The sequence below is a fragment of the Sphaeramia orbicularis genome, chromosome 21 (assembly GCF_902148855.1).
Source record: "Sphaeramia orbicularis chromosome 21, fSphaOr1.1, whole genome shotgun sequence".
Taxonomy (NCBI): Eukaryota; Metazoa; Chordata; class Actinopteri; order Kurtiformes; family Apogonidae; genus Sphaeramia; species Sphaeramia orbicularis.
The window spans coordinates 35,289,133-35,433,311 of record NC_043977.1 but is presented as its reverse complement, the minus strand read 5'-3'; the positions used below and the strand labels follow the sequence as shown (position 1 = coordinate 35,433,311).

The following is a 144,179-nucleotide window of genomic DNA, read 5'->3' as shown; positions in this document are numbered from 1 at the left end:
TAAAAAGCCAATATGTGGCATAGTTCAGAAAGTTGACCTGATTGAGCAAAATTAACGTGATTTTTGGATTCAGCACACCAAAATTATCCTGAATCAGCTCAAAAAACTTAAACAATAAATTTGTTGTTGACCAGTGTAGTTATTAACTCTTTCCCCGCCATTGACGAGATATTCCGTCAATTGCTTCCCAACGCTTCCCCGCCAATGACGAGATTTTCCGTCAATCCGTGTTTTCACTGTTATACTGTAGTTGGAGGTGTTGTGGATCATGTGAATTACTTTCCTTAGTCCAAAAACAAACAATTAAGCAGCTTTTTCGGAAAAATGACGGGCCGGGTTTAACGTTTTTGCACTGGAGTCTCCGTATCCCATGGCAACGCATCCAGCGGCAGTCACTGAATGAGGAAGTGCAGACTGTGCAGGAACCGCGCGCAGTTTCAAAAGCCTTAAAGATGATTATGGAGACAGAGTCTGACAATTCAATATATGATGGAGCTACAGAAGAACCATTTAGAGACAGGAACGGAGAAATAGAAGGTGAGGGAGACGGACACGGAACACGGGAAACAAGGAGCGGCTCAGGTCCGACACGGAGGTGCGGGTGGGGGGGGCGGGGGCACAGAGCAACACGGAGAAAATGACAGACAGGAGGAAGAGAAAAGAGACATTTGTAGTGGACATTCAAGGAGAAGACAGACATACAGACATGGGACAAGACAAAGGAAAGCTAGTCTGCATCTGTTAGAGTGAGTTCAGATTCAGACTGAGGACACAGAACAGATTCAGCTGTAGAATGTCAGCAGGACACATGGAAGACACTTTTGGATTTGGCTTTTGTATGAAATAAATAAATACATATATTCATACAGAGATAAATAACTAGATGTCCATAGAATTATTTACAGATCAAACACAGCAGCTGGTCCAACAGGAGGACCTGGTGCAGCCAAAGGCCAGAAATCTACAGTATTTAGTGCATTTGTTTCTTTTTTTCTTGAAAATGAGGAATATTGAGGTGTTTATATCCAAAAGCTAAACTACTATGTGTTAGACTTATAACTGATGTATGTAAATGTGCAAAGTTTAGAAGGAACCTTGTGCTTTACAAGATGTTCGGTCTAAAGTTTGGTGTGGATTCCCCTAACATTTTGTGGAATGATGGGATATCTTAGAGCTGTTTGTTACTATTATTGCTGTTATTATTATTTTATTTTGTGATTTTGAAGATAGTGTTACTGTTGGTGAATAAGAAAGAGTCAAAAATGTAAATAGGAAATCAGTTTTCTCTTGAAAATCAATATCTTTGAAAAAAATGCAATTTTCTCAGCTTTTTGCTCAAAATTCAGTTTTTTCCTGAAAATGACCAATATTCAAATGTTTATATCTCACGAACGAATAAAGATAGAATAAAATAGTTTTTTGTGTTTAAAAGTTGAAGTTCTGTTCTTTCTTTTGATGTATTCAGTGTTCACATACTCCTAACACAACATTTTCAGTGAGCCTCCAAAGATTAGTGAAAATGACCAAAACGGCTGGCGCTGGCTACCAACTCACTGGAAAATGCTCTGGCGGGGAAAGAGTTAAGCATTTCATATAAGCAGCTGTTTAGGTATTTGAGGTACAACTGTCCAGACTCTTATTACACTTTCACACAGCGAACTCCAATAGTCCAGTTGAGAAAGTAGTCCTGGTTACGGACTGCGTGGACTCCAGTACGGTACGTTGCAGTGTGAAAGTGATCCGTGCCCGAGACCCGAAGTGACCTAATCACCACTCTGACAATGGAAGTGACTTAATCACCACAAGACCATAAATTGCACTCCTGTTGTCTCCTGAGAAAGCCATGGATCAACACGGCATGGGCTCACCTTACCGACCAAACCACTTGGTGATATATCAGGGACAATAAAGGTCACTCTTCTTCACTTTGCCTCAAACAGGCTAACAGAAAAGTATTGCCTGTATTGCCGCCATTGTAGACCCTCCCCTATGCAACTGGCTACTGGACTTCCTGACCAACAGAACCCAGTCTGTTCGGGTGAATAACAACTACTCCAGTGTCATCTCCCTGAATACCGGTTCCCCGCAAGGCTGTGTTCTCAGCCCGCTGTTGTTCATCTTGATGACCCATGACTGTCGTCCCCTGGCAATAAGACTGTTGAACAACCAAAGAAAATTGGACCTGTTCCAAACCTGCTGCTGCCCCGTTAGTGCAATAATATGAACCACTTTATTGCACTCTTAACTTTAGTTTTAAGTCTTGTAGTCTTTTAAATTTTTATACATATACAGGGTGGGGAAGCAAAATTTACAGTATTTTGAGGAAGGGATTGAAAGACAGTGTATGATCAATTAGTTTATTGAAAGTCATGAGAATTTATTTGCCACAAGAAAATTGACATAATAGAAAATGTTTTTATTCTATGTGTCCTCCTTCTTTCTCAATAACTGCCTTCACACGCTTCCTGAAACTTGCGCAAGTGTTCCTCAAATATTCGGGTGACAACTTCTCCCATTCTTCTTTAATAGTATCTTCCAGACTTTCTCGTAATAGTTTTGCTCATAGTCATTCTCTTCTTTCCATTATAAACAGTCTTTATGGACACTCCAACTATTTTTGAAATCTCCTTTGGTGTGACGAGTGCATTCAGCAAATCACACACTCTTTGACGTTTGCTTTCCTGATTACTCATATGGGCAAAAGTTTCTGAAAAGGTATGGATAATAGTGTTAGGTATGATTATGACATCAATATATGTTTGGTTTCAAAACAATTGATGTAGTGCCTGCTGAGAAAAAGCAACTAAATGTTCATTGTAAATTTTGCTTCCCCACCCTGTACATATATATTTAAAATGTTTATAGTATTTTAGGCTACTTTTTATATTTCGTGAGGTGTGTCTTTCTTTATTTTTTTATATAAACTGACACTATGGTGAGCCGAGCATTGACATTTCGTTTAATAAGGTACTGATGGTGCATTATTGAATGACAAAGCAAGTCTGAAGTAGACAAATGAACAGAACATTTGCTCAGTTGATGACATAAGGGTTTGTCTTCTTCTGACTTCTGCGTTTGTTGGATTGCCACAGAATTCCTTCCACACCACTACCTACTGTTTCAGCCCTGTACCACCCACTCATACTCCAGCACGGACCGCGGTACGTGCGTATGAACGCAACATCTGCGGGAAAGGTGTGAACGTATCCAGGTACAGCACGGATCCAGATACCCAATGTGAAAGTGCCCTTAGAGACTTACACTACAAACAAAAAGTTATGGATATTTTTCATTTCTGGGCTTTTTTTTTTTTTTTTTTCAGTTGGGATTCTAGCACAGCGCTTTTTACTTTTTTGTGTGTGAACTGAATTGAAACACATTTTTTTAATAACCAGACATAATTTTATTTACAAATGGCAAAAATGACCAAAAAAAAGGGGAAAAAAAGAAATATTCTTAACTTTTTGTTTGTAGCGCAAGGTTATTATCGTTAACGAAAACTAACGAAATGACGAAAACTAGAATTGTAAAAACATTTTCGTCAAATGAAATAAATAAAAACTACAATTAAAAGAAAAAAATGATAACTAACTAAAACTGTATTGTGTGTTTACAAAACTAACTAAAACGTATAAAAATTCTGGATAAAATTCCCTTCGTTTTCATTTTTGTCAATGTCGGATTGATATAAAATTGATTTATTTACCTCAAGCAATTTTAGCTAGCGGCACCATATGATATTTAATGGTCCGTCACTTCTTGTCACTTGTGGTTTCCAGTCATCTTCTGGTCCCCACTCTACCTGTAAACATGGAGACTAAAGTTGGGAGAAAGCAGCAGAGTCCTGTCTGGGATTTATTTGAGTACGACCGAGAAGAAGAAAAAAGATATAAAGAAACTAAAACTAAGCATTTAGAAAATAACGAAAACTAATAAAAACTATCAAACCTGCTCTAAAAACTAATTTAAAACTAACTGAATTAGAGAAAAAACAGTCAAAACTAAATAAAACTCAACTATAATGAAAAATCCGAAACTATTAGAACCTTGTTGTAGTGTATGTTATCAAAACTGTTTGAAATTATATTTATTAAATGATTACGTTTTGTCACCTTCACAAACATCAAGGCATATATTTTGAACCAGGTGTGAATAGATAATTAGGATAGTAAAAAAAGATTTGTACTATACACCATTAGAAAAAAGTCCCATTTGCATCTTACCAGTACTTTCATGCAAAAGCTAGTGTAAGTGCATGACAAAAGAAGTAAGTTGCATAAGTAAATAAAACACAGGTATAAAAGATAAGCTCATATAAAGCAGGTGGAACTGAAGTAAAGGAAATAACCACGTATAAGCAAATAAGATGCAAATATAATGAGGATCCTACATTATGTAAAACAAATAGAAAAGAACACACTGTTGAGAGTAAGAGGTGTACATGCAAAATGTATGAAAGTGCATATAAAATTCTTATTACAAATTATAAACGCAATAAAATAAGGTAAACCACAAAATATGATGGAAAATATAAAACTGGCATAATAATGAAGAAGGAAAATATCAGTGTTAGTCCCATAACAAACCGTGTTTTAGAATAGAATAGAATAGAATAGAATAGAATAGAATAGAATAGAATAGAATAGAATGCTCTTTATTGTCATTATACATTGTACAATGAAATTGGGGGAGCTTCCTCATATCAGTGCAGCAATATTAAAAGAGACAAAGTAGAAATAGTGCAATTGAAAAAAAGTACAATAAGATAAAAGTGCAAAATGCTCTATATACAAATGTGCAATAAGGCGTCTGAGGTAGAGGTATTAAGAAATTTAAAGAATGTAAGGGTATGAATATGAGGAGTGAGGAGTTATTGCACGTTGACAAAGAATAAATAATTTAAAAGTTTTTAAGAAAAACAGTAGCAGCAGTGGTGTGTATAAATATACAAATATGTTGGGATATGAGAGTATGAAGTTATTGCACATGTGGAAGAAATATGAAATATGAAAATACAAGGTATATGATCATGGGTGTGATAATTATGAAAAAATTATTGCACAGTAAGCAGTTTTATTTGAACAATAGTAGTAATTTCCTATTTATCTACGATTAAAATTTACTGTACTAACACTTACATAATGGAGTAAAACTAACAGCTGTTCTGTGCAAATCTGGGAGTGTTTCCTGGTGGGGAGTTTCATTATGTCAGACTCATGTGATTTACAAATGACTAATAACCGAGAAACAGACAAAGAGGAGGGATTTTAGTTTTTGACATTTTATCACAATAATGGAATCTGGAGGAGCAGCAGCCAGTTAAAAGGGCACGGTGAGAGGATTACAGGATTTGTTTAGTTTCACCTTTTGTTAGTTTTTTTTTCCATGTAACCCTGAGAACCGCAGTTGATAACACCTTCCATTCATGCACACAAAGCTGGAGGGTGGAGTTGGATGTGTGTACGCCTGCAGAGCCACAGGTTTAGGTAAGGTGAGGGCGGCCCTGCATGTGGGCAAACGGAAACACATTTCTGGGAGGTGTATGTACACGTGTGGCTGGGGTTGTTCTTCAATTAGCTTAAGGTGTTGGCTGTATTTACATACCTCAGAAGACTGTCAACAAGGTCACCACCCAAATGTTCATGAATCAAACAGCTGAGGTTCGTCATGAAACGGACACATAATGAAACTCGCAAATTTACCACAAATGACTAAGTGTTTTCATGTGATTCTTGAACTTCCTGAATTCTAGGGGTGGAAGTTTAATCCTTCATTGTGCAATTCTACCTTTTATTCACATAGTAACTCAAAGTTAACCCATAAAGCAGCCAGCAACTAAAAACATCTACTGATCTAAACTGTTTAATACCTGTTGATCCACTAATCTTATCAATCCATGTAAATAATTGGTGTAAAATACAATTTGTCATCTTTTCATGGTCATCAGATATGACCCATTTGGACATTTGGAGGCTCTGTAGTGAACGTGGAAACACCGTCATCTTCTACAACATTGTTTCACCAGTAAAATAATTGGAGTTTAACAAATGACAGTGGATGGAGACACTTGTTTTATGTTCAGTTAATGATATCTTTGCTGAAAAAGTCACTTTTTCTTCAGTTTTCTCTGTTTTGATATAACACTGAATTTAGTCTGAGTTTACATGAAATCTAAATTAAATATAGGAAATTAAATAAAGAAAAATTATTTATTTATTTATTTATTTAATTTATTTATTTAATTTATTTTTAATTTTTTTTTTTTTTTTTTTTTTTTTCAAATTATACATTTACACAAACATCCACCCATACATAGGGAACCACACAGACCCAACATATACAAACAAATTATACAACAAACTTACCAAACCCCCCAAAAAAGAAGAAAAAAACCCAAAAACAAAACAAAAAAAACAAACAAAAAAAACAAAAACAGGATAATTAACGTTATCAACTCCTCTTTACAATACTCACGGCTGACCAAGAGTCAATACAATGCAAATCAACATCACATTTCTCCATCAAAAGGACATAGGGGACAGCAGGACACTCTTGTATACATAAATACATAATTTACAGTGAAAAATGTAAAGTTCAGAGGATAATATTATAATAAATGGTGATAAATCAATTAAGAAAGGTTAAATAGAGAAAAAAAAAATCATTTGGGAACTGCCACAAAAGTACCACTGGTCCTTTATGGGTTAAACCATAGGTTACAAACATACAGCCCATGGGCAAAAACCGGCCTACTAAAAGTTCCAATCTAGCCTGCAGGATGAATTTGTGCAAAAAATGACACTGAAGATATTAATAGTCAAGTGTGTCAAACTCATTTTAGTTCCAAATTCCAAAATTATGGTGTCTGTTACCAAATGTTTTGTACCTTCATGGATCCACTGTGATCTACATAAAATACACATATATAAATAATAAGTTGAGGCATAATATTGCATTTATTTTTCTTAAGAAATTTCAGGGTTTTTTTTATGTTATTCATATTTTTGTGAAAGGATGTTTTGTAAATGTAAAAACTTTCAGAATTGTACCTTTTTGCACTTAAACACAGTGAAAAATTCTCATTATTTATAGGTTATTATAGTATAATTTTACTGGTCCGGCCCACTTGAGATCAAATTCAGCTATATGTGGCCCCTGAAATAAAATGATTTTGACACCTCTGGGTTAAATTGTTACTATCAAGTGCATTAAATGTCTTCCATAAAAATTCAGTGGGTCTTAGTTTGAATAGCTCATAGAATCCAGTCACAAATTCTCACCTTGCTGTGCAGTTTCTCTAAATTACAAGGAGCCTTACCCGAAACTGCACTGAACTTTACTGTTTGGTCTCACCAATCTCACAGTATCTTTATTTATTTAATATTTACTTGAATAGAGTCAAGTATATACTATGAACAGCCACACAGTAAATCATTTATATGCTATAAACTAGTTTAGAATGCACTCATTACAGAGCCAAATAAGGACTGCACCAAACTCTAACAACACAGTCGGCGATCGCAGACTCACCACCTGAGAATATATCCACCACACTCAAAACCTGGCAAAGTTGTGAATGCAATAAAAGAATTATGTCAGGAATGCCCAGTAAAAATGACATTCTGCTCTCAGCTCTGAGTGGTCCTCTAGAAGAGCAACAAATTGATTGTGTCGATATTGTCAGGCAGTATGTATGTATTTGTCATAGATCAATAGTTGCCCTCATTTTTGAAAAATATTCCAAAGTATCCTGTGTCCAACCTGTGGAAAAACCTTTATAAATGTCTAGAATTCAGTTCTGGACCGTGTGCTTGAGGTCTGAGATATGGTAGAGACCAGTGGCAGTTGCTCGTCTTTCAGAGAGGGGAAGCTCATTGTCGGCTTACATTAAAAAAAAAAAAAAAAAAAAGTCAGGTTATTTAAACATATATTCAGCCCTCCGTTCCTTTTTAAGAAAATGGTCAGTCCCCTTATCGTACCAAGTAAACAAGAAAACGTTGAAATTATGTTAAATTGAAACAAGGAAGTGCAATGAGTGTGTTTTATTTACAGTGCAAGAAATGAACAAGTAATTTCATAGTGGTTTCTCTCTCGATTTCACAGCAGAATGTGCGACGGTATTAAACTGAACTCTGTCAAGTGAAGGAGTAGATCTCAAAATAGCTGTCAATCAAACAGGATTCAGCCTTTCGACTGATCCTCCAATCAGCATATGGAATCCTGACGTCCAGCCCAGCCGAGCTCCGCCCACAGCTCCATTCACCCCCAGAGACGCCGGGCATCTGGGGGCGGGACAACATCGTGGCATTTATCCAATTACCGTTCAGTTTTGAGGCAATGAAAAAAACTGTTCCATTCAGTCCCAGTGAAGTGCATGGACGCTGAGCATCTACGGGCAAATGCACTGAGCAGAGACCGTATGAGAAAACAGCGCAACGGGAATGGATAAGAAGTGAAAAACATCGAGTCCGTTTTCCTACTGAAAAAGTGCTGGTAGACTATGAATTACAGTTGTGGACCTACAGCAAACCAGATCGACATCAGAGTTCGATTGCACATTCATACCTCATCAACAAGAATTTAACAGGGTGGTGTGATCGCACCTAGAGCACTAATTCAGGAGAAATCTTCAGAATTTATTTTTTAAAAAAAGTGCTCTGATAAATAAAGTGTAAACCTCCACCAAGGCCCAATAGTCCTGTAACAAAAGGGGAAAAAAATCATGGAATACATACAGTATGAATAAAAATAAATAAAGCACCAAACACACTGATGTGGACTGATACAGTACCTATTTACAGAGGTAGAAATTAAAGTCAGTATTACAATTCATCTGATGTTTCAGCTTTGAAGAAAGTAAAAGAAATCAGTTGTTATTCTAAATACAAATCAATCAGTCAGTCAATCAATCAATCAATCAATCAATCACATTTTATTTATATAGGGCCATATCATAACAAGACTTATCTCATGACACTTTACATATAGAGCTGGTCTAATCCAGATGCTTAAGCAAATTTACAAAAACCCAACAGAATCCTCCAGGAGCAAACACTTGGTGACAGTGTGTGTGTAGGTGTGTGTGTGTGTGTGTGTGTGTGTGTGGGGGGGGGGGGGGGGGGGGGGTGTACATGGATGCACAGCAAACTGCTCTACAACTGTAAAAAAATGAATAATTAACTTAAAAAAAAAAGACTAGAACTGCAGTTGCTAGTATAATTACCAACAGCAAGAACAAATATCCATAACTGTTAATACTACGACTCCAAGTACAAGTACTAACAGTGGAGATACTACTACTGCAGCTGTTAGTACCAGTAATAGAATCCTCTACCATCTATGTAACTATATGACTATATAAAATGCAGTTTCGTGTCTCTCTCATATTTGACTGGATAATGTAATCTACTTGAACTGTGCATGAAATAGCTGCCTCTAGTGTAACCAGTTTAACTAACATGTATCATAAATGAATGCAGCATAATGTGACTGACATATGTAATATGAACAGCCCAGGGGCCAGTTAACATGACAAATCCGACCCATTTGCGCACACCCACGGGAGGAATCCGTATTCCCGGCTCAGCAGGAATCTGGAGTTTCTGTAGGATTATCTCCTTTTATTCTATGATGTTATGACTTCTGTGTTGTTGTTTCTGACACATATATGATGACACTGTAGAAAAATATGAGCGAATGACTAATGAGTTTAACCGATTTGTGCAGATGAGTCCAGGGTTTGACTCGGGGTTCCTACTAACGCTGCAGAGAAAAACAGTGAACTTCAAACACAGCTTGCATCTCAGATAACATGAGAATTTTCCTCAGTCGTCGACACGAGTATTTGAAGTTCTGTTGGTATGCAAAATGAGTGTAGCATTTTCAGTTGCTTTTTTCCCTTTCCTTTACATCCCTAGAACAAGATGCGTACACAACAGCATCACACAGAGGTCTGCATTCAAAGCAGCCTCATCCCACTCATACAAATCCAACCCAATTCCCAACGGCTGTCTTCCATAACCAACGTTGACACAGGAGTCTCCTGAGTATTGAAGACACTGGCCTCTGGGTTCTGAACAGCGTTAAATAACAGACGCGTGGAAAAACCTGACTAGTCCCAAATGATAAACTCTTCAGCCTCCTCAAAACGGAAAACCCATTAAACGCCCGCAATGCCTCGTCGCCTCTCAACAGCACTCGCCGGTCCAGGGAATGAAAGTGAGGAAGATAAAACGGAAATGTTAAATAGCAAAAACATCACCAAACTTTTTTTTTTTTTTTTTTTTCTAACCCACTCCTCCAACACCACCCACCTCCATTCTTTCCTCATCAAAGTATGCGAGCGAGATTCGAGTAGATGATGGACCGCCGTGAGAGAGGCGACGACAAGATGCTCACAATTTGTTTTCTCTTGCTTTTATTTTCATCTTTTATTCTCAGGCAATTTTTTTTTTCCTTCCCTGATAAACATTCAAGAGCTGAGCCCCAGCACCATGGAGATATTTTTATTTTCTGCAGCAGCCTCATAAACAGTAAGCTGCAAAGACAGTGTGGTTAGAAATGATGAATATATAGCCAGTGGCTTTAATATCTTTAATATTCGCTCCGGATGTGGGAGAGGATAGCAACGGTGTATTAGATGATGATGAAAACCAAGGAAAAGGAAGCCGAGTACTTTTCAGGTTTGCACTTTTTGTGGTCCATTAGGAATTTTAACTGCACGTTTTAGCCACAATGCTTCCCTCAGAACTAACAAGGGAGCTTTTTACACTCATGGCCTTGTTGTTTCAGAGCCCTACAGGTCAAATATGGGGGTGAATACAGCTGTGAAAAGCAGGTGTTGAGTAAAAGCAATAAGATTTATGGCTGGAAATTGTTTGAAACAGACTGAATTTCATGCTTTGTTGTTGAGGCATTTTTTTTTTTTTTTTTTAACAACTCTTCAGTAAAGCCATGTCGACATTAAAAGAGGTGGTAAGCTGTAATAAGTGTGGTAACAACTCACACGTTCGGACAGTACAAGGTATTCTTGGAGATGTTTTTGTTCACACAGAATATTTCAACGAAGTCCTTGTAATACCGAGGTGTAACTTACAATAATTACTCTCAGATGAACATAAATCAATGGAAACACTATGCAACTAAAGACAACCTGTTTATATATTTTAATGGCTCATAAAACCTTCCATTTTGATGAAATGTACTGCATTGATTACTGATATGTGGGACGGTTAAAGGACCAGTTAAAGTCGCCTTGAGTCATGGAAAACAGAACAGTTCCCAAGAGTTAAGGTGCAGAGTGTAATACAATGTTCAGGAATTTCACAGCTTATATTTTGGCTGTTGGAAATTCTATACTATAATAGAAAGATTTAGATGCATTTATAAGCAAAACATTAACTATATGTGAGCAAAGAAAGAAAATACACAGTTAGGGATTCACCGATCTGACTTTTTCAGTTCCGATGCCGATACCGATGCCAGAGCCTTGCGTATCGGTCGATACCCAATACCGATCCGACTGATTTAGAGCAGAGGTTGTCAACTTGGGGGGACAGTTTCCGGGGTGCGCGAGCACATGGGGGGTGGTTGCAAGTGACGCTGTGCGTGTGTGCAGGTGCGTTAGTGACTACTATGGGGGCATGTTGTCCGGTAGATCCCCCCTCGAGTGCAAATTTATTTTCAGGGGGCAGCAGGTAGTCAATGATAAGGTGATGGGAGTTCATTTTCACTTTCTCACAGCTTTATTTACAGAGCCAAGCTGGGGTGCTGTAAAGGGGGGGTAAACATGACAAATTCATAGGGCCCAGTATTTCCAGGGGGCCCAGTGGATGTAGGTTAGAAGTTGCGAAAATTTCGTGTACGCTCCGCAGTACAAGAGAGGTACAGAAGCTGGGAGTCGGACATTCAAAGTTAAGTTTTACTTTCGTTTAAACGCTAGTTCCGGTTGTTACGGCACTTATGAAATGCACCCCTATACCTCCAGTTGTTACAGTACGTTTATACCCCCCACCCACCCCCCACCCCACTCCGATGACAAATTTACAGATAATGTCTTTCCTGAAGGGCCCACAACATTTACCTTCCATTGGGTCCACAATTGGTAGCGGCACCCCAGTCAATACCAATACCAATGCTGGGGCCTTGTGTATCGGTCGATACCTGATACCAATCAGTTATCATTATTGATTTAAAGAAGAAATTCCAGGGGGCACACTCTCCCAGGGGGCACGAGCACATGGGGAGGGGGGGGGTTTGCGAGTGAGATTGTGCATATATGATGCGAGTGCATTATTGACTATTGTTGTACATCACAACAGTATAAATCACTTGGTACCCCCCCTTATGGATTGAGGTCCTTGAGCCGTCCACTTTCACTTTCTCACAGCTTTATCTACAGAGCCACGTCCTCCACATACAGGTCTGTCATGATACTTTTAGAATTATATTTCAGCATGCATGATGTAGCCCGTGTCGCAAAACTTTAAAGGGGAAGGATCGGTTGCTTTTACTGATCCCTGATCCAGCTAAAAATGTTGATATCGGGGCCAATATCCGATCCTAATATCGGATCGCTGCAACCTCATACACAGTCATTAACTCGTAGAAAAATGTTATAATTTGCAAATTGCGCATGGAGGTTTTAACCAAGACCAATTTGGCCAATAAGGGAGTCTTTGGGTTACCATTGAGTTTAGCAACAATTAAGCACTTTCCAGACAAACGCAGATCAGTCACACAAATATTTTGCCATCATGAACACAAAAAAGGAGCAGCATATGTGAATGACATATGAATTACTACAAAAAAAATAAAATGAAAAGAAAAAATGGATATACATGGAAACAATAAAAAAAGATAAAATAAACTGTCAAAAAATGGCTGGAAGCAGAGTCAGCAGGACTACTTACTATTCTGTCTTACTTGTGTCCACACCTGAAGAGATGGATGATTGACAGCCAGTTGACCGCCGCCTCCTGCATGCAGACGATACCTCTCAATCAAAAGTTAAAAATGAAACACACATACTGTTTCAGAGAGTTCAGAGTCTGTATCTGTGTTTAGAATCACATACTATACATACTGCACTCATATACTCTGTGTTATCTTTCGGTACAGTGTGCCATACATGAACATTAATTCCATATACCACATAGTCACATGACCACCTGGCTTATCACAACCTTGCAGCTGTTGGCAAATGTTTATACAAGTTTGCATAATGTGTTTACACAGACGTACTCATAAAATCATTAGATCTAAATCACATTGAACATAATAATTGCCTGTGTTGGTTGCTACTTAACATTAGATGCTATGTTAGTTTGTGTCAGTGATTCAAAATGCACCTGTATTTCATTGTTTTTATCAGGCTTATGTATTTACACTTAGTAGTTAGAGTTTTAGTTAGTGTGTATGAGTGTTTTCAGGAACACATGGCAAAATACACTTTTAAATCCTTGACGTGTAAGTGGAACAGCGCAGAAGTGAGCAGAAACAGAACGCCAGAAGGTGTTTTAGCTTAAGCACCACTTAGCAGCCTTCCTTTGAAATGAATGGGAACCACTTTAGGGTCTGGAATCCAACTGTAAATAATGTGGCGATGACAAAACAAATTAAACCACTGTGGAGGTATCATAAAGTTATAATACCACTGGGTCACTCCACTGTCATCTATTTTTTTTGGGATCTGGTCAGTCTTAAAATTTGTCCTGCATTTGTTAGTTCTCTGGGAAAACAGATGCTTCAGTGTCTGTGATACCTGGCTTGTATGACAGTTAGCTCATCTGCCAAGTTGGTCTGATCAAGCCTATTTAACCCTTTCATGCATAGTGGTCACTACAGTGGAGAGCTATTCAAAGCTGTTATCTTATATATTCATGGATTTTATTGTTTTAGTTCCATATCAGCAAATAAAGCGGACATACCATTGGTGTAACTTTGCTGTTCTTGATAAACCTGATCTGCAGTAACATGTTTGAGTGTTAGTCAATTCCTTGTTATTGTTATTAGACTGTAATTAACTGTTGTGTGGATTTGTTACTGGTATTATTTGTTATAGGCATTATTTGTGCGAATGTGGTATACGATATTTTGTTCATGCTTTCTTTTCTTATATTCATCATTTCATAGGTCTTATGTATTTCATTGTTGTTGTTGTTTTGGTTTTTTTGTAGTTTTTTTTTTTTTTCTCTCTCTTCTGCCCAGTTTACTCAGTTCTGGTTGTAGTTACTGTTACCATTATAATTGTCTCCATGGTTGTTATTGTTTGTATTGTTGATACTTTCTTGTGAGGGTCTTCGCCACCTTCTTCTCTCTTGTTCTCTCCCCTTTTTCTACCCCCACCCCCTATGTCAGCTCCGGCATCGAAATGTTGTTCAACAAAACTCATAATAAACACAGCAGAATATCAAAGGGAGCTTCATATACTTTGTGAAGTTACCCTTGGCAAAGCAAATTTGTTCAGCACCAAAAGGAACTAGACTACCATTCTGCTGTTAGGACGCTGGACAAGACAAGTAGGAAAAAAAAAAAAAAAAAAAAAAAAGTAGTGTGAGATACTCCCTGGTAAAATGTCCAAATAAAAGAGGATACACAAGCAAAGGTGTTAGAAAAATGGGCAATGATGACTGGGAGTACAGTTGGTGTCGGCTGCTGCCTTATCGGTACAGACAGCTGCCTGTCAGCCAGCTGAGCCCATAAAATAGCAAAGAAAAAAAAAACAAAAAAAAAAAACAAGACTGTAATTAACTTTATTTTTTAAACAAAAAGGGTTTTTTTTGCATATTATCTCCATAAAGTAATAATAATAATAAATACGTAATAATAATAAAGTAATAACAAATATTAGAGTATGTTAAAATGTGACAAAACATCTGATTAGCAGCATTAAAAAAATGTATTTCTTAGTTTTCACACAATATATTAGTAAATACATGTTTCTTTGCTTCAAAAATTTAACTCATGGTGTCTAGCTGAATGGATATTTTTGCAATTCCATGAAAAATAGGTTCATAAAAAAATTCAATCACAGTGTTTTTTTCATGCCTGAAGAGAAATAAAAACACTCAGGAAAAAAAAATTGATTAAGGTTCACATAATTCATGCATGAAAGGGTTAATAAAACACATTTTCTCTTCAACAGACAACAGTTGTGTGGCTGTAGTTGGGGTAAATATGTTCTACTGACAAAACTGTAAAAGGACGTTATCACTGATTGCTTGATCAGTCAGTATGCTAGTGCTTATCATTAGTTGACCTCTGACCCCTCAGGCTCTGATAGTTCCAAAACTTTTGTCCGAATACGATCACTTCTTACTCCAAAAGGCAACATAGCATAAACTACTGACTTCATGAACTATACAAAGATTATATTCAGACTACAAGGACATGCTATTTTTTGTGTGTGAAATATATAATAATAATAGTAGTAGTTTTATGTACTTACTGTAGTTATACTCCCCTCAAGTTTCCTCAGCTGTACATCCTTTTATTCATTTGTGTAACTAGGGAACTCTAGCACAAACATCATCATACATAATCTACTAACTGTATCAATTCTGACCCATTATTTTACCAAAGAAGAAGAGAGGTTTTGACAATAATGCATCCTGTACTTCATTATGATACTTATGTGTTTTGGTCAGAACCAGTGTAGTGTTCAGCCTCTGTCCACTCTGAACGCCTGCATAAATGTGACTGGATATTACCAACACACAGCTGTGTCCACAGTCACAAACACATGGCAAACGGCTGACACGATTCAGCCAATGCATATGTTAAAGCAGTGCTCAGCAGCTTCACTTATTATTAATTAATAAAGCTCATTTTTAGTATAAAGCATTAACCCATAAAGACTCAGTGCTACTTTTGTGGCAGTTTCCTCTATATTCAACCTTTCATAAGTGGTTTATCACCATCTATTGTTATATTAACTTCTTTATTTTGCATTTTTCAGTGAAAATCAGTTATTTTTCTATATTTAATTTACTGATCATGTAGATGTTCTTTAAAGCTCAGATTAAAGTTGAGGGTTATTGTCTTAAAACAGGGGAAACTGAAGAAAAAGTGACTTTTTCAGCAAATATACCATTAATTGAACATAAACCCATGAACATGAGTTTTTCACTGTAAATCATGTGTTTTCCTATATTTAATTTCCTATTTGGATGTTCATGAAAATTATTAATTCAAGGTTAATTCGAAGGTCATTATATTAAGACAGACAAAACTGAAGAAAATGTGGTTTTCAGCAACAATATCAACAACTGAATGTGAAAACAAGTGTCTCAATCCACTGTCACTGATCCAACTCCATGGGTTTTACTGGTCAATCAATGTTGTAGAAGATGACGGTGTTTCCACGGCAACTACAGAGCCTCTGAACAACCATGAAGAGATGGCAAACTGTATTTTACACCCATTATTTATACTTATTAATAGGTTTAGTGGTTCAGAAGCTATTAAAGATTTTATATCAGTAGATGATGGTCGATCCTGGATGTTTTGGTTTTTATGGGTTCATCAAATTAGCCGATGTATTCACTGTGTTTTTCCATCCACATTAAAATCCAGATATAAATGGGATAGGGCTACACTTCAATGCAGAGATGACTTTTTTTTTTTCATGCACAAGTTGATACTTGTTCATACTTTCAGTCCCATTAAAGTGTAATAGTACACTTCAGTTTTGTGTACAGTATAATTCATTTTCACTTTAGGCAAACTGATAAAATAACCATTCATATAATACATTTGCTGATCTTGTCACCAGTACATTGTATTTCAGATTAAACTCAGAAAAGCAAATCTATCTTTTTTATCACAAAACATTACCACTCGATAGCTTGATGCGTAACCCTACCTACTGTATGTCTTCTCCCCTCTGAGCTCTGTCAGAAAGATAATATAGACCCAATGTTGATGTTAAACTCAAGCCAAGACTCTGACCAGTCTAATCCGGACTTGGCCAAGAGCTCTGGCTAGCTGCGTGTTTGGCGGTGGCGACTCTAATCTTGCCTGTTGCTGGATAATCTGGTCTGGCTGTACACAGTGAGACAGTGATGGTGGCTAGCTGATGGACTATATGAGCTGATTTGGTAGCTTCTTCTCGCCAGCTTTGGTGGAGGGGATGTCTGGCTCGCCGTGGTTGTCTCCGTGCCCGCTTATATCTTGGCAGCTTTTTGGTCCTGACTCATTGGCTGGTTAGCTGCCTGGATATACTGGCCGACAAAACAACAAGACTGACTCACCGGCTTTGTGACAGGTTGGCCCTGCGATGGTTTTGTTTCAGAGAGCAGCCACCGTCGCAGTGATGAGAAACCAGATCTCTTAATCACAGTCTCCATATTATCCTAACAGAGTGCAATACACACCAGACACACCAGACACACCTAGACTCTTTGTTCACAGTATTATTAGAGCTATGTATCGGGGCAGCCCTGTCTGGTAGAACTATTCAGATCTGCACCTTATAGAGCAGGATAGATAAACAAATTGAACATTTTATCTCCAATTTTATTTAATCTAATAGTTAACATTTTTGATTATGAAGGCGTTAATCCAGTGTTTTTCAACCTTGGGTTCACAACCCAACCTGGGGTCACCTGAAATTTCTAGTAACTGATAAAAAATTTCACTCATTCATTCATTTTCTGAACCCGTTTCATCCTCACTAGGGTCATGGGGGTCGGTAGAGCCAATCCCAGCTACTTATGGTTGAAGGCGAGGTACACCCTGTGCGACTTGCCAGTTCATCACCAGGGGTGTAAGAAAATATCGGTTCCACAATATATCGCAATATTTTACTTCACGATACTGTATCGATATTAAAAAGTACTGTATCGATATTTTTGAGTATTTATTCAAATGCAGACATGGTGGAGATTCATTTTTGTTTTTCTTTTGGGTTTATCATGCTCTTTTATTTATATATTAACCCTTTCATGCATGAATTATGAGAGTGTTATTATGAGTGTTTTTATTCCTCCAGGCATTAAAAAACAGTGATTAAATTTATTTTATGAACCTATTTTAGACTTAAATTTAGACAGACTTTATTGTCATTCAGATGTACAAGCGTATACAGAACAAAATGTTGTTGCATTTGCTCGCTACAGTATAAAATAACAGAATAAAAATAGAGAATATAGACATTAAAAATGTAAGATGTGTACACAGTGGAATATAGGCTGTGCAAAAGGCAAAAAAAAAAAAAAAAAAAAACAGTGCATTTTACATGGAGTTGCAAAACTGTCCACTCAGCTGGACACTATGCATTTAATTTTTGAAGCAAAGAAACGTATTTAGTGATAAACAGTGTGAAAAGTATGAAATATAAACCTTTTTAATGCAGCTAGTCTGATGTTTTCTTACATTTTAACTTACACTAATACTAGTCATTACTCACTTCATGGAAATAATATGCAAAAAAACAACATTTTTTTTAAAACTTTTTGTTTAGTTACAGTCTAATAACAATAACAAGCAACTGATTTATGCTCGAACATGTTACTGCAGATCAGGTTTATGAAGAACAACAAATTTACAGTAATGGTATGAATGTCAGTGTATGGGATGGTGCATAAGAGTCCACTGTGTTGGCTGATATGGAATTAAAACAACAAAACCCATGAATATACACGAGAACAGCTGGAGAAGAACTGTCCACTGGAGTGACCACTTTGCATGAAAGGGTTAATATGGATATTTTGTTCTGTTGTTTGTATACTCTAAAAGTAGTATTGTGATATTGCAGGTCAAACATGTACTTTTTTGAATCTGATAACGGTTATTTCAAACATCCTAAAAGCCCTTTTTACTATCTGAAAGAGGCAAATGTTTGTTTTTTTTATCGGGAATGTACAAAAATAATGTTCTGATGTTGGATGATTCAGGGACTGAACACTATGCATTCTTTTTGCAATAGAATATGAACATTTAAGCAGGATCTTAAACTGTAATGTCTGCAAAACATTATTTATTTATTTATTTGTGTGATTTTTGTTTTGGTAAAGCCGCATGTAAAAATTTAATTTATCTAAATGCTGCACTACAATTTGTTCCAGGAAATAATCTTTTAAAAAAAGAAACAAAACAAAAAATATCACCTTGTTAACAGTACCATGATGTATTGTGATATATCGTATTGTGATCCTAGTATTGCAATTTGTATCGTATCGCCAAATTCCTGCCAATACACACCCCTATTCATCACAGGGCTGACATATAGAGACAAACAATCACTCTCACATTCATAGTTAAGGGCAATTTAGATTAACCAATTAACCTATCAGTGCATGTCTTTGGATGGTGGGAGGAAGCTGGAGTACTCGGAGAGAACCCACGCAGACACGGGGAGAACATGCAAACTCCACACAGAAAGGTCCCACCCCCACTGACTGGTGTTGGAATTGAACAAAAAAAAATGCAATGATTCAATGTATATTTCATTATAATTAAAACACCATACACTTTTCCAAGCAAAAATCAAGGTCAAATAAAATGCAGGATATAATATCTGAGAGGGCATATCTTGATTGACCTCATTCTCATATGAAAATGGAAAGAGTTCTTCAGGCCCCGCTAAGACATCTCCAAGAGAAACTGAGAAGGAGACACCAAAAAGGTGCACTATATACATTATAGAGCCTAAATGTTATCTAAAATTAACGTTTATTTGCAACATAGTATAGTAAACTATTACATGATCAAAAACAAATACATTTTAGTAAAAAAAAATTATCAGTTTTGAATGTCTGGGATCGCCAGAAATTTGCGATGTTAAAATGGGGTCACGAGCCAAAAAAGGTTGGGAACCACTGCATTAATCTGTAGTACAGCTGAAACAATTAGTCAACTCGAATAGATTAAGCAAATAATGTTGTTGGGGTTAAATAACGGAATGACAAATATAAATTTAACCCATACAGACCCAATGGTACTTTTGTGGTAGTTCCCAAATGAATTTTTCTCTGTATTTAACCTTTTTTAAGTGATTTCTTACCATTTATTGCAATATTATCATGTGTAATTTTTGTTTTGTCAGTAAAAATCAAGTATTTTCTCATATTGAATGTACTGATCATGTATATGTTTGTAAAAGATCAGATTAAACTTGAGGGTTATTATATCAGAAACAGACAAAATTGAAGATAAAAAGTGACTTTTTCAGCAAAAGCGTAAAACCCGGTATCTCCATCCACTGTCATTGATCCAACTCCATGGGTTTTACTGGTGAATCAATGTTGTAGAAGATGATGGTGTTTCCATGGTAACTACAGAGCCTCTGAACGTCCAAATGGGTCATATCTGATGATCATGAAAAGATGACAAACTATATTTTACACCAATCATTTACATGTATTGATAGGATTAATGGGTCAACAGATATTAAACAGTTTACACCAGCAGATGGTTTTGGTCGCCAGTAGATGTTTGGGTCTTCATGGGTTAGAGATGTGTAATTCATTAATAGTTTTGAAAACATTGGTTTGGAAAGATTATTTTCAAGGGATACAAGCAGGAATGATTTTTGCTGTTTTGACCAGTAGCCAAACACTGATTTTGATTTGAATGTAGGCGAGATGCATATAAGCGTTGAGCTTCTGCCTAAGCCTATTCAGTCTCAACATAATCCACAGTTGGTTGACTTAAAATTAGCTTCATTGTTTGTATTTTCTGTATTATGGATGATGACTGAATAAACATAAACCTGAACCAGATTTTTCTGAATCAAAGCTTCGTTTCCTTCATTTTGCAGCCGCTAAACATTGGTTCCGTTGTTGTTTTTCACACGGACGTTTATTGTGATGTACATGATACCAGGATTGAAAGTTGTTAGTTTCATAATAAATTGTTAGTAAGTTGGATACAATTTTTTTGAAAACTGCAGTGCGCATATCGTTATTTGTTATTTCTGTATATCTATCTATATATTTACCTCCGCCAAGGAGGTTAAGTTTTTACCAGGGTTTGTTTGTCTGTCTGTCTGTCTGTCTGTTTGTTTGTTTGTCTGTCCGTTAGTGTGCAACATAACTCAAAAAGTTATGTACAGATTTTGATGAAATTTTCAGGGTTTGTTGGAAATGGGATAAGGAAGAAATGATTAAATTTTGGTGGTGATCGGGGGTGGGGGGGTCACTGATCAGCCTTGGCGGAGGTCTGCGCTCTCCGAGTGCTTCTAGTTATATTTATTCTTTTACTTTTATACTTTTTGTGGTTGTTGTTTCAACTGGTTCTGGAATAAAGGACACATTGTCATTTTCAGACATGTCTTTTTTCATATTTTTACTTTTTTTCCACATATTGAAAAAATAATTTAATCGAATTCAGCGGGGGAAAATAATCGATAAATTAATCGATTACAACAATAATCAGTAGCTGCAGCTTGAATCCATAGTCCATCATCTACCTGCAGAAGATTGCAGTCTGCACATCCCCATTTAGGAGAAAAACTCTCCCTTTCTTTTAGTTCTACATTTTCTCAGTTGTAGAATGTGCTTATGCATCATCTTCACACAAGCACCTCCATGCCACATAATGCACATTCAGCTACACTGGAAAAGCAGCGCACACGTCTGATACACAAATCTGTTTTCAATCTCTGCACTGTTTTCTAACCTTTCGGTGACATATTGGATAATTTGACTTTTACTGAAATGAAACCATGTTATTGTTAGATGTTTAGAAGGGAAAAAAAATCTGTTTGTTGGAGCATTAAGCTGACTATAAAGCAGGGGTGTCAAACATGCAGCCCGGGGGCCAAATCTGGCCCGCCAAAGGGTCCAATCTGGCCCGCGGGATGAATTAGTGAAATATAAAAATTACACTGAAGATATTAACAATCAAGGATGTCAAAATAAATTTAGTTCAATTCCATCTAAAGTGGGTCAGACCAGTAAAATACTATCATAATAAAGTATAAATAATGAAAACCACATATTTTTCTTTGTTTTAATGTAAAAAAAAAAAAAAAAAAAGTAAAATCACACAAAAATGTTAATATTTACAGACTAGCCTTTTACAAAAAATGTGAAAGACCTGAACAAATATGAACAACCTGAAACGTCTTAAGAGATTTAAGAGTTATTTTACCAATATTCTGTCTGTTATGAAATTTTTTGTGTATTTGTAGATCCACTGTGATCTGTAGGTTGTAATGAACATGTAAAAATGAGAAACTGAGGCCAAATAATGGCATGAATTGTTAAAATTGCACTTTTTTTCTTAATAAATTTCATTTTGGTCATGGTTTGTGTTTTTCTATATTTTTTCAAAAGATAGTTTGTAGATGTAGAAATTTTGATAATATAATCTTAATTTTTTTCACTCTAAAACATAGAAATTAGACATACAAATTTTGGAATTGATATTATTTATGTATTATTATGTTTGTATTTTAATGATCCGGCCCACTGCAGGTCATATTGGGCTTTATGTGGCCCCTGAACTAACATGAGTTTGACACCCCTGCTATAAAGTGTGTTTGGTAAGACTTCAGTCATAAGGTTTAACAATGTTTGTACTTATATGATCCATTGTCTAAAAAGTAAGTATAACTGTCAAATTAATATAGTGAAGTAAAAAGCATATTTGACTCTATAGTAGTAGTTTAGTTGAATTAGAAGCAAGGAGAATAAAGTGGAAAAAATCCAAGTATAAGTATCACATTTATACTCTGCATCTGCACTCAAATACAGAAATGAGACCCAAACTTGAATGAAATATCTTAAATATATGTAAAAATGGCCAAAACAAAAACTTAGACAAATCCTAAATCTTAAACAAACCTGAAGAGTTGAGATTTGAGGTACGCTATATTGCCAAAAGTATTTGCTCACCTGCCTTGACTCGCATATGAATTTCAGTGCCATCCCATTCCTAGTCTATGGGGTTCAATATGACGTCGGTCCACCCTTTGCAGCTATAACAGCTTCAACTCTTCTGGGAAGGCTGTCCACAAGGTTTAGGACTGTGTTCATGGGAATTTTGGGCCATTCTTGCAGAAGCGCATTTGTGAGGTCACACACTGATGTTGGACAGAAGGCCTGGCTCTCAGTCTCCGCTCTAATTCATCCCAAAGGTGTTCTATGGGGTTGAGGTCAGGACTCTGTGCAGGCCAGTCCAGTTCATCCACACCAGACTCTGTCATCCATGTCTTTATGGACCTTGCTTTGTGCACTGGTGCACAGTCATGTTGGAAGAGGAAGGGGCCAGCTCCAAACTGTTCCCACAAAGTTGGGAGCATGGAATCATCCAAAATGTCTTGGTATGCTGAAGCATTCCCAGTTCCTTTCACTGGAACTAAGGGGCCAAGCCCAGCTCCTGAAAAACAACCCCACACCATAATCCCCCCTCCACCAAACTTTACACTTGGCACAATGTGGTCCGACAAGTATCGTTCTCCTGGCGACCGCCAAACCCAGACCCGTCCATCAGATTGCCTGATGGAGAAGCGCGATTGGTCACTCCAGAGAAGGCGCCTCCACTGCTCTAGAGTCCAGTGGCGGCGTGCTTTACACCACTGCATCCGGCGCTTTGCATTGCACTTGGTGATGTATGGCTTGGATGCAGCTGCTCGGCCATGGAAACCCATTCCATGAAGCTCTCTGTGCACTGTTCTGGAGCTAATCTGAAGGCCACATGAAGTTTGGAGGTCTGTAGCGATTAACTGCAGAAAGTTGGCGACCTCTTCACACTATGCGCCTCAGCATCCGCTGACCCCGCTCCGTCAGTTTACGTGGCCTACCACTTCGTGGCTGAGTTGCTGTCGTTCCCAAACACTTCCACTTTCTTATAATACAGCTGACAGTTGACTGTGGAATATTTAGGAGCGAGGAAATTTCACGACTGGATTTGTTGCACAGGTGGCATCCTATCACAGTTCCACGATGGAATTCACTGAGCTCCTGAGAGTGACCCATTCTGTCACAAATGTTTGTAAAAGCAGTCTGCATGCCTAGGTGCTGGATTTTATACATCTGTGGCCATGGAAGTGATTGGAACACCTGATTCTGATTATTTGGATGGGTGAGCATATACTTTTGGCAATATAGTGTACATCTGTCTGTTCTGTTGTCTTTCTACGTCCCACTGCATTAGTCTGACAGTTCCAGTTCTGTTTTGGCTGTAATGAAGCCCTCACTCAGTGGACACATGATCTCCTTTATGGATGAACAAATATTTTGTGATTTTTCCAATAAAAATGTTTTCCTTTCCTCGGTGCAGTCTGTCATCTGTGATGATTTGCTGCTTGATGTCACGGTAAACTGAATACATTTGTCTTTTTAGAAAAATAAAAACATGTCTTAAACTGTTGGTGGCATTTTTCACTGCACTTGTGATATTTTCCAAAGCTGAGGAAGGAGGCTGTGTAGTTAACCCTGTTTTTCAGTTGGTTTGTGTGTCTGTGTCTGTCGGCAGGATTGCACAAAAACTCCTGGTGTTCATCCAACTTTGTGGAAGGTTAGGACATGGTGAAAGAGTAAATCCATGAGTCTTTTACTTTTTTCTCACATTCCATCTATTTTAAAAACAGAACTTTTTGTATCAGTGTATATTCTACCAAGTGCCCTTCTAGTTTACTGCCTTAGAGATAAAACCAGGTGATGGGTCAATAATAATAATAATAACATTTGTGAGATTCTATGATGATTAACCCATAAAGACCCAGTGGTACTTTAGTGGCAGTTCCCAAATTAATTTTTCTCTGTTTTTAACCTTTCTTAACCCTTTATCAGGCAAGTGACTATTTTTGGTAATTTCGGCAAACATTGAACATGGGGCCAATCCCATGCCTCAGTGATGCAGAGAGATTTTATTGAAATTTTGAAGCTGTAGATAGTGAATATGAGTAATTTTTATCAATTTACGACCTAATAACAGTTGTTTTATTGCAGGGGTGTCAAGCTCATTTTAGTTCAGGGGCCACATTCAGCTAAATTTGATCTGAAGTGAGCCAAACCAGTAAAATAACAACATAATAATATAGAAATAGTGTCAAGTCCAAACTTTTCTCTTTGTTTTAGAGTGAAAAAAAAATTTAATTAAACAATGAAAATGTTTACATCTACAAACTATCCTTTCAAACAATGTGAATAACATGAATAATTTGAAAAAATAAGGGTAATTTTAACAATACTATGCTTCAGTTTATCATTTACACATGTACATTATAACTTACAGATCACAGTGGATCTACAAACACACAAAACATTTAGTAACAGGCAGAATAGTGTTAAAATTGTACTTATTTTTCTTAAAACATTTCAGGTTGTTCATATTTGTTCAGGTTATTCACATTTTTTGGTGAAATTATACTTTGTTTTAGTGTAAATACATGAAAATATTTACATTTACAAAGAGAGAAATTTGGATTTGAGAGTATTTATAGATTATTATGATAGTATTTGACTGGTTTGACCCATTTGAGATTGAATTTGTCTGAATGTGGAACCTGAACTAAAAGGATTGTTAATATCTTAGTGTAATTTTTGCATTTCACAAGTTCATCCCAAGGGCCGGACTGGACCCTTTGGTGGGGTGAATTTGGCCCCCGGGCCGCATGTTTGACACCTGTGTTTTATTGCATATGTTTATGCAAGAGGAGAGAGATGATGATGTCCAATAACATACAAAAGTTGAAAGTTTGAATTTCAGAGTATTTCAATGAGTGCCCTATAAAGGGTTAAGTGATTTATCAACGTTTACTATGCATTGTATTTTGTATTCTTAAATGAAAACCAGGTATTTTCCTATATTTAATTTATTGATCATGTAGATGTTCATAAAAGCTCAAATTAAACTTGAATATTATATCAAAAACAGAGAAAACAGGAGAAAAAGTGATTTTTTTTCAGTGAAATATATCATTGACTGAACATAAACCAAGTGTGTCCATTCACTGTCATTGATCCAACTCCATGGGTTTTACTGGTGAATCAATGTTGTAGAAGATGACTGTGTTTCTACGGTAACTACGGGGCCTCTGAACGTCCAAATGGGTCGTATCTGATGACCATGAAAAGACGACAAACTACATTTTACACCAATTATTTACATGTATTGATAGGATTAGTGGATCAACAGTGATTTAACCTTTTGTACCAGTTAACGATTTTGGTCACCAGTGGATGTTTGGGTCTTTATGGGTTAATTGAGACATTTTTAGCTCAAAGTAAAAGGAGGTGACTTATATAGCTCATGTTATATTTAGAATTTTCAATGATTTAAAGAAAAAGTGACAGAAAGAGGAAAAGCAGAAAAGTAAGAAAGACAAATGTACTAAAAATGCACTTAAATATGTAAGTAATAATGAGAATGGAATGGACAATGACCTCAAAAGGCCTCATCATAGAATTTAGACATTGTTTAATTATTTATACTATTAGAATATAATATTTTAGATTAGATTTTTAATGGCAATTTTAGTTCTTCATCTATTTTATATTACTGTTCTCATCTTAAGAGTTTTGAAAGCCTAAAGTAGTTTGTGAGTGGGTTTTTAAGAATTGATACAGACCCTGTACATTTACTGGAAATATTCTGACCAACCTTTAGCTTTGGTGACATGTGCCACTTGTATCAGTTCTCTGATGTCACTAAATGCCAATTTATGATTAGTTTAGGAGTTCAGAAGTGGATTTCTCAGCCATGATGGGACAGACTACTGACATGTTGAGGTATTTCTTACATTGATTTGCTGATATAAACAAAAAAGTGCATAAAAGTTCAGGTACTGAAAATGCATCTTGCCTTTCAGAATACCTCTAGACTCATTAAATTACAGTTAGATCTAATCAGGCAGCATCGTATTTTGTTATTCTATGGATAAGATGTTACAGATTAACCAGTACAGACCCAGTGCTACTTTTGTGGTAGTTCCCAAATGTTTTTTTTTTTTTGTCTATATCGAACATTTCTTAAGTGATTTGTCACCATTTCTTATGACATAATCCTCTGTATTTTGCATTTTTCCAGTGAAAAGCAGGTATTTTCCATTATTTAATATGCTGATCATATAGATGCTCATAAAAGCTCAGATTCAACTTGAACGTTATTGTAACAGAAACAGAGAAAACAGAAAAAAGTGATTTTTTTAGTAAAATGTATCATTAACTGAACATAAAATAAATATCTATGATCGCTGTTATTTATCAAACTCCATGGATTTTACTGGTGAATCAATGTTGTAGAAGATGACAGTGTTTCTACGGTAACTATGGATCCTCTGAATGTCCAAATGGGTCATATCTGATGACCATGAAAAGATAACAAACTGCATTTTACACCAATTATTTACATGGATTGATAGGATTAGTGGATCAACAGTTTTTTATCAGTAAATGATTTTGGTCGCCAGTGGATATTTGGGTTTTTATGGGTTAAATCAGGGGTTGGCAACCTTAAACACTCAAAGAGCCATTTGGACCCGTTTCCCACAGAAAAGAAAACACTGGGAGCCACAAACCCTTTCGACAACTAAAATGAACAAAACACTGCATATATCGGTTTTTACCTTTATGCTATATAACTGCATTTCACACAAATTAATAACATGTATTGATAGGATCAAGGTTATAATAGTTTTGGATTTCTCATTATAGTTTAGTTTTGACTTTTTTTTCTCTAATTCAGTTAGTTTTAATTCGTTTTTAGAGCAATTTTGCTAGTTTTTATTAGTTTTTATTTTTTTTCTAAATGCTTAGTTTTAGTTTAGTTTTAGTATTAATATTAGTTTTGTTATATCTTTTCTCTTCTTTGCCGTCGTATTCAAACAAATCCCAAACTCTGCTGCTTTCTCCCAATTTTAGTCTCCATGTTTCCAGGTAGAGTGGGGACCAGAAGACGACTGAAAACCACAAGTGACGGACCGTGAAGTGTCATACGGTGCCACTAGATAAAATTGCTAGAGCAAAATAAATCAATTTCATATCAATCCGACATCGGCAAAGACAAAACCGAAGGGAATTTTATCCATAATTTTTATACGTTTTAGTTTTGTAAACACACAATACAGTTTCAGTTAGTTATCGTTTTTTTCTTTTAATTATAGTTTTTATTTATTTCAGTTAACGAAAATGTTTTTTCAATTCTAGTTTTCGTCATTTCGTTTGTTTTCATTAACGATAATAACCTTGGATAGGACTAGTAGATCAACAGGTATTAAACGTTTTAAATCAGTAGATGGTTTTGGTCACTGGTGGATGTTTGAGTCATTATGGGTTAATGCTGAGGTAAACTGATTTTTATGAAACCAAGAGTTTTTACAAAATAGTTGTTCATTCAGACATAAGACTTCATTCAATCTGATCGGCCTCTGGTCTCGGTTCATGTGACGTGTTTACACCTGGAGATTGGAGTTTTACTGCAACACAATATTTTTATAAAGTACCATTGATTTTTTTTTACTCTCAGCTTACCATCTGAGTGCTTTTTAGAACAACAGTAATGAAAATGTGAAATAAATGACACTGAAACCTAAAAAGTCAATGATTAAATAAACCCAGGCAGACAGGGCGTCCATAGGAAAAACATTTTATTGAAAAACATTTTCAGTTTGTAACAGACTGGTGGAATGTGTGTCATTTATCCTCACTTTGAACTTGTTTTAAATTGTTTGAATGATAAAACCATTTTTCACAGCCTGTCCATCTCATACTGCAAGAGGAGGCGGGGGTAAGAGGGCTACAGCCACCCGGTAACCAGAACAGACTAAAGAAAACCAGGGGTAGACGAACAAACAATGCAAATATAATACTGTGTTACTTACAAACTGGACTGAAATTAAATCATAAACATAACAAAAAAAGAAACTAATTCAATAAATATTTATGGTACACACTTATGGCACAAATATGCAGCAGTCGGCTTGGCAACTTTTCTCTCATTTTTTTAACCAAATTACCATGGAAACAGTGCAAAAGGGGGGAGGGAGTGGGAGGACACAAGCTTTCCATCGAGCGCTAGCTAAAATACATAGCAAAAAATTCAAATTTTATACAAAACATCTTACTTTAAGAGTTTATAAAAAATGTTTTTATTGGGTTCTGGTCAATATTTACATAAGCTATTTACCAAAAAAGTAGTATGCTCTGTTTTACTGAAGTGTATTCCATTTTTTCTGAACTTTTTTTTTTCCATTTACTTTCCTAAAAAGGTGAATAAGGCTATTGTAACAACCCAGGATCCATATACAATACAAACATTAATGTATTTACAGTTTCTTACCTACAGAAGTACGGTGCAAAATTACTGAGTCAAGTGACCAAGGGCTGACCATACGAGCAAGGCATTTTACAGTAGCCTGAGGTGCTTCTCCTAGCCTCGTGTGCTAAGACTCTCACAACATCGCTGCGACTTTTTCCGAAGAGATCAAACCGAACCGTCGATGTTGGGAGAGCGTTAGTCGAGGGGCAGCTAAGAAAAGGACGCCAGATTCAAAGAAACTAATAAGATTGTCATATTCTGCCGCAGACAGACAGCAACTAAACAGCCATTTTGTTTTGTTGTGTGTGTTGTTTTTTTTCACCTTTTTTCTTAAATACCTGTTCAGGTGTGATATAGTATATTCTTTTAAATGGTTTTTCACAGTTTACCTTTGTACTACGGCACATTATCAGAACGGAAAAGGTTCAAATAATAATACAAATAATGCAGGAAAAGAAAAACCAACAGCAGACTTGGTGACGTACTTTGCTAGTTTTGTGTCATTTGTTTGTTGTTACATCTTTCAGTGGTTAAGAACACTTTACATAGGTGTTTTTTTTTTCTCAGAATTGATTAAAAAAATAAATAAGAATTGCATATTTGCAGATTTTGTAGCCTCTTAGAGGCACAAACCTCAGATCATACAAGGCTTGGCTTTTCGGTGAAATTTGATGTTTTTAATGAACAAATGACAATGTTAATGATATATATGCTCAGGGGACAGCCTAGGCCACCATTATGATCCTAAGCTGAAGAGAACGATGAAATATAGACCTAACACACGCACACATGCTTACACACATGCACAAAGAACATATGAAGGGTGTGTATGAGAATCGAGGGCACTGGGGCTTCATGGGAAATATCCTTTGGGAGATGCTACACTGAGTGAGTGTGGGAGACACAGCTACTCTGCCCTTGTGTACACCAACGTTAGCTATTTTTGGGTCAGATAACTCCACTCCCCCTCGGGGCCGGGGTCCAGGCCACCCTCCCCCCCTCCCCTGATCCTGGTCCTCCTCGCCAGGACCACGCCCTGTGTTGCCGGACAAGAGCTCGTGGAAATACGGGACTCAGTGGGTTGAGAGATATCGAATAATCAAAAACCTAGATTGCATAATGTGCACTTATACCATAATATATTAACATTACTTCTTCTTCTTTTTTCTTCTTCTTCTCCACACTGCCTGACAACACCTGTGCTCTATGTGTCTATCATAAATAAATTCTGCTTTTTATTTAATTTTTTTTGTATTTTTCACCTTTGTAATGTTCTTTTTTTAATGTACATCTATTTTGTAAAAAAAAGAAAAAAAAAGAAAAAAAAAGAAAGAAGTAAATCAAGAACAAAATATGGAAATGCTAATGGAGATTGAGAAACAGTGACGATGTAAATAGATGTCCCTGTGCTTTTTAATGAGCAAGAATAGGAGAGCACCGGTCACGCTGATTCGGGCCCCTCAGGGCACCCTTAATCATCCTCGGACCCCTAGGGGTAAAGTACCTAGAGCTGTTTCAGCCAGCTAACCTTGACTAGATCTCAGGCCTCTTCTTCACCTGATGCGAAAAACGGCAGTAAGGCGAAATGGATTTCTTATTGCCCCTAACACTTTCCCGTGAGAAAAGCCCAGGTTTCCAGAGAAGTTGAGGCGAGAACTCGCTACTAAATCTGACGGGATACAGCCGCTCTCCCATCTCTTTTAACTATCACTGTGTCTCTCTCTGTGGACTGCTGCGAAGAGTGGAGGTACCAAAAAAGGGGGGTTAAAAGTGCTGCTCTATGTATATGAAAATCCTCCACTCTTCCCAGAAGCCTCCTGGGCTAACCTGACGTGCACCCTAAATTAAAAAAAAACCTCCTTCTTTTCATGCTCTCATCCCTCCTAGCCATTGCTGGGTCACTTGTGTTTGACAGACAATATGACAAAAGGGAAAATGAAATCTGGACTTGAACTACACCAGAATATGAAAAGCAGATAAGACAGAAAATCAGTAAATGATGACAGTACAAAAAAAAAAAAAAAGAAAAAGGGAATCTACTTTTTTTTCCATAAAACTTTCAAGTAAGTTCTGAAAAGGTGTTTTGCTGAACACATACATCTGGGAAAATGAGGAGAAAAGGTGTAATCCACACTTAAACCCAAACACGTTGTGGTTGACAGATGGGTGAGACAGTGTGTGTGTGTGTTTGTGTGTGTGTGTGTCTGTGGGTGTATATGTTAAGGTGAGCATGTGGGTGGCGAGGTGAACGGGTGATCTCTGTGAGTCAGTCAGGAAAGTCCCAGAGAGGATCAGCGTGAGAATCTCTCTCCTTGTTCCTCCTCCTCGGTCCTGGTAAATCCACAGAGTCTCTCTGGCTAGTGGAGGGAGGGTGGCCACCGTGTCAGTTCATGGTCAGCCCATATCCTCCTCCTTCTTTACCTCTCCTCCTCTCTCCTTCTTTGTGTCTTTCACTCTCTTTTTTTTTTCCAAGTAGTAGTCTCTCTTAGGCCAAACATTCCTTCTCCTCCTGTAATCCCAGGAAACCTTTACATCCGTTAACGTCCGAGAAAAAGAAAACGACACAAACTGTGCATCTGTCCGACTTCCAAAGCTTCACACACTTCCCCCAAAAAAATGCCGGCTGCAGTGCACAACACAAAAACACAGGGCGCAATCGGGCAAAGAAGAGATCGTCCTCTTCTCTGTTTCCCAGAAGAACCCGGAGAGCAGCAGCAGTGGCAGCAGCAGCCTTTTCCCCCCGACTATCAACAAACCAGAGCGACAAAGCAAAACTTTGATTAAGAAAGAAAGAGTGACGAAACATCAGAGAGGAGAGGAGGAGGAGTCGACAGAGTGAGAGAGACAGAAAGAGCGAGAGCGTTCGTCAGCGGCGGCCGAAACCAAAAACCCGCTCTGCCCGGGGATTGTTCCAGTTCATCTCCTTAAGTTTGAAAAAGTTCCACTCAGACTTTGTAGTAGATGTTGGCGGGGCTCTGCGGCGGCATCTCCTGAACTATGTAGACCGGGTGGCCGTAGTCGCCGCTGACCTTCTCATAGTGCGGGCAGAAGACGCTGTCAGCAGTCCTGAGCGGGATGATGATGTCGCTGGGCTCCGAACCGTTATTGTTCCCACCTCCTCCGCTCCGTTTGGGGGTGGCCAGGGTGCTTAGAGACAGCGTGGCGGCATGCTGTGGCGAATGCTTACGGTGCCGCCGCCGGTACTTGAGCAAAAGCAAGACCAGCATGATGATGATGATGATGAAGATGACGCTGCCCGAGGCGATGCCGACAAAGATGGCCACCTCGGAGCCGATGACATTGGAGGATTTTCCTCCGTTGTCGTTTCCGTCGCTTTCTCTTGGTGATACACCTGTGTGACAGAGGAAAGGATAGGTCAGAAAAACAGAAAAACAACTTCATATCAGATAAAAGCTGATGAATAGTCTGTAGCAGGGGAGTCCAATCCTGGTCCTCGAGGGCCGGTATCCTGCATGTTTTAGATCAGGGGTGTCAAACATGTAGCCCGGGGGCCAAATCTGGCCCACCATAGGGTCCAGTCCGGCCCGTGGGATGAATTTGTGAAATGCAAAAATTACCCTGAAAATATTAACAATCATTTTATTTCAGGTTCCACATTCAGACCAATTCAATCTCATCTGGGTCAGACCAGTAAAATACTGTCACAATAACCTATAAATAATGGCAACTCCAAAGTTTCTCCTTGAAAATGTAAATATTTTCATGCAATTTTACCGTATTTACACTAAAACTATCATTTCTCAAAACCATGAATAACCTGAAGACAACCAGAAATGTGTTAAGAAGTAAAATTTTTAAATATTCTGTCTGTTACTAAATGTTTTTTTGTATTTATAGATCAGCTGTGATCTGTAAGTTTTAACGTACATGTGTAAATGATAAACTGAAGCATACTATTGTTAAAAATTGCATCTATTTTTCTTTAGAAATTTTAGTTTGTTTATGTTATTCACATTGTTTCAAAGGATAGTTTGTAGATGTAAACATTTTCATGATGTAATTTTTGACCTTTTTCACTCTAAAACATAAAAGAAAGTTTGGAGTTGACATTATTTATGTATCATTATATTATTATTTCACTGGTCTGGCCCACTTGGGGTTAAACTTGCCTGAATGTGACCCCTGAACTAAATGAGTTTGACACCCCTGTTTTAGATGTTTCCCTCTTCTAGCACACCTGATGGTTGTTATCAGGCTTCTGCAGAGCTTGACAACAGGCTTATCATTTAAATCAGGTGTGTTGGAAGAGGGATACATCTTAAACATGCAGGATACCGGGCCCAGAGGACCAGGATTGGACACCCCTGGTCTATAGAAATGCCTCTGCATCAACAGTAACAGAACATACACTCAGACCTGTACAGAAAGAACCTGACTCAGCAATATAACATCAAATAACAAATTTAATTCATGTGTGTATAGAAGAGGTGAAGAAGAACTTTCTGCTAATCTGTATTTCTTACCTAAATATTACATTGTTTTTCATAAAGGTTCAGTTTCTTTGTTTAACTCATATCTCAGCAGCTTTATGAACTGCATTTGGGTTGATTCTTTGTTTACAACAAGGAGCTTGATTAAGTTTAATTAGTCCCGATAATTTTGGTGCAGCAGAATAACAAACTGTAAAAACTACAGAAATTGAGTTTTGTTTGGTATAACTCAGGCTAAAAAAAAAAACAAAAGAAAAAAACTAAGAAAAACAAGCCGAGGCAGTATTTCTTTTTACTTGTCTTTCCCTTTCATTCTGCACAATCTTTTCATCACACCACAGTAAAAGGTGGAGGGAGCAGTGGCTGAGAGTGAAGTCCGCCTATAGAAGCTTTTGTATAAAGGTCACATTCGATCGGTGGCTATTCAAATTCAGCTGGTGAAGACTGCAACCTTGAAACTAGGGCGAGAGCAGCCTGACGGGGAGATACAGAGGCTCGGGTAGAAGCAGGCAAAAGGCACTTAGGTAAATTGCATTTTGAAAGACATAAAAAAAAAAAAGTAACTTCATTTTCTAACTAACAGCCCCATAGGGGGAAAAAATAAGAAAGAGATATTCTATGTCATGATAAGATATCAATTATGAAAGTCAAGCTGTGCTCTGACTCGCAGCGACGGACACGCTGGTTCACATCCAACACCCAAGGGTGGGTGTGTTCTGCTCTCCTCGGGACAGGAGTGTGTTCCCTGAGCCGGCAGGATTACAGTGTCTCCCTGTCTACCGCTGTTCTCCCGAGGGTCTAAAAGTGCTTTCGCTGTTGTAGGGGGAGTGGAAACAGGATGGCAGGCGGCCCAACGCTAGGACCCTTTCGTTGTTTTACAAGGGGATTATGCTGCCTCAGACGCTGTGCCCATAGCTCTGACGCCCATATGCTCCTGCTACAGGCCAGGGAAAGAGGGATGGGACATAAAAAAAAAGACAGGAGAGACGACAGGAAAACGGAGAGAACAAGATGCTGATGTCTGCAGAGAGCGCTGCCAGTGTGGATTTAACAGCCGGGACAGTAGAGTCTGATTTGGGAGTAAAAACAGAAAGTGTCAGACGAGGCCACGCCCTCAATGAACCAGAGACACGGACTAGAGGCCTGTTTATATAGGTCAGCTTGTTTTTGTACTCGGGCCCTTCCTGTTTCTTTTTTCTAAGCACGGCTCGCTGCGGAAATTGCCAGTCTGATTTTCTTCTTGGGAGATTTCTAACTGCAATATAATAGCAGAGATAAGAGGCGCGTAGGTGAACGTCTGTCTGAGTTGTGATTCTGTGCAGGAACAAGTGTGGGTCTGTACTAAGAACGGGTCGTTAAAAAGATGGCAGACAGCGATCAGATCATTTTCCTGAAAATGTCACTTAAGCGGTGGGTTAAGGCTGGAATGGGGCCAGTGTGGAGATACCTTATAAGTCCTTGAGACGCTGGAGATGCCTATCAGTTTTATGGGCAACATTCAATTACTGCCTGATGAATCGCTGACCTTTTTTTCCTGCACTTTCACACACATACACACACCTTAGTGACTCACACACACATACGCTTAGGTTGCACTATCTAGCTCTTGGCTGAACAATTGTGTGCCCAAATGCCAAATTGTTTCGATAAATCCTCCACTCAATTACCACTTTCCCAGGATTTAAGGCACAAATAGGTGAGCTCACCTGGTTTCTCCAGCACATCATTAGTTTTGATGGGGTTCTTGCCGTCCGTGTGCTTGGGAGGGTAGGGTACTCTGGTGGGGTTGTCTTTGGGTGAAATAGGGTCTGAGGGATCTGGAAAGAAGAATAGAAGAGGATTTGATGAGAAAACCTTACTTATAATGGCTCATGTCAACACTACTGACAGAATTAGTGCTATTCTTGGCGTATCTTCTAGTTTCCCTCTTTGAATGGGGTTATTGTGTGATTTTCTTCATTCAAACCAAAGATTTCAGGATAGATACTATTTAGCACACTAGTATACTGCACAAAGTGTACAACATATTGTGTTATTTAAATTAAAATGACATATTGTAAGCCTCAAAGCATAACTGTCTAATTCATAATGTGATATCTGCGTAACTTTACTCTCCTAACACTCCTGATTCATTCCATCCAGATTTCACAATTTGGCCAAAAATATGACTTAAGCAGTTATGCTATAAGGCTAAGGAAATGTATCATAAACAGCAATGGTTAATAACTGCAAGGCATTGAAAGCTACTTGTTTTCTGTAAACCTAAACCACACACTGGTCAAAAAAAGACCCCAGTTATGTTCTAACAACCTGCTATGGCTCTAGGTTTTAAGCAGACATTTAATATGTCAGTGTTGCATCTTGATTCAGACTCTGTACACATTAAAAATCTCCCTTTCAAGGAAAATTACATCTGAGAAGGAAAAATAGAGTGTTCATTTTTTCCCTTAACCCTTTATCAGGCAAGGGACTTTTATTTTTTTATTTATTTATTTATTTTTTTGTAATTTCCATGTACATTACAAGACAGTGACAGCAACAGTTCCAGTGAGGACAGTGAGTCAACAATCTCAGGTCCAATGTGGTCTACAGGGTCTGTAAGGTCCACCTCTGCATGAACCGTGAGTGTACCTGCTTTGTTAGGTACCATGAAGTAATGGTACTAATGTAAGGAATGATGTTCAAAGGGAGAATGTGGATGTGGACAGATGTCTGGATCACCATTTATGCTATTGTAATGTTCTAAAAGTAATGTTCTTTTTAACTTATATGTGTTTTCTTGTATTTTTTTATATATATACTTCTTGTATTTTTTTTTTGTTTTTGTTTTTGTTTTTGCCACTTATGGGTAAGGAACCAAATATGGTAACTTCACTGATCTTGATTTTCTACATAACATTAAAATATTTTGAAAAATTCCACTAAAGTAATACATTCTTATGTCCTCTAATATCACACTAAGGTTGCAATTTGGAATTTCACAGTATTTCTATGAGTGCCTTATAAAGGGTTAAGGCTTTTTCTAGTACTTTTTTTTCATTTAATGTGGTCCACTGACCCCATCATTCTGACTGAGAAAATTCCTGGCATTAGTAATGATTCAAAACTGTGTGCTTGGTGTTAGCCCTGTATTAATGTGTTTTGCTCCTCTCATATGTTCTTTTGTTTCTAATTTAAAAAAAAAAAAAAAAAAACATTTTTCAACTACCTTTACATAGAACTGGAGCTTTATTACTTGAAAAGTGCTGTAATTGAGGATAAAGACAAGTAAATGGGTTCTGTGATGGGGCCATATGTTTTGAAGTTCAAATGTCTGTTAATGTTTTTTTTTTCTGTGATATTAAAGCTGAGCTGACTTCAAAACCGTCACGCTAAATGGAGAAGTAATTCGCCGAGCGCCCACTCTTATAATCACGAGTTATATCGCGTTGAACTTTACACCTTCAAGCTCAATCGTACCGGAACCACACTAAATAGAACATTTCATTTAATAAATCGAGTGATTTGTAAGCAACTCCTCAGCGCCGGAGCTGATTTTCGGTGCTAAATCCAATTTCTCGGCCTGTTCAGCACCTGGTCTTTTCTGTCTTTTCTTCCTCAGCAGCTTCAATTAATTCCTTGACCTTCAGCGCTTCTCAATAGTGGAGAAGGTGGCACTGAAGAGAGGGCCGACCTTCGGAAATTACCTCACAGGGTGGCGGCCAGGCAGCTCATTTATGAATAATTATCAGCGTAATTAAGAGTCTGACTGTTGACTGTGTGTGTGTGTGTGTCTGTGCTTTGTGAGTCTAAGTGTCAAACAGATACGGCGATACATCACAAGCGTCATGTGTCTGTCTGCATCTAAAATAGATTTGCATGTGTAGAAAGCCTTTCAGCTGAGAGAGCATATAACAGCAGATGCTTCGTGTGCATGTGTGCAAGCAAGCATACACAGTTGTATGTGTGTGTTGTGTGTATCAGTGCATTAGACTTCCGCTAGATTACATCTCCTGCCCCCTTGCAGCCCCAGGTGTCATGGAGACGATGGAGCTGTATGCTGCACAGGCTCCTATGACCTTATTAGGGCATTTTTCAGAGTCTCACACCGTTTTTAACAGTGTACGAGCCCTGCGTCGTGGCTGACTGTTCATGCCTGCAGGCGCTCACGACCGTAATTCAATAATACAATACTCACTTTGTCCCACTTTCATGATTATCTTCATGGACTTGGTCTTGCACACTCCCCCCTCCTGGTTGTCGATGCCCTCCATGGTGCCATTAGATGTAGCTACAATAGGCAGAGAGGAAAAAGGTTAGAATTAGCAGCTTCTGTTATCAAGTGCGGGGTAATGAAATAGATATAATGCATTTAGATCATAAAATATGAGTAACTCCGACTAGGTACTACAGTGAAAAAATGTTAAATTGCCAGTTTTTTCTATGCACATGCACTTCACGACTCTATTAAAAGTATATGAGCTATAATAAACAACAATAACAAAAAAGCAGTGTTTGCATGGGTATCTGTCCGATTTATTTGTTAAATTAAAATGCTTTTGTTTCATGCAATGAAACACACTTATTATTTATTACTCTAAGTCACAGGTGTTAAACATGCGGCCTGGGGGCCAAATCTGGCCCGCCAAAGGTTCCATTCCGGCCCGCGGGATGAAAGTGCAAAAATTAACTTGAACAGTCCAGGTTGTCTAAATCATTTTGGTTCAGGTTCCACATACAGACCAATGTGAACTACAGTAAAAATAACAACACAACTAGAAGCACTCGGAGAGCGCAGACCTCAGTCCAAGGCTGATCAGTGGCCCCCTCCGTGGGCCCCCCCACCCCCGATCACCACCAAAATTTAATCATTTCTTCCTTATTCCATTTCCAACAAACCCTGAAAATTTCATCAAAATCTGTCCATAACTTTTTGAGTTATGTTGCACACTAATGGACCGACAAACAAACAAACAAACAAACCCTGGCAAAAACATAACCTCCTTGGTGGAGGTAATAACCCATAAATAATGACGACAAATTTTCTTTGTGAAAAATTAAGTGGAAAAAATGTAAGTGAAAAAAATAAGATTACACTGTGAAAATATTTACATTTACAAAACTATTCTTTCACACTAAAATGCAAATAAATACATAAATAAAAACAAAGATGAACAACCCGAAATGTGCAATTTTAACAATATTCTGCCTGTTACTAAATGTTTTGTGCATTTATGGATCCACTGTGATCTGTAGTGGTGTTAATAATAATAAAAGATGGAATATTGTAGAAATTGTTCAAATTTTAGTTCCAAACTCCAAAATTTTAACAATATTCTGCGTGTTACCAAATGTTTATGTAACATTGTGTGTAAATGCACATGTATAAATAATAAGTCGAGGCATAATATTGTTAAAATTGCATTAATTTTTCAAATGAAATTTCAGTTTTTTCAGGTTATTCACATCTTTTTTGTAAAATATAAATATTTTCATAATTTAATTGGGGGTTTTTTTGTACTAAAACAAAAAGAAAAACTTGGATTTGTCATTATTTGTAGGTTAAGTTATTATTTTACCGGTCTGGCCCGCTTGAGATCAAATTGGGCTGAATATGGCCCCTGATCCAAAATGAGTTTGACACCCCTGCTCTAAGTTCTGCAAAGTTGCGCAGCAGATGGATGTGTTCCAACAGAACCATACTTGTATCACTGAGGCAACATGTGAACTTTCCCATAATCCTGCAATGTTGTTCATGTCAGGCATAAACAAAAAGTTGTGTTCATATGATACATTGTTATGTGTAACTGCATTTAGGTGAAGTTACAGTTTCAATAAGTGTTAATCCCACTACAATGAATTCCCTAAAAATGATGCTTTACTTAAATATCTGAGTTATTTAAAGTTTTTGAGACAAAGTACAAAAGTGTGGGCAATGTGTATGAAAACAGAAGGTTAAAAAAAAGTGAAAACAAAATGTTCTAGTATGAAGCTGTAGAATCACATTGTTTAATTTTCATCTTTGTTTACTGGGTTACACTTTAATTTGATTTTGTGGAAAATAAATGTTAAGGATAAACTCTCTTTTTGCAGTCAAAACAACATCCAGCAATTATATACAGTACATTCACAATGACTTTAGGTGAATTCACCTTCACTCATACACTATTATATGCAGAATTAATGTAACACAATGTTGAAGTGAACGGAATATGTGACAAATCACATTTGAGGGGATGTTTTCTGTAATCTGTAGAGAAATACATTTGAAAAATGACCCTCCCAATGGGTACAAAAGAGACATGTTGTGAAAACTGTGTCGCCATGTTTGCCTTAAGCCTATCTCAGAAAAACAGCCAGTTCCCTGAGACAACAGAGCCACTGAAAACCTTCCGCTGAGGAAGGATATGAGTCATCCCCCCCATTAATAAAATCACAATTCACCCGTTCATCGCCTTAGTCGCTCCGCACAGGCGAAATATTTCACATCCCCAAAGTCAATTAGCTTGAGTAATTGTGACTATAATATCTCTAACTGCGCTGATGGGCCTCATGAAGGAAGCAGTTAAAGGAGGTGTGAGTGAGGGAGAGAGAGAGGAAGAGGGAGACAACGGTGGCTGGGGTGACGGCGGCCATCTTGGAAAGCCGCAGGAAATTTGTCGGCTTATCGTGTATTAGCACTAACGACACTCCAGAGAGGGTTAGCCAGTTATTAAAAAACACACTTTTTGGATTTTTAAAGCCCTCAAATGCTCACATCAAAAAGCCAAACTTGCTGCCGGGGCTTAAAGTAAAAAAGAAGGAGAGATCTGCCGACAACTGAGGGGAAAAAAAGAAGAAAGAAAACCAGCGATGTAAACAGGAAGAGTTACAAAAATTAGGGCACCTTTCCAGGAGAGGCAGCGAAATTAAGAGAACAGAGGGAGGTGTTAAATACTTCAATGGCCCTTAGATGAAAAGAGCTTAAAGGATCTAAAAAAAACATTTAAACACAGGAGAAAACAGAAGTGCACCGCTAAACACTGTGTTCAAGGGACGGCAGCAGATGTTGGGAGAGGAATCTGGAGGGGCGGGGCAAGACGTCCCACATGTGACAGGAGGAACAAAACGGGCCCTGTAAGCAGATGCTGTGAAAGGACGCTTAAAAATGGAAACTGCAACTTTTGATAAAAGAAATCTCTGGTGGCGTGTACAGATGTGGGCCACACACAGAGCCATTAAATGAAAGGATGGAGCGATGAATAGGATGACAAAACTGAGCAAATTTTTATTCCATTATGTAAGGACACCTGCGTTTTGCAATATGAAACTGTCTGAACCCAATACCTTATATATGTCCTTGTGTTTTGTAATAAACTGTAACATATTTTAATGGTTGTCAAAGGAATTACACGGTGCATTATGTGATAACCAAAAAAAAAAATAGTATCCATGTGTAAAGAGGTTCAGTGTTTTACAGTTAAGATAAATTAAACTTTCGAAATATTAAATTAAACCAGTACTATAGTTGATTCTGGTCTTAGTCTCGATATTCATGATAAAGCTGTAACAGAAAACAGTATTTTATTATATCTACCTTACAAATACGACCAAAATTACAAAAATAATCAAGTGCAAGACAAGGTTATTATCGTTAATGAAAACTAACAAAATGATGAAAACTAGAATTGTAAAAACATTTTCGTTAACTGAAATAAATAAAAACTATAATTAAAAGAAAAAAAAGATACCTAACTGAAACTGTATTGTGTGCTTACAAAACTAACTAAAACGTATAAAAATTATGGATAAAATTCGCTTCGTTTTCGTCTTTGTCAATGTCGGATTGATATGAAAGCAAATTTATTTCCCTCAAGCAATTTTAGCTGCTGGCACCATATGATATTTAACGGTCCGACACTTGTGGTCACTTGTGGTTTCGAGTCGTCTTCTGGTCCCCACTCTACCTGGAAACATGGAGACTAAAGTTGGATGAAAACAGCAGGGTCCTGTCTGGGATTTATGTGAATATGACAAAGAAGAAGATAAAAGATATAAAGAAACTAAAACTAAGCATTTAGAAAATAACGAAAACTAATAAAAACTAGCAAACCTGCTCTAAAAACTAATTAAAACTAACTGAATTAGAGAAAAAAAAGTCAAAACTAAATAAAACTAAACTATAATGAAAAATCCAAAACTACTATAACCTTGGTGCAAGACTTGAAATTCCGCAGAAAATTCAGTGGCACTTTCTGTTTTAGCCCCATGTCTAAAAAAATACAGTTGCAGATTCTAGAAGATGTTTATTTCCAATCAACTATACTGTTATAAGCTTACGTATTTGGATATGCTAAATATGAAGGAATACCACGTAAAAAAGTGAATGTTAAGAGGTTAAAATGTAACCAGAAAAGTCTCTCATATCATTAGTAAGAGCTGAAAACTGCTGGAGTGTTGTTGACTTGCAGAAACACAAACTGAATTATTATGTGTTAAAGTCAAACAATGAAGCTTCATTCGGAAACATTTCAAAAATTAAAATATGACAAATTTAAATCAATTTAATATATGACATACCCCTAAAAAAAACTTTGAGGACTTGAAATATTGGAATGTCCAGCACTCATAAAACAGATTAATAATGTATTAATATTATAATGACCATTTGTCTGAGGCCTTTTCATCATGACACTTTTATAGTTTGAGTGATGTTTTTGGGTTGAAGATATTAGAAGAATCTGAAGGTATTATATGTAAAGTGTCTGTCTTTGGAAATAAATAGGAATTTTAGGATTATTGCTCAGATTTTTGAACAGAAAACAACACCAAAAGTATCCAAATTACATACTGAATTGTTAAAATAAAATGATTCACTGGGATGAAGACAAGTAAATGTGGAAAAAAAAACTGGTAAAAAACCTAGAAATTAATAACAAAATGCTGCAGATTATAAAATTCTGGACAATGAATTAGAAACTGTGACACATATTTTACATAACGTGTTGGTGTCCTGCCAAAGCTCCATCAACTGGAAGCCCCATTTTAGCCCCTGCTCTACCTCTCTGCTGCCCCCGGAGGCTGCTGCCTGGAACTGCAGCCATCCTGAATGAACAGTGGGACAGGGGAAACAGGCGAAGAGGAGGGGAGGGGAGGGGGGAGCAGGGGCTTGTGGTCTATCAGGTCAGTAACACAGAGGATAACGAGCTGCCAGGGCTTAGCGGCTTGGCTTCCCGCCAGCACCCAGTGGCCCGCATTCACCACGACTACCCCCTCCAAACCCAAACCCCCCCCTCCCTCCCCTTGCCACCACCTCTTCCTCCTCATTCCTCTTCACCCTACTTCCTCTCCTCCTCCTCCTCCTCCCTTGAATTACACCCCAGTTTCTTCTTCTTCTTCTTCGGGACAGCCACCTTGCACCTCCATCCGTAAACCTCCACATGCTGCTTCCCCAAATTGAAAGGCAGGTGCTGGTTGAAATTGAAATAGCTTTAGAAAATTAATCTCTGCATAGTCGTCACTTTCTCCTCCTCCCTGTTCTTTACTTTTTTTTTTTTTTTTTTTCTTCCTCCCCTCCTAGCTACCAATCATTTTGATCCGAATCCACTTGCCTCAATAAGACGGTGATGGGAGCGGACACAAAGAGCATGTTAACAAGGACTTCCTCCCTCCCTCCCTCCCTCCATCTCGCCTCCTCTCTCCCCTCCTGTCTCCTTCTCGAGCTGACCTATGGCTTTCCAGTGGAGACTGAAAAGCACATTACAGACAAAGCTCCTTAAAGGCTTGTGCTCCTGTGCCTGCCTGTGTATGTGTGAATGCGCGTGCATGTGTTCATTTCATAAACCTGTTAGCGCAAACACACAGAAGTTTTACAATCCTTCAGGATGTCCTTAAAACTGTTTACTTTGTGCAGAGATCGGCACAATCAGACTGTGCTGTTGTGCATTTTTTTCATGTGTGTATGTGTGAACTAAACCCACCTCGGAGGTCAGAGTTCATAAGGCAGCGAACTGCACAGAAGGTGTATTTAGGGGTGAGCTACTTCACATTATCAGCACTGTGTCATCTCCACTCTTTATGCTCTTTCACCTTTAAAACCATTTAACACATCAACCTCCATCTATCCCAAATAAACTGTACGCTCAGACCTTTAGATAAACATCTTTATAATCTTGGCTGCAACATTTCCTTGACATTTAAGAGGGAAAAAAAATCGAAAAATCCTTCCTGGTTTAAAACTTTAAATTCCTCTTCCCCTTTAAATGCGGAGTAAAACACACACTCACTCTGGCCGAGGCTGCAGTCCAGGAAAGCCTGACTTGGATTTAAACAGAATGTGATTGTTGAAAGGGCTAAGGCTGGCTGAATGACTTGGCCCTCCTCGGCCCAGCCAGACAAGAAGACCGGGGCTGGACTGGATGACAGACTAGCTGGCTAGAGTTAACCAGCTAATCCGTAATGCTGAGGGGGACACGGTGAGGAAGGAAGGGGGCTGGGAAAGACCTGGTTCATACAAGAGCCTCACAAATGGATTTAGCCACCAACTAGTGGTGGTATTACAGCAGTCCGATAAGACCTAGTGTGGAGGGAGGGGGGTTGCAAGGAGAAAAAAATGGGCCAGAAATCTCAACATTGAATGGACATTAACCCATAAAGACCCAAACATCCACCATTTAACAAAATCATCTACTGTTGTAAAACATTTAATACCTATTGATCCACTAATTCTATCAATCCATGCAAATAATTGGTGTAAAATGCAGCCTCATGCACCGTCATCTTCTACAACATTGATTCACCAGTGAAACCCATGGAGTTGGATCAATGACTGTGGATGGAAACACTGGTTTATGTTCAGTTAATGATATATTTTGATGAAAAAGTCACTTTTTCTTCACTTTTCTCTGAGCATTTACAGACACAATATAGAGCACAGGTGTCAAACATGCGGCCCGGGGGCCAAATCCGGCCCCGCCAAAGGGTCCAGTCTGGCCCTTTGGATGAATTTGTGAAATGCAAAAATTACACTGAAGATATGAATCATTTTAGTTCAGGTTCCACATACAGACCAATTTAATCTCAAGTGGGTCGAATCAGTAAAATACTATCATAATAACCCATAAATACTCACAACTCCACTCGTTGTAAATATAAAAATTTTCATGTCATTTTACTGTATTTACACTAAAACAAACTAACATTTCACAAAAACATGAATAACCTGAACAAATATTAACATTTTGAAATGTCTGAAGTGTAATTTTAACAATATTCTGCCTGTTATTAAATGTTTTATGTATTTGTCGATCCACTGTGATCTGTAAATTGTAATTTACATGTTTAAATGATAAACTGAGATAGAATATTGTTAAAATTGCACTTAGTTTTCTTAAGAAATTTCAGTTTGTTCATGTTATTCACGTTGTTTTAAAGGATAGTTGGTAGATGTAATCATTTTCATCACATAATTTTACTTTCTTTTTGCTCTAAAACATAAAAGAAGGTTTGGAGTTGACATTATTTATATATTATGTTATTATTTCACTGGTCTGGCCCTCTGCAGATCAAATTTGGCTTAATGTGGCCCCTGAACTAAAAAGAGTTTGACACCCCTGATATAGAGGATAATCTTAGAATAAATGGTGATAAATCACTAAAGAGAAAGGTTTAATATAGGGAAAAAAAATCATTTGGGAACTGACATAAATGTAGTACTGGGTCTTTATGGGTTAATGAAACACTACTGTGGTTCATATCAATATTTCTATTTCATGGTGCTTTGAGAGAATAGAATAAAGCCATGATAACACGTGTATCTCTTTAAAAAAAAGCAGTGTTACTAAACAGTTATTGTTAGGTTTAGGCACTGGCAGCTGAAAAATACAGAAAATTTCAGCAAAGATGTGAAAAATAACATCTCACAATGTTTTTAGCAATAGTTAAACAAACCCATAGCCTTTTCTGACCCTAACTGAAGTCAGGATATCCTGTATTTTGTATATATGACATCCACTCTATTACACGCTTGTTGATAAAAGGCAAAAATTAATGGGCTGACAAAAAAAAAAAAAGATGTAAAAAATGAGCTTGTGTGTCACTTTGGGGTGAAAAACAAGAACAAAAAAAGACAAAAATAAGAAAAGCTACATTTGATTTCCCTTTACCATCCACTCTAGCCGGACTGTGAATTACAGAGTACGTTTTCTCACTGCTTTTGGACCTGCTCATGTGGTTAAGATGAGGTTTTTTGGGGCTAAAAAAAAAAAAATCTCGTTGCACACAGTCACAAAATGCAAAAGCAGGCCTTGAAACAGGGGAAGAAGGCCATCAGGAAAAATCACTCACCGGCTCTGACAAAGTACCGCTTGAGACCAAAGTGACAGCTTGAGTAGGCCTGTAAAAAACGTGCCAGCACACATTCACTCGCACAAAACACACACACACACCTTCAACCACACACTCATACACACACAGTCACACAGAGCCTCACACAAATGCTACAAGTGTGTCAAAGAAGTGTCCTCACTTTGAGTGTGAAAGCCACCTGTAAAATTAGCACCGGCATCCAACGAGCACGCAGCACTCCAACCGCAATCCCACCCCCGCATCGTAAATACACCATCCCCCACCAGCCCTCGCCCTCCTTAACTTAATTTACCCTCCTTAACTTAATTTTCTCCTGTTTATCAAATCAAGGGAGTGGAAAATCACCCTGCGTTTAACGAGACAGTCAATTCTGAGCCCGCAATCCAGATAAAGACTGAGAGCCCCTTAACTCAATTTCCTTCTTTGTTTCTTGAAGTGGCTAACCACCAAATCACAAAACAGCTGCGTTAATACTGCAGATAATTGCACTTTTAGATTGTGGTTTTATTTTAAATTTCGATTATATTTATTATTAACTCAGTCTTTTCTACTGCTTAGGGCAAGTAACATTTAAGACTCTTTAATTTTAATATGACTCAGAACCAAATTCAACTTTACAGAAAATCAGAAAGGAAACAAAAATTGCATCACTTACTTAAAAGTTAGAGAAGTTTTCCAACTCATAATAATAATAATAATAATAATAATAATAATAATAATCTTATACTGTGTTACACTATGTAGTGAAGCATTTAAGCAAACATAATGAGGACAACATTTCCACATTAAGATGTCTCAATGAATGATTTAATTTGGTCACAGACTCTTTACTAATGCTTATTTACAATACGATATTAGACTATATGACATGATATAGTGCGATATAATACGTTTCGATACATCCATTACCAAGAAGATTAAGTAAAGGCAACAATCAATTAGGGATGTAACGATATGAAAATTTCATATCACAGTTGTTGTGACCAAAATTATCACGGTTATCATTATTATCACGGTATTGTTGAAATGTGCTTAAAATGTTCAAAAAGTACTTACACACACACTAAAATAATTTAACCAAGTTGTATTTTGAAAAAATATAATAGGCATAATGTACTTTCTGTTGGCAGAAACATTCAAATATTAACATGTAAACATCAAACATACAAATGTGCATTACCGATGGAACCTTATGGCCCTTGTTTGACCATTTTCCATATCAAGTTTGATTTTTTAGTTTCTTTTTCAGATAGATAGATAGATGCAAACTGGCATGCACGCCTGGAATGCTGCTGCGTCTCCTGGAAATGAGCAGTACTGTGAGTTTTCAAAGTGCGGTAATCAAACACGGTTATCATGATAATTACAATTTAAACGGTAATACTAACCGTCGGGAATTTTACCACCGTTTATCGTTATACCGGTAATCGTAACATCCCTACAATCAATACATAGAAACTGTCAATTAATAGGGAAAAAAACACTAAAACACAACAAGCAGCAACAAAAAAACACTAATTCTAATACATAATACTCAAGTACCATGTTACTCAGACCCTGTATTGTAATCTGTTACTACACAGGATATACTGTATTGCAGTGTAATATTACATATGAGTATTAAGTATGAGTTGACGCTACTTTGTGAATAAAAGTAAATAAATATACAGTAATACCTTCCATGTTTCAGCAGTTTTAAGACGTTTGAAACATTGATGTAAAACATTTCAACATCATAATTTTACAATACTTTGAAGAAGCCACAGGAACTCTGCTTTTCTGACATTTTTCAAGCCTACTCAGTGATTTGCTTGCTTAACTTGTAGTCTGAGCTGAAATGCAACTTCTAGTCTGACATAAAGAGCCTTTGGAAACTTGAAAAACAATACTTTGGAAGCAGCTTAGCAAAGGTTGCCAAATTCTGTGGGTATAATTACACAATGCTGAAAGAAAGTGCTGGTAACAGACTGAGGAGACATCCCTGAAAGACAGATAGGACTGAGAGAGAGAGAGAGAGAGAGAGAGAGAGAGAGAGAGAGAGAGAGAGAGAGAGAGAGAGAGAGAGAGAGAGAAAGTGCACCGTGCGCAATGAGAGGATGAACAGATGGACGGAGTGACAACGTGTCCCAGAAAGAACGGGACGGAAAAGGAAGACGAGAAGGAGAGACAAAGAGCGCTATGATCTAAACGCGGGGCGTAATTTCCATCCCCCGAGTTGCTGTGGAGCGTGAAGCCATCATCGCAGCGCCGGGGTTCGCCGGCTGGTTAATGCTCGTCACTGTTGTGTGGAGTAATCGCCACTGACAGGGTTTAGGGTCTCCGCTGACCCTCAGAAACAGGCCAGGGCAAAGCCGGGTCACCTCAGAATCCCAAACATAGTTAATAACCTTCACTTCCAGCTAGTCGGAAAGACACACAAACATTAGAAATGCATTATTTAAATCCACTTAAGCTAACACTCGATTATTACAAGTGGTTAATTACAAACGTAGGCTGATAGTTTTAATGAAAGTTCACACATATTTCCCACGCGCACACATACCGCCACTGCCTACTGCGAAATAATTTTGTCCACTTATTTTCATTATGTGATAAAAATGACACCACCAATTGTATACTATTAATTTGGCTGTATTTCAGTAAACCGAAAAGCTGTTTATGTCAGATAAAGTAGACACAATTACACCTCAATTTGCATTTTAAGATTCGCAGGCTCACACCTGATCCATATGACAATCAGTGGGTTAGAGACAGGACTATTTTCTGTTGTGACAGAAGAAAAGGGTGATTAAATTCTTGATGAAATTTCTGCTCTGACTGTAAATGCAGCCTTGTCCTTCTTCTGCCCTCGTTCGTCGCTCTTCTCCGTCGCTATGCCCTCATTTTCTTTATTCCTCCTCTCCCTCTGTCCCTTCTTCCATTCTCCGTTAGCTCTCTCTCTTGCTTTCGTCACTCTCTTTCTGCCCCCTTTCCCTCCTTATTCATCTCTCCTCCACCCCTCCTCTCGCTCCCTCTTTAGCTCATATAATCATCTAGCTCGCTAGGTTCTCGGCTGCAGGCCATGCTGCCGCAAACAATCACGTCAAACTCATCTGCTCTCAACTGGAGCAGCATTGTACGGGGCCACTTTAAAAAGGCACACACACACAGAAAACTGACGTTAATCTGCGGACATACAGCAGCCCCTTGTGCATGCAGGAAAACACAAGGTTGCAAATATTACAGCCACACGGAAAAAGCTGCGCATACACATCAAAGAAGGTTGTATTATATGGGTCATTTAGTCCGAACCGCTGTCCTGTGACCAAAAACACTTAAAAAAAAACTGTACCAATGCAAATTTTATACGTTTATTACGACTCTGCAAGTATCCACATACATAAAATCTGCATTTATGGGACGACTTCAATATAAACATTTGCAAGATTCAACTTGTCACGTTTTAATCCATGTGCTGAGACTTATTTTAACAACAGCGCTACATTTAACATCAAGAAGTCTGCCTGCCTAGTACATATTGTATATAAATATAAATACTGTATATCCAAAAGTCCAAAATAAGTGATGAAATTTAAGTAATGTCAAGGCCAAACACATATTTTCTCCAATAACCAAACTTTCTGGAGGACTAAAGCTACAAATGTAGTTTTTATGGGTGCAAAACAGTTCAGACTATTACTGACTATGCAGACATGATAAATGACTATTTTATATGTGTTAAGGTTACTGTATCATCATCTCCAATAGATGTCTTTTAGTCTGCTTTGGTATTTATTGATTATTTATTTATAATATAATATTTAAAGTTGTCTGAATCTGAATAATACAGGAATTGTGGTGAACATCTGAGATTTTCAGACTTAAACGTCTCTTAAAGTTGTTCTGTGTTTTTGATTGTGAGTTTGAACTGTACATGACAGTATAAATGACTATTTTATATGTATGTTTAAGGTTACTTTATCATCATCTCCAATAGATGTCTTTTAGTCTGCATTGGTATTTATTGATTATTTATTGTCAAATATTTAAATGTATTTATTCGTAGTTGCTTCCAATGATCTTGTATTTATACAGTGATATACTTACATTTGTCACATTGCACTTTGGATGTGGGCTGATGTCTGAGGTAAGCTGCAAATGAATTGCCCGTATGGGATAAATAAAGTTGTCTGAATCTGAATTATACAGGAATTACGGTGAACATCTGAGATTTTCAGACTTAAACGTCTCTTAAAGTTGTTTTGTGTTTGTGATTGTGAATTTGAACTGTACATGACAGTATAAATGACTATTTTATGTATGTGTTAAGGTCACTGTACCATCATCTCCATTAGATGTCTTTTAGTCTTAGTCAATATTGGTATTTATTGATTATTTATTCTCAATTATTTAAATGTATTTATTCATAGTTGCTTCCAATGATGTTATATTTATACACTTATTTATTTATATTTGTCACATTGCACTTTGGATGTGGGCTGATGTCTGTGGTAAGCTGCAAATGAATTGCCCGTATGGGATAAATAAAGTTGTCTGAATCTGAATAATACAGAAATTGTGGTGAACATCTGAGATTTTCAGACTTAAACGTCTCTTACAGTTGTTTTGTGTTTGTGATTGTGAGTTTGAACTGTACATGACAGTAGGAAAATCAAACGCTGAGGCCTGATCAGAGTCACTTCAATCTGAAAGACTGGAGTTGGGGGGTGGATGGGGGTGGTGGTGGTGGTGGGGTGCATCCCCAACTAATCTAGAGGTCTAGCCTTGGCACAATACTTAACACAAGGCAGCGCTAATCCAATTGGTTGAGACTCAGATCCACAGCATTGATGTGGAGCCTTGGCAATTGTGAGAAGAAATGGAGGATTAAACGCTGGTTAATTAATTACGTATCGAGTGCTCACTCCAAAAGACTAATGAAATCCTCACAGTGAACTTTCTGAGGCGGTGTCACACTCTGATGGATTTTGGACAGCATCACTCGAGGGAAGGAGGGGTAGGTCAGAGACACGCAGGCGCAGATAACAAGACAGAGAGGCTTTCATGGGAAGAAAATCCAGCTCTAAGTACATATATATTTATTAATTCCAATGCTTCACTAACACAATGCATAGACACATGCAATTACGCCCACGGGCAACAACTCGCTTCAGCAGTGTAAGGTAAAAACAACCATGAATCTTCCTCCACCTACACACCGCAGTGTATCTCTGTCATTCTGTCTGTTTTTCGGTTTTTGTTTTGGTGTTTGTTTGTGCTTTACCGCTGATGTTTACCCATGCTAAGGAGCCAAACGGCCGATCCAACAAAAACGAAAGTACACAACATAGCATCACAATGCAACTGCAGTGGGCTGTTAAAGCTGCAGGACTGGGGCCAGAGCTAGCCAAGAGGAGGCAATTAACAGCAAAAAAAAAAAAAAAAAAAAAAAAAAGTGACACACTCCAGCAGAGAAACAGCTCAGAGTCTGCCCTTCTTTAGGCTACACATTAGCATTTTGGGTAAATGTGAAGGCAGGCGGAGGGGTGAGGAGTACAGAGGGGTTGAGCGGGGTGGGGTGGGGTGGGATATTGGTGGAAGGGAATTTGCAAGAACTGCAAAATTGGATTTCCAACCCCTCTTTTTAAAGTTTGGGATTGAACTTTCCCACCACTCTTTGGGTTCCAACTTGTCAACTCGGCAGGGGTATGATGAAGAAGAGGAGGAGGAGGAGGAGGAGGAGGAGGAGGAAGGTTTTTATCAGTAGGTGGTGGGAAATTAATATTCTCAGTCACACACAGAAACACATATAATATACAGACTGAGGATTTGTGCTGTTGTTTCAGGGTGTTTGTTTGTACCTGTGTGTGTGTGTGTGTGTGTATGTGCAGAAAAGCCCCCGTCAAGTGTGTTATCAGCGTGTTCGCTGTCATGCACATGCATCCGTCGACCCGCTCTGCACTGTTTTATCCATGTTCTTCGTTAACCTGAACTTAACCCTGTCTTGTGCATTCTGATCCTCTGATCACATTCGGCGGCGGAGCAGTGCAGAGCGCGGTAAGTAAACACCAGCATCGGCTCATCAATTATTAACTGCAGCGTTTGGATGGAGGCAGCCGAGGAGGAGATGAGGGGAGGGCGATCGTGTCTGCGCCTCTTCAGTCAGAAGCCTTTGTAGTCTTAGAGCACAGACTCACAAACCACATCTAACGGTTTGTTCTGCCTGGGTGTGGATGCGATCTCACACTGGTGTATCTATGTGTCCCTATGCACTTTATTTATACGACTGACATGAGCATATACATCATATAAGGATGCAACCAAGGATTATTGTCTCTGTTTGCTCTTTGCTATTTGACGGATCAGTTGTTTGATCTATGTTTTGTCAGAAAAATGATGAAAAATGTTGATCTGTGTTTCCCAAAGCCCAACATGACGTCCTTCAGTGTCTGGTTTGGTCAACAACCATTTAACCCAAAAAGACCCAGTGATACTTTTGTGTCAGTTCCCAAATTAAATTTTCTCTATATACAGGGTGGGGAAGCAAAATTTACAATATTTTGAGGCAGGGATTGAAAGACAGTGTATGACCAATTAGTTTATTGAAAGTCATGAGAATTTATTTGCCACAAGAAAATTTACATAATACAAAATGTTTTTATTCTATGTGTCGTCCTCCTTTCTCAATAACTGCCTTCACACGCTTCCTGAAACTTGTGCAAGTGTTCCTCAAATATTCGGGTGACAACTTCTCCCATTCTTCTTTAATAGTATCTTCCAGACTTTCTCCTAATAGTTTTGCTCATAGTCATTCTCTTCTTTCCATTATAAACAGTCTTTATGGACACTCCAACTCTTTTTGAAATCTCCTTTGGTGTGACGAGTGCATTCAGCAAATCACACACTCTTTGACGTTTGCTTTCCTGATTACTCATATGGGCAAAAGTTTCTGAAAAGGTATGGATAATAATAATAATAATAGTGTTAGGTATGATTATGACATCAATATATGTTTGGTTTCAAAACAATTGACGTAGTGCCTGCTGAGAAAAAACAACTAAATGTTCATTGTAAATTTTGCTTCCCCACCCTGTATAACCTTTCTAAAGTGATTTATCACTATTTATTATAAGATTATCCTCTATCTTTTGTATGTAATCACTAAAAATCAGGTATTTTCCTATATTTAATTTACTGATCATATAGATGTTCATTAAAGCTCAGATTAAAGTTGAGGGTTATAATATAAAAAACAGAGAAAACTGAAGAAAAAGTGACTTTTTCAGCAAAATATATCATTCACTGAACATAGAACCAGTGTGTCCATCCATTGTCATTGATCCAGCTCCGTTGATTTTACTGGTGAATCAGTGTTGTAGAAGATGACAGTGTTTCCATCCAAATGGGTCATATCTGATGACCATGAAAAGATGACAAACTGTATTTTACCCATACTTTTTTGGTAGATCCCAAATGAATTTAACCTATCTTAAGTGATTTCTTACCATTTATTATAATATTATCATGTGTATTTTTTGTTTCGTCAGTGAAAATCAGGTATTTTCTCATATTGAATGTACTGATCGTGTATATGTTTATTAAAGATCAGATTAAATTTGAGGGTTATTATATTAGAAACAGACAAAATTGAAGATAAAAAGTGACTTTTTCAGCAAAAGCGTAAAACCCAGTGTCTCCATCCACTGTCATTGATCCAACTCCAAAGGTTTTACTGGTGAATCAATGTTGTAGAAGATGATGGTGTTTCCACGTTTACTATGGAGACTCTGAACGTCCAAATGGGTCATATGTGATGACCATGAAAAGATGACAAACTGCATTTTACACCAATTATTTACATGTATTGATAGGATTAATGGATCAACAGGTATTAAACAGTTTAGGTTGAGGTTAAAAGTGGATGTTTGGGTCTTTATGGGTTAAATTTAATAAACTGGAAAATCAGAAAATTTTGATTAGTACTTTTAGATTAGATTAAAACAGAGTGATGAGTAGAAACATCTATTATTTGATATTAATCTGTGTCTTTCTTTGGTTGTGTTTCAATGTGTATTATTAACTGAATATGGAATGACGTGTGTCAGGGGATGAGATTTTGGTCACATCAGACAGATTTACAAACAAACTCAATAAACTGGTGGATAATGGTGTAGCGCCTTTCACCCATTACTCACTTGATTTGCCTGGGCCATAAAAGCACCTGTTAGACGATAACACAGCAGGATATGCACCAGCATGCAAATATCCTGCAGCTATGACACATTAGTGACAGAGCAGCCACTGTTGCCGGTTTGGTTCAAAACTCCGTGAATGAGCATATTGTGTCAGTGAACCTGTTTTTTTCTGAAACATCTGCTCGACAGATCTCTGCGGTGCTTCTGCGGAGCTCAGAGGAAAATTTAAAGACACGCCGGCAGTTTAATTTTACACAATGCACAAGAATCACCTTGTACATTCATCCACATTTGGCTTCTTCCATCACAATCGACTGTCTGGGTTTCCTGCTCTTCTCTTCTCTTGTCTTTAGTCTCCTGTCTTCTCCTTCCTTCTACTCAGTCAGAAATATGGCCTTCCCCTACTGTGACAGCTCACAGATGGCTATGGCAGAGCCTCACAGATGGTCCTATCTGCAGAGCACCCCCCCCCCCCCCCCCCCCCCCCCCCCCATCAGCACCACACAGATGGTTTAGTCCACCTCCCATGTTTCAAACCAGGGGGCCGTCGCTAAAACCCTATCAGAACTTCCTCACAGGATGGCGTTAGTAACAATCGACGAAGCGCAGTGGCCACACCTGCATCGTGGGATTGGACTGTGCATCATTTCAAAGCTGAGAGGATAGAGAATACGAGCCTTAGGGTGTCATAGCTTGGGAGTTCACAAGTTCAAGTGGGCTTAAATCAAACTAGTTTAAATGAAATGTTGTCGGAAACGTCTGCCATAAATGAGAGCATATGAATCACAAGAGGTATAAGGGTATTAGACAGCCCTCTCAAAGGCATTCAGGCTGAGAAATATAGAGTAGAGAATTTTATAAAGGCTACTCTCACCTCTGGACTTGGCTTGCTGTAAGACGCTGTGGGTGGATTGACACCTTTAAATATCGGCAGTGCTCTTCACAGAGATGCGATTTTCAACAACACTAAGTTTTGGCCTCAATATTCTCCTGTTGGATCTCACTAAAGTATTTACAAAAGAAACAAATCCCAAAGGAAGTATCTCTGAGAACACGACACTCGCTGTGGCACCTGAGCGCAAACTGAAACAGATTTATGTGGCACCGGAGTGTCATCTGCTCTACCCTTGACCTGCCTTATCTGCTTTAGCTCCTTTCCATTTCCATGAATATCCATCAACATGAACTTTATGCATTCAGCTGTGAGTTATGGGTACACAAAATAGCAGCCAAAGCCAATACTCACTTTCACCTAGAGGCAAAATCAGAGTGTAAAAATACTGTGTGGAAGTCTTTCATTGGAAACCTTACAGAGGTAAAAACACAAAAATCCAAAAAGAACACGTGGATAAGGGATATAGGATTATAAGTACAGAAGAAAATCTAAATATGTAGTATCAGTCATACATGGTACATCAGTTTAATACATGTGAACATTAGTTAGTAGGTAGATTTCAAGACTGGTCAGGAAATATTGAGAGTAAAGTATGAAAAACTGACTGATTTGAGTCCTAAATGACACAAATAAAGAATATTACAATAAAGTGGCGATAAAGTTAAACTCAAATGTACAAATTAGTAATAGTGTTCCTGAGAACTGCAAAAATCCACAAACAGACAGTAAACTCCATGTAGAAATACAGGGAATGTCCCCACCAACTGCTGTTCTAACCTTGCTGACAGTTTTTCCTCTTAAATTATGTAACACCTAATTTATGATCCCTTTGGGGAAGGTCAGAAAGTGTACTTACAGATGATGTAGTAGTCTTTCCCTCTAAAGAATTCCAGGCCCCATAGATTTGGACTGAACTCCTGAAACTTCAGAGTGAACTTGACATCCTGGTCGGGCTTGACACAGTTGAGGAGCGGCGTGTCGGCTTTAGTGATGGTGCAGCTCTCCAGCTGCTCCCTGGGCACCATGTACACTTTGTAATACTCCACGCCATCACCCACCCCGCCGTCCACGCGAGGGCATACAATGTCCAACTTATCCCCAATCTGAGGGTACAATACCACGCCTTGGCCTGGTATGAATCTGAAAGGAGACACAGGGAGGGCAGAGAAAGAAGGATATTAGTTAGATCCAGAGAAACTGATGATAAGTCATCCATTATGCATTGCAGACTGGAGTGTTTGCCATTAGTCGGTCCATATCTTTCAAAAAGTGAAGTCAGTTTAATTATTGATGTGGTAATTACTGATTGTGTCCATTAATTTTAGATGATGAAGGATAATGGTGGAATGTCTGATGTCTGAATGCGCATGCATACATGTGGTACAAAGTGACCCCTATATCTGCACAAAAAATCAGAGCTTTTCTACAGCAATGTGACCGAAACCGCGAATAATTAAGCGGATAAATGAGGAGAAGGCGACGCGCTTCCCAGATGCAAGAAAAACGACAGAACAGAGCTGGAATACAAAACAGAATATAAAGAAACAATAAAAATCTGTGCGTTAGACACAGCAGCAGAGACACACAGATAGACGCACAGCCTGAAGGCTTTTCTCTGGGAGTGTACTCGCATTTCCCTAAATTCTTCCCAAAACTGAAATAATGTTGCCATTTAGTCTCCAAGTACCAAGAGCCCCTGCAGCATTCCTATGATTGCACAAACTCACACACACACACACACACACACACACACACACACACACACACACACACACACTCACACAGTGTGTGCTCCAGTTGGAGGTGAAACCTTGTATTTATCCACTAAACGAATTTGCCCCACGCTTGACTACAATTTGAAATGTTAACCATGGGTGCCCAGGAGGCTTTTTATGGCATGCTGTGAATAGTGGTATAAGGAAATAGACAGGAATATAATGCAAATGCTGACTAATGAAAAAGACGGAAAATTTTAGCGAGGCTATTTTGGCTGAAAAAGTGTTGATCGCATGCACAAGTAAACGGAGGAGGAAAGTTGGGTGACTGTCCGCATTGTTACAGACCACGTACTAGCCACTACATTAAAAATTAAACTAATGAAAATGAGTGTGAATGCTGGAAAACATTTAAATAGGCTACAACTTATAACACTGGTCTACAATTGTTTTTTTTTTTTTTGTTTTTTTTTAATTATCTGCTTCAGAGATTAAATGTGCTAAATGTTATGAATTTTAATAAGATTAATTGGAAAACAAATGACAAAAGTGGTGGTTTGCTGATGTTTTCAAGGTATATGATAAAGTGTTATTACACATATATACTGGTTTATGTGCATGTATTTATACAATAGATTAATAAATCTTCCACTAGATAGAACCTGTAAAGTGAATGTATTTTAAGGTGAAGACAATGTTTTGAAGTAGCTCTGGGAGTAAAACCCACTATCTCATTAGCTAATTCTCAAATTTCACATTTTGACCCAAGACTGTACCTTGGAAACTTCAGCCAACCAGCATTTTTGACTTGATTTTTCTTTATCAGTGTCTCACACGTGGTAAAATTTCATTACTTTTATTCTGGAAACATTTTACTTGTAGACTAGTGTCATTCTTTATTATCAGCCAACTCTGTAGAATAGTTTTGAGTTACAGATCTACGTTTTTGTCCTTGTGAGTAACAAGAATCACACGGTAACCCCAGATATGATACATATCGTTACTGCCATGATAGTATCGATAGTATATTCTGTGATACTTAATACTTTGTGAGACATCATCCATGATATATGAAGTCAAAAAGACATCTGTGGAAATGAAGAAACTAAACTAATGGAAAAAATACCCCTAAAATGGCAAAAAATAAATAAATATATAAATAATAATTATATATAACACTTAGACAAAACAATACAGAAAAAGAGTTTTAGCTAATACATGCTGTAATATTATATCACTATCATTTCTTTTAATCCTGTTTGGTGGATGCATGTGGATTAATAATTTATCACAATAGAAAGTAATACAGTGTATCCCAGTATCGATGTTGTGTCTGTCTATTATTGTTTGGTCCCTCATATTTAGGTCATGACAAAAAGAGGCCGACAAACCAGTGCTGACGTCTAAATATAATGTCAATAAATGTGTGCCATTTTGCACTGAGTTATATTTAGCATTTGTCCTTTCATACTTCACTGTTTTCAGTCTCAAAAAGCCCCTCTAGGGACGGTTGTTGTAAATTAGCATCTGCTATAAACAAGACTTGCACTGGATGGCTGTTTTCAGTTTATCTGTGTTTACTGTAACCGTCCCTCTCAAATAAACCATGAATAAATAAATAATAGTCAGAAGGTAAATCAAAATGAGTGGAGGCATCAGGTGGGGGTGGAAATGCACTAAACTAAATAATTACAAAACTAAATGACTGAATCAAATAAGCTAGTGCTTTCGAATGCTCAAGTGTTTAGAAGATATTTTTGATGCATAAATCCTTAACATGGCTGATATATGATTCGAATTTTCCTTCCTTTCCCCGATGATCCTGTATCCACTCCTACATGTACGTGAAGGTAAAGGCTATGCAGTGTGAGACCTTTGAGTGTAGCTGTGGGCAGACTGAGCACCTTCAGCTGAACTTTGACCTTTTGCTTGGTGTTAAAGTGCAAAAACAGCTCGAGTTGAGATCATTACTGAAGCGATGAACACGACTAACTCTCCTGCTCTACCAGGAAGGTCTGAACACCAGCGTGAGGCTATTACTGTTTTTTTTTTTTCCTCTGACTACAAAGCCAGCCACCGCTGGGCGGCAGGGGAGCTTTCACACAGGGGACCGATGGCGACGCAGAGCCGATTCATAATTAACAAAGAGAGCTAAATGAAATAGCAGTGGGGGAAATTCAATGCATAATCAGTACTGTACATATACAGTACTGGCTGCTAGATTCTCCGCTCTTCCTCTGCCACAAACTGTCTTTGTCTTTCCAAGCTTCAGATACAGACACATACATTATTTCTCCTTCTCTTCCCATCATCTCCTTTCCTTCGGGTGCACACACACACAAGTGAGCGCATACATATACAACAACGCACACGGAGGATGAAGTGCACAAGCAGCACATAACTAGGACAAGTGAATATTTTTTTGCCCCCCGGGGACACACTCAGTGGTGTTACTGTGTGTCCAGTGACGGACACGGCAAAAAAAAGAAAAAAAAGAGAGAGAGGGAGAGAGGGAGAGGGAGAGAGGGAAGAAAAGCATGTATGTCTATGCAATGCAGCGCCATCTGGCATCATCTCATCATCTGTGTCCACGGGAGGAAGAGGAGGAGGAAGAAGAGGAGACAACTGGAGCAGAGAGAGAGAGAGAGAGAGAGAGAGAGAGAGAGAGAGAGAGCGAGAGGAAAGGTCCTTCAAAAAAACCTCAGGGGTTTTACTTCTACACAAATACTGTGGCGCTGTATGTGTGTGCATTAACCTTATGTGTTTGTGTGTGTAGTTGGAAACGCTCAGTCATGCGTGTCGCTGCACATGTGTGTTCATGGGGGGGGGGGGGGGGGGGGGGGCTGGGGGGGTGCAGCATGAATGCATGCATGTGCTTTGACTAAAAGGTGCATGCGGTGGCCATTATTTATCTAAAACACATTGATCTGGAAGCGCTTCAGTACTCTGCTGCCACGGAGACGACATAAAGAGGTGAAGAGCAGGTGCTGTCAGGTTCAGCTGGTCAGGGTCCAAATACACACCTATTGTACATGTAACATGTGCCAACAACCACACACTTGTTCTTTAATAAAAAAGTGGGGTCTTTTTTTTTAACCCATTCACATGCATTGTATTCTAAAAACTATGTTTATTCTCCAGATTTAATTAATTGACTGAACTGCGTTTTATTATTTTATCACTATTAGGGATATGAAAATTTTATATCACAGTTATCACGGTTACCATTATTATCGCGGTATTGTTGAAATGTGCTCAAAATGTTCCAAAAGTACTTATACACACACTGAAATAATTTAACCAAGTTGTATTTTGGAAAAACAAAACAAAACAAAACATAAAATAACAGCACAATGTACTTTCTGTTGCAGAAACATTCAAATATTAACATGTAAACATCAAACATACAAATGTGTATTAAAGATGGCACCTTATGGCCACTGTTTGACCATTTTCCAAATCAAGTTTTGAGTTGTTTTAGTTTCTTTTTCATAGATAGATAGATAGTCTCTCTCTCTTTCTTTCTCTTTCAAAATGTGGTAATCAAACACGGTTATCATGATAATTAGAATTTAAACGGTAACACTAATCGTCGGAAATTTTACTACGGTTCATCGTTATACCGGTAATCGTTACATCCCTAATCACTATTATGCATTTTATTGTGTATCTTCTACTCAGCTGCATTAGTATAAGGCCTTCCCCTCCATATGTACTTCCAGTTTAATAACTTTAAAAGGCCATAAACTGAGAAGAACAGTGATCAAATTTAGGCTAAGTTTATGAGCGGTAAATAAATGTAAATAAAGGAAAAGTTTCACAAAAATATAGACTCTCATCAGGTTTTCCCTTTAATTTGTTCTGTAGCTCAAGGCAGAAAGAGACTAAAAATATGACAAACCTACAGCAAACAGAACAGTGAACAGGTGAATCATTCCCACTGTTTCCTGCTGACAAATGCCTTACAATCATATCAACATGGGTGTCAGAGTTATAGAATGAATGTAATCTGTGCAGGAAGTGGGCAAAGCTGCATTACACAAACACACACACACGCACATATGCAAGAGTTGGATAAAATTCCTCCTCCTTATGTACTCATCTCGTCATGGCGCTGCTTCTCTCACACTTCTCGGGGTGTGTTTTCTATATTTCTGCTCACAGAATATGAGATAAGGTATCGTAAAGTGCTGTATCCTGTTCTTTCTCTGTCTTTACAATTGAAAATTAAGCTCTGCCTTTGCCAGAGGCGGAGGAAAAACAGGACTAACACGCTCCATCCTCTCTATTACATTGCAGCATTTTAGCCAGCTGATGTTTTTTTTTTTTTTTTTTTTTTGTCACAAAGTGCTGTATAATGAAAGTATTCAATAAATGCTGACAAAGACGAAAAAAAAAAAAAAAAAAGTGTTTGAATGTGGGTTTTAAGATAAGCTGCCAAGAGACTGATTAAGAAGCAAATATGAGCTAGTCTGGATTTAACAAAAGACAAAAAGACTGAGGGGGGGGGGACAAAGACGGAGAGATTTTCAAGTTGGACAGTCTTTCGTTTGTTCCTCGTTTCCACCCCTGTGACTGACTTTTGTGACAGGTAAATGTCGGACTGGCTCAGTAGAAAGCCAGTACGACAAAACAGCAGGTACACAAGGTCGAGATGAGATTGAAGAGACAAAACCAGAGAAAGAAAACAAATAAAAGCCAGGCCGGCCGTCTCATGACTGTAAATGCATTTGACCCCCTCCCCAAACCCTGCTTCGAGGCACACTTGGCCCTTCAACCCCTCCTCGGCTCTTCCTTAAACCAGCCCCCCCCCCCCCTCCTCCTTATTTTAGTGAGATCCCCTACCGCCACCATAGCCATAAATATTCCTGCAAAGAGCCAAAGAGCTGAGAGCGCTTTATCAGCGTGGCCCGGCGCATGCGACTCCTAGAGATCAGGCACTAAAAGCATTACAGGCCGTTAAAGTCGAATGTAAACACTGTGAAGATATGCACCAAAACAAACTGTTAAGCAGGTTAAAGTTGTAAGAATATGGAGAAGAGCCAGTAGAAGATTTACTTAGTGTGGTGTTTGCTGTACTAATTACATACAGTTGACCTTTTAACCCCGCTGTTACGCCTTTGGGACGCTCCACTTACTGCTGAAAAGTTACTGAATAAATAACTCTGAATGTATGTGATGACCTTTTCTTTCCGTTCACTGAAATAAACTCTGTCCTGTCGTCAAACCTCGCCACAGCAGATCCGAAACCGTAAAAACTTCAGACTTCTCCGTCCCTCTGTCAGTAAAGAATCTCCTAACAATCATGCGTTTTAGGGTATAAATGATAATAGATGAGAAAGGATGTGATAAGTAAGGAGCTAAAACTATTTTCTCATGTTTGAAAAACTTTTATAGAAGTTTGAAACAATATTAAGAGCAAAAAAAAGCTCCAAAATATTATGTTAAAGTAGTCGATTAATCGAATGCAAAAGTAGTTTTCAGGCTGTAACCATCTATTCTACTATTCCTATACTTTTAATTACTTGAATAATATAATAGATATATTCACTAAAGGCTAAAAGTTACACTTTTATGTTTTATACATTACACTTTTACACTTAGAAAACTTCTGCAAACTATGAAAAAGATCTTTAATCTAAAATACAAATCCACACATGGTAAATTTCAACTAAAAATAATTTATTTGTTGCTGTTTTTATACACTTGATTTAACTTTCTATGCTTTTCTATGAAATGAAAAGTTTCTGTAATGACTAAACTATTTGTTCCATAATTCATTTCTGTTAATTCATTAATAATGAGTTATATTTATACAGATGAAATAATTTAAAGTAAAAAACAAATAAAAAAAAAAACAACTTTAATTTGAGTTGAGTAGTAGTGGTGAGAGTGAGTAGTCGATTAATCAGTTTGTTGTTTGACACAAAAAGTTGGAAAAAGACATTTAACATTCAGTCATTTGCTGTTTTTCATTACTTTTTGACAGTTGGTTTAACAGAACAAACTATTTCTACAATTTTATACCTAACTATAATTAAATAACTTGAAACATAAGAGACAGATTCCCTGTAGATGAAAATGAGATGAAATGAGTTTTCTGTCCGTCTGTGGCGCTTTCAAACTTTTCCGTCATGTCACACACCATGTGTCCTTCCACTCGATGAGGGCAACACTCCACAATTTATAATCACAGGAGGTGACGAGAGCTCGACGGAGAAGAAAGACAGCGAGAGACGTACAGTATCGCTCCTCTTCTTCACTCTTTCATCACTGTTTACCCCCCATCCTCCCCCATCCTCCCCCCTCCTCCCCCCCTTCCTCCTCTTCCAAACACACACCAACTGCTCTGACAAAAAGAAAAGTTAACGGAGAGAAGGCGCCGAGCCGAGCCGTCGGCTCCATCAGCTGCCCTCGTTTCTCTCATCTCTAACCACACTGTCAGGCCATTTGCTGGGAAGGTGAGAACAGCCACAGGTGCCTGAACTCAGAAAAGACAGATAAGAAAAAAAGCCTCCACACTTTAGCGCTGACAAGGTTTTAGAATAAAGCAGCAAAATCAGAAATCTGGAGTTTCCAACAAAGCCCTTACAAATGCAGAATATGTCTGTCTGTGTTGCATGTATTCAACTATGAAGCAGAAAAAAGTTCAATAAACTTATTAAACAGCGGCAACAAAGTCATTTTGGTGTGAAATTAATCTGACATTTATTAATTACATATAAATTGTAGATTAAGGATGTTAAATTTGAGTTGTAACATAAGGGTGCAACATGTTTTTTTTATCTATAGTGAATCTTTGTTTTCAAGTGAAAAAAACAGCATATAGCAAGTAAAAGGAAAAACCTTCACACTACAATACAAAACTGAAGTGTTTACTGTTTAATCTGTTATTCAGATACTTTTAACATCTATTTGAGTAATTAACTACTACTTTGCTCTAAATGTTGATATAATTACAAATACTTGCTTTAAACATAGAGGTCAAACTAATGATCACGTCCTAGTGTATTGATCTGTTATTTTATGCACAGTTTTGATAATGAAAAACAGAAAATTAATGAATATTTGGTGTTTTGCCCCAATAGTTTGTTTTATTTTCTTCTGCAATCACCACTATGACTAATCGACTACTTGGATTAATCGAAACAACAAAACTGAGACTTTTTTGCGCTAAATGCTGTGTAAAACTCCTCCGTAAGTTATGTATAAAGTGAAATGAAGGCCGCGTCTTTTCCAGATGTGATTTGAACAAACAGGTGGGTGACACCAAAGTGGACGACATGAAAGTCAATTTGCAGAGTGACATCTGTTTACGTCGTTTATCTTGGAACCCGCTTTTCTTCACCTTTGAGTTTGGTGTTTTTTTTAGTGTGTGTGTGTATATATGTGTGTGTGTGTGGGGAGGAGAGAGGAAATGTGTGGGGCAAAAGGAGCAAAAAGGAAAACAAGGAGGAGGAGGACTGTAAGACCTACTTCCTGAGGTTATGACCACTGCATCTGTCGCCAGCGAAACAAAGCAAAACAAAAAAAACCAAGCAAAAGCAGAAAACTTTGATCATCCTGTCTGTGAAATCTGAAAATCCTAACACCTCCCTGTCACCGTACATCTCTATCTACACCCCTCCACTCCGCCCCCCCCCCCCTTCCTCTGCTTCTTTCAGACTTTCTATTTAGACCAACGGCTTGTTGGATTTGTACAGGACAAAACAGGCCGCCCTGGTGTAATCCCCATCCCCATCTCCCCTCCGTTCTCTTCCTGTGGCCCTGAAGTTATGAGAAAACAAAGTGGAAATGAACGAATGGAAGAAGGAGAAGGGAATGTGTGTGAGGGAGGGGGGGCACAGAAAGAGAGAGAGAGAGAGGGTGGGGGGGGTATTTAGTGCAGATCAAGAGCAACTGTTTGACTCTGAATCCCGGCTGCAATGTGAGGATTCATTAAGGCGGCAGACAAAGAGGGCCAAGCCGGGCATAGTGAGGGTTAATCCAACTGCAATTCTTCGCGGCACCCCGGCTTTCGCCCTCTGTCGGCCAAGAGGACGGGGGTCTTTACATCCCTGTCACCCTATCCCCCCTCCTCGTCCTCAGTCGGTTCTGTCTGCTCTCTGTGCCTTCAGCCCTACCTTTCATCCAGTAATCCAGGCCTATGGGACCTGAGCAGGCCTAGACATAATTACCCTCCTCGCCCCCAGGGGCCCTCCCTTCTTTCTTCTCTCCCTCTCTGTTTCATTTCTCTCGCCTTTTTTCTTGTTCTTTCACTTCCTATTCTTTCATTACACCATCTTAATCATCAATTTTCTCTTGGCGGTAATCATAAAAAAAGCCACGTCAACCTTTATAACCCCAGCAGTCTGAACTCCAACACAGCAGGATTTTTACTTTTCTCTACCTCCCTCTTTTCCTTTTTCCTTTTTCTTTCTCTCTGTCTCCCCTTCGGCAAATCTTCACCCTCGCCCTCGATGTAGCTAAATTAAAACAACGGATCTTTCTTCTTGTCAGAGAGAAAACTGGAAAGAAAAAGGTAAAATTAGAGGCACTCCGGGGGTTTTGGAAAGTAGGGATGGTTGGTTACAACATTCAGAATTAGAGCCTCGTCACTCATTCATGTCATTCATAGACCTGCATCTCTATGTCCCCCCCTCCACCCCACAGACACCCCCTTTCCTACATTCACAAAAGGACCCACAGAGGTGCCCCCGTCACTGCCCGGTCACAAAGGGCCTTTGGGCTTCTATGTAATCTCTTAATGAACTGCAGTGGAGGAGAGGGAGCGCTCCTTTTACATAAAGCATGTAAAGCAGGCCTCTCTTTTGTTTCTCCCTCCCAACTACAAAATGGATTACCAGAAGAAGGAGGTGTGTGTGAGAGTGGCATGATGTGGTGATGTGGTGTGTCTATGTGAGGGAAGATTGGGGGGTGAGGATGAGGTGGAGGAAGGAGGTGAGGAGGTGGTGGGGTCATTCACTTGTTTTTTTTCTTAGGAGGTTCATGCATAAGGGCAGTAAAGTAGTAAAGCGCAAAACAACAATGAGGTTTAATCGACACAGCCGTGGGCCCTGTGGAGGGATTTTTTTTTTTTTTTTTTTTTTTTTGCCAGCACACACACATAGGCAGAGTGAGAGAGCCTGGCTGTTTCTTTATCCTCTCCCCCAGCCTACACACAAAGGCATTAAACTGGCCTGGAGCCTTCACATTTCTAACATTCATCCTTCCTGAATAGTCAAAGAAGGACGACTAACGCAAACTAAAAGAGAGATGCAGAAGCAGGGACAACTTGGTCTGTTGAGCATATTGCTGAGCTGCTGAATAAAGACACTCACACTTTGGGATTCTCAGTTACAAGAAGAGGAATAACTGACAAGATATGATGACTGTCAAAAAAAAAAAAAAAAAAAATCTAAGGAAGGGCCTCAGAGACAAGTTATTCATCACATATCAAAGCACAACATAAAAGCCATGTTCTCTATTAAAGTTACAGATCTCAAGTTTTTTTGTTGTTTTTTTTTTGCTTCAGACAGAAAAACTTGAACCTGAAGTTACTGTCCCATGCACTATTAGCTCAGTCAACTCCAAATAACAAAAGCAGGGGGGTATTTGCTTAAAATAAAGAGGCATCCTGTCACACAATGCTATCACTCTGTGGCCTTTTACCTCTGAACTCCTCACCCAGACAGAACGCAAAGAATGCGCACACGCACACGCTAATTCCACGGAATGCCCGCTGCATTTGTGGCAGCCCGAAGCCTATACTTGCTCCAAGGGTGGACACACGTTCTTTTTTAGCTTTTTTTCTCCCCCCCCCCTGTCTTTTTTTTTTTTTTTTTTTTCTAAAATCAAAACTGACGCGCCAAGTAAAATGACAGACTAATTTGCAAAGGGGCAGCAGTAGAAGGAAGGTTTCATGTTCTGGTTATTATGAGGGAGATGTTTTTTTTTTTTTTTTTAAAGGCACAAAATGACCTGTTGCCAAAAGTAACTACATCTACAAATATTCTATGCAATGTTTATATTTACTGTTACATGATCTGCCACTTTGTATTGAAACTAAACTATCTGACCAAATGGTTTCCAAGTGTTTTGTTCTTCACCAAACTGTGTTCAAATGGCACCATATAGTCCTAGTGAGTGGCATACACTACAATTCACTGCACCACGGCTTCACATATAACAAAGAAAGGTGCCATTTGGGCTGAAATGTGAGAAAATTCAACAATAATTTTAATTTAAAGCACGTTTTTTACCGTTTTCTACCATATAATGGAGTTAAGGTATAGAGCGGTGCGTCAATAGTTGGGTTCAAAGGCGTCAGATGGCTGTGTCAGAAAGAAGACTAGAAGGCCGAGTTGGCTGAATATAGAACACCAGAGATCTCAGTCCCGCAGACAACGCAGCAAATCCACCCTCAACATCTACTCAAACACAGAGCACCGCAGACAAACAAGGCCCAGGTGCGCACGGTTTTACGCACGCCATAAGAAACCGCTCCTATCCAAAGCAACAATAGACACCTGTTAGACTTTCATAACATCGTTTTATTTGAGTGGAGAACAAAACATAAGAGAGCAAAAAAAAGGGGGCTTTCTAGTTGTACTGAAGCCAAAAGCTGAATTATTGAAGGAGCTGGAGTTTGGCCGTGACGAAGCGGCCACAAAGAGGGGCGCCCCCCGCCGGGCTGAGACCAGGGGTGTAGAGGAGGAGAAAGACACCCTTTTTTATTTGCAGAATAGAGTTTAACCGCCTTTCTAGGGCAGCGGGAATATTTATGAGCCCCACGCAGAGAGTAGGTGTTGTTAGACTGAGGAATATATGCGTAAAACTGAGCAAAAAATGGAATATTTAGTTTAATGGATGCGTTTTTGTTCGCAAAAACATCATCCAGTTGGAGGTCAAAAGCTTGCGCACTCTCTGTTTAAACATACACATCACAGTATGGGACATCCTGAAAATTCCACCCAGGTCTGTCTACTGTTGTGACGGTTTTTGGTGGGATCGTGAGACGGTTGTAGACGGGCTGGAGCCGTACGCTGCTCTATTAAAACTTTTCATGTCACTAAACATATTAACAGCGAAAAATGATCCCAAAGAATCTGCTTGTTGTTCGGTTAATTATTTAATTCTTTCCACGCCAAGTGCAGGGGACCGGAGCCGCGCATCAGAGGCCCGTCGGTGCGTCCCAGTGGCTCCGTGAAGCCTGCGCCTCGGCACACACACACACACACATAGACATACACACACATTCACCACGACTAGGATCCATCTGTGGCCGACTCATTTCTCTCATTAATATTATCTTCATTAAGCTGGATAAAAATAACACCCTATATGAAGCCTGCACAAACACAACCAGGGAGAGGGAATTGACGAGACTCCTTCATAATAACCTCGATATAGCTTCAAAGGTCTGCTATTTTTAATTGGACCTGTTATAAGTCGAATATGAATTATAACACGCCGAGCAAAGTTATTATTGATCCAAGAAGCGAAGCGTCAAATTACCTCCAAAAATCATTTTTACGCAGGCGCATATAACATAAATGAGCCACGTTTTCATCAATCGATACAGAAATATAACCACGAACTATAAATAATCACACAAACTACTCAGGCGGGTTTGGAGTGCTACCATAACGCACGGACGCACGGATGGACGGACGGACGGCAGCCCGGGCCCTTACCGTCCCCCCCTTGCGCGTAAATATCATCCAAACGGCCACAAGAAGACACAAACAATAAATATATCAGTAAATCCGTAGAGCCGTGATACAACAGCTACGCACATTTATCCTATTTTGACAGTGCGTTTGGATGAGGATGATGGCTTTATCTTTCTTGGCTGTGCGTATATATATAAATATGTGCCAAAACCTGATATTAAAAACCCCAAACTGTCCAAAAAGTGTCTCTGGTACCGCGGATACAGGGTGGATAGAGGCTGCTTTAGGATTTTTCCAAACCATTATGTGTCTGTGAGGAACTCGGCGTACAAGCGACCGAGGAAACTGTTGTAATTTTTAACAATATCTGACCTTAAACAAGTCTAACAATTCACCACGGCGTTGTCTGATGTAAAAGCGCAGTGTCAATAAAGATAAATTGCACGTCACGTCATATAACTTTGGGAGCTCTTTGTTTTAGTTATGCATGCTGAATTGTTACGTCTGATATTATGCGTTAAGCGGTGGTATTTTACGCGTAAAAGCCATGCGCGTTGAGCATGCCTACATTAAACTGCTCGATTTTTCAACGGAGTCTGGCACGAAAATCGGAGAGATTTGAGGTTGTACGGGCGCTTCAGGGACGGAACGGAGCTGTACTTACTTGGTATTTGTTGTGTTCCAGTAGATGGACTCCAGGATGAGCGCCCGGGACAAGTCCAGTTTGAAGGCAATAAACAAAACTCCAAAATAATATCTCCACATCGAGTCCCCCATGGTTAGTCTACGCGCCTCCGGGTGCACAATCCGTCTGAAAATAGCCAAATATGTCCACACACACCCAAAAAAAACAAAATAAACAAAAATAAAAAAAATTAAAAAAAAAAAAAAACGCACGCAAAATAGAGGACAAGCGCTCCAATGTCTTCACCTTATATCCCGATCCGGAGTGGATACGCACGGACCACAAACCCAGACACGGACTAGAGCATCTCCAGATGAGAGACCTGCTCCAAAAACCAAAGGCGCACGGCTGTAGTTCATTCAACGGACAGTGCGTGGATAATTCTCCCCCTGTTCAGAGCGCAGAGTAATACATCCCTTCAGAGAGGAAAAAAAAAGTGTCGGTGTCCACTGTGGAGATGTAAATCAATACAAATATAAATCCCCTTTGCGTTATAGTCCAGCAATGCCAGCAAAAATCCAAAGCAGCATCAGCAGAGAAAAGGACAGAGGTGGCTGGTTGGTGGTGGAATGGTGAGATATTCCCCCTTTCAGCTGGTGCTGGTAGTGGTAGTGGTGGTAGTGGTGGTGGTGGTGGAGGTGGTGAGCAACACACTGTGGGTGACAGTAGCAGAAAAATGAAGAGGGCGAAACAATGAGGTCGGATGGTCAAAAATAAGAAAATGATCAAACATGAGAATGAAAGAAATCAAACGAGCTGGAATGGAAGTTCTCATACTAGAGGTCCCCAAAACTACTGCTGCTGCTGCGGCTCAACAATCCTGCAGATCCGTCCCAGAACGCCCCGCACACACACAGCAGAGGGATGATGCCTCAGCGCTGCTCCGAAACCTGGATGGAAAGTAACTGCAAGTGACCGCGACTGGGAATATTTGGTAGAGCTGGTTTTGCACCGACTCCGCCCATCGAGGTTGCTGATTGGTCCCCTGGCGTTGAAGTCTACTGTCAGTCAAAGGAAGGCAACTGGTTCGGTACGGTTTACTAGTGCGCGAGCGAAAACGGAGAATTTACAACAGAAACCCGCTTTTTTTTTTTTTTTTTTTTTTTTAACAATAAGGCGGTTAAAGTAGAGTTCAACTTGTCATGTGTGAACATTTATTACAAAAATAATAATAATAAACCACTCAAATAAATCCACACTGATGCCACTACATTTAAAAAACAACAATATGAGTCAATTAGATCTAAAATATAACATCAAGTGAACGCAACATATCTGCAAATTAAATGTGCTTTTAAGTTCTCTCGTGTTTAGACTTTACGTCCTGAAAACATTTGCTCCCATAAGACTCATAGCCTACATACATACATACACACACACACACATACACAGGACTCCATCGAACCACAGAGCTGCACCTTTAACTGCACTAAAGGTTTTTCATAAGGCAAGAGCGCCCACTAGCGGAAATTTTAGGAAGGGAAAAGCTGAGGACAGTGAAAAACAATCGATTTTTGTTTAAACTTACACGTAAACGCAGCTTTAAAATACAAGTTATCATATATAGACTGTAATTAATCATTCAGAGTAAATAAATTCGATTATTTTGCATATTATCCAATTAACACCGACGCATAATAAAAGGAGAATATCTATTTTTTTTTAAGTTCCTTTTTTGCATTAATACATGATCACAGTTGACCTTTATCATAAATCAAACAGCACACATTCACACTATAAACACACACTTTTAGTCAATGGTCTCTAATTGGAAAAAGCTCACCACACACTTCCACTTGTGATCGCTCTGTGGTTTGGAAGGTGCGAATGTTTGACACGTTTTAACGACTTAATTCGATCAGGTCGTTTTGTGAAGGCAGCAGTCTGTTTGCTTTGCTGATAATCACATTGATATAACACAGGGTTCATAATGGAAGAGTCCGATCCACGCTACAGCCGTGGAATAAACACGGGAATGGCACTTTTTTGGGTGTGGATTGGAGATTAATTGAATTCGAGGAAAGGTTAAAAGAAAAGTTACTGTGTTTTAATTAGATTAAAGAGAGGGACAAATGCAGTTGTGTTCTTTTTTGGCCAAGTACTTGGAGTTTGTGACATAAAAAGGTGTTAACATTTGATTTTGTTAGAAGTAGTACAAAAGTATATGAATCACAGTAATATTACTTAAATAGGCCTGTAACTAAATATTACTAAATATAGGTTACTAAAAGTAAAAGTGCAGAAATTAGATATGATTTCATTACATTAGTAATGATGAATGAATGAATGTGTTCATCTTAAACGGTGCAGCTCATTTAAAAACTGTAAGAACTGCTAGAAAAGTTCACTTATAATAGACCACAACGTTGATTTTTTATGTTGTATGTTTATGCATTAAAAATATACATGTATAAAGTGACTATTAATAAATAATTTTTTTAAAAAAATAGTGAGGAAGCAGGAATTACTCTTAACTAGTATTTCCTTTTGTTCCACCCATGATGAGTGTTTGTAAAATATGTTTCTTGGGAGAAAAAAATAAACATGCTATCAAATCCTTATTGCCCTTAAAACCTGCATTTAATAGAGGAAGTGTCGAGTTTCTTCCTTTTTTCATACCCTTCCTTCCTGCCTCTGCGGGGCTGAAAACAAGTCCTGAAGCCGTGGGTCAGTCAGTCCACGGTGGAGCGTCTCTGTCCTGAAGATCCGGATGACAAAAGACAACGGAAACACACACACTCTCACACACACATACATGTATAAATACATGGTTGTGTGTCTGTGAGCTTCACAAAAGCAGTTTGGATTATTTTTGTGTTTCTGATGATGATACAAGATGTAGTAAATGAGAGGGGAAGTTTGAATTAATTATTTGAATGCAAAATAGTGTAAAAAGTATTATCACACAACAATTATTAAATGATAATGATGAGTATATTTAGTATAGAAATAATACTGATTATAATAGTGTCCTATTTTTGGCGTAAAAAGCAAAGTTTTCCAAGAAATGTAATCCCTATAAAGTCTAAAACTGCTTAAGTTGTGAAAAGCTTTACCAACTCGAATCCGTCTTTGTTTTAATGACACATTTGGCTGACAGGCTGGCAAAAGCAGCAGCAGAAACAGCAGCAGCGGCAGTAGTGCCGATCCTAGTCCACGGGCCGTGGAGCTCCGTGTTTATCCAGCGGTGGAGCGGTGCGCCACGGCCCGGGCACTGCGTCCTGAGGAGCGGCAGAGCGCACCGCGGGACTTCAGCCTGTAGTCAGCGATAAACTACAGGCAAAAGTGCGCAGATCCGTCACCAAAGTGCTTCAAAATAACACCAGAAAGTATTTAACATAAGTAAATCGTGCGTGTCTGTTGTACTGATGTTCAGGTTGAGCTGAGTTGAAGTACTTCATGTTCTATTGAAGACTTAAATCTGCAAAGACGCACCACATTCTACCTAAATGATCTATTCCATGACAAATAACTACAAGACAAATGCCCACAATTTGTAGTATGGCTTTATTCCAATGGGGGAACTATATGAAGCATGCAAATAGTGCAGATGTCTATACGTGTAATCAGTATTCAGTTGTTAAGCAACAGTAATCCAAATAGTTATGTCACTAACATTATTGATACAGGATCTGAATTAATGGACAGTTCAATTTAACATGTAAATGCAAATACAGATTTTTCTTACATGGGACTTTAACATATTTTTTAAGTTTATAACTCGTCGAGGTGAATATTTTACATATGAATCCTCAGGCGATGGGACTTTTAAGTTAACATGTAACATTTTTCCTTAGTAGCTATGTATATGTCTGCATACAGAGGTGATGGGATATCATAGGTACTGTTTTTACATTTCCTTACTAACAATGCATATAGTTGTTACTTTTGTTGCTGATAAAGTATTATGAAATAAAGTTGTGGGCATTTGTCTTGTGGGCATTTGTCTATGCATCTAAATGATCAGTATGTGAAGTTTACAGGAGCTCAGGAAAAGCTGTGACAGTTTATCCAAGAATATTAAACCCTATGAATGAGCACATTAATAAAGGGGAAACAATGCAGATATTTGTGAAGTTTTCACTGTGCAGAAATTGGATGATTACTGTGAAAAAGTAGTAAATGTGTCATAAATACAGTACAGTTTAAATATATTAAAACTAAATACACGTAAAGTTGATTAGATTTTTACACACGATTAATCGGTTTTTCAATCCCAGAACACCAGTTTTCTGGAACATCTTCATGTGCAGGTGGAAGTCACTTTCTCACTAGTCATGTGTCTCTTAAATGTGGAGTTTAAATATATTAAAAACTAAATACAGTTAAAGTTGATTGGATTTTTACGCACGATTAATCGGTTGTTAAATCACAGAACAATCATCTGGGATATCTTCTTGTGCAGGTGGAAGTCACTTTCCCACTCGTCATGTGTCTCTTGAACGTCTCATGAAATGTTGAGTTCAGGGAGGTTCAGTGCACACGGCTACGGCTGCTCAACCCAGTCGTTTGCACTGATTCTTCCCTTTTTTTTTTTTTTTTTTTTTTTTTTTTTGCTGGATATAAAGCTGTGGGCCCACACCCGGAGCTGCCAGCTCATTAGGCAGTGTGTTATTACAGGGGTTTCTTTAACGGGACGTTGATGCATTGGTCCTGCACGCCTCAAGGGGACAAAATGGATCACTGTGTGCAATAACCCGCTGACAAAAACCCCAAGACGGTGCCAGTAATGCCATTAAAATTTGTCATTGACCAGGTCAACCCACTACGTGTTTAAAGAGACTGTGAGAAGTGACTTACATTTAATTTAAAGCCACTCCAAATGGCAAGAATAATGAATCCAGGAGTCCAATTTTCTGCTAAAAACCTACATATTAAACCAAGTTCAACAGGTTTACTCCACACGTTTTTTTTTTTTTTTCTGTATAAATGTAGTAAATAAATGCTCACACAAAACACAAATAGAGGCATTCAATGGATTTATTGAACTGTTCAGTCCCTTGACAACTGGGGGGAAATTACACGACGAACTCAAGATTCCCACAACATAAGAAAAAGTCATTATACAGACTTGAGGTCAGCCTTGTCATTCGCAACACACACGCACACACACATACACACACACTGTGACACTCGCACACATCCACACAGCTGACCTCAAGCCACATCTTACCTGGACTTGTCCATCCTCTACGAATCATGAAGTGAGACGCCTTGCCAAGTTAATTTACTACAACAAAGCTCAGGGACAGAACACGCACTGTATGCTGGGATGTTTCGTTTTTTGTTTGTACAATGCACCGTTATTTTTTTTTTTTTCCCCCAGTCGAACAAAAATCAAGCATTACTTTTTGTTTTCTAATCCTCCGAGTTTGAGGAGTGGGAGTCAGCACATCACAGCAAGGCTAATAACATGACATCATACAGGAAATGTCCCCTCTCTCTTCCACTACCCACAGACAACCCGCCCCCCCCCCCCCCCCCCTTTATTACAGACAGACAGACATGTATCCTGTTGTAGGTTGGTGGTTCTGTCATGGGCAGTTTGGGAGTCGGGGACTGAGTTCACCTGCGCTGCGACGACTTTGCATACGAGTTAAAAAAGAAGTAGAAATAAGCTTCATCTGGAGGAGAAAACATGTGGAAGGTAAAAGACGTGAAGCTTTCAGCCGGACGGGATGTGAAGTGTGCTTTTAAAGGCTGATTTGTTACCGCTGCATCAGCCGCTTTAGGACTCTTACTTTAAAAAAAAAAAAAAAAAAAAAAAAAAGAAAACAGGAAAACCACAGGCCAACTCCCAAGCTGCACATGAACAGTAAGCTGGACTAAACAGAGTCACACATATTCTTCTACATCAGGGACTGGATTGTAGTTTGCTGTTAAGAGCATGGGCGTACAGTTTGTCGCTGTTACACCAGAGTTAAGACTTAAACGGGGCGAAAAGGACAAGTTAGAGCATTCTACATCAAAAGTTCAAGTTCCCTAAAAGTGAAAATAAAACTGAGGAGGAAAAAGCACAAACAGGAGTCATCTGTGCGGTGAGGGGTGGGGGGGGTGAGGAGGGCCGGAAGGAGCAGCCAGGTCCTTCAGTGGGGGTGGAGGGTGGGCACGAAGAGCTGCTTCCTCTTCAACGCTGAGAAGGGACGAGCGAGTCAACACATCGGGTCGCGTCCCCGTTTCCTCAGCCTTCCTTCAGCACTTCCAAAACGAAGCGAGCGTTCCACAGATGAGGAGGGAGGGTAGAATGATGATGAGGAGGGAGAGCTGGGTGGGAGGGGGGAGGGGAGGTGTGTGTGGGGAGGGGATGAAGGCAGGGCGCGACATGTGGATGAAAGTGGGGAGCAGTGTCTCATTCTGTGGCCTTGAGTGAGAAGGAGAGCTTGGGCCTGGACTTGCCCTTGCCGAGGATCATTTTCTGCTCCTCCTTCTGCTGCCGCTGCCGGTCCTGCTCCAGCTTCATGCGCTCCTCGTGAATCTTTCTCTGCTCCTCCACAATACGCAACTGCTCCTCAGCCTGTCGGACGTGATGGAGAGCAAACGGAGAGGCGGCAGGTCAGACAAGGACGGACAGACTGAAATATTCAACTTCACTCTGAGCGCAAATTTGAATGCCAGACGGTTCGACAGATTCTACAGTGGTGGACAAAAGTTTCGGGACGCCCCATGTGTTTGTGATCTATAGCATTAAGAATCACTATTAAGTCACTGAACTGATCTGTTCCATCGAAGAGAAAAATGGATATTTCAGCCTCATAACAAAACATATCCAGGCATGATAATGATGAAAGTGCAAGAATTTAGTTTTGCTATTTTTTTGTTGTTACAGGGTTCCTACAGGTTTCTACCAGTCATATTTAAGACTTTTTAAGACTACTTAGAACAGACTTTAATGCCTATTTCACAGCCATACTGGCAAAAATTCATGACTCCTAGAATTTAGGAAAATGTCTTTATTCCCACCGTTCCCAGTCATTTTTTACTGGGGGCTGCAAAGTTAGCGATAATTGGTTCTGAATTTTAAAATAAATTGTCGGGAGGAACTGAGTAGATTAACGTTACTTTCTCTGCAGCTTGGACACATTTAACCACAATACAGCGAACAAGTTTATAGCAACATAACTTTAGACCTTTTAAAGACTTTAAGGTATTAAATGCAGATTTGTAAATTCAAGACTTTTAAAACTTTTTAAGACCCCGCGGAAACCCTGTTTTAACAATAAACAAAACAAATAATTTGCATTTCTTTGCTTCCGTCCCCTTTTGAAACACAAACAAGATTGATCCACAAACACTGCATGATATTTGAGTTTGTGTAAAATTGTAAGGGTGGGTGAAAACTTTTTTCCACTACTGTTTGTGACAATTCATTCACAAATCAAACCATCTCAAGTGGTTAATCTCTAAGAAGCAGCTGAAAAAACAAACTATTTAAATAAAATGTTACTAGATTTTTCCCCAACATACTTAAAAGCGAGACCACAATTGACACATTTTAAGATTTAGAGTACATATTAGTGGGTTTTAGAGTTTATTGACTCACTGAAATACAATAAAGTGTTTTGGAAATGTGGCATTTCACTGTTTGATTACTAAAGAATTGATAGATTTATATGACAAAGGCAGCATCCAATACCGAAAGATAATTGAGAATAGGCAAGTTCTCTTTGGCCTGTTGGACATTTGAATAAACCAGACAGACAGACAGATGGACAACAGGTCACACAAGGACAGACGGGAACATCTTTGAAGCCCACAAATTGTTGGCATTTTCTTACTCCACTCTTTACAGAGTCTGGTTCTCTGTTTACTTCACTCTCAGCTTGTCCAAATCAGGCTTGAATCAAATAAACACCGCTTTACAAATTAGTCAGACTTAAGCTTACATAGCCAACAGGGGAAGAAAAAAAACCCACTGGATCGCTAACCACGGCTGATAACTATCAATTCGAAGCCACTCAACAGAAGTGGTTACATGCCAAAAGTCTATTAAGTTATTTGGTCATGTTGTGGTGTGGCAAAATCCTCGAGGTCTCAATCAGTAAGAGGACACAGATTTGTGATCAAAGACACGTAAGTAACATTAAAAGCGCATAAAGCAGACATGATGCGAGTCGGATCTATACTCCCTCGTCTGCATTCAGAGCTGGCGAATTGGAACAGACTATGAATCACAGGATGGGAACGGGACCCAGTTTTTTTAAACTTTTTTTTGGGGGGGGATGGGGTGGGGCTAAGCTATAAATATGACAGAAATGAGAAGTGATTAATGAGCAAAGAACTATGTTTTTATGTTGTTAAATTACATCAACACACTAGGTTTTTTGAAACTCTGACAACCTTGAATTTCAGTGTTTAGTTACAAGAAGATTAATGGTCTATGTCATGTTGTATATCAGGGTTTCTGCAGGTGTCATCAAGTTAAATGAAAAACTTTTAAATGCCATTATGGATGCAATTTAAGATGTACTTCACATCCATACAGGCAATGAAGTGCAAAGGAGAGTTTAAGGGTTTTTTTTTTAAGGTGCAACAGGCTTCAAGTGTCTAATTTTCAGCCCAGTTTCACCAAATACTGTGTTCTAGGACCAGATCTTATTGAACTTGCACTTCAATGAAAGTAACAGAAACCATTTTAACTCATTACTTAGAAGCAGCCATTTCTATAGACTATTGATTATCCAGTAAGTGTGTTATTAAGATTTTATTAAATACGAAGTGAACACAGCATTATAAAGGAAAAGTTGTAATTGTTATTTAAGACCTGTCACCATCACATTCAAGACAGTTTGAGGCCCAAAGTTCAGATTATTGGATTTTACAGTTTTCAAGGGCCTGCAGTAACCCTGTAATATGTTTTCAAGATTTCAACAACCTTGCATTTCAGTGTTGGTTACAAGAGGATTGATGGTCAAAATTATGGTTTTATATGATCAAGGCAGCATGCAAAAACTATAAATTGAAGGTTATAAATTTGACAGAAATTGGAAAAAAAAGGATCCAAAGAGAGGCACAGAAAAAGGAGCAGAGCAGGGCGTACCAGTTTGGCCTGAGCTTCGGCGATCTTGCGGTTATTCTCCTCCAGGATTTTTTCCAGCTCCTCCCGCTTCGATTTTTCTTCCTCCTAGATGGGTGACACGGTGCCATGTTAGCGCACGAACAGGCCACAAAGCACTTTATACATACACACACTCACCCTCTAATTGTCATACACTCATACGCGCGCACACATACAAAACTCACTCATTATACCACAGAGAAGTTTGTTTAGCCTCTCGCACATGACCACACTGTGGCATTCTTCGCAGTCAGCCTCAATTGTTTTAAAAATACATAGTGGGGGCACAAAGCATAAATAAACAAACTGCAGGGGAGAAATGAACCCTCTGTCTTTTTTCCCTTCCCTCTACTGCTGTTAATACCCTACAAAAAAAATGAAAAGCTAAGCCACACCTCACTGCATTACTGTGAAGGACAATAAAATTTTAACAAAGAAGTTCAAAAAAGGGGGAAACCCACTCATCACACTCAGATAAAGAAGACAGATATAAATGACAGACAGTACATTCTAGAAGAAAATACATATGCTGTATTTAACATCATTATAAGCAGAGAAAAAAAGGATACAAATAAAGGAGGGAATAGTTTTGGCTCACCGATGCACGTATACCTACGCATTTTCCTTGCCTGTGTACCTACACAACTGGTGAAATCATTCGGCATTAAACGGATGAATATTTACTGTCTCGTCCGGACTGTGTGGCCCCTGCAGAGACAGAGAAGCGCTCCTGGGGTGGGTGGGTGGGTAGGTAGGTAGGTAGGTATGGGGGGACTCTGCCGTACGCCATACCGCGCCCGCGGCATTCCTCTTTATAACTCTGATCTCTGTACTGCTTAGCTTGTGCCTGCAGCCACAGCTCGCACTCATTAGTTTTTGGGGTTTTTCCTTGTCTTTACAGTCAAAGAGTGAAGGAGAGTACAGTACAAAAGTAGTGGTGTCTGTGTGTGTTCGAGGAGGACCGCACCACGGTACACTTACAGTACAGGACACATGTCACGGGGTGAGCTGAAAGGCTGCAGGCCAGCTCGGGTCAAGTGCTAGTTAGGAAGGTGGGTGAGTTGTGTTTTCAAAGTAAAAACAACAGATTTACAAATAACAATGTAAAACTTAGCAGCAGCCCTATAGGAGAACAAGTCATGAGTACACAACACAGTACATTTGGTTTGTTTCTAAAGTGAATAAAATAATAAATAGTAGAAAATCAACAGATAAAAGGAGACAGTTAACTTTGTCCAACAGGAAACAGGAATGTAGTGGTTCCAGAGCAGATGCCATCAAATAAAACACTCTCAAAACTGTTAAAGAGAAAGTGGGGGTGGGGTAAAGAAAACCTGTATGGGACAAGCTGTCTGTAAATGAATCGACATTTCTGCAGAGAAAATGTAACTGAAAACTTCAAGAGGCCAATGCGTTTAAATCCACCTATGTAAAGGTTGGCATTTGGTAACAGAATAGCCTTTCTGATTCTACCGGTCTGTCTATAAACAGGGCTGAGATTCAGAGATTTAAGAAAAGCAGGATGGTAAGCGACAGAGCATAAGGCAGGGGGGAATGGTCATATAAAGAGGTGCGTTCGGACTACATTTCTCACCCTATTAGTGCCAAGCCACTGGCTGCTCCCAGTACAAGTCAGGGTCACTAGGCTTTAGCTGGCCCTCTCATTCACAATGCATTATTACTGTAGTGTAAACAAACCCCCTTCTCATTATGATGCCTGGAAAAGGGGGTACAGGGTTTATCAGAGAGCTGTTTACATTTACAGACTTAAAAAAAGGAAGAAATTGGGATCTATATACATTAAGTCAGGGTAAGTTAGTCTTAGAGGTTTAACTAACTGCTGGGAATGAAAAACTAATGTCAGGTCGATTTAGTTTATAATTGTACAAATGCTAGTGATGGACAGGGTGTGTGACTTTAAAAATATGTATTAAATACTGTTTATTACAAACATTAAAAAATGCTTCTAAGAATGAAAGCAAAAGATAAAACTGAACCAGGGGGAAAACTATGAAAAACAATCAAAGTCTGCCAGTTTTTGCTAACCCTGCCATGGCAAAATTCTCATCCAAATATTTCCCCAGAATGCAACCATTAAAATACCGCCTTCAATTACCTGGCAGTTACTTGCTCTCTTTATAACCCAAATTGTTACTTTGCTCCAGGAAGCCTCCTGCTTTTAAAGACCCAATTTCCAATATTCATTGCTACTTAGTACAATACCAGGAAGTGGATACAAGTTTTTAGGGGTAGAAATGAAGTAGAAGGAAAGCCGACTAAATCCACGCTAACTTAACTTTTTTGGATTTTGGTTCATTTGGCAGCTCCATGCTCACATGTTCTGACACATGCTCTTTACAGTTCAATTGATACAACACCAAACCACTATTTATATTCACAACAGATTTAGATTAATGATGTTGAATATGTGTGATTATAATTATTCTCCAGATTCATGGTTTAGTTCATACCCCATTTTGTTTATCTGTTTTGAAATGGGGTGAATCTGGGTTTTATTAAATGAACTAAATACAATACTAGGAAGGTACATTAACCTCATAAATGACCATTTAAATTAAGTAACAACACAAAATTCATGCATTTTTAAAGATTCTCAGACTTACTCTATGATCAGGTGTACTGTACGAGGCAAACATATACAGCTTGTACGGACTTTTCCTCATTTACCTCCTTGTTAATGAATAAATGTGTTTTGATACATTAGTGAGGTAATGAGCCTCCATCGTTGGGATGGAACCATGACACTGAAGACAGCAGCTGCTCAAAACCATGGACATTTGTATTGCAGATCGAGTCTTGGTTTCAGAATTGTAACAGTCCTAATGAGAAATGATGATTCATTTTTACAGCATTAATTCCTACTTATGATAATAGAGTAAGAAACACCTGATCAGCCACTTGAACAACCCTGCACACTTCACGCACCTGAGGAGTGTGTTTTCAGAGCAGATAAATGCATATAACAATCATATACAGTATCTCCACTTCCAGGTGTTGCATCTCCCCTCCCTGTTCTGAGACTTGTACCATGGCTGGGTTACATTATGAAAAGTAAACAGAGAGGAGTTGGAGGTCCCTCAATCTCCACCGTCCCCTTATGTCCCATAGAGAGGCACCAGTCAAAGTGGATGATGTGGACAGAAGGGTAAGGGGTCGGGGAGGTAAGTAGGGAGGGAGGGGCTGCGTTCCAAACGACCGAGCGTTACCTCTCTGGCCTTCTGCGCCGCCAACTCGGCCTGCCGCTGCCTCTCCAGCTCCTCCAGCAGCTGCCGTTCCATGATGCGCTTTGCCTCCTCAACACGCCGGAGCACCTCTCGCTCAATCTCATCCTTCCGCTTCTCCAGCTCCTCCTCCACCCGCTTCGCCACCAGCTCCTCGACTCGCCGGGCCGTCTCCTCCTCGATCAGCTTCTCCTCGATCTCCTGCTGACGACTAAGAGAGAAGGAAAAAAATGATAGGAGAAAAAGAGCAGTAATATAGTAAGCTGCTTATTACAACACTTGACAAGGAAGAAATGGAGATATGGTGGGTCTGTTGTCGTTTGTCCACCAGCATGGTATCACTTATGTTCTTAAATGGAGCTGTCTTCATATCCATTTACACAGTGCACTCTCAGCAGGGTCAACCACAGGGCCATAATAATGTGGGTCACTGCGGTCACTCCCCACAGAGTGGAAGAGCTCACAGTTGGGCCCTGTGCAAAAAGGCCCAAGAAAGCTTTGTCCTCATGACCAGCAGGATGGCTCAGTGTCTGTGGTCACATAGGAATCCATGCACAAAGTTGTTATTTTTTTTAATTTACTCTTATGGAATAGATGAACAACATTTATCAGCGACTGTTCATCGTAAGCAATATCAAGGGAAGCCAATTGGGAGTGCGGCTTTTCCACAATAAGCTCATTCAGTAGTGTTTGAGTGGAGGCAATATACAGAATAGTGACATCCATACACTCTGACTGACTGAGCAGGCTTTTTGGTAATATAAACTGAAGAGAAGTTCTTTATTAAGATGTCCTTGCAGTAAGTGTATTATGGTAATGTAACAAATAACAAAATTATTAAATGCTTGAAACAAATATTTGAATTCCAATTTTTTTTTAAATCACTACACTCATTGTGCTTGTAAATTTCTCATCCTAACTCTTAGTTAAACATGCACTGAAGATGACTTGTGTGTGCATTTCTGAAGTTGTTCTTAACGCTGGAGTCTGTTTTGTGCTAGGAACTGGTCATGTGTTGATATTAACCAGCTCCACTTCTAAACAAATGACTGTCTCAGTTGCCTACATCTATGATAACAGCCAAAACACATATTTTAAACCCATTTTGAGGTTTCAGTTCAGCTTTTCCATGAAAATCTTGATACTGACCCCAGAGTTCTTCGATGCCTCCTTTCTGTTTTTCAACTGCTGTAACAGTGTGCAAAACTAAACCCTGTTGGCGGGCAAATGCAGTCAGCACAACTTAACCTCTAAACCAAACTTTTCATGAGCATGAACACATAAAACTCAAGTAAACCTCTGCAGGAAAACACATTTCATCAATTTTCTTTGCACCGCTTCTTAATGGACATTTTTCAAGATATGTGCATGAAACTCTGATTAGGCCATCTGTTGTTCAATAGGCCCTTTGTAATGTTTTCCTTTACGATATGTTGCCATGTTTGTGTACTCCTGCTTTTGTCCTTATTTTCATTTGACACTGAAGAGTCCAATTTATCATCCTGTTCTTTGCAATCATTGCACTAAAATCGGTTTATGTGTTAAGACAGCACTAATCCAAGCCAAGCACTGACAAAATGGTTCATCCTGTTAAAATACCCTTTGAATAGAGCATTTTGTATAAATGCGTTCCAAACAGGATACCATTTAAAGCTGGGAGGTGTGCTGTCACATTGCGCTTGTCACAACACACAACCTCCTCTCCATGGATCTGATTACATGCAGTCAGCCACTAGGAAACCAGAGAGTCAAGTCCTCCTTTATCTATCAAATCACTCTGGCTTGATATTTACATTTGTATGCTTGGTAAAGTGGCCCTGTGGCTATTAACGTAGAAATAAAAAAGAGACACTCAGGAGGCCAGGTGTGGGACAGTGGTTCAGATCTCAGGTGTCTGTGCGCCTCCAGCTATCGCACAGCACTCGACAATAGCACCTTCGCTGTCTGACAGACAGGAGCTGCCAGCGGATAGTAAGAATAGAATGTGCAGGTGGCACTTAAGCGTTTTAAGACAAAGAAGTGACAGCGCAGGGCTAATATCAGCAGAATCTTACTGGTCCTGGTTTTCTTGGACACTGAACTGTCAATTTTAGGAAAGGAACACTGTCAGAATATCAAAATTAACTAGCAGAGGATTAGCAGTACATTTGGTGTACAATATTATTGCTCTTTCGTACAGCACTGTGATCAGTACTCTTGAAAAAAAGTTTACTTACATGTTTAAAATCATAACAGCATAGTACCCAAGGGTTTTGTTCAGAAATCTGTCATGTTTACACCAACTTAACTGCTACAAAAGCTGCCATTTGAGCTACAAAAGTGCTATTTAAGATATTTCTATTCTGTTTATTTCCTTCAGCATGCATTTTCCTGACTCTATAAAAAAGAAATGTTTTTAGTTAGCCTAATGGATGACTTGATAGATTATTCATATACCATAAAATCACATGTATTGATTAACCTACTGACTGCCTGACACTACTGACACACTGTGTCTGCTCAAGCTTCATACATTATCTAAAGAATTACTTTGATAAAATTAAAACAATAGAACGGTAAAATTAACACTATCTGACAGTAACTCCGATAACAAGTCATGATTTGAAATCCTGATAACACCACGATAATTAAATCCTATTGACAATTAAGTAGCCATGAGCTCAATGTCATAACTTTAGGAGCAATTAAATTTAATCTGTTGCTGACAACAGAAAATTGCATCCTAGACTAAAATTGTTATATATATGGTGCTATCAAGTTGACAGTTTGAGTTGGCCCCTGTGGTGCAGCTGACAGAGATAATAACTGTCCCTGAGCAGGCCTGGCCCTGCAGAGCCTAGCTAACATTAGCAAAGTAGCTAGCGTTAGCCCGCTAACAGCGAGAAGCTAACGTTATCCTACTAGTGAATGGAGCTAACTAGCCTAGCATGTTAGCTTGCTACATACTGCAGCTCCATCTGGGTAAGGTTATGTAATATTACTCATGGATGTTTATACTCACATTTTCCTTTGTCTTTCCATTTCTGCCTTTCTTTCCTCTTCTTCTTTCCTCTGCTTCTCATCCAGGGCATTTCTCTTGCTCAGCGTCCGACCGAAGATGTCGATGCGCTCTGGCGGCGAGGCTGCTCTGTCTCTCCGGGATGAAGCTGTAGTGGACCGAGAACGTGAACGAGACTCTCTACGCCGACTCCTTTTCCCTTCCCGGGATTTGGACCGCTTCTTAGACCGCTCCCTGTCTCTGGACCGTGATCGAGACCGACTTCGTTTCTTGCTGTGCTTGCTGCTTTTGGAGTGTTTTGACCGGGACGAGCTGCGGCTCCGTGAGCGGCCCATACTGACTGCCTCCGCTATTCGAGCGTTTACACCAAACTACTGTGTCTTATATCTAGTATGTGCACAGAATCTGAACTTTGCTGCTGCCTGCTGCCTTTTAAAGTCGTTATTCTCAATAATTGACCAAATCCGATCCTCTCAGTTGTTGTATTTTGCAGAAATAGTCATTGAAAAGTGGTTGTTATTTTGCCCTACTAACTCGTTACGAAGAAAGATGGCGGTTTGCCGACACTTGTAGTTTCCCATCATGCACCGCGGTTTGCTTTTTTTTTTTTTTTTTTTACCAAACTACTTAAATCTTCACCATACTGTCTATGACTCGATTAATTTTCCTGATTTTTTCCTTCAGTCTCTCTATTTCCTATTAACTTTTAAAAACTGAAGTAATAGTTTGCCCAGAAGATGCCTATTATCTCCTGAATTATATCTTGAATATTTATATAGCTTATAAAATCAGTGTTTGGAGTAATGAACTACATCTATTCCCAAATTAAACTAGTAATTCAATTATTTTGGAGTAGCTTGGTGACAGTTTCATATTTTTAAAAAGTACTTTTTGCTATTTTTCTGTGAATTACACTACTATAACCATTTAAACTACTCAACCTGTGTCCTCCAGCTCATGTCAGCATTTAACTCTATTTAATTTCTATATGAATATGTTCACTTCTAAATGAGCGTGTATCCTCTTTGTTATTTTCTTAACTGCTGGAAATTGTTTTTTAATTAAAATTGTTTATAAAGTCATTTCAATAAATGATTTCGCTCCTAAAACTTTTAGAGAGCAGGTGACATGAGGCTGTGTTTTCATTAGAGCATAAACTTGCTCTGTCGCCAAGCACAATTGTGTTTATTTTTGTGTGATAATTTTCGCTAAATTTCCAAATGTCCCTGGGGGAGATATCAGGAGGCAAAGTGAATATAAAGCAGATGATTAACCTCCTCACAGATAACAAAGTGTAGTCCTGTTCAGCTCATTACATCCCTCTTTAGTCTCTTCTTGGTTTTTTATGCAGGGATTTAAGTTTAACTGAGTGTGAGGCCAAACAACACTTGGCCTTTGGGGTATAAAAGTTATATAGGCCCATGAAATATCAGTTGAGTGTTTAAGTTTTGCATTGCTGTTTGGATGTGACTACTTCAATCTTGCAAAAAATAAAATTGTGTTTCTCTGTTTTTCTTTTGCAGGTGGACTTTAGTCTAACAATAAAACCAAGGGCTTTTGACAAGCGTTTTAAATTGACTGAAACATTAAAAATGTGACTGTGCACACAAATTCATAAGTGTTGTTTTCATATTCTCTTAAACCCCCCACGTCTTGTTTGGCACTGGCTGCCACTGCTCATGTGTTGTATAAACAAGAGATTCTGTTCTAACAAGTAAAAACATTGACCTATTTTAAGACCCTTGTCCATCCCCAACGGTACAAGTTGGAAACTGTATTAGCTGTCAAGACTGTGCAATTAGCTTCTTAAAACCCTGGCAAGTCAGATAACAGACCCATTTTAAGAAGTAGAAAGTGGAACATTTTTTCTTTCTGGTCTTCGGTCATATTTGGCAGTAGTTTTTAATGGTTTGTGAGCTAAACGTGGACAATTTTGCAATTCTCTGCTGAGGTGCACATATGTTTTTATTGCATATAACATCTACGTCACCTATGCCTCCATCCATTACCTGTCTGTCTTCCTGTAAATTAATTCCATTAAAGGTATTTTGAGGAGTTTTGTCTTTTTCTAATGGAGCATCAATTCCTATTGTTATTGGATGAGTGTCATGCTACTGTTACACTGTAATTTCCCAGTTTGGGATAAATAAAGTACATCTATCTATCTATCTATCTATCTATCTATCTATCTATCTATCTATCTATCTATCTATCTATCTATCTATCTATCTATCTATCTATCTATCTATCTATCTATCTATCTATCTATTTTTTTAAAAATTTTATTTATTTATAAAGGGACAACACATATTCATAGCCTACATACAGCCTACTTTACTGTAGTAAAAACAAAAGTTTTAGTGGAAAAAAAAAAACAGCTTCTATAAACCAAAGTGGTCGTATTTAGTGTGACCTTCCTTTTACATTTAAGATATCTTTAGTCCTTTTGTTCAGACAATATGAAATTTTTGGCATCCACTTTCTGATTTTTTATTCCAGGTTTCATTCAACACATGCCAGATGTTTGTAATGGTTTTTACTGCTTCTTGTCATGGGGTCAGGGGTCACACTAAATGCTGACTTCAACCTTTAGAACCCATTTTGTTCAGTTTTTTGTGTGCCTTTTAAAGCTGTGCACATATTTCCTGTATTTTCTTGTATCTGAAGAAAAGAGACTCAGAAATAAATATGCATTTCAATGCTGCAAAACAACAAATCTAAAGGCACAGTACTGTACATATAAGTATCTATCTATCTATCTATCTATCTATCTATCTATCTATCTATCTATCTATCTATCTATCTATCTATCTATCTATCTATCTATCTATCTATCTATCTATCTATCTATCTATCTAAGAAAAAATGGTTGTTGTATGTAATTGTCAGTGAAAGTCAAATAAAAAAGCTCTACTCATTCTGCCTTTCAGGCCTCTTAGACAATACAATAGCTTCTACCAGACTCTTCTCAGCAGTATACTGTCTGAGCCCATCCACTCGATCACTCAAATCAATAACTACTGATCATTTCCCCTTTGAAGTAGTCCCACAGTTTTACAGCAGTTCAGTGCAGAGTTAAAGGTCTATAATAGTTTTTTTGTCACTTTTAACTGATGACAAGGGGAATCAAGATTTGTCATGGTTTATGGTATTAATGCAAATTATACATAAACAGTTCCAGCTCAGTTCTCTAAAGCAGGGTGTCAAGCATGTAGCCCACAGCCCAAAACCAGCCCACCAAAGCTTTCAATCCAAGATGAATTTGCGAAATGCAAAAATTACACTGAAGATATTAACAGTCAAGGGTATCAAACTCATTTAGGTCGGGGGTGGCTTTGGCTCAGTTGGTAGAGTGGGTCGTCCAATGACTGAAGGGTCGGCAGTTCAAATCCTGGCTCCAATTGTCCACATGTTGAAGTGTCCTTGGGCAAGACACTGAATCCTAAATTGCTCCCAGTAGGGCCTGGCAGCGCCTTGCATGGCAGCAGCTGCCCACTGGTGTATGAGTGTGTGCATGAATGTGAGGCTTTGTAAAGCGCTTTGGGCACCATGAGGATGTAGAAAATGTGCTATATAAATACAATTCATCTACCATTTAGGTTAGGGGCCACACTACAATGCGATCTCAAATGGGTCAAAACAATAACAAAATAACCTATAAATAATGACAACTCCAAGTTTTTCCTCTTTGTTTTAATGTGGAAAAAATAAAATTACATCATGAAAATGTTTACATGTACAAACTATCCTTTCACAAAAATATTTGATAATCTAAACAACCATGAACAACCTGAAATTTCTTTAGAAAAATAAGTGAAATTTTAACAATATTATGTCTGTTACTGAACATTTTGTGTGTTTGTAAACCCACTGCCATCTGCAAGTTGTAAAGTACATGCGTAAATGAGAAGCTGAGGCATAAAATTGTTAAAACTGCACTTTTTTGCACAAAAACAGAGAAAAAAATTACAGTTATTTATTATTATGCTATTATTTTACTGGTTGAGATTAAATTGGGCTGCACGTGGCCCCTGAACTAAAATGAGTTTGACACCCCTGCACACTGTAAGCCCGGAATTTGTATTTATTAAAATGCTTTAATTACAATGCACTTAAATGATTTAAGTTTTATGATGTTACTATAAAATGTTAAGTATATTCTACTAATTTGTAGACATAGTTGAAAGTACGAAAAAGTTTAAGTTGAATGGACTTAAATCACTAAGTTTTAGTCATGACCACACCTTTTTATCTTCACATTGCATTGTGGGTATTGGGCATGTTGTTGAAAATGTGTTATTTTTACGTGCAGGGGTTCAGCGGGGTTGTGGTGTTAGTGTTAATTTGGATTTAATGTGTGTATGGCAGTGTTTATTGGCCTTTTTGTGTTTGTTTTTGCATTTTTGTAGAGCTGCACCATGAGTCAGAGCCATAGGAAGAACTATGGTTTTCCTGTTCATCTAAGAATGTTAATGTATAATGGTAATCTTAAGTCTTGTCAAATTATAAACACTTCCTGTACTGATAAATCACTTTTAGCTAACTTCTGTTCATGCAACAATATAGTGAATATAATATTTTCATTACTATTTTGGTCAGGAATAGAGTTTTGGGTTTGATTATCTCAAAAATAGTTGTTTAATCAATGTTAATTTGATCTAGCTGCAATTGAGAAAATTAGTCAGCGTAACTTAAAATGCTGAGTTGAATGGTTGGATAGTGGGGTTGATTTTACAACAGATTTAAAGTACAAATAACTTGTCTTTTAGTGTTTTCTACTTAATAGTTTAAGTTCAGTACTTCTAGCATTAAAGTTGAACCTACTTAAACCAATTGGTTAGTCGATCATTACTCAAATCATTTAAGTGCAATCACTTGCCACAAATTTTTTGAGGAAACTCTACTTATCCGGGCGTACAGTGAAAGTCAAAATGATAACCACCACAGCTGTTTTCTCTGCCGCTTTCTCGCTAAGCAGAGCTTCACGCTAATTTCAGTTTTTGTCCCTCTTTGACCTATATTTAACTGTGTCCATGTCCACTTTTAAATGTTGTTTTCATGCGTTATCAGGGGCTAAAACGATGCTTTTATCTGAGTTTGTAAATTTAGTGACAAGACCATCAGATAACCAACCAACAGACAGAACAAGGGAGGAAAAAAACACCACTTCACAATGACACAATCCTACAAAGAAAAAAAAAAAAAAAAAAACTGCCATCCTACTCTGGCAAAATGAGGCCATTGTGATAATTCTCCCCAGAGTGCTGTGCTCAAAATAAACTGGCATTACTATATTTAAAATCACATAACTCAATAGGCTAGTGAACAAGCTTTTGGAAGGTCATACTATTCAAGCTGCAAATGAAACTTCAGGAGGATTCTTTTTGTCATTTAGTTTTTTCTAATCAGCATCTTGCAGTCTAATTTTAGAAGAGAGAAATAATTTGTTCGCGCCGAGTCGCGCCGCATGCTGCTCCGATTGTAGATCAAGAATTCTTTGAGCTGTTACGAAATGATGAAAGTTGTCAGATGAGTCACTTTCATACCCGCACAGATGAAATGGGCCTTTGTGTTTAGTGAGTGTGCATTCATCTGTGAGCCTAGTACTACTTTAGGCATTGTCATATTGAGTGTGAGCACAGAACAGAAATACAAATTTCTTCCGAATTAAAGCAAAGAGAGAAATGATGTGATTTTAGTACCAGAAATTGAGGGCAAGTCTTTAGCTCATCCATCCACGAACAGCTTCCCCTGCTTGCTCCCCTTCCCTCCCTTCCTCCCTCTCTGTCTTATTCCCCCGCTTGAAGCCAAATAATCGATTTTCTCTAACTAGTGGTTGTGTTTTATTTTAATGATCCACGAATTCTGTTCCTGGAGATGAGAGGAATAGGCATTAAAGAGCCAGAGCTGTCTTGTTTTTCCCTCATAAGAACGGGAAAGGAGAGGTGCTTATAGCCTCTTTTGATGAATAATAGAAAATGTTTCACGGAGGTGGAAAGGGAAGGAGTTTCAGTGCGGTTCCTTCGGGAAGAAGAAGCAGGATTAGAGAAGAAGATGTGCATGTGTAAATGAAAGAATTTTCAGAGTTTGTCTGTGCTGCTCTTGGGTGGTTTAGGGTGAATGTCGAAGGAAAGGCAGTAATGTGAATAGGGAAGCTGGGGTTGTTAAAAAGGGTTTCAAAGAGTCAAAGAGCAGGTTTCATGTTTCTCTAATCCGTATTTGAAAGGGTGCCATGTAGAGGTAAAATCAGGAGAAACAATTTAGATACCTCACTAATAATCATGTGTCAGTCAAGGCTTAAAGGTGTAGGGGTCTCAGGAGCACTACTTACTCTAGTGGGAGACACACTGATGATTAATTTGTTCACATAATCCCACTGATTAGTAACAGTCTGCCAAATCTGATATATTTGATAAATGACTGCTGGTGGATACTTCATATTCCGATTACAGGTGTAGTAGTGTTGTCAGTTGTATAAAAGTGTAAGGACACCTTCTATCGTAGCCACGGGAACTCATAGTGTCCATAATGACAACAATTTGACTAAAACAGAAGGAGGAAACTAGTGTTTAGTGTTTTACAAAAGCCATACACTTTTTTCTTTCCTCAATAGTCTCTCTTTTTAACGTTTTTAATGTTGAATATTTCATTTTTATCCTGTTTTGGTTATTCATTTATATTGACATACATGATGTTTTATTTCATTCCTTCATTTTTGCATTGATCTGACAGCATCATGTTATGTTATTTCTGCCCTCTCCACTACGATACATTCAAAGTTAGTCATGTTTTCGTGTTTGCTGTTGTACTTATCTCTTTTATTGTGTTGTGTTGTTTTCTATGTTTTTATTCAGCTGTTGTGCCCTTTTGCTTTGTCTGTCAAAGCGCTGTGTAAACTCGGTTTTTAAAGGTGCTATATAAATAAAGGTATTATTATTATTATTATTATTATTATTATTATTATTATTATTATTATTATTATTATTATTATGACAACAGACAATTGGAGTTACAAATATAACTGATTCCAGAATTTTGCTACTGAAGTTTTATGAGAATTTTTGTTATAATATTTGCACCTTCAACTCTATTTGAGGCAAGAAGGTTTGGAACATTCACTCATTCAACAAAAGATCCCACTCACTAGTCCTGCACGGCAATTGTTTGTGCAATTTATTGATCATATTAACCTTTCACCCCCTTAGGACCAGCATTTAAAGAACATGTATGATTATACTCTTGGTATTCAAAACTACCATGTATAATCCTGTGTTAAGAAAAACCTTTAGTTAGTTAGGGTTAGGAAAAGATCACGGTCTAGGTGATGACTAAATGTATTATTACTAAACATATCATTGCTGTCATGTGGAAACCTCATAAGTCCATTTTTGGTCTTTTTTCTTGGGGGGTCATAAAGCAATTCTATTGATTGGTTTTAGAAACATTTAACCAATAAAAAGTGTTGAAAATGGCTTGAGACTACATCTCTTAACTCCATTCATTTATTTAGAATATGTACCATTTTCAATTTTGATAAAAAATAACTGTTTTGGACATAAGAGGTTTCCGCCTGACCGCAATGATTTATTTGTAAACATATTGTAAGCCATTCTGTGTCACGTCTTTGTATATTTTTCTGTCATCTTTTCATAACAATTTTGGGGTTAATCCAAAAGCAGACATAAGTAATATCAAATACATCTTGCTTAAACTGTTTGTCAGATATAGTTGAAAAGTATTGTGATGATTGATGGTTAAAACACATGCATATACAGTATCAAGAAATGCTGATATGAATTACACTTTTTAACACTGAATTTACATGGATCTGTGTTTTGCAGAACCTAAAAATGGCAACGTTTCTTCCTATAAATATATAGAGGAACTAATAAGACAGACTATTTCATATCCAAATAATTTCTTTTGGAAATTCAATGCTAAATTAAATTATTGGGAAATGTGGATTGAACGCACGATTGCTATTGATATGAGTTAATGTTAGTCAAATTAAAGGTCACTGCACCGCATTTTATCATGTGACCATGTCATGTAAATGTAAGGAAGGATATGCTGTGACCATTTGACTGCAGAAGTGCTATATGAAATTAATCTAGATTTTGATTACTCTATCATAGTACTATAAAAAGGTTTGTGTTTTTCTTTCTTTGTCATCTGGGTATAACAGTTTTTGCTTTTATGAACTAAGATTCAGTCACTTCACACCTACAGTATATATAGTTAGATAACAGTATTCTCAGTGCATCTCTCTCCATTTCAGTCATGGAATGCTTTGTTTTGGAAAGACAATTTTTTCTGTCACACATAATTTTTGTCCCAGTATTTGTGGCATTTTGTTTTTTTTCATACTTTTTTTTCATACTCCTTCTGTTTTGTGTCTCTTCTTCACTTTTGGCAATGATTAAATTTTGCTAACTTAGAAAAATGTATAAGAGAGCTAATAAAATATTTTCACCTTCAAAAGAATAAAAAAAATAAAAACTACTTTCTGACTTCAAGTAGCACACAAATGCTGATGCACTGTTAGAAGCGAGTCATATTCCTCAATACCTTGATGTGGTGCATTTTAGTAAATTTCATTTTTACTGAATTAAAGAGTACTTTTATTTTGGACTATTTTAAGTCAAGGACTGACATACATGTGGTATTTCTGGCAGCATAACTCACTGATGTTTTCATAGACCTTTAGACAAATAGGAGCTCTGTGGCATACAGAGAACACCATGTAACCTGCAGCTCACACAGTTTTATAAAGTTTTCCATAAGGCACTATAGAAAACTTTCTATGACTGTGTGATTGTGTCACTTCCTATTTCCATGAATTCACAACCAAACCCAAACAATGCAAACAGTAGTGTCCTCAGAAGGCATACCTCCACTTTGAACAATTTTGAGCAAAGGTTCAACTGATGTATTTTAGCTGAGTTTTGGTATAAATCTAAGGTACTTAGACATTACTTGAGTATTTCTAGTTTCTGTTACTTTATGATTAAAGGTAAATATTGTACTGGTTACTCCACTGTGTTTATTGGACACTAAGTACTAGTTATTATTTATTCAAATGAATAGCTAAATATATTTGCTTAATATATGATGCAGTACAAATTTCCTACTTGGTAATATACAAAGTACCGATAAGTGTATGGAGTGATGAAGAACATTAAATGTATGTATTTGTACTGATAAACACAGAAAAATACAACTCCATCCATCCATCCATCCATCCATCCATCCATCCATCCATCCATCCATCCATCCATCCATCCATCCAAACCACTTAGTCTTTGTGAGGGTCTTGGGGGGTGCCCGAAGGAACCATTCTGCATAATGACAACTTATGATACTTTAAATTTAACATTTACCTGTGTTTTTACATAATGTTTGCATTGATGCCAGTTTTATGTCAGAGTTGACCTTTGCTAACTCTATGTCTAAGGACTTAAGACAGTTTTTCTTTTTTTTGTTAGACGCCTTAGTTACCCTCACATCCAAGGTCTTTAACACCTTTGTTCTGCTCCTCCACAGTCACAGTGTGCAACACTAGCTACTGTTATCTTAAAAGTCTGGAGTCTGTAAATGTCAACAAAGAACGGCACAAAGCAGACTCCAACACAACCTTCACCCATAAGGTCAGACAAATCTTATTCTGTAAATTTAATGTAGTAGTTTTAGACGTGGTACTTATGGGTCTGAAGACTTTTTCCACCTCTGGTAATCTCACATCATCATCTTTTACTTTAATAAAACATGATAAAATAAAGTAACTCTGTAGAAAGTCTCAAATAATGGATGACATTTTTTCATTATGTTATATTTTTAAGATTACATTTTATCTATGATGAGCATGAATACTTAATATCAGTTACAAGTGATCATTACAACTTCAGCGTTGTATAACTTAAATCCAAAGAAGCAGAACCTGGGCTCAAGTTAATCAAAAGGTTCATCCCTTTCACATTGTGTGATCAAAGTCGGCCCTCTCCATTCACAGGCACATTTCAGGTCCCCTGCCCCTGCCCCGTGGTGGCTCTTCAGGGGGAAAAACACTTAACAAACACAGGATCTCTTTTAAAAAGCCCCGCCACATTGTCACATTGTCATGTTGATGGCCCAGGGGTCTGGGCATAAAGAGCCATTGAGGAGGGGAACCTGAAAGCAAGCTCAACCCCCCCTCCACCTCCACCAACCCTGAATGAGAACAGTTCTTTCTCCTTGGGCTGGCTATGGGAGAGGTGAGGAGCAGAGGGAGACAAAGAGGGAGGATGCTGAAGGAGGAGCAGACTTTAGGGAAAAGATTGAAGATGAGGAGGAAAGGGAAGATGAAGGGGGTTTAGGGGGTTATTGGAGTCGAGAGGTGCTACAGTGCTGACCGGTCACAGCAGGGATACATACATCATGCCCTGTATGCACCGATCATTACTTTATCACTCAAGTTGTACGTTACTTTCCTTAAGGTGTCTTTGGTTAGAGCTGCGAAGTTAGTCCGATCAGTCTGCTTCAGCATATTAAAATGTATAGTAATAAAATTTACACTAAGGTACTCAGTTTGACGTGTAATGATTAATCCTTTCATGCATGAATTATGAAAAAAAAATGATATACATTTTTTTTTTTTTAGTTTGATTTTATTACTCAGAATTAGGCTAAAGTTGAAATGCTTTTTGAACTTTTTTAAAAATACGGCTTTATTAGGAAGATTTTTAATATTTGAGTTTTGGCTTTTTTTAATTAAATAAATGCCTGTATTGGAAAAATCATGATGCAATATTTTTTCAGATGCATTTTTAAAAAAATTTATGGAATGTCCTTTGTGGTGGACAGCTGTTTTTTGTTTGTTTTTGGAGTTTTTGTATAAAGATATTTCTCCTGGCTACAAACGTGGACAGAAAACCCATAGCTGGGTGTTAGGAGGATAACTTTATGAGATCACAGAGCAGTCCAAATTCTAAAACTAAGATGACACTTCTTTTCATTGTATCGCTTAGGGTCTATAGAGGGAAAACCCATGTGGTTTGGAAAATATTGCCTTTATAACATTTTGAAAAGTGAGCTTAAACTATGTGTCCACAAATATGGACGTCATGCATGAAAGGGTTAAAGACCTTTATCAGGCAAGTGTCTATTTTTGGTAATTTTGTGTATTACAAGAAAGGGACAGTTAGAGTGAGTCAACAATCTCAGGTCCAATGTGGTCTACAGGGTCTGTAAGGTCCACCTCTGCATGAACAGTGAGTGGACCTGCTTTGTTAGGTACCATGAAGTAATGGTACTAATGTAAGGAATGATGTTCAAAGGGATGATGTGGATGTGGACAGGGGTCTGGATCAGCACTTATGATGGTCTAATGTTCTAAAAGTGATGTTCTAATGTTCTAAAATACATGGTCCTTCCACCTTGCGTGTGTTTCTCTTGTATTTTTTTTTTTTTTTTTTTTTTTTTTTACACTTCTCTGATATTTTTTTATTTTTTTATGGGTAAGAAACCAAACATGGTAACTTCATCAGCCCTTTGGTGCATGAATTATGAGAAATTTATGTCAAGATTTTTTGAGTGTTTTTATTCCTCTTTAGACATGAAATAACCAATGGGATTGAAATTTCTTTAAAGAACCTATTTTTTTTATGGAGGTACACAAATGTCCACTCATCTGAACACCATGTGTTTGATTTTTGAAGCAAAGAAACGTATATTTAAAATGCATCAGAAAGTGATATACTGTGTGAAAACTAGAAAATAAAAACATTTTAATCCAGCTAATCTGATGTTTTCTCACATTTTAGCATACTCTAATATTAGGTTTTACTCACTTCCTGGAGATAATATGCCAAAAAAAAAAACTTCTCGTTCAAGAAAACTGTAAATTACAATCTAATTACAATGAGCAATTGATTTACACTCACACATGTTGCTGATCAGGTTTATCAAGAGCTGTAAAGTTACAGTAATTGTATAAAAGTCAGTGTATGAGATGGTGTGTCCACTGTGTTGGCTGATGTGCAAATTTAAGAACAAAACCCATGAATATACAAGAGAACAGCAGTAAAATAGTTGTCCACTGTTGTGACCACTATGCATGAAAGGGTTAACTTTGATTTTCTACATAACAGCAAAACATTTTGAAATATTTCACAAAAGTAATAAAGTCTTGTTATGTCCTCTAATAACACACTGAAGTTGAAATTTTGAATTTCAGAGTATTTCTGTGAGAGTCCTATAAAGGGTTAAGACATGACTGCGGACTCCTCAGTTCAATTCGTCTGGTCTGGAATGGTCTAGTTTTTTTTTTTGCCAAGGCATCATTTTGCCAAAGTGGACCACATTCCCTAGTTCTGATCATGTTGTGGTTGATCATAATGATGACAGAGGACGACTGTTTTTTGAAGTGAAGCAGAGAGTGTGAATTTGAATATGGCAGCTTCTAGGGATTGTTTATACCAACGACATTTTCAGTTGGACGTAGTGAATGTTGCTATTTACAGCTTTGGAAAAGTATTAAAAGGCTACTCTAACTTTCCACATCTGAACATTGAAAACCTCTGGAATGTGATCAAGAGGAAGACGGATAGTCACAGTCTGTCAAACAAAGCAGAGTCACTTCCATATTAGCTCCAGCAGTAATGTGAAATACTGATGGAGAACACATGAACGCTTTACTGGAAATCAGGGTTATTCCACCTAATATTGATTTGTGAGCTCTTAACTGTCCCCCTATTATGACTACCAAGCAGCAACATTAGACTTAATTTCCTCCACTTAAATGAGGAATTACACTTTCTTTCACTGGACCTAAACATTTTGCAGCTGCAGTTGAACAGTTTGGTCTTTCCCTTTCACCCAAATTTCAATTCTACAGCTAAGAATCTTTGGTTGGTATGAAACATTTGATCATTGTGTTTTTAACCTTGTCCTTACCTGTTCTCTTCAGCTGTACAGATCTGCAGATCCCACTTTAAACTATTGGAACTCCCTCTACTTGCCTTTAACATGTTTTTCCAAATCTCTAAAGTTGCTTCAAAATGCAGCTGCCAGCGTAAAACAAACCCTCAGTTCATTTTTACTCTCTTCTTACATCCTTTCGCTGTCTGTATTAGAAATTTGAATAAACTACAGCATCCTTTTGTTCTCTATCTTACTAAGAGTTTCTTTTCGGATCCTCTTGAACTTCTCATCCACTCTGATCCTTAAATCTTTCATCCATTTCCCACTCCAGGTAGAAAGCAAAAGGTGGAATTTCTAGACTGTGTGAAGGGTTTTCTTAAACTAGAATAACAAAATTAAACTGACAAATATTTTTATAGACTGTCGCTGTGCTTGATTTTTCTCAAGATTTCTCTCAACAACAGGTTTTGGACGTGTCAGATAAATGAGGCTGTATATACATGCATTATTGTTATGCCATTGATAAAATTAACATGTTTACCTTGTAGGTTTAGGTCCTGGGTTCGATTCCATGATGGGGGTGGGACCTTTCTGTGTGGAGTTTGCATGTTCTCCCCGTGTCTGCATGGGTTCTCTGGTTCTCCGTCTTCCTCCCACCATCCAAAGACATGCACTGATAGTTTAATTGGTTAATCTAAATTGCCCATAGGTGTGAATGTGAGAGTTGTGTTTGTCTCTATATGTCAGCCCTGCGATGAACTGGCAACATGTCCAGGGTGTACCCCGCATTCGGCCATAAGTAGCTGAGATAGGCTCCAGCGACCCCCGTGACCCTAATGAGGATAAAGCAGGTTCAGAAAATGAATGAATGTTTACCTTGCATTATTTTATGATCAGAACTAGGGAATGTGGTCCACTTTGGCAACTTTAGAGATCTGTAAAAACATGTCTGGGGAACATTGTCTGGTGGTCCTGAAACCTTATACAAGACTATCCAGGCTCTTTTCATCCTCTACCAAGCACTACCAGAACAGAGGCGTCCCTATCTTCAAGAAGCTCCTGAAGACCCAGCTCTTCCGAGAGCACCTCCTGTCCTAGCACTTTCAGACATTCCATCTTAAATATATTAAGGTTTTCCCAGGATTATCACAGGTTTTCCCAGGATCATCTCTTGACATGCTGCGGTGGTCCTGCCTCTCTCCAGCCTTCATCGTCATCACTCACTTATCCTCAAATGCATCCATGTGTCTCCCCCTACTTTCCCCCCTCTCCCCCAGTCTCTATCTCTATCGCTCTCTCTTTTTTTCTTCCTTTACCCTCTCTCTTCAACCCCAACTGGTCAAGGCAGACGTCCATCCTCCAAGGGTCTGGGTCTGCTCGAGGTTTCTGCTGTTAAAGGGAAGTTTTTCCTCGCCACTGTCACCAGTCACAAGTGTTTGCTCCTGGAGGATTCTGTTGGGTTCCTGTAAATTGGCTTAGAGTCTGGTTTTGACCAACTCTATATGTAACGTGTCATGAGATAACTTTGTTGTGATTTGGTTCTATATAAATAAAATTTGATTGATTAATTTGATTGGTTTTCCCCTGTAAGTCGCTTTGGAAAAAAGCGTCTGCCAAATGCATAAATGTAAATATAAATGCAAATTATTTGAGGTCTAAATACACTGCTTGTTTTCCATTTGAAGCAGCTTTTATCAGATTTGAGACCACCCCCAATAGCCAACACACAACAAATCAAGACAAAGAGACAGTGCTTGTAAGATTCACAAGTATTATGAAGCCTTAAACTATAACTTCACCAGTAACATTTCATTAAAAAACTGCTTTCTTCAGTGATTTCCCTTGACTTATTTCTGCAGGGGAAAAACATTTCTTTTTAAACTAATGATCTTAAACTTGTGACATAATTTCATTTGCCATGTGTAAGAGAGAAGCTCTGGTCAGTTCTAATTGGAAAAAACAGCAGCAAATAATTTGTCAAAAGTAAACTGTCATGTTTTTAAAGATAATCTGTCACTTTTCAATATCGTCACACACTATCTGCTACCATGTGACCCTGAAAAACTCCACCAAACCACTGACCAGATGTCCATGCTCTGACTGACCATTACTCAAGAAGGCCATCATGACGATTCACTCAATTCAGAATCACTAACCCTTAAAAGAGCTGCCCATTCACTACGACTGCCATATGTCTAATGTCTTCCTCCTGACGATTTGTTTGTGTCAGACCGTTGAAGAGCTTCAGTCCATCTCCATGTGATAGCCGTGTCCCCTTCCTCTTAGGAGATGTAATTAAGTGTTAGAGGAGCTTCAGAGATGACCCCTGTGACAAAAGACTCGGAGGGAACTTGGCTGTCACCACCACGTACATGTAAGAAGCGGTGGTCAGTGCCGGGGATCATCTTTCTCAAGAGGGGTGGACAAGAAGAGAGAAAGGGGGACAGGTGATTCTGACAGGCCAAATGGAGAGGTCAAGGGTCAGGTTTGAAGTTCTGGCCAGCAGGGAAGCTGATCTGGTTAAGCTCTTGTCGGTATCTTCATCTGAGACAAACGGTCTGCTTCTTCTCTCGTCTCACCGCGGAGCTCCCTCCCTCCTCTGCCATCCAGAACCGAAACTAGTAAAGCAAGTAAGCAATTATCGACTGGAATTAAAAACTGTGATTGAGCACAGTGGGGTTGGTGTGTGCTTGTACAACTGAGAAGATGTATGAAAGAGCAGAGTATTGATTTATTCATTCATTTTGTGAACTGTCTAGTCCCCGAGAGGGTCACAGAGATGCTGAAGCCTATCCCATCTAGCAACAGGTGAAGGAAGAATGGATGTGGATGTGTCACAGTTCATCACAGAAAACTGATTTATTTCAAGAAAATGATTAAATGTTGTCTGTGTAACTAGTTGTTTCCCAGCTAACGTTATAAGTTTTACATTTGGCTTTGTATTTGTTTTGTATTTTGTGACATATGTATTTACTTATTTTGGACTGGTAAAATGTTTTTGCATCATTTCATCAGGTTTATATTTACTTATGTTTAGTACTTTCTGGACATGTAGTTTTGCACTTGGTTTTGTATTCATTTTGTATTATCTTTGGATGTGTTTAGTTTGGTTTGTCTGACTTTATACAGTATGATTTTATATCTAGTTGTGTATGGCTAACCATTAAGGCTATTATTATTTAGAAGGGGGCAGGAAATATAAGATTTTCTTCATCCTGCTCCTTTTTGAGCATGGGTGTGTACATGTTTGTTTACTTGATGATTACTGAATGTTTACTGATGAAATGCACAACCATGAACGAAATAAATGAAGAAAAACAAAACAAAACAAAACAAAAAACTATGCTCCTGGTATCTCACTTGGGTCCTAACCTAAGACCTGTTCCTGCTCACACTGCAGTTTAACAATGCTGTCCTTAAAAGCACCTGATACTATGCATTGATTTGGATGTCCTTTTGGTGAAAAATAAAAAAATATATATATTTTTTTAAAAATCACAATTTTTCAGTAGGTTGGTGTTGGCCTTTATTTCAAATCACACACTGTTGTCGCAGTAGAGGAACAAATAAGAGGCACTGAGAGAGGAACTTAAGAACAGATTTCAGGATTTTCGTAAAAACAAACAAAAAAAAAACTTACCTGAGTCCTGTACATACAAGTCAGTAAACAGGCTGTTTACTGATTAAACAAGACACATCAATCATAGACTCTATATAATTTGCGGATGTAGGAACTGTGATATTGTGATATCACCTATTGGTTTCTAAACTAGCCAGTAGATCTGAAATTTGACCATCACCATCGTAGCTATTTGGAGCCAGAAGTGACCATATTTGGACAAAAGGGGTGGAGGTGCAGGGGTACAAAGAGTTGGGGCAATCTGTGAAGGGTCAGGGGTGAGCTAATGCTAAATGCTAGTGTAGTGACAGTAAAAAAGTAAACATTGAGCACAAACCTGTTTTCTGGTCTTATTATAACCACAACTACAGTCGAGCTGTTTGTCAAGAAAATATGTTCTACTAAATAAAAAGAAACTCCCACTGTATTTATTAATATTTAAACTATATCTTTTGTTAACCTTAATAATGATTATTTTATAGCCTAAACCTGAATACCAGCGGGCATAGCCTGTTGTTGAGGGTAGAAACCATGGATTGTATACAGTGGCAGAAAGATGTTTTTGGACACCTTGTGCAGTTGTGATTTCTTGCATTAAGAGTCACTCTTAAGTCATTGAACTCTAACAAGTATTGTTCCAATTCTCCAAACCCACAAGCTCCCTTCTGCATGTGAACAGTTCCATCGAGTTCAAAACTGGATGTTTCAGCAAGATAATGAAACACATCCAGGACATGACATACTGAAACTGCCAAGAATTTATTTTAATTTTTTTCTTGTTAACAATAAACAAAAAGATTAAAAAAAAAAAAAAAAAAAATAGATACCTATTGGTTTTAAGCCAGTTGTTAGTGATTTGTCCTTTGCTATATTCAAATTTTTGACTTGGAAGTGGCCATATTTGGACAAAAGGCACTGAGTTGTGGGAATGCATCAGTGCTAGGGGTCAGAGTCATTTCAGAGTCCTGTTAATGGAACCTGTTAACCACAACAACAGTGGAGCTGTCAGTGAAAAAAAAAAAGTAACATAACTCATTAAGTCCCAGTGCTACTGTCGTGGCAGTTCCCAAAAGATTTTTTTCTGTCTATTTAACCTTTCTTAAGTGTTTTGTCACAATTTATTATAATATTCTTTTCTATATTTTGCCTTTTTTCAGTGAAAATCAGGTATTTTCCTTTATTTAATTTACTGATCATGTAGATGTTAATCAAAGTTCAGATTTAAGTTGAGGTTATTATATCAGAAACAGAGAAAAGGCAAGAAAAAGTGACTTTTTTCAGCAAAGATATCAATATCTGAAGGTAAAAACAAGAGTCCCCATCCACTGTCATTGATCCAACTCCATGGGTTTTACTGGTGAATCAATGCTGCAGAAGATAACTGTGTTTCCCTGTTTACTACACACTGTAAAAAAAAATAAATTAAAAAATAAATTAAAAAAACAGTATTTTTCTGGCAGCAGCGGTGCTGAAAAAAACCTGCTAAATAACGAAAAATAACCATCTCATAAAAATACAGTCATTTTCCATAATTAAAATACAGTTTTTTGCCCTAACTTTACATAAGATTTGGCATATTTTTTTTGACTTTTTGATATTTAATAAAGAATATTTACATGTATTAAAAAAATCAAATTATATATATATATATATATATATATATATATATATACATACATACATACATACATATATGTATGTATGTGTATATATATATATATATATATATATATATATATATATATATATATATATATATATATATATATATATATATATGATTTTCAATGAGACTGAGTTGTACAATCCACTGATAAAAACTGTATTTGGACAGTTTATCAGTGCTTACACATGTTATACATTCACAAAAATACATTCATTCAACATTTTTGTTGTGAAACCTCCGGTAATTACACAAGATATTTGTCAATTTACAAACAAGTCTTGTGAAACTTATAGAACAAACACTTCTTTTACAGTTAATTGTCAGTAATTTTATCTGGTTTTATTTTATTTATTATTATTATTATTATTTTTTTACAGTATTAAACTTTAAATTAACAGTTTAATCTCATAAATAGAAAAGAAATATTTTGAAATTATGATACATTTGCAAATGTATTTTAAATGTATTTTTCTGTGAAAAAAGAAAAAAAATTTCTTTTCAGAAAAATTAAATTTTATGGTTATTCACAGTTACAGTTTTTTCGTGTTATTTTACACTTTTCAAATATCATTTCATTGATATTTTCCTGTATCTTAAAAATACAGGACAAATCTGTAAAATAAACAGTGAAAATTCTGTTAAATTACAGATTTTTTTTTTACAGCGCAGAAGCAATGAATGGGTGATATCTTTTTTTTTTTTTTTTTTAACTTGTCTCGTCCAGCATCATAACAGCAGAATGATGGTCTGGCTGCCTGTTTTGTGCTGAACAAATTTGCTTTGCCAAGGGAAACTTCATAAAGTGTATGAGGCTCCCCTTGATATTCTACTGTCTACTGGGTCGTACCTGATGACCATGAAAAGATGACAAACAGCATTTTACCTCGATTATTTACATGTATTGATAGAACAAGTAGATCAACAGTGATTTAACCTTTTATATCAGTAAACGATTTTGGTTGCCAGCAGCTGATTGGGTCTTTGAGGGTTAAATAAAATGTAAGTCAAAGTCCAATTCAACAGGAAAATGTAAACGAAACTGTAAGATGCTTCCTCAGTGGCTTCACTTTGGAGCTGACGTCCCTCCCCATTAATGTCAAACACCCAGCACACCAGGCATGCACAAATCTTACATTCTGACCAAAACCACAATCTTTTTCTATTTTTACTGCCTTAACTGATACATCTACAGGAGTCAGGATGTGAACTCCAGTCTCCTGTGGTGAAGACCTGGATTTTGTAAATCCACCATCAGCTCCGACCACCTTCTACCAATGAAAGGCAAAACAGGCTGAGGATCATCTGTTGAGATATTACAGTTCGTTGCTTCAAATTCAAGGCACCGATTATGCTTGTATCGCCATGTTTTGCAGTCGACATTATGGGGTAAAAGGTTAGTTTTCTGAGCAATTATCAGCTGAAATTAAAAACTGTGATTGAGCGCTGAGGGTAAGTCCATGTTTGTTCAACTGAGGAGATGTATGAAAGGGCAGAGTATTTATGGGAATGTGAGCTGCACAGTGGCGACTGTGGTTTTATGTCAAAACAGAAGGGAAATAAAGAATTTGACTTAAAAGACTCTCGAGCCCTCCTGACTGTGTCTTTGGCATATCCTTTGGTCCGAGGGGAATGAGATTTACTCTTGTGACTCTTTCATCTCCCTCCTTTGCTTTCTTCTTACGGGCTTGCTTTTCTTCTACAGCGTGTGCGGAGAAAACACGGCGGCGTGTGCGTGTGAGACTCACAGCATGGGAAAAAGTGCACTCCTGAGAAACTACAAACAGGAAAAGGGACACATCCATCACAAGCATGCACCCCCGCCTCTCTGCTCCTGCCGACAAACGTACACACAGCTTTTCACTCTCCTTGCCTGCCACTGTTCTGCACTGTAACAATGGATGCTTCCTGGAGACTGGGGTCATGGTGACGTAGCGAGAAACGAGCTGCCGGTGTGTGAAAACTCAAGAACCGGCGAATAGGAAGGAGCCAAGGTCTTAGTCAACTTTCCTTGAGAAACAACCAGTAGAGTGTTTTCGTATTCACATGCAGACACAGTTTCCTCACTCAACACTCATCATCTTAGCATTACGCAAAGTTTTCGCAAGAGGAGGCGCAGCTAACTGGTATGCTGCCTCTGAATGCAGCATGACTCAGTTTAATCAGCCCAGTACAAATACACAGATTTCTATCTATTCACAGGCCGGAACAGCTTCAGCTTTCAGATATGGACTTACTGGCTGCTGTTCAGGAATTACTTCATGCTGACTAGCAAGGGTAGCAATGGAAAAAATTGAAAAAAAGAAACTAGAACACGCTTATTTGCATGTTGATGTGTGTTATCAGGCAGTATCAGCGAAACATTAAGTCTTACACATTGGTGCATGAAGTATTCAAATCCTTTTATGTAAAGCACACAGTGAAAATGCACAACAAGTGAATATTCTGTACTCAAAACTGTACTTTAGTTAATTAATTGTGTCATTGTGCAGTAAATTAGCTACTGTTAGAGTTTAACTATTATATATGATGTGTTTGGGTTCATATTAGTGCTGCATTAATGTGTATCTTGCATTTTCTTGCCGTAGATATTAAGGTTTAGCTCATTTGACCCACTACGGTACTTTAATTTTTTTTTTTTTTTGTTTAATCTGCAACAATCCATAATATTCTTTAACTTCTGGAGACCCAGGAAATGTCAGCAAAGTACAAGCTTTTTTTGTTTTTTATTAAATAAATTCCTATATTGGAAACATCATGATGCAACAGTTTTTTCAGATGCAGTTTTTAAATTTTTTTATGGAATGTCCTTTGTGGTGGACAGTTTTCTTTTTTTTTTTTTTTTTTTTTGTATAAAGTTGTGAAACTCTTGTCCACCCATAGGAGGTTAAGGCCATCAAACCTTTATACAATATAATAATGCAGAGTTAAATAAAATGTCAAAATTGTTCTTGAGCGTTTACATCCCAATGTGTTCTTTTTAAAGGGGTCATTTTGCCAAACCCACTTTTATTAGTCTTTAGTACCTTTATTTGTATATTTGGGGACCCTAATAGTTCAAAAAGTTTGAATATGAACCATCCAGGTGCTGCAAAGCTATCTTTATATTGTAATTTTTTTCTCAGCTTTGTTTTACCCAAAATGACCCAAACCTCCAACGGCAACCAAAACCATCTACTGATCTAAAATGTTTAATACCTGTTGATCCACTAATCCTAGCAATACATGTAAATATATGACTGTAAAGCAATGAGAATTTTATATCGTTCCCTTATTCTGCCATATTTGAGTTATTGTATTGAAGTATGGGGCAATACATATATGAGTAACACAAAGCCATTGTTTTTATTACAGAAAATAGCAATAAGAATCATGTATAATGTTAATTTCAGGGAACACACAAATGAGTTGTTTATTAAATCAAGATTGTTTAAGTTTAAAGAGTTATCTGAATTAAGGACATTGCTGATTGTGTTTAGAGCGAGAAACAGACTTTTGCAAATTTGCAGAGATTATTTGTTTTAGTATCACAGGATGAAGAACATAGAAGGAGGTTTAATTTTTAACAGCAAAGGGTTCAGACTAATGTAAAGCAAATGTGTATTTGTGTTGTGGGTGTAAGGATATGGAATTCTTTGGCAATGGAAGAGAAGAGCTGTACAAATATTTTTCAGTTTAAGAGGTTATATAAGGAGAAAATAGAGAGGCTTTATAAAAGCATGTAATGAAAGAATTTAATTTATGGATGTTGGATTTGTTTTGTTTGCACTGACTGTCATATAAACTGTTTACTGTAATAGCTGTAACGGCAACCTATCTGATGTAAGCAGATGTTTCAAGAAAAGGGCAGGTATTATAAGTTTTCTTCATCCTGCTCCTTTCCAATCATTTAGATTGGAATGAATGAATAAATAAATGAAGTAAATAATTGGTGTAAAATACAGTTTGTCATCTTTTCATGGTCATCAGATATGACCTGTTTGGATGTTCAGAGGCTCCGCAGTCAACGTGGAAACACTGTCATCTTCTACAACATTGATTTACCGGTAAAACCCATGGAGTTGGATCAATGACAGTGGATGGACACACTTGTTTTCACATTCAGTTATTGATATTTTTGCTGAAAAACACACATTTTCTTCAGTTTTCTCTGTTTTGATATAATAACTTTTCAGTTAACCTTGAATTAATCATTTTCATGAACATCTAAATAGGAAATTAAATATAGGAAAGCATATGATTTACAATGAAAAATTCAAAATATAGAGAATAATATTATACTAAATGGTGATAAACCACTTAAGAAAGGCATTTGGGAGCTGTGTCAATAGTAGCACGTAGAATGGGTTATACACAGTGGACTCTGAATGCAAAGGCAGACTGATGTCTGTGAGAAAGCTACAGTCATTAGTTTAATTGAGAACATCAAATGAATGGAACCAGACAATGCCATGTAGTGCCTCCTGTGTGGTTTATATTCTTTATGATTGTCCAGAGAATCTGAAATAGAAAAGGCAGAAAAGACAACTGGAAGCTTGAATCGCACCACACCACAGAGTAAAATGTACAGTGTACTAGTGCACTGTAAAAAAAAAAAAAAGTAAAAAAAGGGTAATATTCCAGCAGCAGGGGTGCCAAAAAAATAATGTAAAATTACGGAAAATAACCATCTCATAAAAATACGGTAATTTTCCATAATTAAAATACAGTTTTTTGCCCTAACTTTACATGAGATTTTTCTTTTTTTTTTTTTACTTTTTTAATAAAGAATATTTACATGTATTAAAACAATCAAATTACCTATAAATATATATATAGAAATAATTTTCAGTGAGACTAAGATGTACAATCCACTGATAAAAACTGTATTTTGACAGTTTATCAGTGCTCATACATGTTATACATTCACAAAAACACATTTATTCAACATTTTTGCTGTGAAACCTCCTGTAATTACACAAGATATTTGTCAATTAACAAACAAGTCGTGTTAAACTTACAGAACAAATACTTCTTTTACCGTTAATTGTCAGTAATTTTATTGTTTTATTCTTTTTTTTTTTTTTTTTTTTTTTACAGTATTAAACTTTAAATTAACAGTTTAATCTCATAAATAGAAAATAAATATTTATGAAATTATGATACATTTGCAAATGTATTTTAACTGTATTTTTCTGTGAAAAAAGAAAAAAAATTCTTTAAAAAAAACAAAATTTTTTTGGTTATTCACAGTTACAGTTTTTTCGTGTTATTTTACATTTGACATGTAAAATCACAGTCTATTTTTGTCATTTCATTGATTTTTTCCTGTATCTTAAAAATACAGGAAAAATCTGTAAAATAAACAGTAAAAATTCGGTTAAATTACAGATTTTTTTTACAGTGTGAGTAGTGGGATACTTCAAGTACTGAGGTGTACTCCAGTAACCGAGGCAGGATAATTATTGAACAAGAGAGAAAACAGCAGGGCCTTCAGACTCCTTCCATTAGTCTGATACCTTCAGATCAACCACATCAGAGTGAATTTGGTGTTGTATCCCCCGGGCTTTGTCAGGTTCATGCCTCTTTATGTCAGGTGTTCTCATCTGCATACACTTTACGTGAAAAGCAGGTGATCTATTTTCTGTTTTGGGATTGATTTTTTTTTTCAGCTGTCACCATTTGCAGGAAAAGATTTAGCTCGCCACCTTGATCTGTTCCTCCCATATTCCTCTCCCCTGAGTCTTTCAGACATGATTTTAGAGTGGTTGCAAGAGTTTAGGACAGATGTGTTTGTGAAAACGGTGTGATCTGGAACATGAAAGACAAGTGTCTCCATGCAAGGTGACATTTATTTCAACATCTCTACAGACATGGACAACATAAGTGCACTTGTTATACTACATTGATTGTCAAGTGTTACACAAGTGTGTAGTTGTTGTATAAGGTCATCAGTTTAGTTCTGCACATTTGGGCCTTTGTACAAACAGGCAGTGGACGAGGAAAGGAGAGTTTCAGCTGAAGACTGACAGTGTGTCACATTTTGGATATTTCCATTAACATCAGGCTGACCTCACCAGAATAATGACTGATATCTGAAGGGGTTTCAAACTACAAATCAGTTGTATCAGTTTATCCATACAGTATTGTCTTAGGTCAGTGGTTCCTAACCTTTTTTGGCTCTTGACCCCATTTTAACCCTTTAATGCATGAGTTATGAGAACCTGAGTCAATATTTTTTTCTTGAGTGTTTTTATTTCTCTTTAGGCATGAAAAAAACAATGCAATTGATTTTTTTTTTTTTTTTTTAAATGAATCTATTTTTCATGGAGTTACAAAAATGTCCACTCAGCTGGACACCATGAGTTTAATTTTTGAAGTTAAGAAACATGTATTTAACTCTTTCATGCACAAATTATGAAAATCTTAATCAATTTTTTTTTTTTCCTGAGTATTTTTATTCCTCTTTAGGCATGGAAAAATAATGTGAGTGAAAATTTTCTTCTGAAAAATAAATTTGAAAAAAATAAATACATTTAAAAATAATTAAAAAACACAAAAAATAATAATGGAAAAAAAAAAAAATTCTTATGAAGCTATTTTTCATGAAGTTGCAAAAATGTCCACTCAGCTGGACACCACATGTTTAATTTTTGATTCACAGAAACATGTATTTACTGATAAATTGTGTGAAAACTATGGGGAGGGCTTGTGATTCTGGGGGTTTATCTACATAATGTTACCATTTCATGTCAGAAAAGATATGTAGTGTCTTAAAACTTTAATAAAGATATGTGTAAAAAAAAAAAAAAAAAAAAAAACATTGAAAAGAACAAAATCCATAAATATACAAGAGAACAGCTGTAGAATAGCTGTCCACTGTAGTGACCACTATGCATGAAAGGGTTAAAACTCATCATCAGAAAGTGATAAACTGTGTAAAAACTATGAAACAAAAACATTTTTAATGCCGCTAATCTGATGTTTCCTCACATTTTATCATACTCAAATACTAATTAATACTCATTTCATGAAGATAATTTCCTCCTGAGACCCAGGAAATTGACAATTTTGGCTTTTTTGCACTAAAAAAAATGTCTTGATTGGAAACTGCATAATGCAACAGTTTTTTCAGACACATTTTTAAAATCATTTTTATTGATTGATTGATTGATTGATTTTTTTTAAATGGAATGTCCTTTGCAATGGACACCATTTAAGTTTAACTGTCAAACTTTTGTCCTCTATAGAGGACAAAATGCATTGCAGGGAGGATATGCAAAAACAGAACTGAAATCCTGTAAATTTGCATAACTTGCATTTACCAACAGAAAGTTCCTTTGGGGATTCACTTATATTGATTTCTTATGCACAAAGACATAAATAAGACCTCTAAGCAAATTTTAGCCGATAAACATCCTTTTCAGTTAGATAGGCTATAAAGGCACAGCTCTGCAAGTCTCAGAGTGAAACAATAAGGTGTGTAGATGTGAGAGTGTGTGGATCCAGAGCTGTGGTTGGAATGAACAGAGAATGGAGATGGACTGATTTCACAGTGTGTTTGTTGAGTTTGGTTGTTGACGAGGCTGCCGTGACCAGCTCACACTCAGACCAGGAGTCTTGCCAGGACACTTCACATAATCAGCAGATATCAGTGTTCTCCTGTCTCTAGTTTTCTGCTTTCTCCTCATATTTCCACTGGAAACACATATGATGAAAATGAACCAGAACCATATGGATAGAAATTTATGAATTGGCACTCACTGGTGACTTTTCAGCTGATTATGAGTTGTTGAGTGTTTGTCAGTGCTTGCGTTTTTAGGTTGGCAACTGGGCTGGTAACTGGGCTTCAGCCAATCACAGTCAGAGGAGACAGCTTTTCTTTTCAAGAGTTTACAGAAATCAGTCTACATGCACTTATTCACGTTTTTAGTCACAATCAGCCCGAGTATGGTATGAAGCTGCTCACAGGGAAAAGAGTTTTGACCACTGGAAAAGGAAACATGACCGGACAAGTCCTGTACTGAGGTTGCTCTTCTGGCTTCCAGTAAATCTTACAATTGATTTTAAAATGTGAATGCTCGTTTTTCAGGCCGTATACTCTGGCACCCCAATATATCTCTGACATACTTGTGAGCTATGAGCCAGCTGGAGCCTACAGGTCATCTGAAACAGAGTCTCTATGAATACTAGAGAAACTGCCTTTAGCGTTCATGCTCCAAACTGTAAGACCTTTCTATTCAGTCACATCAGTAGTGCTCGTACACCTGTCTGTTTTTGGTCATACATTTCAAAAGCCTGGTTTGTCTGCCTTTATTTTAGTTTATTCCTCTTTTACTTACATATGGGTCTATGGTTGCTTGTATAATTTCATGTGATTTTCCATTCTTAATACTGGTTTTGAAGTCGCATATATGATCTGTATTTAACCCTGTAATGCCTGAACCATTAAATCATTGACAGAAAATTCCAGTTCTTTAAAACTGGAGCCTTTATTGGTCCTTCTGAACAACCAAATACATTTTTACAAATATCAGTTTCCATATCAGTTTCAATTTTGTATCATATTTGATACATCAGGTCTCAATGCTCAAATAATATTATTTTTGAACAAACAAAAACATAATGTAACACAAACATGTCTAACAAATTGGTAATTCCTTTTCAAAATTGTCAAAGTTCTGCCTCCTTCCTCATTAATAACAATCTTGTAGTGTCACTGGAAAGGCCTCTGGTTAATGAATTCCTCCCCCCGGTGGATTATCTGTGTATTGCATGTATCTAATTGTGTACACCAGGTTTTTCAAGAAAAAAAATATCACACTGATCATGTAGAGGGCTTCAAAACTCATGTATAAAATATGATAAGTTTGCTGTTATAGGGTTAACTCCATGATATTTACTAGTCTAATGTCAAATTTTTTACCTCTACAAACACCCCACTATTTGGCTGTAACTTCCAGAGTATACTTTCTCTTGCACAATTTTACTTCTGTTTTTGTTTCTTTCAGAGTTTTGGGTTTGTTAAGTGTTTTATAAAGTGAACAGGAAAATCTCTCTACTCTCATCTAAATGTACAGAGCATTTTAACTACATTTTCAAAATCTGCCAACAGAAAATGAAAATTTAAGCAGATTTTCACTACTGACAAAAAATAATTGGTTTTGGTTTATCATTAACATAATGGCTTGAAATTTTACCTATTACTTTTACTGTTACATATATTAACATATTCTATTTATCTATTTATAATAAAACATCTGAGCCAAACAACTGGTCTGGGTCAGATGTTTCAAAGCTTTTGTCCAACACGTGTGTTTGTGGCTGTCGATGACTTTTTGTTTTGTTGCATTTTCTTATGCAATATGACATTTCTTTTTGATACTTGTACTAAATCAAGGAATGCTGCAGCCTCCTCATTGGTTCTCACATGTAGACAATTGTTCATCAAATCAGTTTCTATTGCATTCATTTTTCAACACTTAGATAAACCATTTTTTTTTTTTTTAAATATTTCATCTTTTTTCAGAATTTCCAACAATTCCACTCAAAATGTTTTGATGCGTCTACACATCTGTATCTGAATGAAGTTACGTATGTCCAGTAGTTTGTCTATCCATACATCAGACTCAAATATGTTTAAATCCATTTTCTCAGATGTTTCATGCCACATCAGTGTGAAACTTGGTAAATAGGAACAAAGATGCAAATGTACTTAAAAACAAGACCACAAGGGAGTAATGTAGGACTAAAATACAGCAGTCTGTCACAAGAAATTTAGTTTTTTTTTTTTTGTTTTTTTTTTTCAGTGTAAGAACTGTGAATTGTCCAAATTACATTAAAAACACCACCTCCCAACCAGTTAATCCTCTTTCTGAGCCCTAAAGTTCTTTCCATGGTAACAAGCTGCTTTCTGAAACACCAGTGTGTGTGTTTATTGCCAATTTAAATATATGGTGTCCTCATTCCATCAACCCATAAAGATTCCCATCAGGGGTTAAATGTAGTTATAAAAGGCCTCTGGCTCTGCCTTGCCTTTCTCCACCCACCCCCCACTTTACCCATCAGCCCCCATCCCGCTCAATGACTGATGTCCTGATTAAACGCAGAGGATGATTGATCCATCATATCCATCACTGGGCCTGTCTGAAGCACAGTATGGTGTCATCCCCTTCCCCTTTTGTGCAGAATTCCAGCCTTTGTACAGCACATGTGTGTGTATCTGAGAGTGCATACATGTGTTTTCTGCGCCTCATGTGTGCAAAGCACTCCCCTCTCCCATGTGACGCTGTGACAAATCTAATTTGGTCATCATCATCAGTGGTAATCTAATTTCTTCTGCATATGTCTTTAAGTGTTTGGGGACACCATATGTCCATTATGTGAGCAAAAGTAAAGTAGGGGGGGTTGTGAGATTTTGTGTCCACGTGTCAAACGCAGTCTGAGATGTCACTGTGCCTAAATAGACTCTGCCTCTTTCTCTGTTTCCCCCCTCATCCATCTCGCTGACAGTGGCAGAAACAGTAGCCTCCCTGAGCGCTCCTGCAGGCCCTCGGCTAACAGTAGGAGGCCCGGCCTGGATGTATGGAGGCCTTGTCACCGGAGAAAGCCCGTTCACAGTCTGGTTAACTTGTTGAGGACACCCCACCGTCGCTGGGTTGACCTCTGCATGGACCTGAATGGAGCTGCCAGGTCCGAAACCCATTTGTCTAATGGATATTTTGATACCTATCGGTGGCCCTTCACCTTTTTTTTCCAGATACAAATGATCTGACAAATCCATCCATCCACACAACCACCACTAAATATGAAATTACTCTGTCAACTTGTGTTCATCAGTGCGATCTGTCTTGCAGCAACACACCACTCAGACATAAAAACTCACTTCCATAATATAACTGTATTATTACTCATTTCAGATCAGGAATGACCAAACTATTATCATGTTACTCTTAATGTTAGAGCAGGGGTGTCAAACTCATTTTAGTTCAGGGGCCACATTCAGCCTAATATGAAATAAAGTGGGCCGGACCAGTAAAATAATGTAAATAATAGGATAAGAACTTAGAAATAATTTCAACTCCAAAGTTTTCTCTATGTTTTTGAGTGAAAAAGTAAAATTCCGTAATTAAAATGTTTACATCTACGAACGATACTTGAACGTAACATGAACCAAAATGAACAATCTGAAAATTCTTAAGAAAAATAATTGTAATTTTAACAATATTACACCTGAGTTTATCATTTATACAAGTGGATCACAACTTACACATAACAGTGGATCTACAAATACACCAAACATTTGATAATAGGCAGAATATTATTAAAATACTACATACTTCTCTTAAGACATTTCAGGTTGTTCATATTTTTTGTGAAAACCCAGTCTGTAAATGTAAATATTTTTGTGTAATTTTACTTTTTTGACACTAAAACAAAAAGAAAAAAATAGCTTTTTTTCATTATTTATAGGTTATTATGATAGTATTTTACTGGTCTGACCAAGTTTAGACTGAACATCCTTGATTGTTAATATCTTCAGTGTAATTTTTACATTTCACAAATTCTTCCCAGGGGCCAGATTGGATCCTTTGGCGGGGCAGATTTGGCCCCCAGGCTGCATGTTTGACACCTGTGTGTTAGAGTATTGCGCTGCACAACTGTCTTGTTTTACTTCCTCCTTTTTACTATTAGACTTATAACTGTGCATTGTTCTGTTTTTATATTGTTGTATTATTTCTCTACATTTCAATTATTGTTGAGTTGTTATTCACTGTGAAGCACTTTCGTACGCTGTTTAGAAGAGAGCTATATTAATAAACAACTTCTTACATTCTGGTATTTATCATCATTTTTCAGTCTGTGTGCATAAAAGATCCACAGCTTTGGAAGTAATTATTACGCCACCTGTGATTTTCTGCACATATTAAATATAACAGCCCTTCAATATGACCTTCTGCTATTCTGTTCCAGGAGTATTTACTGTTTCTTGATTGCTTTTCAGCGTCGGATATTCTTGATGTATGTCTTCCTTATTAATAAAGATAGATTTGTGTTGTTATTTACTTGAATACAGCTTAATTCTTCATTCTGTTTGTAAAGGTGTCTCATTTTCACATCACATATGCAGATAAAAAAACCCTGTTGTCTTAACAATTCACATTTATGACAAATACTGACATTTCAGTGGTTTTGTTCGGAAGGTGCAATGATTACTCTAAACCTGTAGATCAGTGGAGGGCGCAGATACTCTCTCGGGGGGCGCAAGCCCATGGGAGGTTTCATGAGTGACATCGTCGTGCGTATGTGTGGGTGCATTAGCGACTACTGTTGTACATCACAACTTTATAAGTCAGTCAGCGCACCCCCCCCCCCCCCCCCCCCCCCCAGGATGGATCAGATTGAGGTCTGTGAGTGGGGGGCGCATATCGTCCAGCACATTGTCGCCCCCTCATCCCCACCCCGGGCACAAATTTGTTTTTGGAGGCAGCAGGTAGTCAATGATAAGGTGTGTGGAGTTCACTTTCACTTTCTCACAGTTTTGTTGAAACATCCTGCACATACAGGTCTGCGTTACTTGTAGAGTTACTAGATTTGTAAGTGAGAGGAAATCGATCATTGCTATTTAGGCGTGAGGACATGGTGGGTTTAGATGTTACATACTCTCAACTTTATTAATCGAAACTAGAAAGCTTGCATTTACTAGACCACTAAGTTCAGCAAAAGCACTGAGTGTGACCACCCATATTTTTGATATTCATCTGTGCAGATTGAGTTTTTTTAAGCTATCCGTTGGACAAACAGAGATTATACAAAGCGTAATAAACCTGTTTGCTCCATTAAATCTAAGTCTTGTCTAAGACCTACAAGTCTTGTGTGTTTATGTCTGTGAAATTCCATCTTGACTCACTTCCATTAAATGGGTAACTTCTGTCTTGGTGTAGGACAGGGGTCTCAAACTCATTTTCTTTTAAGGGCCAATTTCAGCCTGATTTGATCTCCAGTGGGCCGGACCAGTAAAATAATAACATAATAACCTATACATAATGACAAATCCAAATTTTTGTCTCTGTTTTAGTGCAAAAAACCCCATTAAATTATGAAAATACTTACTTTTATAAACTATCCCCCCAAAAAAAGAAGTAAATAACCTGAAAAAACTGAAATTTCTTAAGAAAAACAAGTGCAATTTTTAACAATATTATGCCTCAACTTATCATTTCTACATGTGCATTATGGATCGGATCTACAAAGACACTAAACACTGAGTAACAGGCAGGAAATTGTTAAAATTGTGCTTAATTTTCTTTAGACATTTCAGGTTGTTCATATTTGTTCAGATTACACTGGTCTACAAGTTTTTAAGAAATTATTTGCTTCAGAGATTAAATGTGCTAAATGTTACGTATTTTAATAAGATTAATTGGAAAATAAATGACAAAAGTGTTTGCTGATGTTTTCAAGGTATATGATTAAATGTTATTACACATATGCATTGGTTTATGTACATTTATATAATAGTTTTATAAGTCTTCCACTAAATAGAACCTGTAAAGTGAATGTATTCTAATGTGCAGACAGTGTTTTGAAGTAGATCTTGTAGCTCTGAGACAAATATTCCTTTTGAGTCAAACCCATTCTCTCGTTAATTCTTGAATTTCACATTTTGACCCAAGGCTGTGTCTTGGAAAGTTCAGCCAACCAGCATTTTTGACTTGATTTTTCTTTATCAGTGACTCTCATGTGGTAAAATTTCATTACTTTTATTTTGGAAGCCTTTTCCTTGCAGACCAGTGTCATTCACATTTTATTGTTATAAGACAGTTTGTAAATGTAAATATTTTCATAATTTAATGTTATTTTTTGCACTAAAACAACAACAAATATTTGAAGTTGTCATTATTTATAGGCATAATGTAAGATAATTTTTTTCACATCAAACTGAGAAGAAAATATAGTCATTATTTTTTTAATACGTTTTTATGCTGTTATTATTTGACTGTAGATCATATTGGTCTGTATGTGGAACCTGAACTAAAATGAGTTCCACAGCCTTGATTGTGGAATTTTGGCACTTTGCACATTCATCCCACAGCCCAGACTAGAACGTTTGGTGGGCCGCATGTTTGAGACCCCTGGTGTAGGAGATCACTTCATTTACAAAGACAAATGCAGTACACAAACAGTTATTGCACTTTGTTACTTCCATCCCTGATCATCCTTTATAGGTCGATCAAATGTATTAAATCAATATTTCAGTGAGCTAAACTTTCATTAAACTTCTCTTCTGATCATCACAGGATTTTTTTGTGAGTAAGCTATAGTCGTTGGTTTAACTGAGGACGTCAAATGAATAGAAAAGGGCAGCTGGGAGCACACATGGGTCAGCTCATGTTTGCATCATTCTGGGTGTTTGTTTTAACCTGTCTGGTGTGCCAGATGGGTGGGGTTTGCAAAAAAGAAGACAATGCAAGTGCCAAGCCTCAGGACAATCACAGGAAAGCAATTGAAAATCATTTTGGCAGTTTGGCGGTGACCACACACATGAAATGCCTGAATTCAGCTATGTTTTCTCATCTTCTACTCGCAGCAGGTTAAAAAATAATCATTGGGTAGAAAATGTCTGACCGTGGTGTATTTGGGAGGCTTGGAGTGTTAGGTGCATTAAAGGCGATTTTGTTAGTTTTGTAAACCATCTGCTCTCTGCATGCTAATTTACAGGAAACACATTTAAGCATATTCTCTTTTAGTCTTAACAAAGTGTGTCTTTTAATGTGATAATCAGTCAAAGTACACAATGAAGACGTAGCTCGCTGCTTCCTTGTCGAGCCTCAGTCTGCGCCGATCACAGTTTGATCATTATCATATCAGTAGCTGCACACATTTAAAGCATTTTCATTTTCAAAGTCCCTCCCCGTAGCAGGAGACAGATCAGCAGGGTTGATACCAGGAGACCCAGAGGGCTGCTAACGTCAGGACATGAAAGACATCTCATTCTTTCATCCAGACAATAGGAGTGCATGGGCCCCCTCCCCTGATTAACATTCAATATGGAGCTAGCTGCTCCTGCAAGAGGTGGATTCAGTTGTCTATCTTTCTGGTCAAACACTCGCTCCCTCTCCAGGGCTCTACTAAACTTAGCTGACCCTTGACACTGAACGTAAACCCCTCTGAACCGTCGGTCGTACATGTGCGCCATCCTGGTCTTGTAAAGATTGTTAATTGGAAGCGGAAAGGAAAATCCGTAAAAACAGTCCACCGGAGAGTTTGCTGCAAAAGAAGTTTATGTTAGGGATAGTAAATTAATCCTAGTGTTTGCAAAACTTCAAAGTTGTCCCATGCACTCCCATATACAAGCCTTGAGGGACAGGTGTATCGGAAAAACAGCTCTAAGGTCAAAAGAAGTCCTGCACACTAGTGGGAACTTGGATTTTATTCATTCAGTTCAATTCAATGAGTTTTCTTTGCTCTACAGACATTTATCCAAATACATGTAAGGTTTCAGTTTACTACTACTGACTTAGTACCGATTTAGATTTGTACATTTGAAGCTTTTTTCAGATAAACAACTTTCTAAATATAATAATGTGAGATTAACTCCATATCTGCAACTGTCTTCGGAAGAATGCACAGCTAAATCCATAAGATAAGATAAGATAAGATAAGATAAGATATATTATAATTATACGTAGTATTGTGTACAGTGAAATGTGTTTTTGTATCTGCAGCCACTAGTTAAATAGAATATACGCGATATAAGATAATATAGATGTAAAAGGGGTAGCTCCAGTATTCACATGTGTAAATGTCTTAATTAGTATCTGTTTTGCACAATGTTTAGAAAATACAAAGATTTAAATTTTATAGAATAAATTATATGGATGGTTATTTTCAGTATGAGAAAAAAAAAGTTACTCTCAATTTCAGGAATAGGTTTTATTACAATGCTATTTATCAAATTCTCTATTGTACTAAGTTTTTATGCAGATGATACAGTTTTTTATCTATAGTTTGAGAGCACACACTCTTGATTGCATGTTGTCAAGTTCAGTCACATTTATCTCAAGTTAGAGACAAAAAGAGAAAAAAAAAATCATGCAATTTTCAAACTTATAATAACTGCCAAAACTTCTCAAGGACCTGACCCTGAAACAGGCATAAAATATAAGTATTAAAGTGTTTGTTCTTAATCAGAAAGTCATTCAAACCACTCACTGAACATTGTGTTTGCAAGTTGAAATTTCTTTACTTTTTATTTTTATTTTTAGAAATAAGTGTTGTTCTTCCTGAACAGACCTGATCAGTTTTTCATACCCATTGTACTGTACTCTGTGTGCTGCTGTTAAGTTGTGATCTCTGTATGTGCACTGTGCACAGACTTTCACATCAGTGTGTATTTGTAAAATATGTATGGACATCTCCTTGGTCTTATTCCCTCTCATCTGTGTAGATACATCTGTAAAAACAGAAGAGAACTGGCCAAAAACAAAAAGTTATGTTGCACCGTCTTCCTGAATAATGTACAGTGTCAGTCTATTTTATTCAATGTAATATGTTTAAATTTACACTGAAATTGACACTGAATTTAAAACTGCAAACAACTGGATGGTGTATTCACGCCTGTGTAGCTGTTGTATTTCTCTGTCTAATACGGTAAAAGTAAGTGTATTCGTGTCAGATATAAACAAAGAAGGAGGCAGACATTCACTTGTATAAATCAATGGCCATTATAAAAGGCTACAAAAGAAAACTGACTCTAAAATCCATCAGAAAACAGTTTCTGCCTTGATAAAAATGTCTTTACAGTTCAGATGTTTCATAGTTACATGAAAGAGATGATGTTTTGTAATGTCTCCTGTAATGTCTTTAATGTCTCAGTCCTTTCTTACATAACTGTCTCTGACATATTTACTGTGGAGGCAGCCACTAATACCCCACACATCCTTTTCTCACACCCTCCCACTTCCACACATTACTGCTTTGCCTTCAGTTGACTGAGGTCCCAGCCCTGCCTGACTCATTTGACTTATCCTTCAGAGAAGACATCCCATGTCCCAGAGATTGGTGCTGGAATCTGATTAGTCAGTGTTTCCCAAAGGCCTCTCTTCACACTTTCACATAAACACACCCCAGAACCCCCTCCTGGCCTTTTTTTAGGTGGGACAGCAGTGACTGACAGCTGTATTGAGCTGTTTGAGTGGCGTGACACCGACTCTTTAAATGGGGGATACTGATTTGGACACGCCCAGTGGCCTTATGACACCCGCTGAAATGACTGTGACACCTCCTGGGTGACTGTTTAGCGCTGTCATCCAAACCCTAAACACACACACACTCGTGCACAAATACACAAATCAATCATCCCCAAACCTGACTAAAAACTGCACACACAAACTGCTGCACAAACTCCATTTCAGCCCTCCGACTATTCAGTATAATGCGGAAAAATGCCAATTGTCTCCACAATAAATATGGCCATTTATCACTTTAAGACTTAATCAAATATAACTACATGCCCTTGATAAAAAACGCACATTTGGCTGGTCGTCATTGTATACTCTTGGCAAACACAAAGTTATCTAATTATCCAGCCAAGCCTCTGAGCACATTCAGTGCCAGGCAGCGCTACTGTAAATACACTTTCACCATCTGGAGTGTGTGTTTGTCTCTTTTCTCTGTGACCTGAGGTAGCCCCTCTTGCTAGGTGGTAACAGCATGCCAGGCATCGGACAGCTGTCTGCGTCTCTCATTCCCTCGTCGTGTGACTCTTGTGGCCTGTAATCAACAAGTCACTAAGAAGTTCTTTCACTTCCCTGTGTAAGAACACTGTTACTTTGCAGACTTCTGTCCTTTTAATTAAGACTTTGTACTTTGTTACTCTTCTTTAGCTATGTCAACTCTCCCACAGGCCTAAGAACCCAATTCTAATACTTTTATGGTGAATTATTTAGATGTTATTGAATACTGACAAATCAACTTTCATTTTGATACCTAAGGAGTAAATATCATCATTAGAAGTCTAATGTTATGTTGCACTAACACATAGTTTCCCATAATTTACCACAATCTCACAATGAACCATTCACACTTCTCACACTGACATAAACGTTGTCTAATGTCTATTTTCTGCCATTTTTTGGGGGGAAAGACAAGGCCGCATTCATTTTCCATTGTTATGACTGTATTTCCTCAGTAGCAGTACTGTGCTGTCATTGAAATTTAAATAAACACATGGAAAAATCAAGTCGAGGTTCAAGTTGAATCAAATTGACAATAATTAGAGTTAATACATTTATTTTACTTTTTTTTTTTTTTTTTTTTTTACTTATTCAGTGCGCTGGAACATAAAAACTAAAGACTTGACACAGGTTTAACCGTTGTCCTACACAGAAATGCACTATATGATATATAAGTCCAAATATCAATACTTGTATTGCAAAATTTGTTATCTATAAAACATAATACTGTTGTCATATACATAGTGCATTTGGATACAGAAATGATTTACATAAAAAGTATATAATACACAGCCTGGCCAAAAAAAGTCTCTATCTAGATTTAAGTAAGGAAATGGTTCAGATCCTCCTATTGGATCATTACTAATGTGATTAATATATTTTAGCCACAATATGTTCTTTAACTCTAACTGATGCAGCGTCACCATCCGTTTATTAGAGAGTATAAAGACTGGACTGTGTTTGTTTTGGAAAAAAGGTTGTGTGGTCTGATGAGGCGAGATTTCCCCTGTTCAAAAAGTGGATGAAGTGATTACCCATCATGCCTAGTGCCTACAGTACAAGCCTGTGGGGGCAGTGTTATGATCTGGGGTTGCTTCAGTTGGTCAGGTCTATGTTGAGTAATGATATATACCCTAAAAAGGATGGTAAAAAATGTTGGGACGTTGTATAAGCGTTTCAAAACTATGCCCCAGTGAATTCGTGTCATAATCAACGCTAATGAAATAGTGTTTTTTTGGCTGGGCTATGTAGACTAATAGAAAAAAAATCTATATATACATAAAATTATAAGCCCTTGACATATATGTCATTGTTTGAAATTGATCTAAATATACACATTTTCATGTAATATGTACGATTATTGTACCATGTATTTCATAGGCTCTACATGATATACAGTATCGGCTAAAATTTACTTAGGGGGTCAAATGAGTGGCCATTTTTGTCAAAAAAAAAAAAAAGTTGTAAGAAATGTATAGAAGTGTGTTGAAATAATGCTAATACATTTGTGCACAGACTACTGATATTATTTGACAGTGGAAGCTATATTTTCAGAAGTACTGGATTTTGAATAGTACGTCTATGTGAAAAGTTTTGCTGGTGGACGGACGTGACATTACCCATGATGATCTGGTCAGTACCAGTACTTTATTAGTAATAAACTTATATACTTACTATTGCTAATTCTCCTCTTATTCATAAATGTTAGTATTGTGGATCTTAAACAATAACAGCTGAAACAAAAATACAAAATGTGGCAGTGGACGGATGTGACATGGTTGTTACGGATCCCATCATACTGATGCTCGGCAGCCATGTCACCGTTTCCACAAATGATCCCTGTGCAAAAACTAGTATCATAAATATTTATTGTATAGTTTATCATCATACTAAAGAGTAAATAACAATATAGAATTGTTATTTCTTTATAAAAATGCTTATTATTAGAAAACTTGATTTAAAAGTGATGTGTGACATTCTTAATGTATGTATTGGCGTAACATAAGCAGGATGGATCAGCACCATACTCCATATTGCAACCTGTAAAAATAAAACATGTGATATGTAGGATAGAATCTTGTTAGAAAAACTGGGGAATCTAAAAGAATAGAATATTTGTTTTTCAGGTAAATTCAGTTAAAATATAACTTGGCCGTTTATGACATGAAAATATAGCATTAATTGTGATGAAATTAAACATTTTTGAATTGAAAACATAGTTCATATGACCATCAACATGTTACAATAGAACTGAAATCCTGTAAATTTGCAGAACTTGCATTTACCAACACAAAGTTCCTTTGGGGATTCACTTATATTGATTTCTTATGCACAAAGACATAAATAAGAACTCTAAGCAAATTTTAGCCGATATATACTCATATTTTATATTACTTAATAAATAAAAGAATGCTTTAAATGTAAAATAGACTTAGAGAAATGCTAATAAAGTATCTGTAATCTCTGAATGATGCCTGGTCCCTCCCTCCTACCTCCCAGGTTGTAGTCTTCCTCATGTTGTAAGATGACCTGAAGACATTCATGTCATGTCTTCCAGTATGTGACCCTCAGTCGACCCTTTGGCTACTTTCACATCCCAGGTCTTCTCTCGGCCTCTGGGGAATGTCCACAGGGCAGCACTCCCACAGCTTCCAGCAGATAAAGCCCTATCTGCACCAACCGACACATTCCCCAGGTGTTAATTTTGGAGTTAACAAGCGCTCTTTCATTATCACTAAGACAGAACTGCCAGATAGTAACAGCTGTTGTGAACCTGCTTCTTCTACTGTCCCGCCAAGTCACACACTCTGCCCTGTAAATAGAACAAGTGAGCGCAAATAATGGTTTTGATAATCTAGTCATTATATTGCACACAAATACTCAATGTCAACACCCAATTTTAAACTGTCCATTTTATTTATACTTATACTAGCCTTTATCTGGTACCACTTATTACATCATAATACATGTGTTTCACATCTCACAGTAGTTAACATGTAATACTTTGTACATAGAATTTTTGGTAACACTTTACTTGAAGGTCTAGTTTATAATGCATTAAGCACACATTCATAAGACATTATAATGCATTTATAATGCATCATAAAAGTCATTACAACAGTTTATGGTCATGTACAACAACTTATACCAAGGTTAATAAAGTATTATAAGTGTAGGCAGAATGTATTATAAATTCAGCTTTCATAATGTTTTATACATCCATAGCAAAGTGACAACAGTATTTGAAGGAGGAATCTCAAGACCTGGGTTACATAACACTTTCTAACCTTCATAACTCTAGCCAGAAATGAAGACACAGAGAACTGCTCTGACATGTAGTTTCTGAAACTGAATTATGCCTTATAAAAATCAATAATAAGTTACAGGATGACTGATGATATTATAACACAAGTATGATGACGTATGAGCAGTATCTGCTGGCTCTAAGTAAAGTGTAAATCAAAAATTATACATCAAAGTGTTCTTAATAACTCTTTATTTTAAAAAAAACAAAACATTAAAAGAACAGAGACAGTAAATAGAAGTGTTACATGTTGCTTTATACATACATAAAAAATAATGTGGCAGCTCTAAATCTTTGTTAATTCAAACACATACTTTTTTTTTTAATAAATATGAAATCCCTAAAATGGATGGGTATAGGGACCAGTGGCAAAACCTAACAAAAGTCCCCCACCTAAAAAAAAAAAATTCCTTCACACTGCTTTGGTATGGATGTATGAAACATGATGAAAGCTGAATTTATAATACATTATGCCTACACTTATAATACTTTATTAACCTTGGTATAAGTTGTTGTACATGATCATAAACTGTTGTAATGACTTTTATAATGCATTATAAATGCATTAAAATGTCTTATGAATGTGCGCTTAATGCTTTATAAACTAGACCTTCAAGTAAAGTGTTACCAATTTTTTTTTTTTAATGCACTTAGTCCTTATCTTATGCCTATTTTAATATTTATTATAGTGTAATGAATCAGCTCTCTAATGCAAAAGATTTGTTCTGAGGACAGACTCGAGTAAGAATTTGCATTGCATTACAGAAATTGCAAAGTCATAATGTGTTATTATTAACCTGAAATCCTGCATAAAATATTAACAGTTTCATTATTATTCAAGTGTTCTTATTTATCACACAAAGTGAAAAGCCCAAAACAATGAATTAGTAAATTGGATTACTCTCCAATCACAAATTAGTTTCAACTCCATTAGTTTTAGTTAATCAAACTAATGCCGTGTTCACTCTAATACAGATGCACACAAACGCTCAGACATACTGTGCTATTGTCTCCTGGAGACTTTAAACAGTGGACACCACAGACTTTCACTAAATACTGGACATAGTAGATGCAGAGGCTTTAGTCTGTGATGAAGTTGAGCAGCAACAATTAGTTATATGATAAACTTAAGTTAGCTAAAAGTGTCTGTTGGAGTTGTTGAAGTGTATTCTTTATATTCTGTAAATTTTGTCCCAAGGATTCTGTTGGGTTCTGTAAACTGGCTCTAGAGTCTGTTTACGACCAGCTCTATATGTTAAATGTCATGAGGTAACTTGTCATGATTTGGCGCTATATAAATAAAATTTGATTTGATTTAATTCTTCCATATGCATCCATCTCCTTAATGTGTCTGTACTGACCTTGATCTACTGCAAAACACTAAATCACCTATATTTGGTGTTTCTGGTGCAGATTCAGTACACACAGCTACAATAAGGAAGCACTGGGCAAAGGGGTGTTACGCTATTGTTTCCTATGTTTTCCATTTCCCCTGTCCAAAAAGATGCAAATTAACCGGAGTTTAACCAATAAAGACCATAACATCCACCACCAACTGAAATTATCTAGTGACGGAAACTGTTTAATACCTGTTGATCCACTAATCCTATCAATCCATGTAAATAATTGGTGTAAATTATAGTTTGTCATCCTTTCATGGTCATCAAATATGACCAGTTTGGATGTTCAGAGGCTCATTATGTTCAGTTAATGATATATTTTACTGGAAAAGACACTTTTTCTTTAGTTTTCTCTGTTTTTGATACAATAACCGTCAACTTTATTTGGAGCTTTTATGAACATCTACATCAGGGGTGTCAAACATGTGTCCCAGGGGCCAAATGTGGCCCGCCAAAGGGTCCAGTTCGGCCCCGGGGATGTTTCTGCCAAGTGCAAAAATTCCACAGTCTTGAATTGAATTAAGCAAAAAAAAAAAAAAAAAAAAAAAAAAAAAAATAGCTTGAATTAAAGAAAAAATCTTGAAGTAAGCCAAAAAAAAAAAAAAAATCTTCAATTAAGCCATACAAAATCTCAAATTTAGCAAAAAATCTTGAATTTAGCAAAAAAAAAAAAAAAAATCTTCAATTAAGCAAAAAAAAAAAAAAATTTCAATGAGGTAAAAAAAAAAAAAAATCTTGAATTAAGCCAAAAAAAAGAAAAAAAAAAAAAAAAAAATCTTCAACTAAGCCAAAAAAAAATCTAGAATTAAAAACTTAATTTTTTTCCCTTTGTTTTACTGCAAAAAATAACATTAAATTATGAAAATATTTACATTTACAAACTATCCTGTCACACTAAAATGTGAATAACCTGAACAAATATGAACAACCTGAGATGTCTAAAGAAAATTCAGCCCAATTTGAACTCTTTTCTGCCTGTTACTGAGTGTTTAGTGTCTTTATAGAGCTGATCCATAATGCACATGGACATATGAGAAGTGGAGGCAGAATACTGTTAAAATTACACAAAATTTTCTTACATGTTTTAATTTAAATTTCAGTTTTTTCAGGCTTTTTTTTTTTTTTGATAGTTTTTAAAAGTAAGTATTTTCATAATTTAATGTTTTTTTTACACTAAAACAAAGACACAAATTTGGAGTTGTCATTATTCATAGGTTAATATGTTATTATTTTTCTGGTCTGGCCCACTTCAGATCAAATTTAGCTGAATATGGCCCCTGAACTAAAATGAGTTTGACACCCCTGATCTACATGATCAGTACATTAAATATTGGAAAATATCAGATCTTAACTGAAAAAAATGCAAAGTATGGAGAATTATTTTATAATAAATAGTGATAAATCACTTGGGAAATGTTAAATATAGAAAAAAAACAAAAACATTTAGGAACTGACACAAAAGTAGCACTGGGTTTTTATGGGTAAAAAAAAACAAAACAAAAAAAAAAACCGTAACACTTTACTTGAAGGTCTAGTTTATAAAGCATTAAGCGCACATTCATAAGACATTATAATGCATTTATAATGCATTAAAGAAGTCATTACAACAGTTTATGATCATGTACAACAACTTATACCAAGGTTAATAAAGAATTATAAGTGTAGGCATAATGTATTATAAATTCAGCTTTCATAATGTTTTATACATCCATACCAAAGCAGTGTGAGGGAATTTATTTTTTTAGGTGGAGAACTTTTGTTAGGTTTTGTCACTGGTCCCTTTATCCATCTATTTTAGGGATTTCATATTTATTAAAAAAAAAAAAAAAAAAAAAAAAAGTATGTGTTTGAATAAACAAAGATTTAGAGCTTTATTAGAGCTTTATTATTTTTTATTTATGTATAAAGCAACATGTAACACTTCTATTTACTGTCTCTGTTCTTTTAATATTTTGTTTTTGCAAAATAAAGAGTTATTAACTCTTTCCCCGCCAATGACGAGATTTTCCGTCAATCCGTGTTTTCACTGTTATACTGTAGTTGGAGGTGTTGTGGATCATGTGAATTACTTTCCTTAGTCCAAAAACAAACAATTAAGCAGCTTTTTCGGAAAAATGACGGGCCGGGTTTAACGTTTTTGCACTGGAGTCTCCGTATCCCATGGCAACGCATCCAGCGGCAGTCACTGAATGAGGAAGTGCAGACTGCAGGAACCGCGCGCAGTTTCAAAAGCCTTAAAGATGATTATGGAGACAGAGTCTGACAATTCAATATATGATGGAGCTACAGAAGAACCATTTAGAGACAGGAACGGAGAAATAGAAGGTGAGGGCGACGGACACGGAACACGGGAAACACGGAGCGGCTCAGGTCCGACACGGAGGTGCGGGTGGGGGGGGGGGGGGGGGGGGCACAGAGCAACACGGAGAAAATGACAGGCAGGAGGAAGAGAAAAGAGACATTTCTAGGGGACATTCAAGGAGAAGACAGACATACAGACATGGGACAAGACAAAGGAAAGCTAGTCTGCATCTGTTAGAGTGAGTTCAGATTCAGACTGAGGACACAGAACAGATTCAGCTGTAGAATGTCAGCAGGACACATGGAAGACACTTTTGGATTTGGCTTTTGTATGAAATAAATAAATACATATATTCATACAGAGATAAATAACTAGATGTCCACAGAATTATTTACAGATCAAACACAGCAGCTGGTCCAACAGGAGGACCTGGTGCAGCCAAAGGCCAGAAATCTACAGTATTTAGTGCATTTGTTTCTTTTTTTCTTGAAAATGAGGAATATTGAGGTGTTTATATCCAAAAGCTAAACTACTATGTGTTAGACTTATAACTGATGTATGTAAATGTGATAAGTTTAGAAGGAACCTTGTGCTTTACAAGATGTTTTGTCTAAAGTTTGGTGTGGATTCCCCTAACATTTTGTGGAATGATGGGATATCTTAGAGCTGTTTGTTACTATTATTGCTGTTATTATTATTTTATTTTGTGATTTTGAAGATAGTGTTACTGTTGGTGAATAAGAAAGAGTCAAAAATGTAAATAGGAAATCAGTTTTCTCTTGAAAATCAATATCTTTGGAAAAAATGCAATTTTCTCAGCTTTTTGCTCAAAATTCAGTTTTTTCCTGAAAATGACCAATATTCAAATGTTTATATCTCACGAACGAATAAAGATAGAATAAAATAGTTTTTTGTGTTTAAAAGTTGAAGTTCTGTTCTTTCTTTTGATGTATTCAGTGTTCACATACTCCTAACACAACATTTTCAGTGAGCCTCCAAAGATTAGTGAAAATGACCAAAACGGCTGGCGCTGGCTACCAACTCACTGGAAAATGCTCTGGCGGGGAAAGAGTTAAGAACACTTTGATGTATAATTTTTGATTTACACCTTACTTAGAGCCAGCAGATACTGCTCATACGTCATCATAGTTGTGTTATAATATCATACAACTGATAATGTGTTACATAACCCAGGACTTGAGATTCTTCCTACAAACACTGTTGTCACTTTGGTATGGATGTATAAAACATTATGAAAGCTGAATTTATAAATCATTATGCCTACACTTATAATACTTTATTAGTCTTGGTATGAGTTGTTGTACGTGATCATAAACTGTTGTAATGACTTTTATAATGCACTATAAATGCATTATAATGTCTTATGAATGTGCGCTTAATGCATTATAAACTAGACCTTCAAGTAAAGTGTCACCAAAAAAACTTTAAATTCCTGTTAAAAGAGACTTGAACATAGAAAAAATGTTCATTTTGCAAAACATCCATGTAAGTGTTGGGTTTGCTCTTCTTTCCAAGAGGCTTTCCCAACACTGGTTGCATATACATGACTATGGTAAACAGGCTGCTTCCACACCTCTGAACTGCTATCCGCATTTTATGGGAAATGTGGCGCAGCCTAATCTGCAATGCAATGGAGATGTCCCACAGTTTGAACATCACATTATTAGCATTCGTCATCATTAGAAACATGCATTGTCGTCACACCTCACAGCGCTGAGTCTCTGCAACTGGGTAGTGCCATCTGGCCATGGGTTCATGCATATTAAAGAGGAACAGAGCCTGACATAACAGCTCACAGCCTTCTTCACAGTCACCTCTTACTGAACCATAACTTGTCAGCTGGTATATTCACATCACCTTTGACTAATGACTGAGAAACAGGACTCAGGTGGATGTAGTCACTGCGATCGGTTTTTGTGTGTTTATGAGAATGCATTTCTGTTTGAAGTGTTTAAAAGGACTAATTGTGTCCACTGGTGATCGGTGACCACCAAGGGAGTCACTGAAGACCCTGCAGTCATCTCTGCAGGGGATCACAACAGTCCACCACCATCTGTCGCTGTCAATCACATGCTCCTGCAGAACATTAATACGGTATCTCACCTGACTTTTACCTCTTCTCACCTACTTCCAGTCATTTGTGAAAGAAGTGATCTAAATATACCAGCTGACATGTTCTGCCACAGCAGGAGATGAGTGTGATTAAGGCTGGGAGGTGTTATGGCAGATCCAGCACCCCAGTGAAAATGCATAATCCCTCAACCAGCTGGTACTGCCCACTTGGCACGTTTGTTTTATTGCTCAGTGACTAGCTTCAAAGATTGACGATAACATTTGACAGTCTGGCACTTTTCGACATTTTCAGGGATAATACTGTGAAAGGAGACAAACTTTGTCTGTTGTAACTTAACTCATTGATCTGCAGTTCAAGTGACCATCAACTATGTTAGAAAGAGAACAGAAATACAATGTGTGGAATGAAGTTTTCTGGTTTTTAAAACTATCCAATTTATGCTAACTAGTATGTGCATATTTATAACGTGCATCTGTGAGTACTTTATTAACCCTTTAATGCATGAATTATGAGAAACTTAATCAAGATTTTTTTTTTCCTGAGTCTTTTTTTTTCCTCTTTAGGCATGAATTTTTTTTTAATGGACCTGTTTTTTTATTGAGTTACAAAAATCTCCACTCAGCAGGACACCATGGGGTTAATTTTTGAAGCAAAGAAACATTTAAAGGGCAAATATCAGAAAGTGATAAACTACACTACAAAACAAAAAGTTAAGGATATTTCTTTTTTTTTTTTTGTCTTTTTTTGTCATTTTTGCCATTTGTAAATAAAACTATGTCTGGTCATTAAAAAAAAATGTGTTTTCATTCATTTCACACACAAAAAAGTAAAAAGCACTGTGCAAGAATCCCAAATGAAAAAAATAGCCCAAAAATTTAAAATATCCTTAACTTTTTTTTGTAGTGTATGTGAAAGCAATGAAATTAAAACATTTTAATGCAGCTAATCTGATATTTTCTCATTTTAACATACTCTAATAGTAGTTATTACTCACTTCATGGAGATAATATGCAAAAAAAAAACTAACAAAAAAAAAAAACTTTTTGATTGAGAAAACTGTTAATTACAGTTTGATAACAACTAGCAATTCATTAACACTAAAATATGTTACTGCAGATCAGGTTTAGTTACAGTACTGGTATGAATGTCAGTGTATTATGGGATGGTGCATAAGTGTCCACTGTGTTGGCTGATATGCAACTAAAACAACTAAACCCATGAATATACAAGAGAACAGCAGTAAAACAGCTGTCCACTGTAGTGACCACTATGCATGAAAAGGTTAAACAAAAGTATGATTTGAAGAAAAATACCACTTATCCAGAAAAACAGGTTTAATGACAGGCTGTGAAAGGCTGTTTGAGATTCCTATCCATAGAGTGCTTTAACATATTAGTGCAGGTCCACCAACAAACTAACAAACTAATAGCCTGAGGTCACTGTGGACCATCAAAACCTGTGCTTGGTGAGGTAAAATTGCTGGTTTTGTTGAACGAGTCATGTGACTTTGAAGAGAACAGAAAAATATAGTGGTGAATCTATTATGTGTATAATTTACATCTAAACTGATACCAAAATACTTTTCCACAACTTCTTACACCTCAACTTAACATTGATTAAAAGCTGTGGATAGTCCTGGTATTTTCTCTAGAATCATTTCTGTCTAGATTCCGTGTAATGTGTGACAGGACTCATTTTCACACTTATTACTAAACTTGTGTGGATACATACCTTTGAACACTGAGAACAGGGACAAAACTCACAAGACACAAGCAAACACTGCAAACACTCACAGGCATTGGTCAAATACGTGGGTGCAGATGTTCCTCTGAGTGTGTCGTGGCATTACCAGGATGTCCAGCTTCACTGAGGGAGTACTGCATCTCTAGGGCATTGGTTCTCAATGTTTTTCTGCCCCCCCCCCCCCCCCCCCCCCCATTGGAGGTTTAAAAACCTCCAGGCTCCCCTCAACCCCAACAACATTGTAACAGCAGTGCAATTATAACTTTTATTGAAAGAAACATAAATTTTGTAACAATACTTTTTGGTTTCATTGAATAGTTTTTTTTGTTCAAATTAAAAATAACTTAGATTTCTGCTTAAATAATACAAACAAACTCAATAAGACTGCCCCCTGAGACAATAATTGTCCAAATGAAAATTGGAAATGGGCAATTATCTTACAACTATGACAATAAAGTTACTTTTTTTAGAACAACAAACAAATTTTGGTAACAAAGATGAACATTTTACCAATATCAGTGGCTGCAATGAGCCCATGAGTACATTTACGTTGCACACTGTAAAAAAACACTCCTGTTGTTTTTACGGAAAAAAAAAAAAAACTGGCAGCTGTGGTTACCAGAACAATACTGTAAAAAACACATCCAGCAGTAAACATATTTACGGAGTAGCATGTAGATTTAACATTTTAAACATGTAGATTTAACAATGGATTTGAATGGACTGCACTTATTTTTTTTATACATTTTCTACACCTTCATGGAGTCCAAAGCACTTTCCAAAGCCACCAGGTCCAACTGGGAGCAATTTAAGGTTCAATGTCTTCCATGGACACTTTGACATATGAACAGTCAGAGCCAGGATTTGAACCACCAACCCTTTGGTTATTGGACGAGCCACTCTACCCACTCTACCAACCCATTAATTTACAAGTTTAAAATGTTACATTGTTAAATGTTTACTTTTTTAATAACTTTTTTATTAAAAAAAAAAAAAAGCAAATACGCTGTTATTTCAACATTATGGTCTTGCAATTTATATAGACATACATATAAATACATAATTTCTACATACAAATCTGGTTTTGTTCACGTACTCTTCCTGTAAGAACTACAGCTATATTTCACTTAATCATTAACACAAAAATCTTTTCAAAAAACAACTTTGCATTGAATTGTCAATTACAGGTTTTTTACGTTGCAATTTTACAACTTTTTGGTGTTAATTCCAGTCATTTTTTACAGTGTACATCTCAGATCATTAAAGTGCAAACTGTGCAAAGACAGAAACATTGCACTTTTTTTCCCCAGTCCAATCCTTGTCCATTCTCCGAACTTAAACTCTTTGTCCATTCTAGTGACAGATCCCCATGGCAGTAGATTGGTTTGTTGTACGTCCCTAAAATGAGTCCAGGGTGCTCCAACGCTAAAACATTAGTTCCACCTGCTACATATTCTATCTTGAAGAAAAAGAAAAACACCCAGGAGTGATCCCATGCCCCCCCGGCAAGCCTTTGCGCCCCCCCTGGAGGGCCCGCCCCACAGTTTGAGAAAACTGCTCTAGGGGAACACAAAGTACCAGGTACCTGAAGCAAGAACGAATTTATCAGTTTGAGCCAGTGCCACATGGAGGAAAAACATGATAAAATCAGTGTTTTTTGTTGCCTTTGTCCACATACAGCTTAACTTCCATGCTGGTGTTCCTTTCTGCTTCTCCAAACTGCTGAAATCCATTCACGACAGGTAAAACACTGACTATAAGTGCCTCATGCAAATTTCCATCTGTGCACTGTTCTATACTAAGACAAGACAAATCACATTCATATATGAAGCTTTGGGTCCGTAATCTTGGTTGGTAATTTCATGTGCAGCTCAGATCACACCTGAAGTGGAACTATCCACTACTGCTGTCACATCATGATGAGTGTGATCATGTAAACAGCAGATGACAACTCAGGTCCAGGTTACTGACAAATGTCTGTGAAAGAGGACAACCTCTTGTTGGGGAAAAAGCTGTTCAGAGAAGTGTAGACGCTTCCTGAATAAGTATCACTGCTACACAGCTGGTAATCACACACCTAGAAAAGCATCACCAATGATGGATCGTCAACTTTAAGATCAGCACAACTTTTCAAGACTGCAGGAGAGTAGATGCTGCAGCGATTGCATTAAATCCTCACAGTTTAAACCTGCAGGTGTTGTTTTACAACCTAAATCTCATTAGACTAAGCCATTATAGGAAACTGATGAGATAGTAAAAGAAGTTAACCTAAAATGAAGTTTGAATCTTCCTCTCAACCTCGGAGCAGTGTTGCACACAAAGCTGCATTTACTCACATTAACTGGCACTAAGTCACATTATTGATTTCTTCAGTGTTGGCGATGGAGTTTTTCCTGCAAGATCATCAACTCTCTAACTTTGAGGCTGCATTGAGAAACAAGGGTGGGCAGAAACAGAGAGAAATACAAAGAAAAGAAAAGAAAAGAAAAGAAAGGAGAGGAAAGATAGCGATGTAGAAGGCTAAAGAGGGAAAGGAGAGAGAGGGGTGCGGCATGAGAGAAAAAAGGCAACCAAAGCAGAACAGCGAAATGAGATGAAAAGGATATGCAGGGGAGGATAAAGAGAGGAAAGGAAGAAATTGTGAGAAAGTGTGAAAGTGAGAAAAGGTGATGGATGATGCAAGAAGGAGGGATTTGTGGGTAGAGGAGGATAAGCGGAGGAGAGGATGCTGCAATCGATGGAGAGGGGAATCAATCTGCTGTCTACAGAGGAAGACGGATCAGAATAAAGGGGGCATTCATCATGTGACCTCTCACACAGTCCTGATACACACTCACACACACAGCTGATTGAATAGCTCACACTCCCATTTCACAGTTTTCAAGTCAGACCTCTGCTTTGATAGGTGTAGGTTGGCAATGTGCATGCCCGGATACAAGCTAGTCTACCAGAAATGACACCCACCAAAACTGTTGTTAACTTTTGTTAGGTTTTGTCACTGGCCCCTATACCCATCTGTTTTAGGGATTTCATATAAATAAATAAATAAATAAGTGTGTGTGTTTGAATTAACAAAGATTTAGAGCTGCCACATTATTTTTTATTTATGTACAAAGCAACATGTAACACTTCTATTTACTGTCGCTGTTCTTTTAATGTTCTGTTTTTGCAAAATAAAGAGTTATTAAGAACACTTCGATGCATAATTTTTGACTTACTATTTACTTAGAGCCAAAACATACTGCTCATACATCATCATACTTGTGTTATAATATCATACAATTGCTAATAAAGTATTGTCACTTTACTAAAAGCTCTTAAAGCCATCCTGTAACTCATTATTGATGTTTATAAGGCATTATTCAGTTTCAGAAACTACATGTCAGAGCAGTTCTTTGTGTCTTTATAACTGGCCGGCGTTATGATGGTTATAATGTGTTAGGACTTGAGACTCATCCTACAAACACTTGTCACTTTGGTATGGATGTAAAAAATATGAACGCTGAATTTATAATACATTATGCCTACACTTATAATACTTTATTAACCTTGGTATAAGTTGTTGTACATGATCATAAACTGTTGTAATGACTTTTATAATGCTTTATATATGCATTATAATGTCTTATGAATGTGCTCTTAATGCATTATAAACTAGACCTTCAAGTAAAGTGTTACCAAAGCGGTTTTATTTCTGTTTCTGACTTTTTAAAGTTTCAACTGCTCATTTAGTTGCAGATGCTAATGACTGAGCTTTACTATCTTTTGTGCAGTGTTAATGGAAAAATGGCACTGCACAGTAATATTTAATATAAAACAGTAGTTCGTAAAATAATACTTGCCATTATGCATTCCTTATTTTGACATTTTACAGCCTTCCTATGTCATGGTGTGATAGTTATAATATCTAGAAAGAGTAAAACTGAATGGCGGCGGTTTAAAAATAAAGGTTTGTGTGCATTGAAACTAAATCGAGATCCGTGATGAAATTGACGATAAATGTTTGTATTTTATTTCTGCTATAATAACTCTGACATCCACAGTGTTTAACTTCCTGGGTGTTTGTGTTTTCAGTTGGAGGCCACGATGCCCAGGATTCACCCACTCTACCCCCTGACCCTGGTCCGAAGGTTCTGGGAAGACGTGATGAGTCAGCCCCACAACTTCATCACTTCCACATGGACGTTCTACCTCCAGGCCGATGATGGCAAACTTGTCATTTTCCAGGTTACACTTAATTCTGTGTCTAAACCAGGTATATTCAGACATGTACATGACGCTAATTTTCAAACACTTTTCTGTTTTACAGTCTACACCACAGATACTATACTCCCAGTTCGTAGTGGAGAAAGATATCAAAGAGGAACCTCCAAAGAGTTGTAAATCTCTACTCCCTCTACTTGAGAAATCCAGCTCAGCAAGACATAAAAATAATTTGATGCATATGTAACTTCTTGTTTCTCATTGTTAAATCCATGGGTTAAGCAGCCCAGTTTACAAAGAATACCATCACACTTTAATCCAAGAGAGAGACAGAGATGTAACCGGCGACCGCAGCTATGAGTCATGAAAATCTTGAAAAGTGATCAGTAAAATCTTAAAATCAACCCTAGAACAAATAAGGAGCCAGTGTAATTACTCTAAAAGGTATAATATATCTATATTTCTTTGTCCTGGTTAAAAGTTGTACAGCTGATTTCTGTTCAGTCTATTAATGTTTCCCAGTTTGTGGTTGACACATGTAAAAAGGCTGTTGCAGTAATGCAGACTTGAAGAGATAAAAGCATATATAATCATTAGAGCATCAGTAAAGTTCAAAAGGGTCTTATCTTGGCAAAATTTCTTCGACAATCAAAAAAAAATGACAGTATGAGTATGAGTGTATTAGCTTTGGTTGATATAAAAAAAGAACATCATTTCTAACCACAGGCTAAAGCAACCTCCAATCAAAATAAGAGACAGGGAAGAAATAATGACTGCAGTAAGTAGACTATTAACCCATAAAGACCCAGTGCTATTTCTGTGGCAGTTCTCAAATTAATTTAACTCTAGATTTAACCTTTCTCAAGTGTTTTATCACCATTTATTATATTATCAGTTAAATCAGTTATCTTCCTATATCTAATTCACTGATCAAGTAGATGTTTATAAAAGCTCAGATTAAAGTTCAGGGTTATTATATCAGAAACTGAGAAAACGGAAGAAAAAGTTACTTTTTCAGCAAAGACATCAGTAGTCCCTTTTACACAGCACTTCCGTTACGGGAATATTTCGCCTTTTTTCGACATCTGTGTAAACGAAATGGTGGGATCATTTGGTCCCACCTCTGTCACAGTTCTGTAACACCTCTGGAGGTAGTAACAGAGCTGTGATAAAGGTGGAATCATGATTCCGGAATGCTATGTTAAAAGAACACCTCTCGTTCCGCAACCAAGGTGTGACATTTGTCTGTCTGCGCCGGGGGGATTTAAAAATGAGCGCAGGCCGTGTACAGTAAACAAACATATCAATGCAGCCAGAAAGATGTCGAACTGGGGAGACGCCGAGATCCATGAGATGTTGTCACTTCAGGTGGAGGATTGTATCTATGCTACCATTTGTGGAACGATGAAAGATGGGTCAACTCTGGAAAGGTTAGCAACACTGCACTCAAAAAAATTATTCTTGGCTCTAATAAACATGAAGTAATATTTTAAAGTAAAATGTAACTCGAATATATGAAATTTAAAGTTTATTTATCTGAAAAAGTCAAACATAATGTGAATATGCTTAGTATAAAGTGAATCTAAACAACTAAAGTAAACTTTATTTACTAGATCACATAAAAAGGCTGAGCGTCACAGTCAAACAGTTTATGTAAAAGTTTGCATTAACTAAAGCAAATCTGACTGAAGGTATTTAATTTACTCATATTGACTCAATATGATAGAAAAAAGCATTGTATTAAATGCAACTCTTTACATTAAACTTACGTAATAAAATTACATGGAAAATTTACATGTAATTAAAATACATAAAGTCAACATTTTTGGCTTAATTATTTTTTTGAGTGTGCTATGCTCAGGGTATTTCCGACGTAGAACCATCCCTTTGATTCCGGAATGCAGGTCCGCTGTGTTAAAGTTCAGCCTGTCTCACCTCTGTTACTCCTTTGCCTTGGCTGTGGAACTCGGTCAATAGTGGGAAAAAAAGTTGGGATCACCATTTCACCTTTTTTCCGTGATCCCTGTGTAAAAGTGGCTAATTGAACGTAAAAACAAGTGTCTCCATCCACTGTCAATGATCAAATTCCCTTGGTTTTCTGGTGATTCAATGTAGAAGATGACGGTGTCTGTCTACACTAAATGTTAATTGTGTTAATTTAACCCATAAAGACCCAGTGGAATTTTTGTGTCAGTTCCCAAAAGATTTTTTTCTCTCTGTTTAGCCGTTTTTAAGTGATTTATCACCATTTATTACAACATTATCCTATATATTTAGCATTTTTCACTGTAAATCATACATTTTCCTGTATTTAATTTCCTACATTTAATTTAGATGATCATGAAAACTCAGGGTTAATTCAAATGTATTATATCAAAACAGAGAAAACTGAAGAACAAGTGAGTTTTTCAGCAAAGATATCAAAAACTGAACATAAAAACAAGTGTGTCCATCCACTATCATTGATCAAACTCCATGGATTTTACTGGTGAATCAATGTTGTAGATTGTAGGTGTTTCCACGTTCACTACAGAGCCTCTGAATGTCCAAATGGGTCATATCTGATGACCATGAAAAGATGACAAACTGTATTTTACACCAATTATTTACATGTATTGATAGGATTAGTGGATCAGTAAGTATTAAACACTTACATCAGGTGATGCTTTTGATCACCAGTGGCTGTTTGGGTCTTGATAGGTTAGACCACTACTCACCAGTGATGTTTATCAGAATGGATAACTCAACATTTAATGTAGGACAAATCATCAGGCGTTTATGTGACTTGACATGTCACTTTTTTGACCTGAACAGTGGTTTAACATGTCTTCCTATGCAAGACTCTGCTTAGTTGATCACCACAGAAGCTCAACAAGACTTCCTTGTTGCTTGCATGTGTTTTATTCCTAGATCTACTATTTACTGCACTTTGTGATAGCTCTTGCTTTTTTATGCCTAGCTCTACACATTGGAAATTAAAAAAAAAACAAAAAAAACATCAACAACAGTTCTTCAGACTGGAGTAGATGCATAGGGCCAAAATAAAAAGCCACATTTGTTTTTGCAAGGACACTTTCAGACATTGCAAAAGACTTGGAAATTAACACAGTTTTGTGTGTGTAGGAAAATAGCAACAGTAACCTTCATAAGATGATGGTTTATAGCATTAAAGAGGGAAGCTGTGTCAGAAGGCTATTGCAATAATGCAGACTTGAAGAGATAAAAGCATATATAATCATTTCTGCATCAGTATCAGCATCAGTGAAGTGCACGCTTGAAGATCGGTTGCCAGTTCTGCAGAAAACAAACCAAAAAAAATCTTCAAACAATTTGTATTTACATGCAGGAGCAAAGTTTGTGGCATTTGGAAATTACATTAATTGTATGGAGTGTTGTGTTAGTTTAGACAGGTACATTATTGGTGGAATTCATTCATTCTCAGTTTCTCACTATAACAGCCGACAGATCTTCAGATCTCCTCCACCTCCCCAACCTTCTGCATTATGAAACCGGCTCTCTTTTGTGAATCTCAGAGGACTTTGTGATCTAAATGACAGTCTGTGTGTTTGTTCATGACTTTATTTATATATTTAAGTACTTTTTGGGAGACTATTTTGTCAGAAATGAAGTCCCGAACGCAGCCGTCACTGTGTACCAACTTGTCGCTTCAACAACTGCAGCAGTTTCCTCCAACAAACTCTTCTTTTCCTGACCTGAACAGGACCTCCTCAGAAACAATTGGGCAGCCAAAATTAAACACAAATGAGCCCTCCTCAATCACAACAACCCTGCTCTGACCTCTGTCTGGGAGCACACCCCCCCTATCGGAACAGTGGTATGTCCCATCCCTGCAGTGCTGCTGGGACAGACGCTGTGCGCTGTTACAACACAGAAGCATCCTGAGATAATATTTAGCAATGAAGCTCACATCTGTGTCAGGTCTTCAAGGTGGGTGGTCATGTTTTCTACTGGCCACCAAGACCGGCACGATGACTCAGATTCAACAATAAGATAACAACAAAAGTGGATCTGTGTGCAAAATCAAAACTTTGGTTAATTTCACATACATTCAAGGACTCAGGATGGGGTTTATCTTGAAAATCCTAATCCTTTCTCCAAGTTCTTCAGTGCCTCTTTTCTGCTCTTTAACTGTGTGCAATAGCAGTGACCATGAGCTTAAAAATGTAGTCAGCTAAGATCAACAAAGGGGCTGCTGGCAGCACAACAAAGACTTGGACACAGACTTAACAAGCACAGCCAGAAATCTTCCCTATTGTCATATATATACACACATATAAAGTCCACTTATGTGCAACAATGACTTTGTTTTTCCACATTACACATGAGAAAGTTACATACTTAAACTAGACTAGCAGCAAAAGATATGTGATTCTGCAAAGGCTGTTGGAATCTCTATCCCCTTAACCCAGGGGTGTCAAACTCATTTTAGTTCAGGGGCCATATTCAGCCTAATATGACATAAAATGGGCCGGACCAGTAAAATAATATAAATAATAGGATAAGAACTTAGAAATATTGTCAACTCCAAAGTTTTTTTCTCTGTTTTTGAGTGAAAAAAGTCAAATTCCATAATGAAAATGTTTACATCCATGAACCGTACTTGAACATAACATGAACAAATATGAACCTGAAAATTCTTAGGAAAAATCGATGCAATTTTAACAATATTACGCCTTAGTTTATCATTTAAACATGTGCATCACAACTTACAGATCACAGTGGATCTACAAATATGCAAAACATTTAGTAAGAGGCAGAATATTGGTATAATTACACATACTGTTCTTAAGAAATTTCAGGTTGTTCACATTTTTTGTAAAAGGCTAGTCTGTAAATGTAAACATTTTTGTGTAATTTTACTTTTTTTTTACACTACAACAAAGAGAAAAATTTGCAGTTTTCATTATTTATAGGTTATTATGATAGTATTTTACTGGTTCTGACCCACTTGAGATTGAATTGACATAAAATGATTCTAACATCCTTGATTGTTAATGTCGTCAGTGTAATTTCTGCATTTCAGAAATTCATCCCAGGGGCCAGATTGGACCCTTTGGGGGGCCGGATTTGGCCCCTGGGCTGCATGCCTGACACCTGTGCCTTAACCCATAAAGATCCAAACATTCACCAACTAAAACCATCTACTGACCTAAACTGTTTAATACCTGTTGATCCACTAATTCTATCAATACATGTAAATAATTGGTGTAAAATGCAGTTTGTCATCTTTTCATGGTCATCAGATATGACCCATTTGGATGTTCAGAGGCTCCGTAGTGAACGTGGAAACACCGTCATCTTCTATAATATTGATTCACCAGTAAAACCCATGGAGTTGGATCAATGACAGTGGATGGAGACTCTGAGGCTACGTTCAGACTGCACGTAAATGTGGCCCAAATCCGATTTTTTTGCCCAAATTTGACCTGTATCCGATCTGTTAAAGACAGTTTGAACAGCACAAATCCAATTTTTTCAAAACCAACCCAGGCCACTTTCATATGTGGTCCTAAATCCAATATGTATCTGATCATTTGCAATGCGTCTTCAGTCTGAACCGCCATGTTGCATTTATCCAACCTTTACATCATTGAAATGCGACACATTTCACATGTGGGAAGAACACATTTACTTTTGTAAACATAGTGCGTGCCTGCGTGGTCATGTGTCACATCAGGACCTCTTTTGCACATGCGGGTCAGTTCAGGGTCGCACTCAGTTCATACTCAAAACTGATAGAAGTCGCATTTAATGTGTCATATGAATGAGCACACAAAAAAATCGTATTTCACCAAAAAATCCGACTTGTGCATTAAGACCTGCTGTCTGAACGTAGCCTTAGTTTATGTCCAGTTAATGGTATATGTAGTTTACTGGGAAAGTCATTATTTCTTCAGTTTTCTTTGTTGTGATGTAATAACTTTTGGATTGACTGAGTTTTCATGAACATCAAATTCAATATAGGAAATTAAATATAGGAAAATTTACGGTGAAAAATTAAAAATACAGAGGATAATATTAATAATAAATGGTCCTAAATCACTTAAGAAAGATTAAGTATTAGAGGGAAAAAAAATATTTGGGAACTGAAAGAAAAGTAGCACTGGGTTTTTATGGGTTAACTCAGATTTTTGGAGACCAGTGAGAAGCGTCTACTTTCACCATCAGAAAACAACCAGATATCGTCTAACGCTGAACAGACATCACAATGAAAATCCAATTTTACATGGAAAGACAGTGGAGCAAAGTCTGAATGAGCCCGTCTTCATGATAAAAGCAGTATTTTGGCAGTGATCCCTGAGGACAGAACCTTTGGTCTTGTTTGGACAGTTCCCATCTTGCTTTGTGTGTGTGTGTTTATTACCGTCTGACGGCATTTCCTCCCCATCAGCTGCCGCAGTCACGGCCAGTGTCTAATAATAGAACTGATGGAGCTTTGCCCACAACTCACCTCATCTCACTCTTCATATCTACTGTTTGATTTGACTAAAGGTAATTGTAATGACAATATTTGGATTTATAATAACTAAGTAAATGCTGACACTATGTGAGCCTACACCCACAATGACTGAGGTGCATCCTTGAGTTTTCACTACAGAACAACCAAAAAGTTTCACCCCATTTCATCATCCGGTGTCTCTACGTTCTCTACAACAACTTAACACTATTAAATATATACTGTTAGCTTTCCAAAATGGTACTTCAGCATTTTCTGAGACAATCTCAGAGAGCATGCACAAACCACATGTGAGCGTTCTGCTGATTCTTTGTGGGTGATGAAAGAATTTTTCTGAGTTTTTTGTAAACTGTGGATGTAGAAAATGTATTCAACTCATAAATGTTTTCCCACCACTGTGACTATTTAAAGATGCTGTTTGAATGTTTTGGCATGGCGCCTGATGCATGCAACTGCGATAAACTGTGTATGGGAGATTTTCCTGTATCTGAGTTCTCAAACTGCTGCAACAGCACAAAGTAGATTATTCACATGGATACTTCATATCTCAACACTCCACTTGGAATATGTGACAAAGGGCAGCATCACATCTGAGCTATTGTGTTAACATGTGTATAATAAAAGGTGATTTACGTCAACTCACATATTGCTCAGTTATAAAATTATCATTATGTGCAGGATGAGGCGCAGACAGGAGATTGCTGTGGATGGCAGACAATAGTCTGGTCCGAAAAGTGTTGACTAATGAGTCTGAGCTGATGAGGATTTGCTGTGGAAAAAACACAAGGAAGGATGGAGGTGGACAGACTCACATGGGGACATGCAGACATAATGGCTTGGGGTTATTTTTTGCTCGTAAATGCGGATAAATGTGCAAAAAACAATGTATTTCAGCTCTTGCAAGTAGAGTAACACTGCAAAAATGAACACACAAAAGTCTTTCCACCAATTATGTTATGTAATTTTGAGTGTGAGAAAACCATTAGGTCTTAAACAGCTCTGTAGAGCCGCATTATGTAATAACATGTTGCATTTTGTTATACAATTCTTGAATGATTTGTAATAAACTTTGCGGCATTAGAAGCAATGGATAAAAGGACTATCAGAGTGCATCGGACTGGAAAGACTGACTTACATTACCAAAGGAAAACTGGAGGAATTTGTACAGTTATGGGAACCTTATATGAACACTATGGTATCTGGAAAATAGGGACATGTCATACAAATTATCATTGTTTAATTTTATGTTTTTATTTATTTATTTATTTATTTATTTATTTATTTATTTATTTATTTATTATCATGATTGCTGTATTTATTATTATTATTATTATTATTATTATTATTATTATTATTATTATTATTATTATTATTATTATTATTTATTTATTTATTTTTCTACATATATTTACACAGTTTCATAAGAATACATGTATGTTATATATACAGGGTGGGGAAGCAAAATTTACAATGAACATTTAGTTGTTTTTTCTCAGCAGGCACTATGTCATTTTTGTCAAAAAAAAAAAAAAAAAGTTGTAAGAAATGCATAGAACTGTGTTGAAATAATGCTAATCCATTTGTGCACAGACTACTGATATTATTTGACAGTGGAAGCTCTATTTTCAGAAATATTGGATTTTGAATAGCACATGTACAGGGTGGGGAAGCAAAATTTACAATGAACATTTAGTTGTTTTTTCTCAGCAGGCACTATGTCAATTGTTTTGAAACCAAACATATATTGATGTCATAATCATACCTAACACTATTATCCATACCTTTTCAGAAACTTTTGCCCATATGAGTAATCACGAAAGCAAACGTCAAAGAGTGTGTGATTTGCTGAATGCACTCGTCACACCAAAGGAGATTTCAAAAATAGTTGGAGTGTCCATAAAGACTGTTTATAATGCAAAGAAGAGAATGACTATGAGCAAAACTATTACGAGAAAGTCTGGAAGATACTATTAAAGAAGAATGGGAGAAGTTGTCACCCGAATATTTGAGGAACACTTGCGCAAGTTTCAGGAAGCGTGTGAAGGCAGTTATTGAGAAAGAAGGAGGACACAAAGAATAAAAACATTTTCTATTACGTCAATTTTCTTGTGGCAAATAAATTCTCATGACTTTCAATGAACTAATTGGTCATACACTGTCTTTCAATCCCTGCCTCAAAATATTGTAAATTTTGCTTCCCCACCCTGTAGGTATATCTCATTTGGTGCAAGTCTACATGGTGTGAATGGGTGTGTGTATGAGTGTTTATGTTGTTTTGATTCATGTTTGTTATGTTAAAATTAAATACCAATAAAAAAATTTCGGAAAAAAAACAAACAACTTTGCAGCATTTTGCA

At 37.4% G+C, this 144,179-nt stretch overlaps 2 protein-coding genes across 3 annotated transcripts; both read right to left on the bottom strand.

Annotated features, from left to right (window-relative positions):
- Positions 1-28,520: 28,520 nt before the first annotated feature.
- On the bottom strand, positions 28,521-70,002 carry efnb2a (ephrin-B2a). 2 transcript variants are annotated; one of them, XM_030125355.1, is made up of 6 exons: positions 69,884-70,002; positions 69,086-69,759; positions 55,909-56,192; positions 37,837-37,929; positions 35,366-35,476; positions 28,521-32,560 (listed from the first exon to the last, which is right to left on the bottom strand). In XM_030125355.1, exons 2-6 carry the CDS (start codon positions 69,196-69,198, stop codon positions 32,154-32,156), a joined length of 1,008 nt encoding a protein of 335 aa, XP_029981215.1. In that variant the 5' UTR covers positions 69,199-69,759; positions 69,884-70,002; the 3' UTR covers positions 28,521-32,153. The 2 variants fall into 2 exon arrangements, with proteins under 2 accessions (XP_029981215.1, XP_029981214.1); XM_030125354.1 differs by having other exon boundaries at positions 69,086-70,002.
- A 4,066-nt stretch (positions 70,003-74,068) lies between these two features.
- Positions 74,069-84,974, bottom strand: arglu1a (arginine and glutamate rich 1a). Its single transcript, XM_030125356.1, has 4 exons — positions 84,405-84,974; positions 81,389-81,614; positions 78,144-78,227; positions 74,069-75,620 (listed from the first exon to the last, which is right to left on the bottom strand). Exons 1-4 carry the CDS (start codon positions 84,734-84,736, stop codon positions 75,456-75,458), a joined length of 807 nt encoding a protein of 268 aa, XP_029981216.1. The 5' UTR covers positions 84,737-84,974; the 3' UTR covers positions 74,069-75,455.
- Positions 84,975-144,179: the final 59,205 nt, after the last annotated feature.

Coding starts and splice junctions, on each gene's coding strand:
- arglu1a (XM_030125356.1), bottom strand. CDS start 84,736: ATGGGCCGCTCACGGAGCCGCAGCTCGTCCCGGTCAAAACACTCCAAA. Junction 78,228..81,388: donor CGGCGCAGAAGGCCAGAGAG/GTAACGCTCGGT, acceptor TCACCCATCTAG/GAGGAAGAAAAATCGAAGCG. Junction 75,621..78,143: donor CCGAAGCTCAGGCCAAACTG/GTACGCCCTGCT, acceptor CACGTCCGACAG/GCTGAGGAGCAGTTGCGTAT.
- efnb2a (XM_030125354.1), bottom strand. CDS start 69,198: ATGGGGGACTCGATGTGGAGATATTATTTTGGAGTTTTGTTTATTGCC. Junction 56,193..69,085: donor TGGAACACAACAAATACCAA/GTAAGTACAGCT, acceptor GTCTCCTTTCAG/ATTCATACCAGGCCAAGGCG. Junction 32,561..35,365: donor TGATGTGCTGGAGAAACCAG/GTGAGCTCACCT, acceptor TCTGTCACACAG/GTGTATCACCAAGAGAAAGC.